This window comes from Lissotriton helveticus, chromosome 4_1 (genome assembly GCF_964261635.1).
Source record: "Lissotriton helveticus chromosome 4_1, aLisHel1.1, whole genome shotgun sequence".
NCBI classification, from domain to species: domain Eukaryota; kingdom Metazoa; phylum Chordata; class Amphibia; order Caudata; family Salamandridae; genus Lissotriton; species Lissotriton helveticus.
Genome location: NC_136063.1, coordinates 977,742,576 through 977,886,754, shown reverse-complemented (window position 1 = coordinate 977,886,754; position 144,179 = coordinate 977,742,576). Strand labels below are relative to the sequence as shown.

At 42.8% G+C, this 144,179-nt stretch overlaps 1 long non-coding RNA gene across 1 annotated transcript; it reads right to left on the bottom strand.

Moving 5' to 3' along the window:
- Positions 1–70,515: 70,515 nt before the first annotated feature.
- Positions 70,516–71,294, bottom strand: LOC144827394 (uncharacterized). The gene is made up of 3 exons (XR_013610168.1): positions 70,965–71,294; positions 70,769–70,872; positions 70,516–70,618 (listed from the first exon to the last, which is right to left on the bottom strand). It is a non-coding gene; the product is annotated as an uncharacterized LOC144827394 (long non-coding RNA).
- Between the last annotated feature and the right edge of the window lie 72,885 nt (positions 71,295–144,179).

The following is a 144,179-nucleotide window of genomic DNA, read 5'->3' as shown; positions in this document are numbered from 1 at the left end:
TGCAAGAAACTTTGCAAAAAAGGACGGACTGGCAGTTTCTCGCTGTTTTACCAATGTATAGTCACATATATATATATATATATATATATATATATATATATATATATATATATTCACTGAAAAAACCATAGGTTATAGACCATATATAGTTAGGGATTAGCATTTAAAAAACCTTATTTTACTCACACAAAACCATTGAAATTCCATATATAGTTAGTTGTACTAACTATATATCACGCACCCGCAATCCACTGCTGATGATGTCACATATTACATCATTCATGACATGGTCAGTGACATCACTGATGACATCACTGATGACATCTCAAATGACATCACTGATGACATCACTGATGACATCTCAAATGACATCACTGATGACATCACTGATGACATCTCAAATGACATTACTGATGACATCACTGTTGTGATAATACGATGAACCTCTTCAGACTCTAATATAACCTTAGATACACTCAGTGTAAACACAGACTCACAGATTGTCACTCATCCATGAAGTTACACACACACCTAGACAGTCATGCAAACAATCAATCACACCTCCATTTCCTTAACTATACAGTTAAACACACCTTACTTACTTATTCAAACAAATACTAAAACATATTTACTCACTTATACGATCCTGGATACAAGTTCACAATGATCCATACAGCCACTCACACATTCACTGGCTCTTATGCACAGTTATTTATATATGTCAACTCTCACATGTACTGTATTTTACATATGTACTTAATTTGACATGTAGCACTGAGATATCTATTCACTCACCAATACAGTCATGCACACAGTCAACCGCCCATACAGCTGTTTCCAACATGCACTTTTGAACCCATACATCTATGCACAGAGTCATACACTTCCCAGCCACTCACACACACACTCAGTCTCCCATACAAATGCTTGGGCAACCAATCAATAACCTATATAGTTACTCATATAGCTACTGATCAACACATGCAGCAGTTTACAGAACAAAAGACATAATGATGCACAAATTAAGACAGTTTAGTCACTAACCCATGCACTCAGTGAGACACATTTAATCACTCACTCATACAGTCAGTCACGCACCTACTAAATCCTTCATCCAGACACTTCTACATCTACTCATTCTTCAATATGTAAAACATATTTAAACTTTACAGAAACACACAGTCACTGGATGATGTCATCAGTGATGTCATCAGTGATGTCATTTGAGATGTCATCAGTGATGTCATCAGTGATGTCACTGACCATGTCATGAATGATGTAATATGTGACATCATCAGCAGTGGATTGCGGGTGCGTGATATATAGTTAGTACAACTAACTATATATGGAATTTCAATGGTTTTGTGTGAGTAAAATAAGGTTTTTTAAATGCTAATCCCTAACTATATATGGTCTATAACCTATGGTTTTTTCAGTGAATTTTTAAGGTTTTGTAAATGCTAATTCCTAACTATATATGGTCTATAACCTATGGTTTTTTCAGTGAATTTTCAAGGTTTTGTAAATGCTAATTCCTAACTATATATGGTCTATAACCTATGGTTTTTTCAGTGAATTTTCAAGGTTTTGTAAATGCTAATTCCTAACTATATATGGTCTATAACCTATGGTTTTTTCAGTGAATTTCATTGGTTTTTTAATAGCTAATATCAAAACCTTTACAATGTATTATTCTTTAAAAAGAAAAATATTTTTTACATGTTTTTTATACAATTTTTTTTGTATTTTTTTTGTTTCGCTCCCAGTACGCGTACCGGTTAGCTTCCCGTTAGCTCAATCCGGAGGCGCGACCCGGTACGCGAACTGGTAAACGTTCCTTTAGCGCACCTCTCGCGTTACAAAACAACATCGCGACGCTTCGCGTCAGCATGACGTTTTGCGTTCTCGCGTAATACGTCATATTACGTGCTACGTTCGCGTACCCGGAAGCGCAGCGGTACGCGAACCGGAAGCGATCCGCGGCGCGGCGCCGACCGCGTAACGTAAACACAGCAGGTCATGTGACTCGGTAATAACACTTTTCATTGGTTCATTTCACTTTTGGTTTCCTAATGATGTAATACTAGGTCATGTGATCTAAAATGAACACTTTTCATTGGTTTAGAACTTTTGTTTTTCCCAAATGATGAAAACCCCTCCTTCTTTCATCACTCTGACTTTCATCTTGGTGAGAGAAAGACCCTTTATTGAGACTTTGTGATGGCTTCATTAGTAGCTTCAGCTGGTGCTAGCCCACCACCTCCACCAAATCCAAGAAAGAGAGGACCACCTGCAGAAGTAATTCTGCAAGAAGAGGAAGAACAGGAAGAGGAGGATGAGGAGGAAGAGCATGAGTTTTTGCCAGAGGAGCCCAGGAGGTACAATCGACAGGAGAATTATATCTGGCAATTCTACAGAATTCCTGAGGGGCAAAAGAAAGTGAATGCTCGTTACGTGTTTTGCCGCATATGCGGTGACAGATTGTCAAGGGGCACTGATAAAAAATATAGTTATGGCAATCATACTATGCATCGGCATATGAGTAGGTGGCACCCAAATAATTATAGTGCTGCCCAGCTACGTGACCAACAACAAAATCCCCTCCAAATGGCAAGAAGATCGGTGGTTCCAGAGGTGTCGGGACCAGAGGCGAGGGAGGTGATTGCAAACATCCAAATGTTGTTTGGGCACGTAAAACAAGTGTGCGTGGAATGTGGCGCTTTCATCTGCTACAGAGAAAGTAGCATCACTTTGATTTTGCGAGCAATTCAAAATCATATTAATGTTTGCACAAGACGCTCCTGTTGAGCCCTTTATAATGGATCGTTTTTGTTTCCCCCCCCCCAAAAAAACCAAAAATTTTTTAAAAACGTTCAGAAAATACAAAAAAAGTAAAAAAATGTTCAAAAAATACTAAAAAAAATATAAAACAACAAAAACATAAAAAAAAAAGTTCTTTTCAGAACTAACTCCCCATTATAAAAAAATTTGTAGAATATTTGGAACTCTGCCAACCTGTATTTCTCTTAGTTCGCTCCCGGAGCGCTACCCGGTACGCGTACCGGAAGCTAACCAAAAAAATATTTTTTAAAAAAGAACAGTAACTATAAGGGAAGGAAATACACAGTTATGTTAAAAGAAAGACAGCTCTAGGGAGTAAACTAAGGATACTGTTACCTACAATCCACTGTTGATGATGTCACATATTACATCATTCATGACATGGTCAGTAACATCAACAGCAGTGGATTGTAGGTAACAGTATCGTTAGTTTACTCCCTATAGCTGTCTTTCTTTTAACATAACTGTCTATTTCCTTCCCTTATAGTTACTGTTCTTTTTTAAAAAACATTTTTTTGATCAGTCATAAACAGTGACATTAATAGAAACAGAGAGAGTGAACAAGAGTGAAGAACTATGGTCCTCCTCAGCCACCCTCAGAAAACCAAGGGGGTCAAGATACATCTACCGTGCCCCCTTCTACCCATTCTGAACATTATTTGCCCTCCATCTTGTATCATAATTCGACCGAAACACAAAATGGTGGACTCCCGTTACGCTTAAGGTTCGCGTACCAGGGCGCTCACCGGTTCGCGTACCGGGTCGCTTCCTGGGAAGCGCACCATCAAAAAAGGTGGGAAAGTAGTTCACAGAAAAGCCACTGGAGACAATTTCACCAAATATAGAATAGCTCATACTACATACCAATCCCTACCATTTTCACAAATTTGATTGGAATTCCATTTAGCCATTTAGCCTGTAGTCCTCTCTAAATACCGTGAGGTAAATTACTTCACAAAACACATCTGAAGTGTTGGAATTGACAACCAATTAAAATGTTACTTTCATTTTCTACTTTTTTTACCTGACATTTGATTGGTTATGTACCCGAATATATATAAAGGAAGAGAAGGAAACACAGCCATTTTGACTACTACTTCCTGGTGTACATTTCATTTGGATTTTCATTAATAACTTCAACTTCTTTTTAAAGGTAAGTTGTTATTTTTAAAACTGAAGTATATTGTGCACTTTAAGTTAATATGGCAAACTTTTTCTGTTAGTTATATACTATCCCTCTGTAGTACTTATAAATTTAGATACACTTTTTTATATTCCTACTTCCACTCTGATACTATACACTGCCCAAAGATAAATTCTCTGATAAAAACTGCCTATCTAAAATTAATCCCAACAGTGCCCTACCTCTACTAATATATATTTTTTTAATGCAAATTTCAGGAAAAATGGAAAGTGAACAAAACATTTCATTTGAAATTGTCCTTCCAGAGTCCAACACAGAAATCATTGATCCAAATGAGATTGAATTTATGGATGAAACATGGGACCAAGAACTACTGCAATGTGTGCAAGCAGTAGATAACCTCCTTGCAAATGAGGACATTTTACAACCTCAGAGACTACAATCTATATTCCATGATTATGAAATTTCTGACAATGAAATGTTAGAAAGTTTAATAAATTATGAAACACAATAAAAAAAGTTAAAAAAAAAAAAATAATAATCAACAAAACCAACAATCAATTAACATACAGCATTTGAAAAGTCTATCATTCATTTTTTATTGTGATACGCTCCCCAGTACGCTTCCCGGTTCGCGTACCGGGCGCTAACCACGAAAAAAAACAAAAAAAAAATTTTTTTTTTTTGCTTAGCGGGGCCCCTTTAAAACCTCCACATCAAACCTAGGGGGTCAGGGAGTATCTACTATGCCCCCTTAAGGTCATTTGCCCCTTCGCTTTTGACCTCCTCTTGTCTCTCGATCCTACCGAGAGACAAGATGGCGGCCGCTCCGGACTGTTTAGAATGTTGACAGACACCGGAGAGCCAATCAACTTCGCTACGCGAAGTTCCGTTACGCGTCAAGTACGCGTACCGGGGCGCTGCCTGGTCCGCGCTTACAGATATATATCTTTTTTTGAACGTTATTTTCTCAAAATCCACTGCAGCACATATATTGAGACCTACAAAAGGCACATCGGGCTACCAGTCCCTACAATTTTGCCAAGTTTCGTGCAAATCCATTCAGCCGTTCGGGCTAAAAGTGAGGCTAACCGCCCTATGGAAAACTCAATGTTAAAAACATGTTTTGGGACCCCCCTTTTTTCTCGGCCCCCCCTGGACCAACTCCCCCCAAATTTCCAGTGGCTGCTCAGAAACAAAATGTTCCATTTTCCAGAAAATTTCAGCCAATTCCGTCCACAAACGGCAAAGTTATTAGACATAGAATTTTCAAAAATCCCATAGGGAAAAAATCCTAACTATATATACCTACTGGCGACTGCCAGTAGGTAATATATATATATATATATATATATCTTTGAACAATCCTGACCGCTATCGAAGCGGTGTCACAACAGGCGCAGACCTCTTCTCATTCACATAAATTATGTTCGTAAGTAAAACGCCATCACTCCATCAGTTAAATTCGCAGTGGAAATTTATTACAGCAAAAGTGCAGAGCAAATGCTCTCCTTGACGCGTTTCGCTCCGCAGACGGAGCTTGGTCACATGACGCGCCCAAAGTAGGTATAACAATATATATATATATATATATATATATATATATATATATATATATATATATATATATATATATATTAAAGCTCCAGTTTCAACAAAGAAGAAACGCCGCACTCACAGGACCCCTTCAGAAGTGCTTTAATTAACAAGGAACGCGTTTTCGGCGTGCTGCCTTCATCAGCTTGTTAAAAGTATCACTGCGCATTCTGACATGATGTCAATTTAAACAGTTAGATTTGTTATGATTGGATGTAGCAGTTTCAACAATGAAAGAGGACTGCATCCACGGGAATGATATATAATCCCTATGATGCATTCTGGGATATATAGTCCAGTGAGGCGCTTAAGGGAACCATATCCTGCCCGTATGGCTATTTATTTTCCGATTAGGCATGTCACTCCCCTGCGCATTTAAATAAATATTCACTGTCCTCTTACAGTACTTCCTTATGAGGTCCCTCGTCCAGCCACAGGACTTTCCTGCACGTGCCGCTAGGGAGTGACATGCCTAATCGGAAAATAAATAGCCATACAGGCAGGATATGGTTCCCTCAAGCGCCTCACTGGACTATATCTCCCAGAATGCATCATGGGGATTATATATCATTCCCGTGGATGCAGTCCTCTTTCATTGTTGAAACTGCTACATCCAATCATAACAGATCTAACTGTTTAAATTGACATCATGTCAGAATGCGCAGTGATACTTTTAACAAGCTGATGAAGGCAGCACGCCAAAAACGCGTTCCTTGTTAATTAAAGCACTTCTGAAGGGGTCCTGTGAGTGCGGCGTTTCTTCTTTGTTGAAACTGAAGCTTTAATTTACGTATGGGTCACCGCCATACTAGCTGAACCCGTCCACAAGAGTGCGAGGATTGCCTTGATGGTGAACTTTGGAGCGTTATATTATATATATATATATATATATATATATATATAATACCTACTGGTGGTCGCCAGTAGGTAGTTATAGTTAGGATTGTTTTCCATAGGAAATCCGCAACATTCTATTGGGAATAACTTTGGCGCCGGTGGACGAATCTTCGCGAATTTCTCAAAGAAGATGGCCCGCTCCACTCTGCTCCTTCCCTGAAAGTTTGGGGGGATTCGTCAAGCGCGGGCCGAGATAAAAGGGGGGTCCCAAAACGTGTTTTCCCCATGTTAATTTCCCTAGGGCGGTTGGACTCACCTTTAGCCCGAACGGCTGAATGGATTCCCACGAAACTTGGCAAAATTGTAGGGACTGGTAGCCCGATGTGCCTTTGCTATGTCTCAAGATATGTGATCCAGTGGATTTTGAGTAATTTAGGTTCAAAAAAATATATATACCTATAGGCGCGCCCCGGTACGCGCACCGGGGAACGCTCCCGGCGCGCACCGCGAGTAAGGCGAGTTCGCGCACGGAAAGCTGATTGGCTCTCGGGTGTCTGTCAACATTCGAAACAGTCCGGAGCGGCCGCCATCTTGTGTCTCGGTAGGATCGAGACACAAGAAGTGGCAGAAACAAAGGGGGAAATAACCAAAAGGGGGCAGGGTAGACCCCCCCTGACCCCCTAGGTTTGATGTGGGGGCCATAAAAGGGTCCCGCCGGACAAAAACATTTTTTAATTTTTTTTCGATTTTTGCGGGGGAAGGGCCCGGTACGCGCACCGGGGAGCGTACCATGGGGGAAAATAGTGAAAAAAATTAGTGTAAAATAATCATTTTGAGTGATCAGAGGTAGGGTAGCTCTGAAAAGAGCTTTTGGGTTCTGTGGCTGATTTAGGTACCTACAAGTACATCCCACACACACCCACACGCACACACCCCACACACACACCCACCCACACACACACTCCTCACACACACACACCCACAAATCTCACACACACACCCCACACACATAACCCTACACCCCCACACCCACACACTCCCCATACACACCTCACACACCCACACCTCCACCCACACCCAAACACCCCACACACCCACACCGACACCATACACATCCACACCCACACCCACACACCCCACACACCCACACTCACAAACACACCTCCCCCCCCCACACACACACACACACCTCACAGACACACCATACACATCCCACACACACACCTCCCCCCCACACACACACACACACCTCACAGACACACCCCACACATCCCCCCACACACCTCCCCCCCCCACACACACACACCTCACAGACACACCCACACATCCCACACACACATACACATCCCACACACATACCCCCCACACCCACACACCCCCTACACACACCTCACACACCCACACCTCCACCTACACCCAAACACCCCACACACCCACACACACACCCACACACACACCTTACACACCCACACCCCCACCCACACCCACACACCCCACACACCTACACCCACACACACACACCTCACCCCCCATACACAGACACACACACACCTCACAGACACACCCCACACACCCCCCTCCCCCCCTCCCTCACACATGGGGAAAACCCAGTGAAACAGTAAAATAATATTTTAAAGTGCTTAGAGGTAGGGTAGCTCTGCATAGAGTTGTTGTGTTGTGTGGGTGATATAAGTACCAGCATGTAGGTACCAATGCAGAGTTTTAAATTCAATGTAGACTGTCTCCTCTGTAGATAATTTGCATGTTGTTACAGAAGTTATTGTGGTATATGGAATCTATACTATAGTCTGTCAGGAAAGCAGAAACAACATGGAGGCAGGAGATGAAAAAGAGATGTCAAATACACATTGGAGATAATAAAGTGGGAGAAAGGAAGTAACTATGAGCAAAATTACTATGTAACACAAAAAAGTTGCACAGTATACTATAAGTCTCACTTTATATTATAATCATTTTGGTACTACTTCATGAATTACATATAAAAATGAATAATGTCTCGAACAATTTTGTGATTATTAAATATAAATTTATTTTTCTGATTCTTTTTCAAAATTTAATAAAACTTCTAACAATATATTGTCTGGAATGTCCTCATTTTCATTCTGTGATTCTATTGCTTCCACACACTCAAGTAATTCATGACTCATCCATAAAGTCAAAGTCATCATTCTCAGCAATATTTTCTTCAGGGTTGTTTTCCATAACAATTTCGAAAGAAATATTCTGTTCTCCTTCCATTTTCTTGCTGTAAATTGCATAAAAAATAAATATATCAGTAGAGATAGGGCACTGTTGGGTTTAAGTTCAGACAGGTAGTTTTGATTTTTTAACAGTGAAGTTATCTTTGGGCAGTGTATGGTATCAGGCTGGAAGTAGAAATATAAAAAAGTGAATGTGATAAATCCTAAGTAAATTCATAATTATACAAGAGAAGTCTAACTCAATCCATAACTATAACAGAGAAGCCTATCTCAATCTATAACTATTACAGAGGGATAGTATATAACTATCAGAAAATGTTTTCCCAAATTAACTTAAAGTGCACAACATACTTCACTTTCCAAAATAACAACTTACCATTGTGAAAGCAGTTGAATTTCTCAGTGAAAATCCTTTGAAATGTACTTCAGGAAGTAGTAGTCAAAATGGCTGTCTTTTCCTCTCTTTTTTTATATATATTCATGTACATAACCAATCAAATATCAGGAAATAATAGTGGAAAATGAAAGTAACATTTTAATTGGTTGTAAATTCTAACACTTCAGATGTGTTTTTGTCATGTAATTTACCTCAGGATATTTAGACAGGGCTACAGGCCAAATGGCTCAATGGAATTCCACCAAATTTGGGAAAATGGTAGGGACTGGTATGTAGTATTGCCTATTCTATATTTGGTGAACTTCTCTACAGAGGTTTTTATGTAAATTAAGTTTTAAAAAATTTTGGGAGCGCTCACCGGTGCGCGCCCCGGTACGCGTACCGGTAGCGCTACGGGAGTCCTCCATCTTGTGTTTCGGTAGATTTGAGACACAAGATGGAGGACAAACAACGTTGGGAATGGGTAAAAAGGGGAACGGTAGACACCTCCTGACCTCTTGGTGGTGGTGGTGGTGGTGGTGGTGCAGATGTTCCAGCTGCTGCTGCTACTGTAGCCATTTTAAAGTAGAAAAGATTAGAGACAGATCTCCAAACAGGTCTTCCTCAGTCAAAGGACAAAGTCAGAATAAGGAAAAAAGGTGGGGGATTTTATCATTTGGAAACCAAAACTGATCTGCACCAATGAAAAGTGTTATTTTCAGATCACATGACCCGACACGCTTAACCCCTTAAGTGCTGCCGTCGGCCAACGGTCGTCACGGGCACTACCTCCCCAGTGCTGCGCACGACCGTTGGACGTCCAGTTCAGCACCGGATAATGGACAGCGCAGCACTGGGGAGGTTTGTTTACTAGCTTTAAAGGGGTTAAGTAACGCGAGTAACGCGAGTTCGCTTGCGGAAAGCTGATTGGCTCTCGGGTGTCTGTCAACATTCCAAACAGACCGGAGCGGCCGCCATCTTGTGTCTCGGTAGGATCGAGACACATGAGGTGCCAAAACAAAGGGGGAAATAACCAAAAGGGGGCAGGGTAGACCCCCCCTGACCCCCTAGGTTTGATGTGGGGGGTCATAAAAGGGCCCCGTCGCATAAAAAATAAATTTAAAAAAATTCGATTTTCGCGAGGGGTGCGCCCGGTACGCGCCCCGGTGCGCGTACCGGGGAGCGTACCCTGGAGAAAAAACAATGAAAGACTTCTTTACAAATGTAGCATTTTTTAATACATTGGAGGTAGTTCTTTTTCATTTTTTTAAGAACACAGCTCTTTGATGAGAATTGGAGGTAGCTCTGAAAAGAACTTTTGTTTTTCTTCTTTTTTTTAACAAAAACAAAAACAGGGAACTGGAAACAGCTCAACAGGAGCCCAAAAAAAAAAATTAGGCCTGGGGATGGCAGCGGTGGTTCACGAGAGCTCGAACCATGAGTGTGACACTTTGCTCCCCATAGCAAAGAAGATGGTCACATTTTCGGCATTTTATTATAGCCTGATTAAAAGCAGGCTGAATATTTGGTATCATCTCCTGCTCACGTCGACGCACAGAAGGTGTTGCTCCACTGGTAGAAGTAGAGCCACCATCCCTGGGAGCCTCTCGTGCCAGAGCCCTGACACTCTCCCGTGCATAGTTCTGGGGATGTTTCCTTTCCACGTGGCGTGTCATCATCCAGTTCCCGAAGCTGTATTTTTTTCTGGGATTTCCTCTCAATAAGATGGTGTGGCATATTTTACACTCCACTTTTGGAGCATTTACCTTCTTCAACCCCTCTGGATTTTTGAAAAATTTCCAAATGAAATGTTCCTTCACAGTTCGTTCAGGAACCTCCTCATCAATGAAATCCTCAGTCTCATCACTGCTGCTGGATGCTCTTGCAGCCATGATAATAGAAGTAAATATGACACAGGTGCCAAAAGCAGGTCTTGCACTCACAAAAGTGAAACAAGAAGTGAAGGAAATGGGTGGGGATTTCAGTCTTTGTAAAAAAAAAAGTTAGGAACCAATGAAAAGAGTTGTTTCAAGGTCATATGACTTGTTACGCTTACGCTACACGCCCCGGGGCGCGTAGCGTAAGCGCGTCGGGACGTTGCGCGATCCTATGCGCTCGCGTGCTTCCGGTTGCGCTTACGCAGTGCGTCATATGACGCATCACGCGGTTACGCGAAACGTCACGATGTTGTTTTTGTTCGCGGCAATAGCGCTAACGGGACGCTCACCGGTACGCGCCCCGGGGCGCGCCGCATTATTGCGCTTACTCGTGCGTTCACCGGTACGCGCCCCGGGAGCATTCCGGGGCAAAAAAACCAAAAAACTATTAAATAATTATACAATATAAAATTCATTATAACATTTTTTACTTTTTATACCTATAGAGATTTGCTATTAAAAAACCATTGAAATTCACTGAAAAAACCATAGGTTTAACACCAGTTATAGTTAGGAATTAGCATTTAAAAAACCTATTAAATTCACTGAAAAAACCACAGGTTTCACATCTGTTATAGTTAGCTGGAAGTTTTACTCGCATAAAACCATTGAAATTCCCACGTTATAGTTAGTTGGACTCACTATGACTTGTGCGTGCAATGCACTGCTGATGACATCACATATTACATCACTCATGACATGGTCAGTGACATCACTCATGACATCACTGATGACACCATCCTTGTGACACAGTGACAGACCTCCTTTCACTGTAATGTAACCCTTGAAACACATATTCAAAAATAGAAACTATCATTTTCAAAAAAATGGAGATACCCATACCAGTAACAACAACCAATTCAATAATTCCACCATCTATATACACATCCACTCATTCACCAACAGTTCTATATAATCACTCATACGTATACTCACTCATCATATGTAGTGATACACCTATACATCCTGTTAGACACCGACAGTCATCCAAAAGATACTCTCACACATGCTCACACATGCAAATAAACTATTGAACATCCATTTATTTGCATATACAGCTATACACACACTACCACCTTACTTCTAAGGAACCTTACACATACTTACTCTCGTAAACAATCACTTATAGAAACACATACTTATTTAAACAGGAACTCTTACAATCCCTTACTCTCACAAATAGTCACTTATATACATCAATATTCATATATACTACATTAAAACATATGTAGTTACTGATAAAGACAATAGTGAGATAGTCATTCAGTCAGTAACACACACATATACACAGTCATCCACCCATACAGTCCTGCACATATGCTGTCTTCAAAACATATACAAACAGAGAGTCAGTCACTCATGCATCTATGTTCTAAGTAATACCCCCACCAAACATATAGACACTCATATTGATATTAAAAAAAACATCTAATAAGCCATTTACATACACATGTAGCTACTAACCAACCTATGCAGCTACTTATACACAAAGTGAAACACTAATCCATATATTTAAACATTACTCACTAATATATGTATACACTAAGATACACTTAATAAGCCAGTGAATCAATCATTTTTTTTTTTTAAAAACATCCATGTAAACCCTTATTTAAACATTTATTCTTCCATCAACTTTTACATATACATATATAACACATATTTATTTTTAAAAAAAACACACATTCACTGGATGGTGTCATCAGTGATGTCATGAGTGATGTCACTGACCATGTCATGAGTGATGTAATATGTGATGTCATCAGCAGTGCATTGCACGCGCAAGTTATAGTGAGTCCAACTAACTATAAGGTGGGAATTTCAATGGTTTTATGCGAGTAAAACTTCCAGCTAACTATAACAGGTGTGAAACCTATGGTTTTTTCAGTGATATATATATATATATATATATATAGATTACAGCTCCAGAAACACCATCCTGCCGCATCAACGAGCGGGTGCCTGCATAACGGGGGTGTACCCGTCAATCGTATTCAACTCCCAAACATCCAACAGAAATCAGCCTGTTAAAGATTGCAGCACTCGCAGGGGTGATTTCACCAAGATGTTTATTGGGAAACCTTCAGCACATCAGCACATCAACAAGACGCGTTTCGGCGTGTAGCTTTCGTCAATTGTATAACAGTTGGCGTGGTGGCCATTGCTCGTATATCATCATACACGGGTTTACAGTCATGAACAACAAAAGAGGACTGACAGTTTCAACGTCAAGGCGCCGCCATATTGTAACGTGCATTTTTTTAAAAAACTGGTATACAATTGACGAAGGCTACACGCCGAAACGCGTCTTGTTGATGTGCTGATGTGATGAAGGTTTCCCAATAAACATCTTGGTGAAACCCCCCCTGCGAGTGCTGCAATCTTTAACAGGCTGATTTCTGTTGGATGTTTGGGAGTTGAATGTATATATATATTCACTGAAAAAACCATAGGTTATAGACCATATATAGTTAGGAATTAGCATTTAGAAAACCTTATTTTACTCACACAAAACCATTGAAATTCCATATATAGTTAGTTGCACTAACTATATATCGCGCACCCGCAATCCACTGCTGATGATGTCACATATTACATCATTCATGACATGGTCAGTGACATCACTGATGACATCACTGATGACATCTCAAATGACATCACTGATGACATCACTGATGACATCTCAAATGACATCACTGATGACATCATGACACACCAATACCAGTTACTACATACGCACTCACTGATTCCTACGTCTACACACACATTCACTCATTCACCCATACAATCACTCATACATACAGTCACTCATTATTACAACACTATCATATGCACTCATACACCTATGCAGACAGTCACACACTGCCACTCATCCATGGAGTTACTCACACACCAAGTCAGTCCTGTAAAGAATCAATCACACTTCCATTTCTTCATCTATACAGTTAAACACAGAACACCATACTTCAGTGACATCACTGATGACATCACTAATGACATCTGAAATGACATCACTGATGACATCTCAAATGACATCACTGATGACATCATGACACACCAATACCAGTTACTACATACGCACTCACTGATTTGTACGTCTACACACACATTCACTCATTCACCCATACAATTACTCATACATACAGTCAGTTATTATTAGAACACTATCATATGCACTCATACACCTAGTCAGTCCTGTGAAGAATCAATCACACTTCGATTTCCTCATCTATAGTTAAACACAGAACACCATACTTTTCACACATATACTAACACATACTTACTCTCTTATACAATCACTGATACAAGTACACATTGATATGCACAGAGTCACACACCTCCCAGCCAGCCACACACACACTCAGTCTTCCATACATCCACTCATTCTTCAATATGTAAAACGTATTTAAACTTTACAAAAACACACAGACACTAGATGATGTCATCAGTGATGTCATTTGAGATGTCATCAGTGATGTCATCAGTGATGTCACTGACCATGTCATGAATGATGTAATATGTGACATCATCAGCAGTGGATTGCGGGTGCGCGATATATAGTTAGTGCAACTAACTATATATGGAATTTCAATGGTTTTGTGTGAGTAAAATAAGGTTTTCTAAATGCTAATTCCTAACTATATATGGTCTATAACCTATGGTTTTTTCAGTGAATTTTCAAGGTTTTGTAAATGCTAATTCCTAACTATATATGGTCTATAACCTATGGTTTTTTCTGTGAATTTCATTGGTTTTTTAACAGCTAATATCTGTAGCTGTAAAATGTATTCTTCTTTAAATCCAAAAATATATTTTATATGTTTATGAATAATTTTTTTTTTAAATATATTTTTTTCTTCGTTCCCGCTTCGCGAATCGGGAAGCTTCCCGTTAGCTGACCTTGATGCCGCGAAATAGACCGCGAGCCGGTAAACGTTTCTTTACCGCAAGTGCCGCGTTAGAAAACAACATCGTGACGCCTCCCGTCCGCATGACGTTTCACGTTCTCGCGTGATACGTCATATGACGTGCTACGTTAGCGAACTGGTACGCGAAGCGAGTCGCAAAGCGCAGGTTTCTGGAAGCAAACCGGGAGGCCCTGCAAAGCGCTTAACGTAAACACAGCAAGTCATGTGACTTGGTAATAACACTTTTCATTGGTTCATTTCACTTTTGGTTTCCTAATGATGTAAGACTAGGTCATATAATCTAAAATGAACACTTTTGATTGGTTGAGAACTCTTGTTTTTCCCAAATGATGAAAATCCCTCCTTCTTTCCTCACTCTGACTTTCATCATTGTGAGAGAAAGACCCTTTGTGATCACTGAGCAATGGCTTCTTTAGTAGCTTCAGCTGGTGCTTCCCCACCACCTCCACCACATCCAAGGAAGAGTGGACCACCTGCTCAAGTTATAATTCAACAAGAAGAGGAAGAAGAGGAACAGGACGATGAGCACGAAGAGAGGCAGTTTTTGCCTGAGCAGCCCAGGACGTCTCACCGGAAAGAAAACTTCATTTGGCAATTTTTTAAAATTCCCAAAGGTCAGAAAAAAGTAAATGCAAGATACGTAACTTGCCTTATATGTCAAGATAGACTGTCCAGAGGGACCGACAAAAAATACAGCTTCGGAAACTACACAATGCATCGCCATATGACTAGGTGGCATCCTAACAACTACAGTGCTGCACAGTTTCGGAACGACCTAGATAATCTCCCTATTATGGCCAGAAGATCTGTTGTACCGGAAGTAACGGGACCAGAGGGCAGGGAGATGGTGCCAAATATACAAATGAGATTTGGTGAAGTAAAACACATCTGCGTATTTTGCGATGGATTCATTTGCTACGGAGAAAGAAGCATCACTCTGATCAACAGAGCTATTGACTATCATATGCAAGTTTGTACGAAACGCCCAAAATAATAAATACTTCTTTTTTTGTTTTGTTGCTCCTGTTGAGCCCTTTACAATGAATCGTTTTCATTGCCCCCTCCAAGAAAAACCCCAAAAAATATAAAACTGTTCAGAAAAATTCAAAAAAAGTAAAAAAATGTTCCGAAAAATAATAAAAAAAATATAAAACAACAAAAACAATAAAAAAAAAAGTTCTTTTCAGAACTACCTCCCCGTTATTAAAAAATTGGTACAATATTTGGAACTGTGCCAACCTCTATTTCTCTTAGTTCGCTTCCCAGTTCGCTCGCCGGTACGCGAACCAGAAGCGAACCAAAAACAGTAAGTATAAGGGAAGGAAACAGACACTTATGTTAAAAGAAAGACAGCTATAGGGGAGTAAACTAGAGATACTATTACCCGTAATCCACTGCTGATGATGTCACATATTACATCATTCATGACATGCTCAGTGACATCATCAGCAGAGGATTGCGGGTTTTTTGGCAACGTGCCTTATCCACGGTTTAATAACGCTGCCTTTTGCTTTATATAAGTTTTCAAATTGTATGAAATATATACCAATAGGTCGTTATGAACCTTTAGGTAGTGCTTTTCTTCATGAGGTCTGGTCGCTTCCATACACATACAGATGTTTCAAAGATGATCAAGAAGTTTATCTGAATGGAGAGGAATGCACTGAGACGCCAGATCATTCACTAATGTGTAGGCACATACAGTTACACGGTTCATGCAACAAACACCGACCAAATATGGCTTGCGTGTTGCAAGGCACGCCAGTTCCTGCTATCATCCCCACGTTCAAGTTGTTGGAAAATGGTAGTTATTTGATGCTCAATAATGAAGATTGTTCTGAGTTAATTAAAAGTATTCCTTTTATCGTAACAGTAAGTGAACGGGTTATTTGCTGCAGAAATGTTCTATTTCCTCCCACACATGAACATAGGGAGTTTTCAATCTGGCCACAAATACCAACCTTGGGACAGATTTCAACGGCATGGCAAGAATAAGAGCTCTTTTGTCTCAGAGAGAGGTGGCCTTGAGTTCGGCCCGTGAAACTTTCGTGCTTCACATAGCGAACACCCGTACAGAGGTGCAGACCCTTTTCAATTCAGATTTGCCTTTCAATTTCAGCAAGATGGTTCCGACTATCTTTAACGCATCCTCCACAAAGACCCTGGCGCACTTTTTTAAAGTTGTTACCAGTGGTCTCGTGACTTCATTTGAGAAAATCTTTGGAGTCATCCCTGCTTCCTTTCATTCTATTTTCTCCACTCTGGTTCGTGGATTGGCATTTTTACTTGCATTACCAGCGGACGCTCTTGTGCTTTTTTACATTTTTAAATATGGATGTCCCTCCTATGCAACCTCCCACCCTGCAGCTGCTGACACTGTTCCGCAATCGCATGCTAGAATATTATGGCACAATGCCGTTGGCGATATTAAGCACGGCATATGGATTATCTTTTCGATTCTCCTACTTCACCTGTGTCCAGCCTGTATTTCACTGCCTGACCTGTGATTTCGATTGGGCCATTGATTTGTGTCTCTGCGGACCGGTTTCTCCTGACGTCGACTTTAATCAGCTGATGACTCCTATCATTACTCACGAGTTGGTTTGTCCTGGCGAAAGGATTATGGCTGTGGCATTGATGCATGGACTACTTGGTCCCTGGAATTTACTGGCGGCAGCACAGTCTTTCTTGGAACAGAGCTTTCTTGAAAACCCACCGAGCTGTCCTCTGATGGTGATAGAGGATCCGGTGCTGGGAGAGCACGTATGTTCTTTTCCGCTTTTAAATTGGATGGCTGAACTGTTTTCGGATGAAGACGGTGACTTCCTATTGGAGGCTGTTGCAGCTTATTTTGCATACACAGTTATGTCATAGACCTTTTTCATGTTTGATATGCTGAGTACTAGCATTTCATTGACAATTCATTGACTTATTTGTCAAGTTTTTATTATTTACCTTGCCTATTGGCTTAAGACTCGATAAAGTACTTGGCTGTTTTATTTTTCTTTAGCATTAAATTTTCCTAGTTTTTAATGCTTTACCTTGCGGACCGTCCACATATAAACTTGCAATCTGCTCTCATGAGATGGCACTTCTATTATCTTATTCAGTTCGTTTCCGGATCATGGGGAGGTGTCATCTAGGTCCTGGATATCTTTACACCGTGTTAAGTTAGCATGGGCTCATTACCGGTTTAAACGCCATTTTTCCTTTTTTGCAACTTCTGCACACGACACTTAGTTGTTGCTTTAGCTTTCCACCTAGTAGTTCATCGTGGTTTACATGAGAATAATATGTTATTGCTCTACTATCTGCTTTGCTTGTTAAACTATATCTGTACAGCGAGTGCTAAAGTTTCAAGAACAACACGATACAGAGTTGTTATGAGGTCTGATCTCCACGACTTCATACTCATAACATAAGTGCAACTTCTGCCAATTCTGGGCATGAGGCGGGTTTTATATTGCTTTGCCGAACACACATACACAACAGTTGATGCGGTTCACATGAAGAGAGAGCTGGTGTATGCTGATGTGATTCCTTCAAATCTAAGACACTAAAGTATGGGCACGCCCTAAACCAACACAAAGAGACCTTCTTAGCAAATAATATAATATGTGTATTAGGGAGGGTGAGATATAAGCAGCCGCGGGCCGTGGAGGGAGTTACGGTGAGGCAGGGAGGCGGGGAGGGGGAGAAGCAGGGTGGAGCCCTCTCTACCTTGCCCCTCCCCCTCCCCGCCTCCCTGCCCCACCGTAACTCCCTCCACGGCCCGCGGCTGCTTATAAGTGTTGCTAACTCTTATTCATTTACAGCATGTTAACATACTGTCACCATTCGCTTTTTATGTACTAGTAACTATGCTGGTAATTTTGCTACTGATAATATGTGTACTTGTATTCTCCACCCTGCTTCTCCCCCTCCCCGCCTCCCTGCCTCACCGTAACTCCCTCCACGGCCCGCGGCTGCTTATAAGTGTTGCTAACTCTTATTCATTTACAGCATGTTAACATACTATCACCATTCGCTTTTTATGTACTAGTAACTATGCTGGTAATTTTGCTACTGATAATATGTGTACTTGTATTATCTAAGATACTACGCCTGAGAAGACGGCATTAGTAAATAAACATTTCAAATACACATGTGTTCTTCTTAACTCCATGTTCTGGTTTCTAAGAAATATATAACGACCGACTGTTCATGAGTTCCACGTATCCTGAGGTACTATAAGTTCATATTCTGGATTGTCTAAACATTGAGAGTTTGTTATATCCAATGTGACACTGTACCTAGCTTGCTAAGGAGTTTTTGATTACTAACGTGAGTTTTGGGACACCCTAATTCGCCGAGGTTCCAATCCTCTGTCCACAGTTCTGTGTGAGAACAGAAACCCTGCGACAGGGGCACCCCCGACCCTTGCTGGAGCTTCATCACACTTGCGATACAACTCCAGCAATGCGCCACCTTTACGGCACAGATACATCACGCATCTGTGCTGTTTTTGCCCCATGATGCGCCGCATTGTAAATGCAGCACACCATAGGTGACGGAACAGCGGCACAGAATGACTAACACATCCCTGGTGATGCGCCAGTCATCATAAATGTATCCCTATGCTTCTTATCTTGTTAGAGATGAATCGCCATATGTATCATCAAAGTTTTTTGCATTTCCTAAATAGCGAACTTTAAGGAATAAATAGCGATTCTTTACCATTCCTAGTTTGCGATTAGCTATTTGCTAATTACAAATTACCCATTCATTTCCTTCATTTCCATAGGGCGGTTGGACTCACTTTTAGCTCGAACGGCTGAATGGATTTCCACGAAACTTGGCAAAATTGTAGGGACTGGTAGCCCGATGTGCCTTTGCTATGTCTCAAGATATATGCTCCAGTGGTTTTTACGAAAATTAACTTTGAAAAATATATATTGGGCTACATTGGCCTATATATATGTTGGAGCCCAAATGTAGCCCAATGTAGCCCAATGAAGCCCAATGTAGCCCAATGTAGCCCAAAGATGGCCGCCAGACACACAAAAAAACAAATGTAGCCCAAATATCAGCCAGATGTAGCCCAACTATAGCCCAGTGACAGAATGACCAATCAGCTTCGCAAACCTCCGTTACGCGAAGCGGAGCGCTGTTACAGATATATATCTTTTTTTGAACGTTAATTTCTCAAAATCCACTGGAGCACATATATTGAGACCTAGCAAAGGCACATCGGGCTACCAGTCCCTAATATTTTGCCAAGTTTCGTGCAAATCCATTCAGCCGTTCGATTATTATTATTATTATTTTTTTTTGCCCCGCGGGGCCCTTTTAAAACCTCCACATCAAACCTAGGGGGTCAGCGAGGATCTACTATGCCCCCTTATAGTTATTTCCCCCTTTGTTTTGACCTCCTCTTGTCTCTCGATCCTACCGAGAGACAAGATGGCGGCCGCTACGGACTTTTTGGAATGTTGACAGACGCCGGAGAACCAATCAGCTTCGCTTCACAAAGCTCCGTTGCGCGAAAAGTACGCGTCCTGGGACGCTGCCAGGTCCGCTGTTACAGATATATATCTTTTTTTAAACGTTAATTTCTCAAAATCCACTGGAGCACATATATTGAGACCTACAAAAGGCACATCGGGCTACCAGTCCCTACAATTTTGCCAAGTTTCGTGCAAATCCATTCAGCCGTTCGGGCTAAAAGTGAGGCCAACCGCCCTATGGAAAACTCAATGTTAAAAACACGTTTTGGGACCCCCCTTTTTTCTCGGCCCCCCCTTGACGAACCCCCCCCAAATTTTCAAGGGCTGCTCAGAAACAAAATGTGCCATTTTCCTGAAAATTTCAGCCAATTCCGTCCACAAACGCCAAAGTTATTAGACATAGAATTTTCAAAAATCCCATAGAGAAAAAATCCTAACTATATATACCTACTGGCGACCGCCAGTAGGTAATGTATATATATATTTATATATATATATATATATATATACATATATATTCTTTTTTTAATATAATGCTTTGAGAGTGTTGCATACAAATGTTTTTCTTTTATAATTGTTGTCTCAATTCATTTTTAAACAGTAAGTAAGACGTATTGCAAATGGTTCTAAGTAACTGTGCAATATAAATAAATAATTCATTCATTCATTGTCATTCAAGTGTCCAGCTGAACACTGACAACTAGGCCTGACTGTACTTTGCTGTGGGCCTCTTCCAGATACCATGAAAATCTCTAAGGGTCTGATTATGACTTTGGTGGTGCCACACCGGTTTTGTGCCAGCTTAGCACTGCCAAAGCAGTGCAAAGACCGACCAACTGATTGCAAGTTTAACTTGTGTGGGCAGATGGTCCATTTGCTGTTCGTACGGCGGTGCCTGAAAAAGGGCACTAAAATGGGAATGTCAAAAATGTACCAGCACAGCATGGACTGGAAAGTCCATGCCATGCTGGAACTGGGGGTGCTAGCAGACAGGGGTGCACAGGTTGTGCACCCCTGAATGCATCCCCATGGCAGAGGGAGCCTGGGAGCCCTGTAGGTACCCCTTTGTTTCCCCACCGCCAGCCTTTTGGTGGTGGGCCTGATCCAGCAAATGGCCAGGGATAAACTCTTCACAGTCAACAAAAATACAAACGGGCCCATATAAACATTCAAGTTTCCTCGCTGTTTTCGCTAGGGGTCAAGTTTTGTAATTCACTTTAATCTTGATAAGTTAACTCACTGTAGACTCAAGTTTATTCCTGATGGATTTTATTCAATGTCTAACTAATCTTCACAGATCAACACTGAGTAGTTGACGGCAATATTAACAATTAAAAGACTAACTTACCGATCTTAGTTAAATAACCACAGACTCTGGGTAAGATTCAATGAGTACTGATTTAGTACAAATTCACAGTGCAAACTCCATCAACTTTCATGGGAGATAAAATTCATTTAGCAATACATTCAATTCACAGAATCATTCAATAAATCAATGCATTAAGAGTCGATAGATGAAGAGACAAAAGGTATAATAAATCATTAATTTGCAAAAAATGAAGTAAATTTAAAGACAGAATAATAGTTACCTAAGGGTGATAAAGGGAAAAACCAGCCCCCTGGCCGAAGGACTGGTGGAGGTCCCCGGTTTAAGAATCAGGAGACAAATACTATTGGACAGGATCAGGACAGAGCAATACTTACTACACTTCTCTACAGACCCAACGCACCAGGGTGCATCCCTCTCTTACACTCTCTCCCTCCTCGATATTCTTCCGGAATCGTCAATCTAATCAGGTTGTCTTTAACAGGTGAATCTTCCCAGTCTGTTCTCTTCTTTCCTTATCAGCACCAGCTCCCGCCTCTCTCTCTGTTTCTCTCTCTTGCAGTAATGTTGACAACTAATAACTTGAGTCACTCTAGTTATAGTCTTTATTTCTGCATGTCTCACCCTCAAAAGTTGCTAATTTTGATGAAGTAGGAACTTGATTGGGCAGGGGAGTTGTCATCACCTCATGCTGACATGTTTAATTTCTTAATAAACTATTTTGTCTAACTAACCCTTCCCCTTCAGCTCATTCATTATTCTGTCTAATTTCTTTTCCCATATATTAAATGTTGCAAATCAGATACATCTTGTATGTAGTTTCACAGTCGAGAAGAGGTTTCACACAGCTGTCGTCCTTGACTCTTGGCAGTCTGTCAGCGACACGGTCAGCGGGTCTTATGATGATTTCACTGCACAGGCTTAGCTTGCCTCCATTTTCTTTGCCATCGTTTTCTCTTACATGCCACATTAGGCCCAAACTTACACTATTAATAAAGGAATCATAAACAGATGTTAATTTCTCAAAAGTGTGATTTTCACTATTCACCACGCACTTATTTATTTATTTATTTATGTATGCAGTTTTATATAGCGTGGACTTTACCCGAAGGTGTCAGAGCGCTTCACAAAAGGAACAGAAATGGAACATAATGAGAAACATTACAAAAGCATACGTTACGTTACTTAAATAATAGTGACATTTGTGATCAAACAATATACATGAGGTATTAAAAATTGTGAGCAACCAAAAATACATGAGGTAGTAAAGATAATAATGACAATTGTGAGCAAACAGAATACATGAGGTAGTAAAAATTGTGAGCAACCAAAAATACATGAGGTAGTAAAGGTAAAAGTGACAGTTGTGAGCAAACAGAATACATGAGGTAGTGAAAGTTGTGAGCAGCCAAAAATACATGAGGTAGTAAAAAGTGCACAGGAAGAAAGAAGTGACAAGTGTGCAGTTACAAGAGAGAACAAAGTATCATTTGAGGTGTAAAACTGCAAAAGGTGCTAGACACTCAGGCACACGAACAAGCGTTATGTAGGCAAGGTGGCACTTGTGCAAGTATCAAAGATAAAAACATGTGAGAGGTAGCAAACCGTGTGATACAAGGGCAAAGTGGTGTGTGCATGTTACACAAGGGCACCAAACACAGGTACATGGAAAAAACTCCAAAGAGGCAGACACTTCAACCCCAGGAATACCCTGGGAAGGCACTTCCATGGGCATGGAAAATAACAGTAGTGGGACGTCTTCCTCCAAATACCAAGAGGACGTGAATCACTTTTGGAGGTGTCTCTGGAGGAGGAGAACTTTGAGGTCCCTTTTGAAAACCTGGGAGGAGGCAGTGGTCCGGAGCTGAGGCGGGAGTGAGTTCCAGATTCTCACTGCGTTGCCTGAAAAGGATTGGGCCATTGTTCTTTCCTTCTTGAAAGTGGGAGGTTCAAGTAGAAGATTCTCCGCATTGCGTGAGGGTCTAGAGCCTCCAGAGAGTTTCAGTTTATTCGCCAGGTAGCGAGGAGAGGAGGAGTGCAAGGCTTTGTGGGTGATACAAGCGGTCTTGTAGATAGCTCTAGCCTCGAAGGGGAGCCAGCGAAGGGTGGATAACATCGGTGTGATATGATCGCTTCTTTTGGCCCCATAAATGAAGCGAGCTGCTGAATGGAAAACAGACTTAAGTGGGGACAGGTGGGATTTGGGGAGGCCAGTAAGAAGAGAATTGCAGTAGTCTAATCTGGAGAGGACCAGCGATTGCACCAGGGTTATAAGGTCCTGTTCCGGGAAGAAGCGTCTGATTCCCCAAAGAAGGCGCAGTTGGTAACGAGCAGATTTTGCAATCGAATTGATGTGGGGGGTTAGATTGAGTTTTTTGTCTAGAATAACTCCAAGGGATTTTGCGCTGTCGACAATGATGGGTTTAGTGTTGAGTAGATTCAGCTGATCCATCCATGATTGAACCGGGGGCGGAGAGAGTGAGGAGGAGAAGAGGAGGAATTCAGTTTTGGAAGGATTCAGAATCAGTTGATGAGTTGACATCCAGTTTTGGATGGAGTCCAGAGTAGAGCTTAGGAAGGAGAGATCATGGGTGGAGGCAACCTTGAGGTAGAGTTGAGTGTCGTCTGCATAGAGATGGTAGTGAATCCCGGATTTGCTTAGGAGGTTTCCCAGTGGTTCTAAGTAGAGATTGAACAAAGTGGGTGCAAGTATAGAGCCTTGAGGAACACCCTGACCTACCGCCACAGGAGAAGAAAGACTGTTCGCAATTTTGATCATTTGGGATCTGTCAGAGAGGAAGGATGCAAACCATTTAAGCACAGTGCCCTCCATGCCCATTCTCTGTTGAAGGATGTTGAGGAGGGTGTTGTGATTGACAGTGTCAAAGGCTGCAGAAAGGTCCAGGAGAATTAGAAGACAGGACCACCCCGAATCGAGTATCCTCAGCGCGTCATCAACCACTTGCAGTAGGGCTGTTTCAGTGCTGCAGTTTTGCATGAAGCCAGACTGACAATTGTCAAGAAGATCATTGTCCTTGATATGACGAGAGAGTTGTTTTGCTACACATCTTTCTGTGATCTTCGCAAGGAAGGGAATGTTAGAGATGGGGCGGAAGTTGTTGAGGTCCTTCGCATCAGCAGTGGGCTTTTTAAGCAGAGGGGTGACCTGCCCAGTTTTGAAGGGGACAGGAAGGGAGCCTTGCCAGAGAGAGAGGTTGATCAGAGTGGCCCAATAGGAAAGAGAATGGGTATAGAAGTCCAAGGCAATGGCACTGGGTATGGGGTCAAGAGAGTGGTTGGAGGGCTTTGTTTCGCGTATGCACTTGAGAAGGGCATCTTCAGATATGGGGTCAAAGCTCTGCCAGATGGCTAAGGATTTGCGCTCCTCTGGAGGTGTAGGATGCGCGACCTGATCCACAAGTGATTTCACTTTTTCATCGAAGAAAATAGCGAAATCGACTGCTCTCTTAGTAGGATCCTCCACCTCGGAAGAAGGGGGCGAGCAGCTCGGAGACTTGACGAGCTCGAATAGTTTTTTAGGTCTATTTTTGGCGGAGTCAAGGAGGGTTTTGAAGTGCGCCGCTTTCTCATGGAAGATATGCTTGTGGCACCTGGATCTTGCTGTGCGAAGCATGGCTAAATTGTCTGTGGAGGGCACTTGCCTCCATTGCTTCTCCAGGAATCTTAGCTGCTTCCTTTCCTCATAAAGGGATTTGTTGAACCAAGGTGCTGAGGGAGTGGGCCTTATCCTTTTGCTTTTGAGTGGAGCGACGTTATTAATTTCAGCTGCAAGAACTGTGAGGCATTGGGAGGTGAGATCGTCAACAGCTATGTTTGGGTCTAGCCTTGGAAGTGATAGCAAGGCTGATTCACAGAGGGGACCGACATCAATATTTTTGGCATCACGGAACCAGGAGATGGCCCTCTTGGGTTGGCCAAGAGTTATAGAGTGTGAGAGTTGAAGAGAGAATGGGATGAGGTGGTGGTCAGACCAATCAACATGGAATGGGGAAGAGGTAGAAAGCATGCCTGCTTTAGAAATAACAAGGTCCAGGATTGCACCCTTAGAGTGGGTTGGTTCAATGCAGTGTTGGATAAGATCGTTTGTAGAAAGGAAGGTGGCCAGAGAGTTCGCAGAGGAGTCTTGCGAAACGCCCCAGTGGAGATTAAAGTCACCCACGAAGGTCTGATTGTCACTTTGTGTATATTGGTCGCTGATGAAGTCCGTGAGATCCTCTATAAATGAAGGGCCACTACGAGGCGGGCGGTAAATGATATGGAATCTGAGTGATGGACGGTGTTTCAAATGAAGCTCAAGAGAAAGGCATTCAAAGGTGAGGGAGGAACTGCTCGGAGAAGCCTTAAGTTGGAGGGCGTTTCTAAAGATGACTGCCACACCTCCCCACGTGTTGTCAGTTCTGTCATTACTAAGTATGGAGTAACCTGTGGGTACTAGGAGATCAAAAATAGAGTGAGAGGTATCTTTGAACCAGGTCTCAGTGAGGAAGAGCATGTCAAGATTGTGAAGGGTGATGGTATCGGAGATTTCAAGTTTGTGTTTTACTGCAGATCTGCAGTTGTGAAGCATACAGCGCAGCTCTGTCAAGACTGTTTTGGTGACGGGGGCACTTGGGCTCTGAAGGGTGATTGGGATATTGTACTTATGTGGGGGTGCTCGGGAGGGTTTAGGTGGATGCTTTGTTCTGACAGAGGTGATGGTCGGAATAGTGTAGATAGTGGGGTTGCTAGGGTATGTTTGTTGCAGGAGGGTGGCGTTCAAGGGCTTGTGTGAATTCAAGACGTTTGCGGACGAGAGGTTGGACTTGGCTGAATTGGGGTGAAGGGGCAAGGTGCATCTCATGGGAGGTTGAGAGGGAGTAGAGGTGCATGGATGGGTGGAGATCTTAGAGCATAAAAGTGAAATGGCAGCTGTAAGCTGGGAAATGGAGGTGATCAGAGAGCCTAGCGTATTTTCCAGTGAGAATGAGGCAGAGCACGGAAGGTTGGGTGGCTCGATTGAGACATGAGGTGGTGGTATTGGTGGTGGAAGGCAGGAAGAGGTGGGGGGACAGGAGGTAAGTTGGGGAGAGGTGGGGGGACAGGAGGTGAGTTGGGGAGAGGTGGGGGGACAGGAGGTAAGTTGGGGTGTGGGGTTCACAGGTGGAGTAAGTGCATTGGGCGTTAAAGGAGAGTTGTCATTGTTGGTGTCGCAAGAGGGAGAGGAGTTAAGGACAAGTTTAGAGGGAGAAAGGTGCGGAACACGGCGGTAGGGGAGTAGGAGGGGGAGGCCTGAGTAGCGTTATGGGTATGTAGGAAGTTAGGGAGGAAGCGAGGTGCAGTAGTTGTGGAGGTCCTGACAGTTAGGAGAGGTGGCGATGAGGGAACGGTCATCTGGCAGAGTGAGGGAGATTGAAAGAGAGGGAAGTTGTGGAAGGGAAATAGTCCTGCTGGGCCCGAGGGAGGGAGATGGGAGGGGTTACTGGGAGAGGAAAGGGGGTAGTGCAGCAGTACTGGAGGAGTAGGAGGGAGGGGAGAGAAGCAGTGGGAATGTGGCGCAAACGGGATGAAAGGCGAGGGGATGAAGGGGTGGAGAGGAGGGATGGAAGGAGGGATAAGGGAAGCATAGGGAAAATTCATCGGGGGAGAGGGTTGGAGGAGAGGTGAACTAAGAAGGGGGGTGATAGGGAGAAGTATGGGGGAGGAAAAGAGATTTGAGTATTGCGATAGTGCGGATGGTACGAGGAGCGTATTAGCTAATGGTAAGGCTGAAGTAATGTGAGAGGGGACATGCTGTGAGGGGGGAGGAATAGGAGATGAGGTAAGTTGGGGCGGAGAGGGAAGAGGACCGACCTGTGCTACTCGAGAGTGCAGCCAGTTCGAGTGGGGTGGGGTCGGCGGGGGAGAAAGGGAGAAATGGGTGGAGCTGGACGGAGAGACAGGGGGAAACCCGATTGCAGAGGAGGGGAGTAAGGAGGGGAAGAGGTGGTCAAAGAGCGAGAGGCAGGTGTCTTTGCCTTGGATCATGACAGTACCGTTGTTATAGAGTGAGATGGTGAGGTAGCTATTGAAGCACTCAGAGGGGGAGATTTTTAGTTGTTTCCCATAGGGGATAGAGGAGGAGGCGGTGACGTTGAGGGAATTGTAAAAACTGTTGGACCAAGAGAGGGTGTCGCGAGTGAAGAAAATGAGATCGTTTTTGAGCCTCCCAAGACAACCATTGTAAAATTGATCAACGAAAAGGGAGTCCGGGAAACGTTCAATAGTGTTATGCTTCAGTAGTTTTATTGAAGCTTTAGATTGATTGGGAGGAAAAATGATTTTGTAGCAATTGGCTCCAGTCTTAACTCGGGAGGTGGCCATGTTGTGTGGATGAGGCGAGGAAGGGTGGGGGAGGGATGAGAGGGGTGTTATTGGGAAAGCGGTGGTGAGGAGAAATAAAAGGGCAACACGGGGGCGCATAATCCAGGCGTTTATGGTGAGAAAACCGAATTAATGTACAGTCAGGGAAGTGAGGTGGGAGATTGTTGGGCCCTTCATCTAGGAGTATGAGGTGCCACCTGGCACTAGATAAAAGTTACAGGGGACATAATTGCAGATAGTAGGGACCCATCACAGAGCAGATACAGACAAAGTAGAACAGACTAAAAATGACCACCCAGAGATCGATTAGAGTACACTGAACTTAGTCCCAGCCTGCTGTTAGAACCAAATTCGGTACCAGCCGCCATGTAAGCCCAAGTTCTCACCAGACTACTATATGACCTGAAGCTCCTATGAGACACTAACGTTAGGGCAAAGAGCATAAGGTGGATCACAAGTTGATTAACAATGTCTAAAAAATGCACAGCAACCTCGTCATCTTCAGACCACCTCTGATGCCGCAGGAGTCATGCCTCAGTTTGAACTGATCAAACGGAGAAAGTTACTTAATAGGTGCAGCAGGCACTACTAGATGTGCACCTGTGAAAAGGTCTAAACAATGCAGCTGGTATTATTTGCTGTGCATCTAATGTGTGCACTACTTGCTGCGTAGCTGTAAAGAAGGGGCCTACGCGAAGCAGCTGGCGCTACTTGCTGCGCAACTGTAACATGCCTAAACGTTGCAGCTGGCACTACTTGCTGCGCAACTGTAAAAAGAGCCTAAGCGATGCCGCTGGCACTGCTTGCTGCGTAACTGTAAAATGCCGAAACGGTACAGCTGGCACTACTTGCAGCGCAGCTGCAGAAAAAGGCCTAAACGATGCAGCTGGCACTACTTGCTGCACAGCTGTAAGAGGCCTAAACGGTGCAGCTGGCACTACTTGCTGTGCAGCTGTAAAAGGCCTAAACGGTGCAGCTGGCACTAATTGCTGCACAGCTGTACAAGTGTTAAAACTAAGAACCACACAGTTGAAGAGTTAAGCGGATGGCGATTAGGATGTTCTATGTACGATGTACGATGTACGATGTACGATGTACGATGTTCTATGATCTTCTACTCTATCCCATGTTATTATCTGTTTCTTTAAGCAAATGCATTAGCAACAACAGCTCTCTTTAAATTCAGGCAATCACATGTCAGGCATGAGGTGCATCAAGACCTAATGTTAGTAACTCCTGTGCATACTTGAGAGTTTTCCCTCTCAAACGGGTTAGTCACGTTGTCTCTGTAATTCTGATTTGCACAGGCGCAAAAGTATTTTCCAGTTTAAAGTGGGTTTTAGTCACGTTGCATTCTATTCTTAATTAATTAAGCATGCTTAAAGCTCTTCCCCTTATGTAAATGTTGTACTTATAATAATTTTGTTTTCTTTACTATTTTTACTGATTAGTACTGTTAATGAGGGATTGCTCTGAGCAAATTTCATTTTCTTGAATCCTTGCTCCATCAGGCCCACCGCCATGAAAAGACTGGTGATGGAGGAACTCGCAATGTGCTCAGCGGGACTGCCGCAATCCCGCTCAGCACATTGTATTGCCCCTCTACCACGCCACCTCCAGGCAATGGCAGATCCCTGGCGCAGACGGCGGTCCAGCTTCAAGTCTGGCGGGCCATGGATGCCAGACTCGTAATCATCCACTTAGTGCTTTCCCCTGAGGTCTGGCACACCATAGGAGTATACTGCTGTAATTGTTTGGACACCAGAAGAAAGTTTGGAAACGTTTGAAAACATACCCTCCAGAGCTTCAGCGGGATCCACCAGAAACAAGTATCCAGCTGGCTGCTCCACAACATTGATTTGGATTTCAGCTTCATTTCAGTCAACAATCCCTGCACCCGCTCTGCCTTTGAACTTAAAACGTTTTCAGCAAGAAATCTCCGAAGCTCCAGATTGCCAGCAAGACCAACCTGCTTCAGGTATCCAGCTTTTGGTGCAATGGATGTGGCTATAGTTTCAGCGGTGTCCTGCTGGAAGAAGATTTTGTTCTGAAAAACTGCCAAAGTTCCATTCTGCATTGAGATTTTCAATAAATGTCAATGTTTTCTTTAAAAAACTGACAAAGTGCCTTTCTGAAGAGGGATTTAGAAACATTTTTGAACTTTTAGACCACTAAACTTCTAATGGGACCAATTTACTTTGAGTATACGAATCAGAGTCTACTACGATCAGCCTGAAATCATGCCTACGGGAAACTACCATTACAACGCAACTATTACAACGCAGTACTATTACAACGTAACAATTACAACGCAAATTTTATTACAACGCATGTTTTTACAACGCATGCTATTACAACGCAAATACTGTTACAACGCATGTTTTTACATCGTAAATATATTTAAAATATTTTAATTTATAAATGATTTAATTTTAGTTATATTTGATTTTAAATGTTTATTTTTAATTATCATATATTATTATTGTTTTAATATAATGATTTAAATAAAAAAAATGATTTTAATTTAAAAAATAAATACTTAGGTAACTTTTAATTTTATGTTATTTTTATTTATGATTTAATTTAAAAAAATTAATTTCTTTATTTTAATTGTATAAAAATATTTTAAAAAAATTAATTAATAGAATTAATAAAAAAGTATAATATTAATCATACATTTATATTTTATTTAGAATAATAAATTTAATTAGAAGAATTAATACTCAGGTAATTTTTAAAAAATTAGAAAATATTTAAATAATAAATGAAATGAATTTTATTAGATAAAATATTATTATGTATTATATTAAAAATATTAAATTATATAAATTAAAATATTAAAAATTTTATTATATTTAATATTAATATTATAAAATGTTAACACTTTTTATTTAATTATAAAAAATTAATAATCAGGTTATTTTTAGAGAATATTTACATTTTAAAATAATAAATATTAATAAATGTTTGAAAAATGATTTAAATATTAAATAAAAATGCTCAGGTTTATTTTAAAAAGATATAATTGTTTTATCTATATTTAATTATTATATATGTTTTATTTTTTATTTTTTAAATTTTCAAATTATTAAAATATAATGTATAATTTTTGAAATTTTATTTATTAGATGAAAATAGATATTTAAGTAGTTTGTAAATAAAAAGAAAATGAAATAATAATTATATGAAGGTTAAAATTATTTTTAAATATTAAATTAAATTAATTATTATTTATTTAATATATTTTAACATTTTTAAAATTTATTTAGATATATTTAGAAACATTTTTAGAAAATTTCCCACGGTTTTCCATTCATTCCAATGGAAAGTTTAGTCCTTCGTTTATTATAATGACTAACCTATAGTAACCCGCGGAACTGAATAGAAAGGTTGTAAAAGAACAGAAGAAGAAGAGAAAAGAGGGAAACAAGATTAGCATACTGGTAAGTGAATAAAAACATAATTTATAGTAGTCAAAATATTATTTAAAAAGTAAATATAATGAAGTATACACGTAAAAAAAACATGACGTCATTTTTGTTCTTTGTTTAATTTTATTGAAAAAATATTTTAAAAAAATATAGATTTTTATTAAATTTGTCAATATTTTTTCATAACATTTTACAATAAGAAATAACATTTTAAATAAATTATTAAAAAATATAAATAAATGTTGATTAAATAGTCCCTTGTTTATCTTGGTAGATTTTGATCACGTCGTTACGTTGACGTCGACGTTAGCGGCCATTTTGGATAGCATCGATTGCTGGAAGCAGCTGGAAGCTGATCTGCGCTCAGGTAGGAAACTTAAATAACTTTATTTACATTAAAAAAAACACAAAAATGTATATATATTGTAATGAAAGGATAAGGAGAGGTTGCGGATGTTAAAAAAAAGATGTTTAGTGTATGTTTACAGCATGTCGCCGAACTTATTACTTGCATATGTCTACGTCGGGTTATGTTACGAATAAAGTAATGGGTAAAGATGGAAAAAGTATTAAGTGTTTCATTATTAATAAACATTTTGAACGTTTATTGTTTTGTGTTGAGTTTGAAATGTTTTGCGAATGAAGTTTTGAAGAACAGAAATAGGATAGTTTTGTTTTTTTCCTAAATGATTGCTTTTGACTTGGTAGTTAAAACATTAAACTGTTTTTTCGATTTGCAAGAGGTGAAAAAAAGGGATATGAATTTTGTTTAAATTGTTCTACTTTGCGTTTTAGAGCTTTGATTCGTTGCATTGGTTTAATATTTATTAGGCCTGGAATTAAAAGATATTATTTTGCGTGTTGTTTTATTTGAAAAATTGGATTGAGATACGATATTTTTTTTTAGTTAGTGAGACAAAATCCAGTTAGGATGTGATGTTTGATATTTATTAGGCCTGGAATTAAAAGATATTATTTTGCGTGTTGTTTTATTTGAAAAATTGGATTGAGATACGATATTTTTTTTAGTTAGTGAGAAAAAATCCAGTTAGGATGTGATGTTTGATAACTGAAAAAATTAATTTACAGGTTGGTCAAGTCAAATTTTGCTATAAAGGATTTTTAATAAAAAGAAGAATGAAAAAAGATTTGTGCAAAGAAGACGGATTTGTTTTTATGAACCAATATTTTCTGTTTGAAAAAGTACAGAATTTTTTTTAAAAATTGAAGCAATAAAAAAAGGAATTTGGATGTTTTTTATGAAATTTAAAAAAGTTTTTTTGTGAAATAGAATGCATTATTCAGGAAATGCATTATTTTATCCAATTACCAATAAGATTTTAAAAAAGAAAATATCTGATGTTTAGTAATTGAAAATTATTCATAGTAATTTTCAAAACATTTTGAGGTATATTTTTAATAGATCACCATATTTTCTTTAGTTCAAAATTTAATAAAAATGTTGTTAAATACAGTAAAAAAAAGTTTGAATCGAAAAAACAGTTTTTAAAAAAAAAAATTACTATAGCAAGCATCACTTTGGAAAAAAATAAGTGGTGAGGGCAGAGAGATTATTTTAATAAGAACGTTCAAAATGTTTTTTTTTTAAAAATACTCCATTTTAAATGTAATGGATAACATATTGTTATTTGGAAATAAAAAAGGGTGCAGAGTGACTTATTTTTTGATTGTAAGGGTTTGTTAAAAGGAAAGATTTACTAATGGATTTGTCTTCACTTGAAAATGGTGGAATAGAAAAAATGAAGACATCTTAAGGTAAGGGAAACCGACGTCAAATATTTTAAAAAATGTTTAGAAAAATGCCAATTAAATTAAATGTGTAAATATAATTGAAGGTCAAAGCAGGAAAGTAATTTTGTGAGAATTTATAAAAAATGTAATATGTTAGCAACATTTTCAAGGTAGTCTAATGCCACACTCAACGAAAATTGTTGAAGTACTCCCAATAGTCTCTCAGACATTTCCTTAGCTTGCTTAGATGGTCGTGGATTTAGGCTACCTGTTAATGCTTGTGCAAGTCTCATTTCTTGAAAACTTTGCTCCTTCTTCAAAGTTTTCAAAAAAGAGTAGAAATTTGGATGATGTTTGCCAATTGTATGACTGAAGGAGTTATGCCATCCCTCTAAGGCATTGTTTGTTTTTGCACCTCCTTCTAAGCAGGTTGAGTAGCAGTTCCACCACTCCACATGGAAACGTGGCTTCCTCCTGCGACCCGATCTACTTAGATGCCCAATCCATGTGTCCTCAAAGTAATTTAACAAGGGTGCCAATTTTTCTTCATTTTTGACATAATATTCTGATTCAGAGATTGCAGTGTAGTAATCGTCTACACTTTCAGGAGGTATAAAACAAAGAGCAGTTAATTTCTTTAATTCAAATTGTAGTTTGCTATCTGAGCAGTAATCTGTAACCAGGGATGTTTTTTGTAACTTACGCCAATATGCCTGGGAAAAATGAAAAAAACACCCCTGAATTTGGGTATCCACGTACAATTTGTTGATCACATTGATCATAGTCAATTCGAAATCTATAATGATTTTCCTAGGACTTTTTCCAGATGTTTTCTCTTTAATCACTGATAAAAATTCAGTGTAGGTTGCAGATTGCTTATCTGGTAGCAAACTATAAACTAATGGAACTACATTTTGTTAATCTGTGCATGAATGCTGTAAATTTGGGTGAAAGGATGGGGCGTACATTTAAACGTCCCATCCATCATCCAAATTTCAGTACTCTCTAACTTAAAAAGGTTGCGGGGAGTGCTAAATATTAAAATACGTTTAAGAGGGTTTTGGTTGTCATAGAGTAAGAAAGGTTCATTAGAGAAAGATAGAGTAAGGTCATGAGGAATATTTATGTCTGCAAAAGTTTGAGGGGTAACTGTGTGAGTGTTACTTGCCTGCTTTTTACGTTGGATAATTCTACGCAAATTGGGTATATTAGGCATATTACAAGCAATATGACCAGGGACATGCTGTGCAACCTCTCTTAAAATTGTACCAGGAGTATCATTGGAGGTGGATGCAATATTTTTCATTTCGTTTATTGTTTCACGTATTTCTATCTCCATTGCAGAGGCAGAGTGGTTATGTTCAGTTGTTTTTATTATGTTGTCACCAACAGTAACCGCTCTGCCGCTGCAACGGGAAGAATAATATTGTACACACCTCCAATGTCTCCTTGGTTCACTTATCCTTTCATTACAATATATATATCCAGAATGTTGGAGAAGTCTGTTTCCTTTCCTGGATTTAATGTAAGATGCTGTGGCCAGGCTTGACATTATCTGTTGAAAAAAAAAAAAAGAAAAGATATTACTATGTTTTTCTATGTCATTGTTTTATCTTTTAAATTTGTATCAAAAAAATTCATATTAATACCCTACTGATGCACTTTCCTAGAGTTAAAATAGTAAGTGACACCCCTACATTATCCAGCACTTACCCTTATGATGCACTTTTCTGGAGTTAGAATAGTAAGTGGCACCCCTACACTATCAAGCACTTACCCTACTGATACACTTTCTAGGAGTTAGAATAGTAAGTGGCACCCTACATTATCCAGCACTTACCCTACTGAAGCACTTTCCAGGAGTTAGAATAGTAAGTGGCACCTCTACACTATCCAGCACTTACCCTACTGATGCAGTTTCCTGGAGTTAGAATAGTAAGTGGCACACCTACACTATCAAGCACTTACACTACTGATGCACTTTCCTAGAGTTAGAATAGTAAGTGGCACCCCTACAATATCCAGCACATTAACATACTGATGCACTTTCCAAGAGTTAGAATAGTAAATGGCACTCCTACACTATCCAGCACTTACCCTACTGATGCACTTTCCTGGAGTTAGAATAGTAAGTGGCACCCATACACTATCAAACAATTACACTACTGATGCACTTTCATAGAGTTAGAATAGTAAGTGGCACACCTACAATATCAAGCACTTACCCTACTGATGCACTTTCCTGGAGTTAGAATAGTAAGTGACACCCCTAAAATAACCAACAATTACTCTACTGATGCACTTTACCGGAGTTAGAATAGTAAGTGGCACCCCTACACTATCCAGCACTTATACTACTGAAGCACTTTCCAGGAGTTAGAATAGTAAGTGGCACCTCTACACTATCCAGCACTTACCCTACTGATGCACTTTCCTGGAGTAAGAATAGTAAGTGGCACCACTACACTATCCAGCACTTAACCTACTGATGCACTTTCCCGGAGTTAGAATAGTAAGTGGCACCCCTACACTATCCAGCACTTACCCTACTGATGCACTTTCCTGGAGTAAGAATAGTAATTAGCACTCTTACACTATCCAGCACTTACCCTACTGATGCACTTTCCTGGAGTAAGAATAGTAAGTGGCACCCCTACAATATCCAGCACTTACGCTACTGATGCAGTTTCCTGGAGTAAGAATAGTAAGTGGCACCTCTACACTATCAAGCACTTACCCTACTGATGCACTTTCCTGGAGTTAGAATAGTAAGTGGCACCCATACACTATCCAGCACTTACGCTACTGATGCACTTTCCTGGAGTTAGAATAGTAAGTGGCACCTCTACACTATCCAGCACTTACCCTTCTGATGCACTTTCCTGGAGTTAGAATAATAAGTGGCACCCTTACACTATCAAGCACTTACCCTACTGATGCACTTTCCTAGAGTTAGAATAGTAAGTGGCACCCCTACCCTATCCAGCACTTACCCTACTGATGCACTTTCCTGGAGTTAGAATAGTAAGTAGCACCCCTACACTATCCAGCACTTACCCTACTGATGCACTTTCCTGGAGTTAGAATAGTAAGTGGCAACCCTACACTATCCAGCATTTACCCTACTGATGCACTTTCCTGGAGTTAGAATAGTAAGTGGCACTCCTACATTATCCAGCACTTACCCTACTGATGCACTTTCCTGGAATTAGAATAGTAAGTGGTACACCTACACTATCCAGCATTTACCCTACTGATATATATATTTATTTGATGTTTACAAACTTGAAAAATCTAATTTTGTTATTTATATTGCGGTTTAGATGTGTTTATTTTTATAAATTACCTTTGGTTTTTAGAGTTTCTTCTTGGTCTTCTTGGAGAAGCGTGGCTCAGTGGTTAGAGGCGGCAGACCCGGAAGCTGAGATCGAACGTGGACCAGGGTTCGATTCCCCGCCTCGGCAGGTCTCGGGCTCAAAATTCCACGGACTCGACAATTCTCGCTCTGGTGCCTACTCAACTCACGGGGTCACACTCTGCGACTCTGGGCAATAGCTTGCTCAATCTCCACTATGGCCTCTCGCGGCGGGATGCCTGGCTTTCACCTTGTGGACACCCTGCCGGGGTTTCTCACAGGGGAATACCAGGACGGGTTCCCTAAGCAAGTGGTACACCTACACTATCCAGCATTTACCCTACTGATATATATATTTATTTGATGTTAACAAACTTGAAAAATCTATTTTTGTTATTTATATTGCGGTTTAGATGTGTTTATTTTTATAAATTACCTTTGGTTTTTAGAGTTTGTTTCTTGGTCTTCTTCCTGGTCTTCTAAATTCTTTTTGAATGAGATTATTGTTGATTGCTGTTTTGAGTTTAGCTTTTCAGGCTGTGTTTAAAAAGAAAATTGAAGAATGTTTTAAATGTATTATAAATGTTTCATGTCATTTGCAAATGCAATTTCCTGATGTTAGAATAGATAATTATTCATTTACATTGTTCAACACTTACTCTACTAAGTATATTTATTTGTTGTTTACAAACTTGAAAAATCTATTTCTGGTATTTATATTGCCTTTTTGATGTGTTTATTTTTATAAGTTACCTTTGGTTTTTGGAGTTTGTTTCTTGATCTTCTTCCTGGTCTTTTAAATTCTTTTTGAATGGGATTATTACTGATTGCTGTTTTGAGTTTCGCTTTTCAGGCTGTGTTTAAAAAAACAATTGGAGAATGTTTTAAATGTATTATAAATGTTTCATGTTATTTGCATAGAATTCTTACAATATCCAGCACTTACCCTACTGAAGCACTTTCCAGGAGTTAGAATAGTAAGTGGCACCTCTACACTATCCAGCACTTACCCTACTGATGCACTTTCCTGGAGTTAGAATAGTAAGTGGAACCCCTACACTATCCAGCACTTACCCTACTGATGCACTTTCCCGGAGTTAGAATAGTAAGTGGCATCCCTACACTATCCAGCACTTACCCTACTGATGCACTTTCCAGGAGTTAGAATAGTAAGTGGCACCCCTACACTATCCAGAACTTACCCTACTGATGCACTTTTCTGGAGTTAGAATAGTAAGTGGCACCCCTACACTATCCAGCACTTACCCTACTGATGCACTTTTCTGGAGTAAGAATAGTAAGTGGCACCCCTACACTATAAAGCACTTACCCTACTGAAGCACTTTCCTGGAGTTAGAATAGTAAGTGGCACCCCTACACTATCCAGCACTTACCCTACTGATGCACTTTTCTGGAGTAAGAATAGTAAGTGGCACCCCTACACTATCAAGCACTTACCCTACTGATGCACTTTCCTGGAGTTAGAATAGTAAGTGGCACCCATACACTATCCAGCACTTACGCTACTGATGCACTTTCCTGGAGTTAGAATAGTAAGTGGCACCTCTACACTATCCAGCACTTACCCTACTGATGCACTTTCCTGGAGTTAGAATAATAAGTGGCACCCTTACACTATCAAGCACTTACCCTACTGATGCACTTTCCTAGAGTTAGAATAGTAAGTGGCACCCCTACACTATCCAGCACTTACCATAATGATGCACTTTCCAGGAGTTAGAATAGTAACTGGCACCCCTACACTATCCAGCACTTACCCTACTGATGTACTTTCCTGGAGTAAGAATAGTAACTGGCACTCTTACACTATCCAGCACTTACCCTACTGTTGCACTTTTCTGGAGTTAGAATAGTAAGTGGCACCCCTACACTATCCAGCACTTACGCTACTGATGCACTTTCCTGGAGTAAGAATAGTAAGTGGCACCCCTACACTATTAAGCACTTACCCTACTGATGCACTTTCCTGGAGTTAGAATAGTAAGTGGCACCCATACACTATCCAGCACTTACGCTACTGATGCACTTTCCTGGAGTAAAAATAGTAAGTGGCACCCCTACACTATCCAGCACTTACGCTACTGATGCACTTTTCTGGAGTTAGAATAGTAAGTGGCACCCCTAAACTATCCAGCACTTACCCTACTGATGCACTTTTCTGGAGTAAGAATAGTAAGTGGCACCCCTACACTATCAAGCACTTACCCTACTGATGCACTTTCCTGGAGTTAGAATAGTAACTGGCACCCCTACACTATCCAGCACTTACCCTACTGATGCAATTTCCTGGAGTAAGAATAGTAACTGGCACTCTTACACTATCCAGCACTTACCCTACTGATGCACTTTCCTGGAGTTAGAATAGTAAGTGGCACCCCTACACTATCCAGCACTTACGCTATTGATGCACTTTCCTGGAGTAAGAATAGTAAGTGGCACCCCTACACTATCCAGCACTTACCCTACGGATGCACTTTATTAGAGTTACAATAGTAAGTGGCACCCCTACACTATCCAGCACTTACCCTACTGATGCACTTTTCTGGAGTAAGAATAGTAAGTGGCACCCCTACACTATCAAGCACTTACCCTACCGATGCACTTTACTAGAGTTAGAATAGTAAGTGGCACCCCTACACTATCCAGCACTTAACCTACTGATGCACTTTCTTGGAGTTAAAATAATAAACGGCACTCCAAAGCTATCCAGCACTTACCATACAGATGCACTTTACTGGAAATAGAATATTAAGTGGCACCCCTACAATATCAAACACTTACTCTACTAATACACTTTCTAGGAGTTAGAATAATGAATAGCAAATCTACACTATTCAACACTTAATCTATTAAAGCACTTTACATAAATAATAATAATAAATGGCACCCTTACAATATATAGCACTTACTCTACTGATACTCTTTCAAGGAGTTAGAATATTAAGTAGCATATCTACAATATCCAACACTTACCTTACTAATAATCCTAGTTTATTGATATATTTGTTTGTCTTTCTTTGTCGAGTGATATTATCACTTTTTGTTTTTATTTGGAGGGCTTCAAAAGATAAATTTGAGTATCTAAAATGTATCAAAAAAATAAAATTCTATTTTTTCTGATCTAATGGTAAATAAAAAATAAATTCGATTCTTAATTTCTGTAGAATTGCCTTCCTTAAAAATTGTTTTAAAATATTATTTATTATAAAAGTACCACATTTTTAACACAGCTACACTTTATAGAATTCGTATTTGAATGTGCAAATTTTATAATATATCAAATATATAAAATATTTAATTATTCATTTTGATAATAAGGAAAAAAAGTACCTTATTTAAACTCGTGCTGAGTTATGTTGATTTGTAGAAAAATAGCTTTTTTTTTAAAAGCTGGTTTTTTGCTCTCACTTGTTTGGAGAAGTGTTTCTAAAAAAAATATATATTTTTCGTTGCTTAAAATAATATATAGTATTATTCTGAATAGAATACTTTCTATTACAATTTTTGATCGTTTTTAAAAAATAACATTTATAATTTATTTGGAATAATTTGAATTATTTATAAATATATTCAGATATTTAATTAAATAAAGGATAACGTTGTATTATTAAATGTATTTCAAAAATAAATATTTCAAAATTATTGCTGTTGAAATGTTTTACATAAACATTTATTTATTTAATTTTCTTTACTTACTTGAATGTGTTTGAATAAACGCTTCAAAGTCGGCTACAGCTGATATCTCGTTACAGAGGTCAGAGAGTCACCTTTCGATGTCTGCTTACTCTGGTAGTTGATAATCAACTGAATTTAAAATGGTGTCTTCCTCCTATTTATATCTTTTACTCAGTAGCATCATTATTTTTTTAATTTATACCGTTAGTTTTCAAATTTTATTATAAGACATATAGGGGCCGATTAGGATGGCGGACGGACTTGCGTCCGTCCGCTACCCCTGAGTAGGAGGGACCGTCCGCATGGGCAGCGGCGGTCCCTCCATGGCAATTAGGATGTGACCGCCACCCTGGCGGTCACATCCTGTATGTTTTACATTGCGGCGGGTGCTGCTTGAAGCAGCACCCGCCGCAATGTAAAAAACGAAAGCTGTGCATTTGCATGCACAAAGCGGCAGGCACCGCGCGGTGCCTGCCGCTTCGTGCACGCAAAGCCAGGGGGGTACCATAGGTACCCCCCATGTGCACCCCCCACGCAACCTTCACCCAGGGGGCCCGCAACGGGCCCCCAAAGTGATTGTCCGTATGCTTTTCCACGGCGGAAAAGACGCCGCGGAAAAGCATTACTTTCCCTACATCCTAATATGGCTGGCGGTGTCTGATAGACACCGCCTGCCATGTTAGTGCTTTTCCGCCGTGGTCGCCTTCCGACCGCGGCGGAAAAGCGGCGGACAGATTGTGAGACCCACCAGCCATCCTGATTTGGCGGTGGGTCTTTCAGGCCTCCTCGGCGGATTTCCCGCATACTCCGGGCTGGCGGTTGCTTCCGCCGGGCCGGAGTATGCGGGAAATCCGCCATCATAATGACCCCCATAATGTGGAAACGTATAATTTAAAATGTTGTGTTTTGAAGTGATGTTTTGATACCTTCGTTCCGTTTTGGCATCTATTTTGAAAGTATTGTTTATCGGTAATGTCATGGAAATGGTAGATGGACTTCATTTTAAACAACAGTGTTTAAAATGGCGGTTCTCTGTAAGCAAAATGTTTGTGTTTACTTAAAATGTTTGTGTTTCCTTTTTTAATAATCGTTTCAATATTTTTTTGTAAAGAAAAATATACTCTCTGTAAACATTATTAATTTTTATAAATGCGAATACTAAATTTGTTAATCGGGTATTAATTTGGTTACTCGACTATTATTTTTAAAATTCCTATAATTTCTGAGTATTTACGTGCAGTTTATCATTACAATTTAATACACTACCCCACCCAAAAAAACTTAAATTCTCTTTATTCCCTGGCATGATTTATTTTACAAAAAAAATAAAAAATTTAAATATTTATTTAATTAAATTAATAATGTATTAAAAAATGCATAGTAAAGGTATATATTTTAAAAAAATTCAAGGTTTTTCTGTGCAGTTTTTCACCACATTTTAATACAGTTTCCCACCCAAACCTCCTAATTTTCATATATTTTGTGACAGATTTTTCATTTTTTAATAATCGTTTCTATATTTTTTTCTAAATGATAAATTTTCTCTCTGTGAAATTTATCAATTTTTATAAATGCGAGTACTAATTTTGTTACTCGAGTATTAATTTTGTTACTCGAGTATTATTATTTTTAATTTACATTATTTCAGCATATTTCTGTGCAGTTTATCATTACATATTAATACACTACCCCACCCAAAAAACCCTAATTTCTCTGCATCCCGTGACAGGATTTATTTTAATTAAAAAAAAAATATTTATTTATTTAATTTATTAAATAATGCTTTGTTATGGTATATATTTAATAGAAAATCGAGGTTTTTCCGTGCAGTTTTTCTTCACATTTTAAAACACTTCCCCACCCAAAACCCCTAATTTCCCTGGATCCCGTCCCAGATTTTAAATTTCTAAAAAAAAAAATTTTTTAAATGCGTTGTAAAGGTATGCGAACTAATGGATTTCGTTGTAATGGTACTTTTATATTAGTTACTCTATATTGGGTTGTAATAGTATTCGTTGTAAAATTCTGCGTTGTAATATACTATGCGTTGTAAAAAATGCGTTGTAAAAACATGCGTTGTAATAGTATGCGTTGTAACGTCGTACATCCTGCCTAGGTCCCTGTATACTGCTTCCACAGACTAACATTGGCTTGTAGTGTTTTTTGGTGCTATGTTTACTGAAAGCTTTAAAAATTCATATTCCCAGTTCCCCTGATTAGATTTCTGTCATTTTGGTTCAATTTGTTTGTTAATTTTTACTATATTTTTCTAACTTGTTTTAGAATTTTTATGAATTGGTCTTTTGACTCAATTACTGTTTTGCTACTACATAAATACTTTATGCATTCCCCTAAGTTAAGCATATCTACTTTGTACCATAGCTAAAAGGGGGTTGAGTTTAGGTTAATTTAATGACTTTGAAAGTTCAACTTCTCAAGGAGTCTTATTATTCCTCAAAGTGGGCAGTTGTCCAGCCCAAATAGTAATCCATTTTCTTACACTACCTTTAGGGGCTAGGATAAACAGGGATTGGATACAAATATAATGTTTGAGGTTTTTTTATGTATACCTTCTTTATTTTTGCTACTACCAATGAAACTGTGATCTTTGCTACTATTTTGCTACATATATTTTGTGACTGTTAACGTATACTAAGGACTAACAGCATACAAACAATATGTGCTGTGTGCTAAATGGGCCAATGTATATAAACCAACAAAGGCACAAAAAGAGTTTACAAGTCTGGACTTGTGTCAATCAACATCGGGCATGCTCAGAATCTGTTAGTGAATTAGATACAACACACCAAAGACTGTGATAACTTGGTGTATTCTCACTCATACAATCAATTTGTACACGCATCCTCATACATGGCTGTTACACACATAATATACAAAACTACATAAAAGGATGACCTAATGACAAGGTGGCACAGTGACAAAACATGAGTGTAACAACACAAAATCATATATAACATAACTGAAATGTAAAACTAAAAAACTAATTCTGTGGAAGAATGTCAGTTTCTTCAATTGTTAACAGCTCAACTCAATGTAGCATAGATTATTCAGACCATCCCTGCCAGTCTATTGCATAACAAATTAGTAAATTTAGCGGCACGAAAACGGGAATTTAGCCGTGCAAAATTTGACCTTTTGTAGCATTTTAGCATCAAATATTTTAGCTTCTATTGTTGAAGAAAAGCAAAATTGCCCGGCGGGTCCAGCTGCATGCATACAAGCGGCGTGCCCGAATTCTTTCTTTTTGAAAAAATAGAACCCCAGGGGGGCCCGCCGCACGCCCAAAGGTGGCTGACAAGAATTAATTCTTCCCTTTTTTTAAAAATTTTGCCCTAGTGGGACCCACAGCATTCCTACAGGCAGCGGGCCGAAATTATAATTTTTTTAAATATTGCCCCTTGCAAAGGTTTTTTACAAAACTGCTGATTTCACAATGTTTTGCAAATCGCAAAATCCTGGGGTGTCTGATTATTAGTGGCACATTCTCTAGACATGTGAATATAAACCATCAATGTTATCATCGACGTTTCAACCCTGTGGTTATGTGTTAATTTTTAAGCATGACAGTGGGTCTTCCTCATACTAAATAAATGTAAACAGCCAGGACAGAAAACAGCCTGTAATTGGTCATAGGGGAAAGCAAATCTCCTCCAGGCCTGGATGGAGTCCAAACATGGATCAAAATGTATCCATAGGGTGCGGGTTGTGTGTCCCAATGGGTTCCACAAGGAGATTCCCAGATTGCAGCTGCCGAATGTTCAAGTTAAAAATGATGTCTGCAGTAAGTGCAGAGAGACATACTGAGCCTCAGGGGATTCTTGAAAACAGCTAGCTGAGATATTGTCTTCCCTTCTTAGGCGACACACAGAATGTGGACACGTTTTCATCAATGTTTGGACTCCATTCAGGCCTGGAGGAGTTCTGCTTTCCAATATGACCAATTACAGGCCTTCTTCTGTCTGGGCTGTTCATGTTTGTTTAGTCCTGAGGAAGACCCACTGTGATGCATAACAATAAACACATACCCACAGGGTCGAAATGTTGATGAAATTGATTATCCATATTCATGGACAACAGCCTAGAAAATGTGCCAGTAACAATATAGGCTACATGGAGTTGAGGTGTTTACAATTGAAAAAGCTCACATTCTTCAACTGAATTCGTTTTTTTTGTTTTACATTTTTTCCAATTTACCAGGCGCTCACTATGTACTATTGGGTCTTCACCTGGTGACCGCTTGAAAAGAGCTGATAATGTGTGACACAGTAGCACCATGTCTCTTGACAGGTCTGCAGCTAAGTGTTTGGCAGGACTTAGTTTTCATCCATCTATTGCCACAATGTCTGGTATAACCTAAGGGAGGAGTCCTTCAACACCAATCTCTTTTCTCTACTCCTTAGGACTGGTACCTTCTCATCCAGGGGCCCAAGAGGAATCTCTTGGATGTGATTACAATCTTATTCTGCATCAGCCACGGGATGACAGTGGGCATCTGAATATGCAGATGTGGAAAAGGACAAAGGTACAATGTCCAAGTTTACTAGTTAACAAAGTACAATAGAAGGCATGAAAGATGGTGCAAGAGCAGGGAGCTTGGGTCAAGCAACAGCTGAGTACCGTAATTGGACGCTGAAGTTGTGGACAATGTAGAAACTGCACATCAGTGGTATCATAGGTGATAGGCAGCACCTAGTATAGTAAGAAAAACACAGCAGTCACCATAGATGCGAATGGTGGAGACAGAGGTCACGGGACAACATTCAGAGTGCCTTTGTTTGTGTGAATCCAGGACAGTTGAGAAACAATGAGTGTTAGTCTAATGATGAATAAGCCACCAATGAGCAATGGAGAAGCAGGTGGGCTAGACAAGAACTCATGTAAGTTCAGAAAAATGGTGTGGGCCACACTGACAAGTACAGAGATCAGATGAAGCTGGGCCTGCGGGCACTCTCAACAGGAAAGTGTATTACTATTTTAAGTAAATTCTTTGCTGGCATTTTCAGCAGGTTTTACTAGGAACCAACGTAGTGACTCTCGCCGATATAACCTGCTAGCCGTCAGATCTCAACAGTAGGCATAACTGTGTGCATCATGAACCCCCAGTTGTAAAACAAAAAATCTTTATTTTTCACCCTTTCTGGACCCCCTTTTTCAAATTGTATTGTATTTAATTTTAAGTTTATGTGGGAAATGTAATTGACACAGGTACATGACACTGGATTTGTGATTTCAGATACCCTGTAGCCACACTACAAAAAGACAAACCTTTTTACCTGTTGGTCCTGAGGAAGGTGGTACAAGCCCACCGAAACGAGCGTCGACCTGGCGTTAAGAGTCATCTATACTATCTGTGTCATCTCAGCTTCAGAAAAAGAGCTTGTCCTGTTTATCAAAAGAAGTGTGTGTGTATGTATGAATGATTAGCGTATGTTTGGTGACTAGTGTGTGGTTCTCTGGGTCTTTTAAGAGAAGACTAATTTCACATTTGATTTCTAAATCATGTGTATAATGAGTATGAAACATGTCTTTTAAAAAAAATCAATGCAAATGATATATTGAAGAGTGAAAGTAATTTTGATACATATACAAAAAATAAAATAAAGATACTATGATCTAAGTGTACCTATGTTGATCAAAAGGGAGATTTTCGTGAATACATTAGAGTAATACCGTTGTAGAAACTTTGGTGAGGCCACGTGGGAATGTCCTATATTGTTGTTGATGTTGTCCCCTCTATTCCCTGGCCATAAATTAATCAAGAGAGGGGGTCCCAAATGTATGCTGCTGCCCCCTTTTTCACTCCATTTGCCATCTCCATTTTCCTCTCTCGCCTATTTATGGTACTCCGACCTTGAATTGTTCTCGCCTTGATATTTAAGACCAGTAATTTCGGGGCATATTAACAAGGGCCTTATCTAAGTGTTTTTGGCTTTAAAAGCCAAAAAAGCGGAGATAATCTTATCGCCCTATTTGCAAGCCGGTGCTAACATGCATTAGCACTCTAATTAAATGCAAAGTGGGCGTCACTGGGCGTACCCTTGACAGACTACCTTGTAAATTATCGCTAAATGCACATCACGATATTTACAAGGTAGCCCTCAGGATTTTAGCAGACTTCAGTTTTTGGCGAAAAACGCGTTTTTTGCCAAAAACTAACATCTGCTGAAATCCTGGGTCGTATCAGCAAGGTTATTGCCGTTTTCCGTGGAACCTCGCTGGAAAACCAGCGATGTTTCATGGAAAACATCGCTATCGCTGGAATAATTATTGCCATTGCTCTATGCATTGTTAACACAGCGCTAGCATGGCGATAATTACCAGTGAAAGCCGGCGATAACTATTCTCACGCTTAGAGCGGCCAGCGATAATTATCGATGGCCGTTGATAATATGCCCCTTACTCTTTCAACCTTCTGCTAGCTAAATATCCCTCTGACCCAAACATCCATCAGTCTGGGGAAGTGTTTTTCTCTAGTATCACAGTTCATTTATTTAATCCATTAGTCAATGGGATATTCATTCCTGCCTCATCAACCCCGTGGCAAGATATATCATGTTTTTTTCTCTGATCATATCCGAGTAACGCAGATCTCAAATTGCCTGTAAAGGCTTTGGTGTCTGCTAAGACTGTGCTGCTGGTGTTGTGCAAAAATGTAAGTAAATAAATAATTTATTTACATAAAACAGACAACTAAATATCGATTTCCACACTAGGAGCACTATTTCATCATCAATCTTTACTCCATGGAATCCATGGAAATTCTCCAAAAGGGAAATCAGCAAATCGCGTGCAAAGGGTCACGAAAAACCGGCACAATAAATTAATGTTCCTTCAGAAATTTCCTGAAAAGTCACATTTTAACCTTAAATGCTTCCCTTAAAAAAAAACTTAACGCCTGATCGGCTGTGTTTGAGCTCTGTTGTTATAGCCTGTTCATTCATAGCTCTGTGATATTTGAAGCCCCTTACTGTTACACAGAACTAATGTCACAAGGCCGTGTCGAATGCTTTTTAATTCTTTTCTGCAGCTGTTCTTTAAAATAAACCTTATTAAAAACTAACAAGTGCTTATAGTAACCCTTCCTCTAGCTTCAGTTTTATTAAAAAAGAAATCTTAAATCGCCTCTGGAAAGACACCTGCACCAGGCGTATTCCCCTCAATAATGCAGAGCGCACACAGGATGAAATGTAAACAAGAACTGGTAAAGCCAGTAGGTCAGGTTAATAACAGCGTGTTTCTTCAAATGGTTAGCGATTATCTCTGGTACTGCATGTTCCCCCACATGCAGCCATATTCCCGGAGAGTCTACCTCAGAATCATACGCCTCACATAAATGCGCTTCTTCAGGAGTAGGATCTACATAAATACACTCAAGGCCTCATTTTATGGCATTTGGGCGTAGGGCAGGACAGAAAGGCATCTTGCTGTGCTGCCATATGCCATGTTGGTCATAATCATAGGGACATTATTACTTCCTACCCAAATAAAATCTGGGAATGCATCAGAATCTATGAGTGTTGCATGGGAACACCCGCAGCAGCACCGATGGTACGCTTCTTTCACGCAGAGTAATGTATCAAAAGGGGCTATATTTGCAAGGCCATGAAAAACCATGCAGGGTTGTTTTGCGTGTCCTTGTAAATATTGTTCATCATTGTGCGCCACCGGATCTTAAAAAAAAAGTGAGGTTCCACTGGCGCAGGGGCCTTGTAAATGAAATGAAATGAAATGAAAAATTATATTTGTATAGCGCCAGCCACCCGGATACCCCTCCTTGTCTCGCTCCACAACACTGACAGTGTGTGCGATCTTTAAATTACGATTTTTTAATCATGTTTTTGTTAAGGTCCAAAGAGGCACCACTTCCACTGACTGCTGCTTACATTCCAAATATGTTTTTGTAAATTAAGAAGGGAATATTTTCCCTGAAATTTTATTTTAGACAGCATCATTTATAAACTGAGGGTGAATGTAAAATTATTGCCAGATGCGAATAGACGATTCAAACTACAGAGTGTGCTGTGCAAATACCCAGTAAATTTACAAGCAATTAAGGGCGATATGTATCAAGAAAGTATTTTGCGATTCCCAAATAGCGATTTTTAAGGAATTGCTATTTAGGAATTGCAAAATGGTTTGTATGAAAAAAAATCGCTTTTTTTTAGCGATTCCTTACTCTTCCTTATTTGCGAATTCGCATTTTGCGAATTCGCAATTAAGGAATATTTTCCAATGCATTCCTATGGGCCAGGAGGCCCATAGGAATGATTGCAAAATAATTCTCAAATTGCGATTTCGCAATTTGCTAATCGCAATTTGAGAATTATTTCAAGGGTGCAGGGGTGTCTCAAAGACACCCTGCTGCACCCCTGAAATCTACATGTGTGTGCATATGGCGTACATACATGCCCTATGGGCATGTGTGTGCATCACATGCCACCTTTAAAAAAAATGCCAAATTGTGCATTTTTGGAAGAATTCGCAAGTTACCATCAACTACAAGTTGGTGGTAATTTGCGAATTCTTAACCTAAATTCGCTAGCCAAAAATGCTACATACATAGCATTTAAGGAATCGCAAAATTGCGATTCCCTAAATGCTAAGGCAAAATAAGGAATCGCACACGTTTGCAATTCCTTATTTTGGGAATGTTTCATACATCCCAAAACATGCAAAAAGGCCGTTTGCGATTCGCAAAGGCCGAAATTCTGTGAATTTCGGCCTTTGCGAATCACAAAAGGCTTGATACATATCGCCCATAGTCTGCCTCGGATTCTGTATTCTTGGATCACAGGCATGTTATGTCACAATAAGCTCATATGCATGAAGGAGCTATGAGAACTCCAAAGCTAGTTGAGCTTCTCCAGTTGTATGTAGTACTGCTTGCATTTAAAATTCTGTTTACATTAAAGTCAAGTTAAGATTGTTGGGGTTATAATGTTGTGTTCTTTCTTATTACCTATGACATTTCCATAATGATTGCCGAGAAATGTTTTTTGCGCTTCTTTTCTGTACCACTCCCATGGGAAGAAAACTGCCACCCCCTACTGTGTGGAATGGTGGACAAATCCCTCTTGACTCTACAGCACACTTTTACCATGTGGAGGCCCCCTTGCCCACCATTCTCCTCTCCAGCAGGAACAACCATTCCTAACCCCCTTCTCAACTCCCATATAGGATATTGTCTCACCCCAATCTTCCCCTACTCTTCACTCAAAGACACCTTCTGGCCCCCTGGTTCTCTCCATGTATGTATGTATATGGTATTTCTCTTGTCCCTGACCTCTACCTAATACATGACCCAACCCTGCTGCCCTTCCCTTAAGGCTGCGGCTGTAGTATTATGTCCTATGCTACTTTGTTGATATTAACTTTTTTCAAGTGTTTGTTACAACAGACTTTTCATACACTATTTTTTCAATGTACATTTTTGGGAATTCAGTTTTATGTAGTATGAGTTGTTGAACTTTTTAACTGCAAACAGCATCTCAGAATGTTTTTTAATTTGGACTAGAAGTGTCTGCTGCATGTAGATAGCAAAGTGTAAGATTGGCAGAGTCTCTGGAAAATATTTAATATATAGGGTACATATTTGAATGAATTTAACTTAATGTTGAAAAATCATGATTTTTTAAAAGGATTTTTGGGCGCTTTATAACTAATTTTGATCACTTTCCAAATCAGTCTTAGCCCCCTTTTAAAGAAGATTTCCGTACCTTTTTCAGGATCTGTGTAAGCAAACGTAGGAAAATACTTATGATCATGTGAATTAATTATTCTTTGCAAATTCTTAAAAAGTTTAAAAGAATATTTTGCATTGTAATTAATATTTATTGCTCAAGTATTTAAAATCATTGCAATGTAAACAAATGTATATCATTAGACAATATAAGTAGAACAATAAAAGACCAAATTGGTGCTACGAGCCAACAATAGTCGTTTTTAGAAAATCCACTTGCTTGCATCATAATTAAAACATTTTCACAGAATTTTAAACAGCTGCGAGACAACTGAGGGTATGCAATACTCAAGCAGGCTCTCACTGCTTCCTTACAGTTCTTAAGGTTAAATTTAGAGAAGAAAGCAGCAGAAATGACAGCCTCAGAGCCAACAATTTTTTACAAGTAAAGATGATATCTAGCTGTGATTCACTGTTTGTTTCACATAGGATGCATGCAGTTCCGGATTGCCAAACAGCAGGAGTGGCTAGTGCAGGTACGATCGGTAGGGTGGGTGGGGGATTTGACAGACTATGACTAGGGAAAATAATTATTTATTCAATTTCTCCTCTGTGTCTTATGTCGAATCCCCCCACCCTGCCCCACTGCCCTACTGCCCCACTGCTCTTACCTGCATGAGCTGCTCCTGCCCAGAAGGCAAAGTAGGCACCGGCCCATGGGTCCCGCTCCTTCTAGGGTCCCCGCGACAATGGATCAAAATAATATTGATTTGATCTTGAAAGAAAATTACACAATCAAGCTTTTTAAATTGTTTCCAATAAATTTTGTTTAATGACATTAATAATTAGTAATGTTTAGTTTTAGTCACCGCAAGCAGGGGAGCTGAGCTGTAAAAAGGTTCGGAGATGACATGGGGCCTTTGACGAAAATGTGACTACAAGGCCTCCCTCTCATGCCCCTGTGGGAGCATCTACCCCATTCAAATTGGACAATTTGCAAATAAGCTGCGGCAAGTATATGCCTTTATATAATTTCTCACATGCAAATTGCATGCTGTTAGACCTGGCACCTTTTGGTGTGTTTCCTCTGAGTTTTTGCTTTCTGACCTCCCGGTTTTGAATCTGTTTTTGCTGGCTTAGTGTCGCTGCACACTTTCTCACTGCTGATTAGTGTTGAAGTGCAAGTGCTCCTGTTGTAAACTGTGTTTTGGATTGGTGTTTCCATGATTGGCATATTTGATTTACTTGTCAGTCCCTAGTAAAGTGCACTGAGTGTGCTAGAGCATTTAAATCAAATGCTGTTAGTGGGCTGCAGCACTAGATTGTGCCACCCACACAAACAGCTGGTAAATGTAACTCAGACCTGCCAACGCAGAGTCTGTCTGCAGTTTGTAACTGCCATGTCGACCTGGCAAGTGCACCCACTTGCCAGGCCCCAACCTTCCCTTTTTCTACATGTCAGCCATCCCTAAGGTAGGCCCAAGGTACCCCTGTGGGCAGTGTGCTGTGTATGTGAGAAGTAGGACATGTAGTGCTGTGTGTGACATGTCCTGGTGGTGAATTACAGTGCATTTCATTTTTCACCAAGGCAAGGCTACCTGTTCCCATAGGACTGAATGGGGAGTTTGTGTATAACATCTTATAAACATAACTGGCTCTGGGAACTAGGTAGGAAAATAAAGTTTAGTATGTCTGAACTCAGAATGTTAAAATGCATCTTTTAGGGATGGTGATTTTTAAATTCTGTGTTTGAAAATACCACTTTTAGAAAGTAGGTATTTTTCTTGCCTAGCCATCCAGTGTGCCTCTGATAGGTTTGTGTATTGCATGTCTGCCTTTTAGATGACAGAGCCTGGAGAGGGGCAGTGGCTCCAGAAGTCTGAGGTGTCACGGCTGGGCTGAATATACCTGGGTTGCATTAAGAGTAGTGGGAGGAGATTTTCTTGCACCTGAATGGGCCTGGTCTGCCTTGCACAATGCCATCCCCACCCCCTGCCAGAAAGCTGCACCAGTGAGGACAGAACTGGTTTTGGCTGGGTACAGACACTCTCTGTCTTTAGAGAATAAAGGATTTGGTGGTATAATATAGGGGCCCAGACCCCAGAACTTTAGAACTCTTTTGGACCAAGAAGGCTGCCAAGAAGAAGAGCTAAAGAAGCTGTGAGGAGGAACAACCACATTGCTGTGTGCTTTGCTGTGTTAGCCTGCAGTGGCTGTTTCTGTCTTAGGCAGTGAAAGGACTGGACTGAACTTTCTACAACTTCTTTCTTTGATTATCTCCAAGGGCTTGAGGTAGAGCGTTCCCCCTGTTCAAGAAGTCTCAGTAACAGCAAACACGTCAAGTTCTTCTGCCCTCAGCACTGGGGACTGTGTGTTTTGTGCTGCAACAGAAGAAAAAGCAACCAGACGCCGCTGCTGACACTGCAGCTGACTCTGTGTCCTGAAGGCACCACAGAGGGCACCGCCGCTATTCCACAACGCGACCCTGGTCTCACCGACGACGCCATCTGACACCACCACCAAGCTGCTACTCGCACCGTGACCTGTGGGCACCGCACTCCGCACCCCCTCGATTCATGATGCCGCCTTGGTATCCCTGATGACGGCGCTTTATGCCGACATCGATGCCGCTGCTTGCACCGTGGTTCGAGCGCACTGCTCGTAAAGTTACATGACGCGCTACCCTTATCCCGCACCACAGCCTTGGCCTACCGACGCAGGCGCTATTTACTCTAGTTCATCAGCTGACGACAGTGCTTCAGCAATGACCCCAAGCTGCTTGCACCGTGACCTGCCAGCACCGCGACGAGCAGCGCATCACTTCGCACCGCAACCCTGGTCTCACCAATGATGCCATCTGACGTTGCCTTCGAGCCGCTGCTCGCACCGCGACCTCTGGGCATTGCACACCGCACTGCTGCACTTCACACATAGCACCCAATGCCCGCCGATGCCAGTGCTCCTGACTTCAACCGCAAGGAGTTCGATCTGCAACGTGTGTGACTTCAAGGGCCCGACGACTCCTGCACCTACCTCCGGAACCGACGCCTGTGGACTCCTTGCTTTTGGAGCTTAACGAGAGGTCGCCTGCGCCATGCATTTCTAAAGGTACTGTTTTACAGATCTTCCCGACACCGTAGCTGGCCCACGACACCGCAGTCAGCCAGAACTGTTTGGATTTGTTTGTTCACTACGCTGTGATAGCCCCAGAGGAAGCTATTGACTTCAAGGAACAGTTTTTCAAGGTTTTTTGATAAGTGAAGATTTCTAAGTACTGTATTGTGGATTTTTTATCGTTTTTGGTCTTGTGTTAAGTATATAGAAATATTGAATATTTTTCTAAACTGGTGTGGTGTCCTTTTGTAGTGCTTACTCTGTATTACTGTTGGTTATGTGCAAATGCTTTACACACTGCCTCTAAGATAAGCCTGACTGCTCGTGCCAAGCTACCAAGGGGGTGAGCAGGGGTTATTTTAGGAATGTAACTCCCTTATCCTGACTTGGAAGAAGGATCCCTACTTTGACAAAGGTGATAACCCTTGCCAACTAGAGACCCCCATATCTAACACATGCACACGCCAATCACGTCTTCGAAGTAGTTACTTCATCGCTACCCACCTCGACAAAAGCCCAGGGCCTTGCACAGGCAGATAGGACAGGGATGAAACATGTTGGTGCCTTAGGGTCATGGGACCATTACAGCCTTAAAGCCCTATATGTATATTTTTTAACCTTCCCTCCCACCAATAAATGATATATTTGGGGTGGGTGAAGAATTTTATCCTTAAAGTCACACCTCCATACACCCAATCTTCATAAATGCTCCCTGGAATAAGGTTGCACCCACTTTGACTTTTAGGAGTTAGGGTGAACCCGATGATAAAGCATGTCACTATTATAGTGGATGAGGGTTGTATAGTGAAAAGGGTCTCTGTACCTACCCACCCACAATAGTGGGTGTGCTGCCACCTGGTGTACTTTTGATTCCCCTTCTCTACTGTTTCTGAAAGAGCCATTCCGGCTCCGGAGGGGATACTCTCATGTTATTGAGCATATTACTGGGAGGACGTGTCCCTTCATCCTCGTGGGTGAGGACCTCTCAACGATCCTAGGGTCCCCCTCCCCCGGGTCCCCTAACCTTGTGTTGTACTTATAGATTCTCCTCCATCCTCTTAAGTGCCTACCATGCTCAGGTGATGGCAAAGATATCACATGTAGCCAGTGTTGGATTAAACCATGTGGAGACCCCTAGGCAGTCAAAATTTGGGGGCCCACCTTGCAAATTATCTCCTCATATTTTTTTTATTTTTCCAACCAACAATTTTAATAAACCAACTTTATTACACAGACCTTCAGGACTTGGGTGAACCCAATGAAGAAGCATGCCACTATTAGAGTGGGTGAGGGTTATATAAAGAAAAGGGTCTCTTTTCCTTCCTGCCCACATTAGTGGGTGTGCTGCCACCTGGCGCACTTTCAATTCCCCATCTCTGCTGTTTCTGAAGGAGCCATTCTGGCTTCGGATTGAATACTCCTGTGTTATGGAGAATCTATACTGACTAGCAATCTTTTTTTTCTCTAGACTATGAGGAGTGTTGCAGTCAAGATCAGTGTTGCTTGTTTAATCACCAGTTTCTTTGTTTGAATAGGTGGTAGCATGGTGTCCCAGACATCAATAAAGTGGAGTAATGGAAGTGAGTCCGTGTGTTCTTGCAATCGAAGGCTACTGATTGCCACAATGGATATTTTAGAGACCCATCTGGAGTCATCCTAGGTTGCGCAATGCATGATATATCGTCTGTTCTCATGATGTACCCTTGCTTGAAAAGTCTGGGTTCTAAGCGTAGACAAGCTTGAGATGAACTGCCAGGTAGTCTGAGAAGCCGCCTGTATATCTGGCCCCGAGCTGGGTCTAGACATTGTGCACACTTTCCATGAAAAATTGTTTGATCGAAGCTTAGGTTGGGCATTAATTTGCTCCTGATCATTTATAGAAAGGGACTTAGCTATGGTAAGTAAGTAAGTAAAACAAATATTGTGTGATTACTTAAAACCATTACAGATGTCCAATCAGCAAAGATAGGAACATGGTCGATATAAAAAAATATTTGAGATGGGTTAATTCATTGCAAAGATTCTTAAGAAGATAAAACATCTCAGTGCAACAGGCAAGGTTATTTATTTATTTACTTTTAAATGGTTTATTCATGATGTGGTGTCTAAAGGATAAAATCTTTTCAGTGCAGCAACACAGACTATTTCAAAGCACAATAGTTCCCAAGTGCGGGGATCGAAGTATTCCAGTGCGCAACCTCGGTACCCTGAGGCAGATATAGCTGGGGCAGAGTCAGTTGTGCAGTCGGCTGCTCCTTGCTGCAAGGCAAGGCAAGAGCTGGCCATTGGGCAGGAGCCTCTGACAGCTTGCCGTTCAACAACTGTCATGCATGGTATATACATTCCAGGGAGGATAAGAGCTGTTGATCCTCTGTAAGCCTTCTGAAGCTCCACTTTTGTATGATATAAAAGGACGAGGTTGTCTGCATATTGCATGAGGGTATTTTCCTGTCTTCAATCCTTGGGGTGGCTAGGTTGGTGTAGGATAATGCCATGCCAAGCAGTGTACAGGTTAAATAAGATTTGGGCAAGCATGCACCCCTGTTTGAACCCTTGATTGGTGTTAATTTTTGCTGTTGATGTATTTCCTGAGAGCTTGACCCTCAACTATGTATTGGTATAGAGTGACATGATTGACTGAAATAACTTGGGGCAGATGTTCGAACTCTCCAAATTCTGCCAAAGGATGTGTTGGACTACTCTGTCAAAGGCCACAGAGTAGTTAATGAAACAAAGCAAAGATGCACAGAGTATTGTGCGTAACAGCCTGATGGGCAAGATAAAAGGGGGCAACAATGTTGTCCACTATTGATCCTCCCACTCGGAATACTGTTTGGTAGAAGGGCAGCAAGCCCTCAGCGGAGACACAATTAGCTAGCTCCTGAAGTAGTATAGAAGCCTAGGCTTTCCTTTCAATGTCCAGCAGCCCTATAAGCCTGTCATTTTTAGGGTTGATTCTGTCACCCTTCTCAAAAATTAGATGCAAGAGGTAGCCTTTCTATGACTCTGGGACATCTTCGTATAGTCTGCATTTGGCACTGTAGCCCAAAACTGAGCATCTTTTCTGATCTTTTTTAAGACCATATTGACTGCCTTGTTGCTCTATGCTGGAGGAACCATAGGTGCCACTGGTCTAGGCACATTGGCTTTCTCAGCCTTATATGTGATCGATAGATTGTCTAAGGAAGATTTGGTTTGCGGTTCTGTATAAATTAACGTAACGTGTTCGATCCATGTTTCTGCTGGAACCGAGTTTCTCCTTTTGCTCTTCCCATGGCATAAGGTATTGACCGTCTGCCAACATTGCTGGTGTTTGTTGGCTGCCATTAGGTTGAAGATTTTGATAAACTCAGCCTTGTGTCTTTTCCCCTTATACTCCCATACGAGCTGCTTCTGCTTCTTTGCTGCTACAGTTGGCTGCTCCTTCGAGATGATGCTGTTTAGCTTCAGTTGTTGATTTCTGGTTCATGCTACAAGTCTTTTTAAATTTGGTATACCTGGGAGTTGCTCAGTAGTATAATCAGGAGCTTTTGATAAATTGTGATATTTTTTAAATCAGTTTCTGTAGGTTTTTGGGAACTAGTACTTGCTTTTCTAAGGTCTTGTAAAACATTTCTAACTGTTTTATTTTGTGATGTTTGGGTGATTATGTTCTCTAATGTGCAGAAGTGGGTCCTTTCTAGTAGTAGCACTCCCAGACAATGTTTTTAAATAACACTTTTTGGCACACAGTAAATCGTAGCCTAGGATGGGCCAAAAAACTCATGCTCGCCACTCAACTGTGGGACTCCGAGTGCCTGGGTACACCGGGGCGATCCAAGGGCTTTGACAAGTGGGACCTAATTGGGCTCTTACGCATCCGGGATCTATGGGGAACAAGTGGGGTGGTCTAATTCGCTTCACTCCAACAGACATATGAGCTAGCAGACTCGGAATATTTGAGATATGTACAAGTCAGACACTCCCTCTAATCTAACATCCCGGCGGGGTCTTCCCTTCCAGAGTCTTATCCTCTAGAAGATGGGCTGCTGGATGGATACTTGCCAGACAAAGCTATGTCCCTCACATACAAAAAGTTAATACACAACACCCCGGACCCAATAATATCATTGAGGGAGAAATGAGGGCCAGGTGGCCTGGAGTTGGACGACGAGGAATGGCAGGAGGCACTGTACTCTCCAAGGGAGGTCGCTATCTCAGCCAAACTGATGCTGGTCCAGTTAAAGATTTTACATCTAGTATATCTCTCTGGCCCAAGGCTGGTGTTGATGGGCAGGAGTGATGAAGGGCTGTGTAAAAGACAATGTGGCTTGGAAGGTTCCTTTTTGCACATTATTTGGGAGTGTGCGTTAATTCAAAACTACTGGACAAAAGTACACATATGTATGAGCACAGTCTGGGGAGTGGAAATTCGACTCAAAGCCAAGAGATGTCTCCTAAATGTCTGGGAGCCCACGGACCTCAACACCAAGGGCAAAGTCGGGGCAATGCTTGGTCAGATGGTAGCCAAGCGGAACATCACCCGTCTGTGGGGAGTGGCGGTACCAGCAGCGCTGCGCGCATGGAAGGCAGATAGGGACTGGTGTATGGTAAGGGAGAAGGTGGTATATGTAGCATGTGGCTGCCCCCCGAAAATGGATAGCACTCTGGACTAAATGGAATGTTTATCGTGGTAATATTTGTGAGCCCCAAATGTCCCCAACCTTGAAGAACCATTGACACTGTGATACTTATAAATAGTGAACATCTTGTCCTACTACACCTGATATCATGTACTATTTAACTGCTTGATTTACGAAAATGTGACACTGCTGCAAATAATGATTAACTGTATGTGCTGACCTTCCCATCTCCCTTGTTCAATAAAAAAAGTTACAAAAAAATAATAATACTTTTTGCATTTCCAGTACATAGTTTCTATGATTGTGCTCTTTTGACTGTAAATGAGACAATAACAGTTTTCCTTCATGAGATTTGATGTAAGTGGCTCATACCCCATTATAACTGTGAATTTTTGAGTTATATATTGATTAAATATTTGACATAACTACATTTTTAATTAGCATTATTAATTAAAGGTGCATTAAATTCTAAAAACATTTTATAGTGACAGATTTGGGGCCTGATTACGAGTTTGGCGGTCCGACTGCCCAAAGACAGCAACAACATCCTCTAGTAGACCGCAGTCTTCCAAACAACACATTATGAGTTGACCACAATGTCCGCTGTGTGATTGTGGTGGTGTTGCGGAAGTGGTGACTAGTTTTCCATACATATCGATGCCTTTGTGAGCAAATTGACTGTATATGTGTGATATGCACACATATGCATGATAAATGTGGAAAAATAACACCTATCCATTGCTGGAATCAGACCCATGTGTAGGCAGACCAGGCAATGGGTATATGGTATAAAGAGCACTTACCTATGTATCGCTGCAGATAGGGTTGTTTTCCGCAGGGTGAAGATGCTGCTGTGAATAGGGGACCTGAAGGAAAGGGATTCATGTTGAACTCTGATGGGAAGAACAGGAAAGGGGTGAGTATGCACACAAAATCCTTCGTTTCCACCAACCTTTAGATTGCAGTCCCACCACCATGGTCCGCTCATCGGAAAGCCAACTCGTAATATGGACGGCAATGAAACTCCTCCATACCGCCCTTTGGCAGTTGAATTTCCCCAACTGCAGCGGTCTGCAGATGGCTGGCGGTGTCAGCTGTTGAACCATGGTTTTCGCAAAAGCAATCTGACAATCTCGTAATAGAGCTGTCGGACCTCCGTGCTTATGACAGAGGCCACTGTGGTTCACGGACCACCAAACACGTAATATGGCCCTTGATGTTATTATATTTCAAAGAGATGTGTGTTGAGGTCTTCATTTATTTTTACAAGTTATGAGACAGGTGCTTGATTTTTGCCTGTTGAAAAAAGGATATGTGATAACATTTTAAGTGTTGAAGATAGTTTTGATTATTTCTAAGTTTATTTTATGCTAATTTTATTTAATTGCTTAAGATTTTTATTGCAAAGTTATGTTCACTTACTTGTGATAGTGCGCTTGTGGAGTTTGTAATTCTTTTGGTGTGCACTTGGTCCACAAGCTAAAAAGTAACCTCCATATTCTCCAGCACTTCCCCTGTTGTTTCACCCGGCCATATCGGTCGCACAGGAGACAAGCGCACTAGACATGCTTGGCAAGCAGCATTAAAAACGATGGGAGATTCTTACCCCAGAGGTACATCTGTTGCTTTCGCAGACAATCTCACATATACAAAGACACACCCCGGAATTAACTTTCACTTACCATTGTCTCCAGGCTGCCATGCGAGAGTTATAACCTCCATTCCTTAGGGAATCCCCTACACTCTGTGCTCTGCAAACCTTGCTAGCTACCACAATGTGTAGGAGCCTTATTACCAAATCATATTTTTCAGCACAAAATAACAGACCTGCACCCTCAGACCTGGCATTGAAGAAAGGGGACGCAGTACTTGATTTGACCTTAGAACTGGCAGAGACAGGCATACTCACATTCAATTGTAATCTCCATGTGCTTCACTTCAAGTACCTTCATCAAATGTACTATAACCCTGTTAAAGTATATAAATCTGGTCTGGGTGGGGTGCGAACTGTCTGAGGGTGGAACATCTGATGTGGTTTTTATGCATCTAGTTTGATTCTACCCGCCCGTTAAAGTATATAAATATGATCCGAGGGGGGTGCGAACTGTCTGAGGATGGAAATCTGAGGGCGGAACACCTGATGTGGATTTTTTGCATCTAGTTTGATTCTACCCGCCCGTCCGGCACTTTGGGCCACAAGTCACGAAAGCCCTGACTGACATTGCACTGGAATCGGTGATGTGCCACCCCCGAGCGTGTCTGCTTGGGCTAGTCAAAGATCAACAGCCAGCCAACAGTAGACTCATGGTTGTGGCCCTTCTGTTGGTGAAAAGGAGAGTGGCTATGTATTGGGGTAAACGTGCAGCACCAGCTAAACGACAGTGGCTATTGTAGCGCTCTAGTGCTCCGAGGGTCTCTCCTGAGCCCCGGAAGCACCTGCACACATTGTTGCACTCTCTGGCCAGGCGTGGCCAGAGAGATATAAAATAAACGGGCGGAAGTGGCTCGGCACTTTCCGTCCAGACCAGCATAGTGTCTGCGTGTCCCCTCTGTGTGTGAGTGCCACGCATGTGTGTTGTGACCCCCCTAAGCACACGGGGTGTCAGCCCCCACACTGGCGACGAGGGTGGGATCCACTCAAATCCCACGAAAGAAACAGCAGACGGAGGCGCCGAAGACGCCGAACCCTGAAGCGGCCTAGACTGCCGGCCCAGCACCAACACGAGGGACCCAGCGACGAAGAAAGAAAGAAATCGCCTACCGGTAAGCAGCATATGCCAGGAGCTGCGTGGGGACCGGCACCGGCGACGCTCTGAAGCAGAGCGAGAGAGCGCTGGAGGAAGGCCCGACCGGCCGACTGGAAAGTGCGCGCATGCGCAGACGAGTGAGGGCGACACAGGCTTCAAGCCGGCATCGCGTGAACACGCGAGCGGAAGCAAAGCAGCACGCAGGCCCAGCAACGCTAAGCGCTGGAGGAGAGGCACCGACGGAGCGTGCACGCTGCAGTCCAAAGGGACGCCGAGCCACACGAGGAGAGAGATAATATCAACACAAAGCAAAACAAGCACAAGGCAATTCAACTGCACACACGACCACAGTACCAACAAGCACAAGGCAAGCCAAATCAACACAAGGACTGTAATTAAGGCTTTGCCCACTCAGGCATGTCTCAAGACCAAGGAGGAGCCACCGGAGGAGCCAACGGAGGTGCCCCACAGGTGGCAGCGCCCCCTATAGCTCAAGTTCCGACGCCTTCTGCGCACGCACAGCTACAAGCACTACCGCCGTTTAGCGAGCTGATTGACCCAGGGACAGCGGCGCCCCGATGGGCAGTGTGGCTAGGGCAGCTCAACAATTATTTCACAGCTACCCGAGAGAAAGACAATGAGGTGAAGCGTTCCCTACTTCTCCATTTCGGAGGCACAGAACTATACAAACTGTTTAGACACCTCCCCGACACGGGTGCCGCCAATGACTTTGATGCCGCCGTCAATGCGCTAAACGCCCATTTCGACCCCCAGCTGAACCCCCACTACGAGAGGTTCAAATTCAGACAAGCCAAACAACGCGAAGGGGAAACAATGGACGCGTTTCACGCACGTCTAAGAGATCTGATAAGCACGTGCACCGAAGACGACGAAAAGAAAGAAGTCACGGCACAACTCATCCAGGGCTGTCGAAACAAACATCTACGAACATTAATCCTGAGGCAGCCGCGAATATCCCTCGACGAAATCCTGATCCTTGCGCGGTCCCATGAGCTGTCTGACGCCCGCGCCACCGCGATGGAGGCGGCCCTTAACCCTCACCGTGAAACAGGAACAGTGATCAAAACGGAACGGGTGGATGCCGTGCGCATGTCGACCCGAGGAAGCAGAGGTCGAGGGCCAGCGCGAGCACGACGCCAAACGCCATGCGGCTACTGCGGCAGGGATGAACACACACAAGATGGCTGCCCAGCACGTGGCAAGACGTGTTCCAAATGCGGTATTCCCAACCACTTTGCCAGCGTGTGTAGAGGAGGAGCCCGAGGACGGAACCCTTCAGGGAGGCGATCAGCAGCAGGAGCAGTCAAACAACTGTCACTGGATGAGCACTCAACATCACGCTCCACTAAGTCACACAGATCACAGCAATCGCAGTACGATGAGTCATCCACAGATGATGAAGACGAGTGCTACTTCGTGTCCTTCGTCAAGGAGCTGAAGAGAAACCGACGACCGCAACCAAGGTGCCAGATACAGATCCACGGATCACCAGCGATCGGAGTCATCGACACCGGAGCCACGGTGAATGTAATGGGAATTCAGCATTACAAAGCACTAAATCCGAAACCCACACTCGTTCCATCAAAAGCCAGGATCTTCACTTATGGCAGTCAGGATCCCCTCCCACTGCGAGGCAAGATGGTAGTACAGGTCCGAGCAGAAGACCAAGAAGTCACAACCACGTTCCACGTGATCGACAAAGAGGCCGACCTGTTAGTTGGAAGCAACACGGCGGAGGACCTAGGCCTCATTGCCTTCGCAAACGCAGTGCGGGCGCTGCAGGTTGAAGACATCCTCCTAATGTTCCCCAAGCTCTTCACAGGCCTTGGCACCATCAAGCACCCACCCATCAAGCTCCACATAGACCCCACGGTGCAGCCGATTGCACTACGACATCGGAGAGTGCCATTTCACCTGCGCGACGCAGTCGAACAAGAGCTGAACCTGCTAGAAACACAAGGTGTGATCGAGAAGGTGTCCGGACCGACGCCATGGGTGTCCCCCATGGTCATAGCTGAGAAACCGAAGCAACCGGGAAAAATCCGGATTTGCATTGACATGAGGATCCCTAACAAAGCCATTCGCCGTGAGCGACACCTCACACCTACAGTCGACGACATCTTGACTGACCTCAACGGCGCCCAGTGGTTTTCCAAACTGGACCTCAATGCAGGATATCACCAGCTGAGGCTAGACGAGGAAAGCCGATACATTACAACCTTCTCGACGCACCTTGTGTTGAGACGTTACAAGAGGTTGAATTTCGGGATCTCATCTGCAGCTGAGATCTTCCAGAACACTATCAAAGAAATCCTTTCTGGGCTGCAAGGGGTGCTGAACGTCAGCGACGATATCCTAATCCATGCCAAGACGAGCGAAGAACACCACCACCGGCTAAAGGCGACGCTACACAGACTGGCACAGTATGGCGTAACCCTCCACAAAGACAAGTGCCAATTTTTCAAAAAATCCATCGAATTCTTCGGTTATGTGTTCGGATCTGAAGGAGTCGCTGTTGACCCTCGCAAATCAGTGGCTATCAAGAACGCCCCTGCACCCACCACGGCGTCGGAAGTGCGCAGCTTCCTGGGGATGGCGCAATACTGTGCGAGGTTCATCCCCAACTTAGCCACAATTGCGGAACCATTAAGGAACCTGACGAAGAAGGAGATCGCATGGCGATGGACAGAGATCGAAGCCAAAGCATTTGACCAGATAAAAACAGCACTGCTAGACAGCACCACGATGGCCTACTTTGACACTTCCAAACCCACCGAAATAGTAGTGGACGCCAGCCCGGTTGGTCTAGGGGCTCTGATATCTCAAGAAACCGAACCCGGCACATGGTCGCCGCTAGCATTTGCGAGCAAAGCACTGACCTCGACTGAATCGAGGTACTCACAGGTCGAGAGAGAGGCCCTGGCAGTGAAGTGGGCATGTGCCCATTTCCACTTATACATCTCAGGACACCCCTTTCGCATGATTACAGACCACCAACCTCTGATACCCTTGTTCAAGGGCACCGCTCCTCATCCACCCCCGAGAATAGAACGCTGGGCAATCCAAGTGCAGCAGTACCAAATGGACCTCGCCTACCGCCCCGGGGCTAAAAACCCCGCAGACTTTCTATCTAGACATCCCGGACCGGAGGAGTGCCGACACACGGAACTTGAAGGCCCCACTGAAGACTTTGTAGACATGCTGTCGGCTGCCTCGTGCCCACAAGCCCTCACAGCAGACGCCATTGTCCCTGAATATGTGAAAGACGTGGTCGTCCAGCGTGTGGCAGATGCCATACAGTCGGGGTCCTGGGAGAACTTCCTGCGAAATGTCAGCACATGGAGCGAGGAAGACCGTGCCCGCCTGACACAGTTCTGGAGAGTGCGACATGACCTGAGCCAGGCAAGCAATGGCCTCATCCTCAGAGGCCACCGGGTGATCATCCCCAAAACTCTACAAGAAAGGGCGACCATCTTAGCGCACGAGGGACACCAGGGCACCCGCCGGATGAAGGCCAGGATGAGGGAGAAGGTTTGGTTCCCAAACCTCGAAGAAGCTGTCGACACCGTGGTGCGCCAGTGCCGAGCATGCCAGATTACCAGCTCTGCGGACGCTCCCGCGCCCGTCATCACAGAAGAACATGCCCCTTCGCCGTGGTCGTGGCTCAGTCTAGACTTTGGAAGTTTCCCAGATGGGAGAGTCACTGTCGTGCTAATTGACAATTACACAAAGTACCCAATTGTAGACATTGCCACCTCAACTAGCTTTGCCAACATCCGACCTCTCCTGAGCAAGTCCTTTGCCATGTTTGGAATTCCTCTTGTCATCAAGACAGACAATGGGCCCCCATTCCAGGGAAGCGAGTTCCGAGAGTTCCTCCACAACCTGGGTATCCGGCACCACCGAATCATGCCACAATGGCCCCAAGCAAACGGGGAGGTGGAGCGATTCATGAGGACAACCAACAAAATCCTGCGAATCGCCACCGCTGAAGATAAAGACCCAGAGGAAGCTCTTCAACTGTTTCTACGGGAGTACAGAAGCACACCCCACAGCACCACGCAACAGTCACCGTGGGCGCTGATGTTTGCCGGACCAAGAAGGGACCTCCTTCCCATGGCTGACAACTGGGAGCCGGCACCCTACTCCCCTGGGCGCACTCAGGAATGGCGAAGACGAACGAATGAGAAAGCAAGCCGCAAGAGACGTGCTCAGTCCCGAAATGTGACACCGGGTGAGACTGTGCTAATCCGGACCAGAAGGCCCGGAGGTAAATTCAACACCATGTTTGAACCTGAGCCGTGGGTTGTCAAAGAAACGCGGGGCACTGCAGTCACAGCTCGCCGGGACAGAGAGGAAGTAACTAGGAATGTCTCCTGGTTTAAACAGATACCGGCTGCTCGGCAGTGCACCCCTGACCAAGCAGAACCAGCAGGAGACGAGTCTGAGACCAGGGCCGGAAGGTCCAATGATGAAACCACACCTCTGAACACTACAGACCAGGGCGAGGCAAGCATTTCAACATCCAGCCCGAGAGCTGATCAGGTACCAGCCCGAGGACGATGGAGGTATGATCTTAGACCTAATCCCAAGCCAAGCCAAAAGCTGGCTGACTTCAGATGCTGAACTATACATATTTTGTTTTCAATCCAAGTTTTCAAAAATCCAAGTTGGGAAGGGATGTAGCGCTCTAGTGCTCCGAGGGTCTCTCCTGAGCCCCGGAAGCACCTGCACACATTGTTGCACTCTCTGGCCAGGCGTGGCCAGAGAGATATAAAATAAACGGGCGGAAGTGGCTCGGCACTTTCCGTCCAGACCAGCATAGTGTCTGCGTGTCCCCTCTGTGTGTGAGTGCCACGCATGTGTGTTGTGACCCCCCTAAGCACACGGGGTGTCAGCCCCCACAGCTATCAGATATGGTCTACTGCTGAGAACAATTGGAACTGTATGTAGAGGTACTACCGCTGTCCTCAAGACCCAATGACATCTGGGGTCCCCTTACTGCCTACCTGCTGACAATTCCGCCTAGGAGAGTCACGACGTACAGATAGTTGTTTTCACAAGATTGAGAGCTGTGATATGTGCACTTGTGCTTTCGATCCTGAACAGATTACATGCTCTGTCTAATGTATACAGCACTGTTTAGCATTATGTTGTAGTATTTCTTGTACATGATGCAATAAAACTAACTTTTTAAAAAAAGATGGGGGTACTGTTGTTTAATTGTCTTTGTATTTTTGGATCTGCTCTGTTGCTGGTTTTTTTATATTAGGGATATATAAATAGAGAGCAATATTTTAGTTTTTTTGTTTATGCTTTATTTATTATCTTATTAATTTAGGTTATATTACTTACTTTTTTTAGAGTTTACTTTTTTTGCAGAGGGTATTCTTCTCGGAGTTTTTGTTGCAAACAAATAGACGTTTTCATGTGATTTTTGTAATACAAATTTAGTTGGGAATGTGTTTGTGATGGTAATTAGTTGTAAGTTTCATTTTATTGATTCTTTTGTTCGATGTTTGATTTCTTCCTACTTTAATCCTTATTTGGTGGATACAAATTAGTGTTTATGTATTAATATTTTATATTATTCAATTCTTGAAGCTATATTTATTTAGGTTTAAGTTAATGGTATTTTTTAAATGTTTATGACATTTTTACATGTGTTCCACTAATTGTATTTTCAAATGTGGTTCAATGCTCTATCATTTTTTTTGTTTAATGCAAGCTTATTATATATTTTACCATATTAATGATGTGTTTTTATTTATATATTTATTATATTAATTCTAATATATATTGTTTGATTTGTTGTTATAATATATTTGTTTAGTTACATTTGCAAATAGTTACCTTTTTAAATATATTACTAACAATATGTTGGTACTCAAGATTGTTGTTTTTGATAATTGGGTTGTGTTCTATATGGTTAAAGTGACTGAGATATTCTGCATTTCTTTTTTTTTGTTATTGCTATTCGGGTATTTTAGATATTAATAGCAATTTTGCGTGAATATTTGTGTTATTTCTGTTTAAATATATAGCAGTGATGGCATTTGCACTCAATAAATAGTTTTTGCCATCTGCTGCTGTTTCAGAATAAAAGTTATTGCAGTCACTTTCTAAAATGTATAATGATACACCAGACAACCAGTTGTATGCAATCAAAGAAAAATACTTCTATCGGCTGAGCTAATATGTGATTGACAAAGTCTCAAGACAATGGTTAATAGGAAAATTATCTAAACAAGCTTATGGCAGATGTGGGCTGACCCTAAGCCCACTGTCTGAGCATTGGAACTCATAGGTCTTGTAGTCAGCTGAATTGTCAAGCCAGACTTCAACATGTTCCTGTTTGTATAAGGCATAGTTGAAATTATTCTTTTGTGTCATAAATTAAACTTTACTTGGAATCACAGTTTTAAGGTAAGATGCACTTACCACTAAGGGCTTGATTATGAGTTTGGCGGTGCGACGCAGCATCTGCCCTACCGCCCCACCGCCCAACCGCCGCACACCAAACCTGTGGTCGGGCCTTCTGCCAGATTACGAGTATTTCTCATGTCTGGCTGGCTTTTTTTTTTACCTTCCCACAGTGGTGCACTGAAAATGGGCACCACAATAGGAATGCCAAAAACTATTCCTGCACAGCATGGAGTGTAAAGTTCATGCATGGCAGGAACTGTGGTGCATGCACACACAGGGGCACATGTTGTGCCCCCCTGCATGCCCCCCAGTGTGCAGAGGACAAGGGCCTTCTGTGTTTCCTCTCTACCACTGTTTTCATGGAGAAGGAACCACCATGAAAACCGTGGCAGAGAGGAAAGTGGTAACATGCTTGGCGGTACCGTGGTGGTCCTGCCAAGCATATTGCAGCCTCCTGACCGCTGCAACACCCCCAGGGAATGGCGGTTCCCTGGCAGCTGCAGTGGGGCAATGACGATCCGACTGCCCTAATTGTAATAGGGCGGTCGGAAGATCGCCACCATTGCACCCCGTGAATCTGGCCGTCCGTGCACTACCAGACTTGTGAGAGAACCCTAAGAGTTCAGTTTATACAGCTTTTACATTATATTATTTATTTATGTGAGTTTTTATGATATGCAGAATAGGTCATGCTGGGTGTCAGTGTTAGGCCTAGGGGAGATTTTGTGTACACTGATAAAATCAGCGAAAGCCCTGAATTTCATCTTATGTGAAAGTCTGCAAATTTTGTGATATATTTTGTTACGTGATTTTGCACAATTTTCACAGGTGGAACTCATTAATGTAGAAAAAACCTCTCTGAAAAACATTTTCTGTTCAAATCAGTCTACTGTTAGTAACTCACTTTAAAAAAATCTGAAAAAACCTACACAATTCAGAAGGCCACTGGTCAGAAGAAACATTGAGTTCAGAAAGATACAAGGCTGAAAACAAACAGAGGCAGTATGACTAAAAGGCTTGAGTCACAAAGGCACCATTTTATATGTTGAAAATTTCCTCTGACTTGGTTTCTGCTACGTTTGGAGTACCTTTCCAACTTCGCTGGAATTAACAAAAATCTAAGGAGAATGCCTGGAATTCTGTCACAAGAGTAGAGTTCAAGAAGTATACCAATTCACAAAATTTGATTAAACATTTTTTCCAGTTAGTGGAGAATCTGCATGAGCAAACGGGGCAATATTATGCATTTCCACAATGGGCAATTTTATTTTTTCCCATGGAGAAATTGCTTTGCCTTTAACACATTAAAACGAGGTTACAGCAATAAATTTGCAGATATTTTCAGATTTGAAAACTACGTGCAAGAGGTATGTAAATACAGGAGTAAATCTGCAAGTGTTCTCAGGTTTGAAAAGTACTTGTAAGAGGTCTGTGAACAACCACAAACTTACAAGCTTGCTGATTGTTCTCCTATGTCTGCAGGACGGCCCACCATGAAATGAATTTTCAGCATTTTAAATGCATCTTATAATTGTAAAATTACAAAAATCCTGAGTCTGGTAGTTAGATATGGAAATTACAATCACATATTAAACATTTTTTGTTAAATTAATTACGGCTTAAATGGATAAAAAAGTGTGTCAATCCGGTACATACTGTCTAGAAAATAAATCACAAATATATTACCGGGCTGGGACCTGTTGAGTGTTAAGGAACCGAATATTGAATGTCGGATAACAATTAAAATAATGAGTTGAAGTTAAAAAAGGTGACATTTGATAGATATAAAGAGGTGGCCATGTGTCAACGTGTACCGATTTGCTGAGAATTTCAATAATGTAGTGAAGGATACTAACATCAGCAAAAGAGCCTGGAAGCCTACAGGCACTGTTTGGGTGCAAATCCATTAGCCATGACCATCAGATTAAATACGCTAAGCCAAAAATAGGCACCGTATGATTTATGTGATATGCTCCAGTAGTAGATGATGAGCTCTTTTTACTAGATGTTTGATGTGCATGTCAAAACCGATGTGTAGATAAGAAATTCTGTTTTCCAAGAGTCTATTAAGATAGTAGTGGTAGATCGAGGCTTCAATATTTCAGGAACATTTGAGAATATTGGTGGGTCAAAGCACCAGTGTTTTCACTACAAATACACAAAGATTTGATGTAATCATTAAATAGCAAAGGTAAAAAGATTGAACATGGGGCCATCACAAGGGAGGTAAAAGAGGGTAGGTGAAACCCTCAATTTTGACAAGTTTACTTTGCGGATAAAGGAGATGGGTAAGTTAATGACAATGCAATTGATGTTTAATTGAATTTTACGTCTTCTACATACAGCTTTAGGTGTGTGGAAAGGCTATAGTTACATTGAAATAGCCATTGTAATGGGCCAAAAATCGTTGTTTAAAGAAGAATCCATTTTCATTTTACACACCATGCCACCTCAGTTTGGTCCCATCTAAATGCAAATCAGTCTTAACGTTGCTCCAATAGCGATGGAGTGGGATACGGCCAGCACAATTACCAGTGGCTGAGATTAATTCAAGCATTGCATCCATCACTATTTAGTATACTTTTGTCTCACTCTAAGTTGGATGGGTATGCCAGGACGTGGGTCCCGTGCACACTGTGTCACTGCACCAAGCTGTACCTAGCTGATGAGCCCATAAGTAATGTGAAACCGGTCCTGGGTTGCTTGTGTTCCAGTTCAGGGAGGACCTGGCCTGGCAGTACAGGCTTATCTGTTACTATTGCAGCAGGATCTCTAATAAAAGAGAGAGGGACCCCTGGACCACAGGGATAGGGTTCCACAATAGACACAAGTCAAAGTATATAATTCCCTTTGGGCGAATTATCATGAACAAGCAAATTATTGCCACTATGCATACATTCAACAATGAACAACATGAACTTTTAGCATGGAAGCAATGTACAAAATATTCAAAATTTTAAGAAAAGCACAATAAAAAGTAGATCTGCACAGTTTATTACCATACAATATAATTTGTTAAAAATGGGAAACATACACAGAACAGACATTATATACAAAATAAATCAAACATTTCAGTAAAAAAGGAGGTACAGGCAAAGGATTAAATTTCGACAAATACAGAATTTTCCTTAATTCGTTTTCCTAGTATTACTCCTTGAGCATCGACGCGTTTCGGTGGTGTAGTTAATATTTAACCACCTTCATCAGGCAAAAAAAAATGTATGTTTCCCAATGTGCCTGAAATTGAAACAAACCAAATCTTAATACTTTTTAGTGATATACTCACATTCTTTTGTACAAAAAGATTTGACATTTTTAAAAAAACATAATGTATGCAAATATCTACATCCCTCAACCATTGCTTCCATGTTAAATAAGCAGACAAAATACATATACATCATAACATTAGTTGCGATTATAAAGATATCTCAAAACAGTCTCTAAAGATCTCTCCAAATATGAGATTCTATGCTAAATATCATACATAGTGAACATCCTTAAACTTCAGAAACTAAGAGCTACCCTTCAGGTTTCATCTTTAGACAAGAGAGGTGGCCATATTAGAGAGAGCATAATACACCACCTACCTCAAGAGCTATATATCGTACAGTTTCGGTCAGGGGTACTCTGCCTCCTTCCCAGTCTCACAGGATGTTCGTCCAGCGAACTATCCCTTCCAAGTTAAAATGATATTGTCCTCTATATATAAAAATGGATAAACATAGTATTTTAGTGTCAGCACCCACCATACTTTTTAAGGGGTGGTGTTTACTGTCACACTATAGAAAAAGATAGTCCACAACTCTTTAGGTTTCTCCAATTATTGTTATTCACTACAGGGGTGCTCACCTCCAAATGTGTCTAGATGATCCTAAGCGGTCAATCACACAGATATTCTACGTAGTTTCTCTGCTGCTTATTACTCCACATATGCCACTTGTCAGTGCGTATATCTATGTGAGTAATTAACAGAAAGGTCATTATGGACTCTACCTACTTAAACAAACAAACGCATATTGTAAGCACACTTCCCCATTATACTTACATAAAAATGCAGTGAAAGTGCCTCACACGCGGTATAGGTACGGTCATTAAGACTCATACGATTGAGGTATGGACATTCCCTAAACAATGGAAGGAGAGTCCACACATCAGTTTTACACTCTAATGAATGTCACTTCGATACTAAAAATCTAAACCAAAATCAGCCAGCGCAAAGAAAGATGGCTTACTTCTTAAAAGCTTTCACCGAATGAGTTGATCATTTGTTGCGCTGGAAATTCTTGCAGCTTGTGATCCCTGTTAGATACAGACGGATACCACAAGTTATGGGATTTAAATACATTTCATGGCGGTCACATTTAAACGCTGCACAATAGTTGGTAGCGCTGCAAAACTTACAGCGTACACTCCCTGTTGATAATACAGACGATAGGGGCTTGATTATACTTCAGCCGCTCGCTTAAAAGCAGGCATGATAATCGGTCATTCTGCAAAGTTTGCAGCATGTATCTCCTGTTAAATATACAGGCGGATACCAAACGGCAGAGGGACTTAATTCTACCTATGCCGCTCGCATTCAGACGAGCACACCCAATCCCTTACCTATGGCGCTTGAGGCAAAGGCGTCCCGCGTGTGGACAAACGTGGCTGGAGTCGGCAAACAATCCGCTATTCCAGTTACTGATTTAAATACACGATAAATACAGGAAGTGCCACAGATCTTCCTGTCACATGGCCACCAGTGTTATCGAAACAAACAACGGACTCTCTCATGGAAGCAGAGCCGGAAAATACTCACTTCCACCCGAGTATCGACACCGCCCGCAGTGTGAGCAGTGCCCTTGACCATCACGTGGAATCAATGCCAAATATATCCAACACACCAAATATACGCTATATACAGAAGCCATATGTTCTCCGCTAAAAATAAGCAGGTGAACGATATTTTGTTTAAGTCGCATTTATTTCTATTACTTCCTAAGGTATGAGTGTATAATAATAGTGGTTTATTATCATAGAGTGGTAAGATTCTGTTACAGAATTCTTAGATATATACATCTTTGGAGTGAATAATTCCTCTGGATTACAACTATAGTGGTTGGTCCTATGACTCTAAGTACGTTCTCCCTTTATCATTCTATCATTCTATGAATAACCAGTCCCTATAGTACCCAGCATGTCATCCCAGATCCTTACGATCAGAAATTGGCAAGGTGGTACAGCTCATGTGTTTTCTAAATAGATGACAGCAAAGGGGAATAATTACACAGCCCCAATAATGCGGTCCCACTCCTCTCTCGAATTCAGACCTCTTCTTACAGTATCGAGATATGAAATGTACCACTGCTCTCTCTCCTTTCTTCTAGAGACAATATTGCCACCTCTCTTGCCAATTTTAATTTTCTCCAAAATAAACCAGTGGAAATCTGATTCCCCATGTCCTTTCTCTAGAAAATGGGCAACAATAGGGGCAGTGATCTTTTTTGTTTTTATGGCTGATCTATGTTCCTGAAACCTCGTGCGTGCCTCCCTCCCTGTCTCTCCGACATAGCTGAGGCCGCATGGACACTTTAAGAGATAAATAATATTTTTGCTTCTACAGTTGTTATGGGTCTTGCATTTGACTGTCTTGGTATTACACACAATTTCTGATCCTACCATACACTGAGCACAGATGTTGCACATCCCACATTTGGTTGTTCCAATTACCCTTGTGCCATCTAGTGTTCTTTGGTTATCAACCAACTCATCTCTGTACGTATGTACCAATAGATCTCGCAAGTTTTTGTTCTTTTTAAAAGCGAAAAGAGGTTTCTCTAGGGCCAATTCTTCCTCATGATTTAAGATATGCCAGTGCTTATTTACCACATTTTTGATTTGGTTGCTCATATTGGAAAATTTGCTGACAAACACAACTTTGTTAAGGGGATCTTTTTCTTTTTTCACATTCTGAACCAGTGCATCACGGTCATAGAATCTCGCTCTCTTCATAGAATGTGACAGAAGTTTCTTCAGATATCCTCTCTCTCTAAATTTTGTTTTAAGAACATCTGCATGTTTGTAATAATCATTAATGTCAGAACAATTCCTCCGGAGGCGGAGAAATTGACTGAATAAACTGTGCAGATCTACTTTTTATTGTGCTTTTCTTAAAATTTTGAATATTTTGTACATTGCTTCCATGCTAAAAGTTCATGTTGTTCATTGTTGAATGTATGCATACTGGCAATAATTTGCTTGTTCATGATAATTCGCCCAAAGGGAATTATATACTTTGACTTGTGACTATTGCAGCAGGGTCAGGACTGATTTACTTATTGCTGGGTCCAAACTGAGGTGGCATTCTGCGCAAAATAACAATGTATTGGGAAGCAGTCCCAACTAATTAGCAGTGGCTGAGATTCATTCAAGCATTTCATCCATCACTGTTTTGTATACTTGTGTGTCCCCCTAAGTGGGATGGGTATGCCCAGATGTGGGTCCCAAGCACACTCTCACTGGAACTAAGCTGTTCCTGGCTGACGAGCCCATAACTAGGGTTAATCCGGTCCTGGATTGCTTGTGTTCTGGTTCAGGGAGTGCCTGGCTTGGTGGTTCAGGCTGGACTGTTCCAGTTGGAGCAGGGTCAAAGCTGATTTGCATACTATTGGGTCAAAACTGAGGTGGCATTCTGTGCAAAAACACAATGTATTTGGATGAGGCCTAAGTAATTGCCAGTGGCTGAGAATAATTGAGGCATTCGATTCATGACTGTTTTGCATACTTCTACATAGTGAAAGCAGAAAACTGTACCCACTCAAGCCCATAAAAAACTCAGGTGTTGTGAGGACAGATAAGATGATGTCGTTCTTGCTCTTTATCCCCTACAATTATTTCAAACCGAGTCATTGCCATATTGAGGGATATATGGAGACAAGGACCTTCTTTCTAGAAATTCACATAATCAAATTGAGATCTAAACTTACAATCAGAAAGGTACAAGAAAACTTACATGGAAATCTACAAATCTGAAATGATAACAAAACAAAGAAACAGCTTGGGACTTCAAACCATGGGAGTGAGGGAAAGCTAACATCTCTAACAAAGACTCATTCTATACTATATTCAGGACACCACCTTATTTAGCCATGTACCGGGGAACTATCTGTTATGAATTTAATGTGTTTTAACAGTTTTTAATGTTGTTACGCACAATGCGTGGTGGAAGTCAAATACCCTAATAAAAGAATCAGATCAAACGAGAACTGTCCTGCTCATCCCAGTTAGTACCTTCTGTGTTCCAGTGAATCACAATCTGACAGTGAGAAGGTATGCCTTCTCATCCACTCAACCAACAATGTAGTGTGCATCCCACCCAGGGAATCTGGAATTACTACACTGTCTAAAGATTGGAACACTTCCTGGATTTTACAGAAGATATCAACAACGCTGATTCCTGAGGAAAATAAAGACTGCTAACTACGAGCCTGATTTACACTTTGGCGGATAGGATACTGTGTCACAAACATGACAGATATCCGGTCCGCCATATTACAAGTGCAGTATTTCCTGTGGCATTTGTAATACGGTGGTTGGGAGATCCATCACATTTGTGATGGAGTATCCCATCTTCCAAACTCTTAACCATACCGTAAGTTTGAAGCAGACTTTAAAAAACAAGCTCACTTTCCCTCCCAGTTGAAAACAGCTACCACTAACAGAGTGACATGAACATCCAGACTCCTAGAGGGATCTTAGCTGGAAAGGCCAAAAAGGAACAAGATTTAGTAATGTGTGCCAATGGGAGTTTCTAATTGCATCAATCTCATCAGCAATAAACTACTGGTGTTCATGTCTTGCCCGGTGTGCTGAGCTCTGTTCAGTACTTGCACATGTAAATGGACACAACCAGAGATTCTAATGTAGCCAACTGATGAGCTATTATTGTAAGGAGCCCACAAACCTGTTTCTTGGAGGAAACCCATGAGCGAAATGTACACTTGAAATGGCTTTCAATGTAGCAGAAAAACAACATTCTCCCCTGAGTTCCCCAAGTCCCAGAAGGAGTCACACAGAACTTAAAGTTTAGACTAGAGCCATTACTTTAGAAGGGGGATTAATTTAGGAAGAACTGAAACTCATGTCCTATGGTGAACCCTGAATGATATTTGTAATGGAGAAAAATCTTCTTCATATTAGGCACAGTGTAGGGATGGCAATGAACCTGTTGTGATGTACAGTCATATTCCCCTGCCCTGAGTGCACGACTGTATGTATCTGGTAGCCTGGTTCAGATTTTTGGTCCTGGTGCCATGCTAATCTACCATGTGTGCAGAGGCCAATTTCCAGTGGCGAACATACAATTGATCATGTGATCTCAGATCGCAACTGCGAGTCCCATAATGCACGAAATGAACAGTCCCTGCATTACAGCATGGCATACCACCATCTCCTTGCTGTATAAACACGATGCATATTGGTGATGAAATTATGGATGGTGGATGTTCAAACACTCACCTGTGGTCAAGGGGCATTTTCATGCCGAAACGCGTAAGGATTTAATAAGTTGTTTAAGCTGCCGCACTATGACGAATAAAATGTCAGCTCAACATGATGCCGAAGCTGTGAGCTCTTCTTGTGCTTTGCAATACTTACCACAGGATTCTCCGTTCCTGTTTTCAGAGCCCGCCCTGCAGATTCGGAGGCCCCCGAAAAATGGAGGTTTTTGGGACTGTGTTTATTGAGGTGGCATGACACAATCTTCTACCACACCAGTCAACGGATTTCCACAAATATTTAGTGTCGGCAAAGAGAAAGGAAAATAAGAGAGGAGTCGTCCTCTCTCGGGCAGTCGTGTTTCTCATGCCGAGCAAATATTCTGTGTGGCAGCTAAGGGCAGTATGCTTTTAATTTCATCACCAATATACATCTTGTTTATACAGCAAGGAGATGGTGGTATGCCATGCCATAATGTAGGGGCTGTTCATTTGGTGCATTATGGGACTCGCAGTTGCGATCTGAGATCACATGATCAATTGGATGCGCGAACACTCACCTGTGACCAAGGCGCATTTTCGCGCCCAAATGCGTAAGGATTTAGTGAGTTGTTTAAGCTGCCACACTATGGCGAATAAAATGTCAGCTCAACATGATGCCGAAGCTGTGGGCTCTTCTTGTGCTTTGCAATACTTACCACAGGATTCTCCATTCCTGTTTTTCAGAGCCCGCCCTGCAGAGTCGAAGGCCCCTGGAAAAATTGAGGTTTTTGGGACTATATATATACATGTGGCCTACTCTAATGCTGCTATGAGTGAATTCTATATCATGTGCAAAACTAGGGGTACAATTTGCCTCTATTTTGGTGTTGTAAAAATCCCACACTGCGCCAAGTTCACATATTTTGACATAGTGAAAGTGTTCTTTTATGTCTATGAATTGATGGCACCTTGCACTTTAAAAATAGGAGGTCGGCCCCTTTGACGCTGTCATGTGATCAAGGCCTCGTTGGGCCGAAGCGCGTCATGGCGGATTGGTGTTGAGCTTAATAAAATAACTACGCACGATTACTGGGTTCGCTTCGTCTTTTTTACAGCTGGAATTGCTGTCAGACGACAATCTATCTCAGATACCTCCGGGAGTGCGTCCTCGGATTTGGCGAAACCCCTCCACAATTCAGGGCAAGTGCGGCAAGAAGCAACAATTCCGTTCCACTGAATCTTTCTACAGCTCCGAGTAGGAGAAGCCGCCGGTACCCTGGGAGAGTGGAAGTTCTGACCGCAACGCGGGGAAGTTGTCGGAGGAGTTCCAGGTCAGAGATCGGCGTTTGCTGGTCACGGATGGGAGCTGTACCGCTAGTACCTGACAAGCCGTCTAAGCTCTGCAGTAGGTCCCGTGAGGAGTGTGCGAGTTGCCGTCGCTTGACATTGTTTAAAGGACGGAACAACTTAAACAGTGATTTTGCTCAAACATACACCATGTCCGCAGACACGTTAAGGGGGCGTGTAGAGGCAGCGAGGGCATGTTTGCCGATTCCCCGGCTGGGGAACAAGTACTCAACATAACATCAAGTGCAGCACAGGAACCTCATAGCAATCTAAAGGATCTGTTCAAATCGTTGGGAAAATGCTGTAAATCCGAACAGGCAAAGTGGTGGGAGCATAGCTCCCTGACGGGTTACTTGGAGGTCGGAAGGGTGCCACGGGGTCTGAGGATAATGTTAGCCCCTTCTTACGAGAACCCGGACCCTCGGATGTTGTCGGACTGGGCTGAATGTAATTTAGACTCATCCCGCAGGTTAATTGAAATCCTCATCAAATATGCGGAGAGTGACTGAGTGAAACTCCTAGCGGAGATAGACAGGTTAAATGAGGAAATTGAAAAGCTACCGAGTACTGCACTGTCAGTCAAATATCGAGAGGAAATGGTTGTGAGACTAAAGAGAGAAGAGGATGTTATTATGAGGCGCAAAGCATTCAAATTCCAAAGGGATCGCCTAGATTACGAACATGGCCAAATTTTTACCTTTTCCAAGAAGTACGATAACCTTAAATCCCGACAAAAAGTTACCGCCAGCACAGCATTATCTGGGCTACCCAATAGTACGGCAACGGCGGAGGCTTCATCAATCTCGGAGGGGAGTTCGATTGTGGACAGTGAATCTGATAATGAGTTAAAACGTAGCCAGAGGTCGGGGTTTCGCAAATTCACTCTGGCACAAGAGTTAGAAGTGGTCCAACAGGATCGAAAACAGACCCTTCGCTCTGGTGTCCGGGGTGCTGCCGCAAACAAACCAACAATTCCAAACGCACAGAAAGGAGACGGTGCAACAAACGTCGGAAATGCAGGCGGAAGGCAGAAGAAACAACGGCGACAATGGCAACGGAAACAAGTTTCCAAGTAGCCGACGCACAGATAGTGGTGAACCTGTCAGATATTGTGCTCACCCCGAAAGAATCATCGCTATTATCGTTGGGCCTTTCATTCAGTGCCAGGAGCGACTTTGATTACGCAGGTACGAAAATCGATTTATTTAAGTATGTGCGCAAATTGAAACTTAAAAAGTATCACTGTCTGCACAAAACATCCGACAGAACTCTGACAGCAGGACCCAACATTGTGTCATCTAGTCCACCCACTTCTGGATCTGTTCTGCTACAGGAGTTACTAGAACTACAAGAGGATGTACCACAGTCGCAGTCTACCCCCGGCTGGGGATCTGAATTAGTGTCAGTCACTACACCATTCAGACCCAAATCGAAATTTTGCCCACTAATGCTGAAGGATAATCTGGACATGTTCCATGATAAAGTATCTTTAGAGCGGAAAGATCTGTTCCTAAAAAACACTAATGCTACTAGGAGACGGAATTACAGAGACATGGAATATCACAAATTGATCAAGAAATTGAAAACCAATGTAAATGTCATCATCCGGCAATCGGATAAAGGAGGAAATGTAGTGCTATTGTCGTAATTTGGCAGCAACTGAATTAGCATTTAGCTCAGCTACACGAGTTTTCATCGTTAACTTGACCTAACGTGCGGGGGCCATTTTGTATTTGTCGGCTTCCATTTTGAATGAACATGCGGCCTCATGGTCAGCATGCCCTTTTGTCCTTCCTCCATGCCAATGACCATTTATCTTGCCCGGCAACAGGCTATTGTTAGCACTGGTCAAGCTCACGCATGCGTACTCGAACATTTGGATTAATGAGTGGTCACCTCTTAGGAATGTTCTCTAAAACTGACCAGTGGTACTAAACTCCTCCCACGAGTTGGCTGTGTTCCAAAAATGCCCTTTTATGTACCTAAACTGAGAAAAGAGTATACCGCCTACCTTTTTATTACTGTTACAATTGTATAAAAGAGGTCGCGCACCGATGTTCGGTGTGATACTTCTTGCATTGCCGAAGGGTGCTGTAGGAATGTACCACCACCCCATGGGGTCTTAATAAACTTGTCTTTTGCATTTTCCAGTTTCCGTGCCAACTTCTATTCTATGGTGTTCGAGAGTTTTTGCAGAGTTTGTAGACCTGACGAAACCCAATACCACAAATTGGCGACCACGAAGGGACTCATCGGCGACTCGGATGCCCGAAGGAGAGGTCGCGACGAAGGCTTGGAAACTCGCCATGGACGCATACGCTGCCACTGAGTGACCCGAGTCTTGGCATCCACGGTGTTTTTTCCTTTCCTTCTGTCTCTACCTTCCAGGTGGCGCCGGTCCTCAACTGAGATCCTGATCGGTTGGGTTGTCGTGTAGTGCCCGTTTGGCTGATTCGATTACGGAACTTGGCAGTTGGAACCTGGACGTGTGAAAATATTTGGTAAGCTTGTGATTGGTAAGGTAGTCTACTGACACTTACTGTGGCTTTTTGAATTTGTTTGAGTTAGCTAACGTTTGGACCTATGATTTGAATTATATGTGGAGTGCACCTCACATAGACAGGCATGTAGAGATATTTCTCTGATTTTGTATTTGTTTGAACGGCACACCGTGTGTAAAACATATTTAAGTGCCATTTTTTGTAATATCGCGTTTTCGGGATATTTTGACATGCCTGTTCTAAGAACACTTCGAGGAATGTGCTGTTTTGGAAATGGTACCAATTATCGATTAAATGAATCTCAGCCGGCTCCCCCAGAGGGGACACCTAATCGTGAAATGTACATAAAATTTGGCCTTCCTCCCATTATGTATAGTACATTATGGCACAAATATACAAAAACTGATCTTGAATTGCAATGGCCACTACATGGGTCGTTTGATCTGCGAAAGGTTCAGTATGTGGAGCAGTGTTTGTTTCAGCGCAGGTCTAGACAGGATATGTTTGATTGTGTGCGTATGTGGGAGAAAGCAGTGCGTGAACGAATGAAGCGTGAACAAGCCTTGGCGGACAAGGAGCAGCGAAAGGCTACTCGTGATAAAGCTTTACAGTTGCAGGAAAAAGAATTGCAGGAACAGAAAGAGAAGGAGATTCGAGAACGTAATTTGCAAGTTAATGGTAAGTTTCCTATTCGACGTCCTCTTTATCTTGTCCTTACTAATGAGTCAGATGATTTTTCGTTGCTAGATCGTTGCCCACCTCCGTATGTTCCGCCTACGGCCCCGAATGAGGACTCGAGCGAGGAAGATCAGGATAATCAGCGTACCAGGTTAACGGCTGAGCGAACCACGGAACTGCGCTCGGTTGCTCACAAACTTAATACAAATGCTATAACTGTTTCAGAGGTTGATGGTCTTATGAGTACGTGGTCTGAAAAGGAACAATTGTATTTTCTAGATCATTTTGCAGACGAAGTTGTTGAGCGGTTTAGGCGGTATTCTCCTGAGTTGGAACCTAAAGTTATATCAGTTGGTCGTGAGAATTTTCGTAAAGGTCTTTTTGTTCTTGCAGATGCGGATGAGTTTTTCCAGCATTTGGTTCAGCTACGGGATGAGGGGACACGGCTGCGAGCGGCGAAAAAGGCATCGGGTCCGCCAGAATCTGGATCGACGGAAGTATCCAACGAGTGCCCTATCTTTGACACAGATAAGAGCGTTGCAGTTAATGTCATGCCTATGCGCGAAGCTGCGCCTTTGTATGTCCCTCCTAAAGGGCAAGGCACAGATTACGATAAGAGGTCTAAAGATGCGAAGGCTTATTTCGTGTATAATTGGGTTTATACGCCATGGAATAGAACGGACGTTATGGCGCTTAAGAATGCTTTACCTGACCCCCGTAAAAACCCAGCAGCTTTCTATGAAGGTGTGGAAGGTGCTATTTCTCCGTGTGTTATGACATTAGTCGATATTGATCTTTTCTTTGGGTTGATATTGCCTCCTGATATGTGGAGGGCGATTCGTAAGTTTGATGATCAAGCGATTCTAGGTGCTGATTGGAAGGAATTAGTCCGAGCTGATTTAGATAGAGAACCTGCATGTAAGCCATGTGAATTGATTTTAGATCTCCCGGTGGCTATTTTGAATAAATTAAAAACGCTTGTTCCTCCTAAGAAAATTGATTGGACGATGTTGGCTTCATGCAAACAGAAGCCGCCGGATGAATCGGTTTCTGATTTCTTTTCACGTTTTGAGGAAGCATTCCATGATTACAGTGGGCAATCATTAACAGAGGATACAGGCAGGCATTTGTTCGTTGATAAGTACGTGGCTAATCTCCTACCGGAGATTGCAAAACGTTTAAAAACTAGTGAAAGTTCATGGACCACAGCAACCCCCGCTTCTTTATTAACTATGGCTCAGTATTATGAACGACAGGAATTGGAGGCTAAAAAAAGTAGTGATAAGAAAGCAAAGGATTTAAAAACGAAGGTGATGTTGGCTCAGGTTTATGCGACACAGTCGAGAGGGAACGATAGGGGTAGACGAGGATCGTATGGTACGCCTTCTACTCGTACTGATATTTCTGAGGATCAGTGTGCATACTGTAAACAGTTTGGACATTGGGCTTCGGATTGTCCGGTGCTTCGAGAACAGCGTAATCAGCGTGGACGAGGGAGTGGAAGGTCACGGAATAGTTATGCAGGACCGAGAGGTGGAGCGAATGATCGTGGTAGGTTTGAGGCAAGGGGTCGTGGTCAGACTGATTATAATACTTTTGATCGACGGAATCAGTATCAAATAGCTGAAGGAGAGTTTACTGAGCCTCAGGATAACAATTATGCATAGGATTGCGTAGGATGGGGTGTGGAATCGGTTGAAGTACCAGTCGATCAAAGGGGTCCATATATATCAGCACATGTTTTGGGTTTTACTGATCAGTTTCTGGTCGATACAGGAGCTACTCGTAGCGCTCTGTCCAAACACTTCCAAGGGCTCCCCTGTCTGGCGAAATAATTACTTCAATAGGGTTCGACGGAACACCTTCTCTTAGCCCATTGTCTCAACCCCTTACATTTCACATTGACAAATTCACTGCCCCATGTCCGTTTCTGTTATCTCCAAACACAGCAGATAATATTGTGGGACTTGACATGTTGAAACACTTTCGAGCAACCATACGTTGCGCCCCTGAAGGGGTGCGGGTTATTTTGAATGAGAACTACCCAGAGGTTGAGAGATCGTGCCTCATGCAGGAGGCCGATGCTTTAGCTTCTCTTCCAAGCACTTTATGGGCCTCTTCTGACACTGATGTGGGTCAAATGATTATTCCTCCCGTACGTATTACTGTTAAGGAGGGAGCGTTTTTGCCTCGGGTACCGCAGTATAAAATCTCCAGAGAAGGCGAGATAGCTTTGACACATATTGTGAATGACTTGATAATGGCAAGGTGGAGGAAGTTCCCTATAATGTTTGTAACAGCCCAATTCTTCCGATCCTAAAGAAAGACACAGACACTAAGATCTATCGTTTCATTATTGATTTGAGGGAAATTAATAAGATAGTTGTACCCCAGTATCCGGTGGTGTCTGACATTACCACCTTACTCACTTTGATTCCACCCACAGCTACTACCTTCACGGTAATCGACTTGAAAAATGCTTTCTTTTCAATTCCCATTCATCCTGACAGTCGGTATTTGTTCGGCTTCACATTAAATAACAAATCATATAGATTTTGTCGAGTTCCTCAAGGTTACACACTATGGCCTCGCAAAATGTATATGGAGGTAGCGCTGGGCCAGCTCAACGATCATGATTGTTATAGAAGAAGCAATCCCAATGAAGTCCAGTTGGCAAAGAATGACATTTACTCCAAATTAATGGCCTGGAGAAGTATGGGTCTACTAACTATGGACGAATATAAGTATATGAAAAATTAATGTCCAGTAACACCTGTAATATACTTTATTCCAAGAATTCATAAAAACAGCTTACAGCCACCAGGTCGACCCATCAACTCCGCTCGTAATAGCATCCTTGAAAATGTTAGCAAGTATGTAGATTATTTCTTGCAGGAGCATGTTAAAAAGTTACCTTCCTTTGTCTTGGACACAGGGGACTTGCTCAGGAAATTATCTACCTTTAAGTGGGAACCTAGTTACTTGCTTAACTCATTGGATGTCACATCCCTGTATACGAGTATTTATCACAGGGATGGTACAAAGGCAGTACAGCACTTTTTAAACAGAAGACCAGCATGCCTGTACGAGCATACTAAAATGATTGTCTCTATGATCAATTTGTGCCTAGAGAACAATTACTTTTTGTTTTCTAACCAGCTTTTTCAGCAGATCAGGGGAGTGGCTATGGGGGCCGGCTTTTCTCCCAGTTATGCCTGCCTGCATATGGGATACTGGGAGGAGCAGGTCCTCATACCCAACTTCAGTACCATCCTGAACTACAAGGTTAAAAAATGGATGAGGTACATAGATGACCTCTTCCTAATCTGGGACGGGCTAGAAAGTGAAGCTGCTGAGTTCATTGAAGGGCTCAATGTTAACAATCCAAACTTAGAGTTCACTAGCAGCATCAGTGCAACTTTCATTTATTTTCTATATGTGGAGATTTTTGTCTACAATGGAGATTATGCCGCAAGCCAACAGCAGGGAACACTGTCTTGCACGCCACCAGTCACCACCCGGCGCACCTGATACAGAGCATCCCGTATGGGGAAATGCTTCGTATCAGGAGGATTTGCAGCAGTGATATCGAATTCAGATTGGCATAAATGGAGTGCAAAGCCAGGTTTATAAATAGAGGATATCAAACTCAGATTATAGACAGGGCAATGAGCAGAGCCAACTCCCATGACAGATTGCAACTCCTGACTCCCACTGTCTTTAGTAAAAGTAATCCCAACACTTCAGAAGCAAGTGAGACACGACTTATCTTTGGTTTCAGTAACCAACATCAGGTTATTCACAGGATTGTGAAACGCAACTGGTCACTCATTACAAGTGATCCGGTTGTTGGTAATTTGGTTACTAAGACACCGAGCATAACTTACAAAAAAGCGAGATCGATGAATGACAGCCTGGTTTCCAGCAGCCCTGAAGTTCGAACCACGGGATCGTGGTTGGATAGCAGTAGAGGCTTTTTGAAATGCTCAACCTGCAAGGCTTGCAGGAATGGAATGAGCAAGACCGAATATATGACACCGTTCAATATTCATCCAATTAAGATCAAACACAAGTTGACGTGCAGAACGGAGTACGCCGTATACGTGTTGGAATGTCCCTGTGGTCTGCGGTACGTGGGTAGTACGAGACCACAGGTGTACAAAAGGATCCTACAACATCTAAGGGCCATCACCAATGCGGATGCGGTGTACCCTATTGCACGCCATTAAGAAGAGTGTCATGGTAAAAACGCAACTGGGTTGAGCTATTATGTTATCGACACAGTACCCCCCAGAGGAGGGGAGGGGACCGAGAATCCCAGTTGCGCAAACTAGAAACCAGGCATATCATATTGCTCGATACCAAAACGCCCAATGGTCTCAACACTAGTGAGGATTGTTTTACATATTTATGATTGAATCAATAGCGAGCATAAAGTAGGAACTTGCAGCCTGATTCATGTACGGGCCGTTTTGCGTGTCCCTAATAGCGATCAATAGCGACTCGCTATTGAGGAAACGCAAAACGGCATTCATGTACTTATCTCAGAAAAAATAGCGACTCGCATGCGGGCGCTAAAGCCGTTAGCGACCCACCAAAAACGCAGAATAATCGCTATTTCCGGCTACCTGCGAACGGGAATTGCGACTCGCAATCCCGATCGCACGAGATTGCGCTCGCAATCCCGATTGCACGGGATTGCGAGTCGCATTCTCGCGGGATCAGGAAAACGGGAAGACGCATTCCGAGCACCGTGATGACATCACAACCAGGAAGCAGCCAAATCCCACCCCCAAACACCACAGTGACGCCAACAGTCGACTGTCCACGACGGAAAGCTGCCACCAACCCGCCGTTTGCGCATCCCGACCCCGCCGAAATAGCGACCGCTATGGCAGAGGACCAGCAGGCAGGACCCAGCAACAGCGCTGGCCGAAAGCGCAAATTGAAATTTTCGGAACAGGAGCTGGAGAACCTCATAGAGGGTGTGGTGGCCAACCACGACCAGCTGTTTGGTGCAAACTCCCGGAGGGTCCCGGAGCAGGAGAAGAGGAGGATCTGGGTGGGGATTGCGGCAAGTGTGAACTCTGTGGGAGTTGCGGACAGGTCCCTTGAGGAATTAAAGAAGCGGTGGTACGACCTCCGAGGGCGTGCCAAGGAGAGGGTTGCGGAGCGCCTTGGTGAGGCATCAGGCACCGGAGGAGGTGGCCCGACTGTCCCACCCAACACCCCCCTGGAGGACCGGGTAGAGGACACGTTGGAGAGGGAGGCGTGTGTTGGCGTCACCCCTCTGGACTCCTCCCGCCCCACCCAAGACACCCAAGGTAAGTGGCATGCGACTGCGACCCTGTCCCTATGACCGCCCATGACCAAATAGGCTCACTCATTGGCCCTTAGTCATGCCGTGCATCAGGAAATGCCCTGAAGCATTGTGGGAGACGTAGTATGTCCACAATGTAGTACTACCACAATGCGGCCCGAAAGGTTCCAAAGTGCGCAAATACACAGCCACCCAGGGAATGACACCCAGCATGCATGTAACATCTGCACGTCTGTCAGTCACATGCACCTAATGAGTATCCACTTACCCTCACAGGTGCAGGAGATAGCAGCGACAGTGAGAGGCTGCTGATCGACGAGGAGGCCCAGGAGGAGGAATCCCTACCTGCCACCCAGCCACCAGCCCCTGCGCCAGCGCCATCACCAGCAGCCAGGCCACCCACCTTGCCTGCAGCATCCGCCTCAGGCCCACCGGCTGCCAAGGCCAGGCCACCCACCTTGCCTGCAGCATCCGCCTCAGGCCCACCGGCTGCCAAGGCCAGGCCACCCACCACACCTGCCGCATCCGCCTCAGGCCCACCGGCTGCCAAGGCCAGGCCACCCACCTTGCCTGCAGCATCCGCCTCAGGCCCACCGGCTGCCAAGGCCAGGCCACCCACCACACCTGCCGCACCTGCAACACCAGCTGCTGCAAGACCTGCAGCTCGTCCACCACCATCTGGGCCAGCCACATCGGCTACACAGCGGCCGACCACCAGGAGGGGCAATGGCCACTTCCACGCATGCATGAGTGTGGAGCGGCGCATGCTGCGTTTACACCAGCGCCAGTCGCAGCAGCAGGGAGCCATCCAGCTCCAGCTGCAGAAGATCGGCCGCAATGTTGCGGGAGTGGGCGACAGGGTGGACCGCATGACGGCGGCCATTGACCGCATGACGACGGCAATGGAAGACAACACCGCTGCGCTGGTGAAGCACCGAAGTGTTGCTGGCAGGCGCCACCACCAGTTGCTGAGCCGGCTGACCACCAACAGCCGCTCCAATTATTCCTCGGCAAATGCCACCGCCCTGCTTGCGCGCCGCTCCTTAACCCAGCAGCACCAACTCGTCCAGTGCTGCGAAGATATCACCCGGGTGCTGGAGCACTTGACAACCGCGGTCACCGCACTGCACGCACCTGTGATTCCGGCAATTGTGGGGGGTGATGATGCTAGTGAGGGTACCTCTAGTGTCAGCAGCCACTCTGCCACGCAGGCCCCCCCACCTAGGCGCAGCGCAAGGGCTGCCCCACCTCCAGCTGCCCAGGAAGAGGAAGAGGCTCCCAGGCGCCAGCAACTTGTGCGCCGGAGACGGCAATGACATTGTGACAGGGACACAGACGCAGGCTGAACTTAAGCCTGCAATGGAGCGTCCCATGCAGTATGCATGAATACTGCTTTTTGTATATAGTTATTACGAACACCCATTTATATTTTTTGTGATTCAAACAAATACATTTATTTTGGTGCACACATACGCCTTGTGTAATCATTACAGTTTGCATGCAATTGTGATATGTGGGGTGGGGGAAGGGGGTGGGCTAGAAATTGTTAGCTGTGATGTGGTTGCGACGTCTGTGGCCTTCAGCTGGGTTCTCCCCGCGTGCATGGTGCGCATGTGCTGGTGGCCGGTCGTCCCCCTCAGATTCACTGCCTGAGATGTCAACAGGTATCCGGCGCTTGGTTGCAATGTTATGAAGCATTGCACAGACAGCCACAATGCGGCAGCACGCTGCAGGACTGTAATACATGGCCCCACCTGTCTTGTGCAGTATACGGAACCTGCTCTTGAGCAGGCCAAATGTCCTTTCAATACAGTTCCTTGTCCGGATGTGCGCAACATTGTAGCGGCGTTGCTGAGGTGTGGCAGGGTTGAGGTAAGGGGTCAGGAGGTATTCCCGTAGGGCGTAGCCACTGTCACCTGAATGAGAGGAGCAGATGTTGATTGCCTGTGCAGCGCAGTTACTTCATAGCAATGTGACATTGTCGACAAAGTGTACTTACCAAGTAGGTGTCCTTCCCCAAACTCTCCCCTGAGCAGTCGTGTGTGGAGTCCGCTGTGCCTGAAGATAAAGGAGTCATGGGTACTCCCTGGGTACTGGGCCACAATGTCAGTGATGATGGTCTTGGCATTGCAGACCATCTGTATGTTGAGGGAGTGGTAGGACTTCCTGTTGCGGTACATATACTCCGTGCCAGCTGGTGGGCAGATGGCGACGTGGGTACAGTCTATGCAGCCAAGGACATGGGGAAAATGGGCAACATTATAAAATTGTATTTTTGTGAGGTCCAAATCCTGTTGGCTGGTGGGAAATGTGATGTGGCGGTGGAGCTGGGTGAGCATGGCGTCAACAAAAGTGTGGAGGCAGCGTGACATGGTGGGCTGGGAAATCCCCCCAGCAGCGGCTACTATGCCCTGGAAACTGCCGGATGCCAGGAGGTGCAGGCTGCACAATACCTGCACATGTGTGGGCACAGAATTGTTTCGCCTTGTTGGGTGCTGCATGATGGGGTCGAGTTCTTGTATCAGCCAGGTGATCATTTCCCCATTCAGCCTGTATTTGGCATAAATCTGTTCTCTGGTTTGCCCCAGCAAGGTGACCCGCTGCCGGTAAATCCGTGCCTGCCTCATGCGTCTCCTCCGTGCTGCTCGCTGTAGCCTTCGCCGCCTCACCACCATGTACATCCCAGGCATTGTGGAACGCCTATTGCTGCTGCTGAATGTCCTTATGTGTGATTGGTCAGGCCTGGACCTGTTGGTGATTGGCTAACAGTTTTTCAAAATTTGGTTAATCATGGCTTTTATGGTTACCACCTGCTTTGAGTTGTCCTTAAATTGCGCCGCGCTAATGTGCGATTTAGCGATTTTTCGCTAATGTATTTCTTTCATGAATGCCGATTGAGACAGTATTGCGTTTCGCTATTCAAATCGCAGATTCCGTGGTTGGTCGCTATTTCATTTTCGCTAATGCTCGACTTCCCGGAGTCTGCGACTTTTACAGCGTAATCGCTATTCCGCTCGCTATTATTTTTTAGCGATTTCGCTATTTCGTACATGAATGCCGATTCCATGTTTTGCACCCGCAATTGCGTTTTCGCTGCCATTGCGGGCGCTATTTCGCTTCATGAATCAGGCTGTAAGCCCTTTAAGTATGAGTACTGTTGTAAAAATATATTGAACCGCTGTTCTCTACACCCATTTGTATTAACCAAACATTTTTATATCACTTTTATATTTTATCACTGGTAGCACTGATCTTTTTGCCATTATTTATAAGATGTGACTTGCACAGCATAATTTTGCACACTCAGGTTTATTTGCCCACTGGGGCAGTATCAAGCGAATTTTCTTATTTAGATTCAAGGAAATGCGTTTATCATCCATGTGGCCTACTCTAATGAATCTGGCTTTCTTGTGTAAATATTCCTAGTTTTACATTGTTTTATACAGGAGATATTTTACATACAAAGTTAAGCCTTATCTGTAGGAACAATAATAATTTTTGGATGGTTTTTTAGAATTTTATTAGCAATGAAATGGAGTATTTATATTTCATAGCATATTTATGTATTTATATGTTTTATAATTATTCTAAATTGCTGCTATGAATGAATTCTATATCATGTGCAAAACTAGGGGTACAATTTGTCTCTATTTTGGTGTTGTAAAAATCCCACACTGCGCCAAGTTCACATATTTTGACATAGTGAAAGTGTTCTTTTATGTCTATGAATTAATGGCACCTTGCACTTTGAAATAGGAGGTCTTCCCCTTTGACGCTGTCATGTGATCAAGGCCTCGTTGGGCCGAAACGCGTCATGGCGGATTGGTGTTGAGCTTAATAAAATAACCACGCACCATTACTCCATTACTGGGTTCGCTTCGTCTTTTTTACGGCTGGAATTGCTGTCAGACGACAATCTACCTCATATATATATATATATATATATATATATATATATATATATATATACATATATATCCAAAAGAAAAAGCCCACGACAGGTAAGTCTTTAGCCGCACATCTTTAATTGGAGGGTACAGCAGGGATGAAGGCTCGCCAGCACAACAATAATGTCCTATCGGCCTAACCCGGCTATATATATATCTATATGAACCTTCCTGATTCACTTACACCCATGGCGCTGAGGAAGGCAGATAATACGCCGAAATGCATTCGCCTGTAGTGGGTGAAGGAGAGCTGCCATTTACCTGTGTGATGGAATAAAGCCGGTTTCTCAACACTCCCCTGCTGTGGTCTCTTCACTTTTTCCCTGGCGAAAGTGTGGAGTGTGATATATCTATATATATATATATATAGAGATATATATATCACCTCGGATCCCCTGGGCTCACGTAGTCACCACAGAAGTCACAGCACCACAGCAGCTAAGTTCAAGTTCAAGTTTCTTTATTATTACACAAACACCATGTGCATTAGCAACAGGACGGCCTACGCGTTTCGACTACACTTAGTCTTCAACTGGACCATAGAGTCCCTTGTGTCTAGACAATTTATGTTGTGCTCTGTGTTTAGTACCCTTGTTAGTTTCCATACCCTTTAAAAACAACTAGACTACCAATCCTGAGTATGATATCACGGCATATTGTGGTCGCCATTTTTTCACCTTGAGTCTATTCACCCCTTTTGTTTCAGTAAAGTACTGAAATAAAAGTAAATTTCTAAGGTGTAATATACATGATGTGAAGTACTCAAATAAAATTGTGCTTTTCATTCACATTGAGATTTTTCATAGACCAAGGTGCAATTCTAATACACATTCCAAAGTTCATTTTGAGAGTTCTTTTTCAAGAGTCCATTTCTAGAGTTCATTTTAAGGAGTTCATTTTAAGGAGATAGTTGGTTCTCTCAGTCATAGATATTCGTAAAGTACAATTTCTACAAAAGTTGCTAAGGGACAGAAAAGATTTCATTCTAGGTTAAAACTTTTAGGATTACAATAATTGATCAGTCCAATGTGTGCAAATGTCCGAAAAAAGCTTTCTATTAATATTTCTTTATCTTTTCTCTTTCTTGTTTTCTCCTGTTTGTTACGTTGTCTTTTTTCATCCATGATTTATATTCTACGGTAGATTTGTCCTCCCTTAACGATGTTGTCCTTTTCAGTATGGGGGAGTCTATCTCTGCACAAGAGGTGATCAAGTCCATGAAGGTGCATTTCATCTATTGTTTCCTGTGTCTTACCAGTCCTATATTCTAACTGAGTGAATTAGTTCGCTCCCTTGGGTTCAATTAATTCTTCCTTCGGATATCTGTATCTTCATGGGCTTGCTGTTTCATAACAAATTATGAGTTCATGTCCATACAATGCAGATTGAGAGGTTGGGTTATTAAGATTTATCATTGATCACATTTACTTGATTACTTTTCCAGATGGACATGAAGCTCTGTGTCCAAATTGTGTCCGTATGGGAATTCCGTACCCATGCCGAGAATCATCCTGCTCTCCATCTTTCTTAACTTTAGAGTGCGATCTCCTCCTCTCTCAGATATTTTGGCGATTTTTAGACTTGAGTATGTTAGTTTACTACAGTCTGCTTGGTGTTGTTCATTGAAATGTTTCGCCATGGGATAAATCGGGTCATTGTCTTTAATCGCACGCAGGTGTTGTAGGATTCGCAGTTTCAGTTTGTTAATTGTGCTCCCGATATAGTCTCTTCCACACGGGCATTTGAGTCTATAAATTACAAATTTTGAATCGCATGTGATGTGATCTGTGATCTTTTCAATTTTGCCACTTTGGAGTGTGTATTCTTTGATGTTCTGTCCATGCTCACAGGCTTTGCATTTTACACACTTCCAGAACCCTGGTGTGTTCAGCCAAGACGTTTTCTCCTTCGGCTTAATCTCAAAGTGACTTTTTGTCAGAATATCTCCTAAGGACGCGGTTTTCCTGTAGGTGATGCTCGGATAGGGTGTTAGGTGTTCCTTAAGAGTTTCATCCAGCAGGAGAATTTCCCAATTTTTCTTTATCACCCTCTTAAGATTCTGACTCTGATTGTTAAAGTCCATAATGAGACGTGTTTTGTTCCCTGACTCCTCCAATTTTCTTTTCTCCGATTTTTCCTGACCTTCCGTTGTTTGTGCTTGTTCTTTCCGAGAGATCAAGAGATCCGCTCTATCCTTTAGATGCATGCGAGATTTTGCTATCATCAGGACTTCCAATGGGTATCCTCTAGAAAGGAAACGACCAAACATTCTTTCTATTTCCACATTCAAATCTTTTTCTTCAGAGCAGTTCCTTTTGGCCCTTAGCATTTCTCCATAGGGTATACTCCATTTTAAATTAGAAGGATGACCGCTGTTGGCATGGAGAATGCTATTGCAGGATGTGGGTTTGCGGTACATTTTGGTGCATAGTTTGTTATTGCGTATTTCCACTTCAACATCCAAGTAAATCACACTGATGTTGCTGATGGTTGAAGTGAAGTGTAGATTGTACTGATTATTTTCTAAAGAGTCTATAAAGGTCTGTAACTCTGTCTGATTTCCGTCCCATACTAGAAAGAGGTTGTAGATATATCGATATCAACTTTTTATTTTCTGATGTTTCTTGTTTTTCTTCCAGTAGAACCTCTTTTTCCCAGACGGCCATCAGTAAATTTGCATATGTGTGGGCAAAAGATGTTGCCATTGCCGTTCCCTGTTGTTGTAGATAGAGATTGCCTTGGAAGAGGAAAATGTTGTGTGTCAAGCAGAAGGTCAACATCTCGATCAACATGGCAGAATGTTCCAGGAAGTTTATTGATCTTTCCTTCAAAAAAGAATTTACAGCATCTACACCATCCTGATGTTGTATGGATGTGTAGAGCGAGGAAACGTCGATGGTTGCCATGAGAAAACCCGTCTCCCATTCCATGTTTTTCAGTTTATTTACAAAGTCCATGGTATTACGTAGATAGGAGGGTAATTTCATTACGTAGTTCATCAGAAAGATGTCTATGAATCTTGAAGTTGATTCTAATAGAGATCCAATTGAGCTAACAATAGGTCTTCCGGGTGGTCTATTCATCGACTTGTGCACTTTTGGCAAAAAGTAAATTGTTGCCGTGATGGGGTTCTCCGTTTTTAGGTACATACGTTCTTCAAAGTCGGTCAGTTCTCTGTCTTTCCATGCTAGCAGGAGGTTATGATATTCTTCCATCCATTTATCAATGGGATTCTCTTTCATCAGTTGATAATGTTCTCTGACTCTTAACTGACGGTTAGCTTCCTCCACATAATCCAAGGTGTTTTGGATTACAACGTTACCCCCTTTGTCTGAGGCTTTGATGATTATGGTGGGATCATTTTTGAGTTCTGACATGGCTTTATATTCATTCGGTGTCAGGTTCCAGTTCTTTTTTTTGTGGATTATGTTCTTATTTTGAGTCAAAATATTGGCTGGTCTTGATGCCATCCTTGTGATTTCCTCCACCATGATCTCTTGAAACAGGTCAATTTTGTTACCAGCTGGTAATTGTGGGCAGTATCTGGACTGTTTTTTAAGGCTACTCTCTCCTCCTCTATTAGTTGCCACCCCAATTGTGTTACAAAACTCTATATCCGAGACTATGGAGTCTTGTGTGTCTTCTATATTGGGGGACACATCTGTGTCTAGGGAGGTTAAAGTTTTTAATACTGGAAGATCTTTCTGCAAGATTGGTGATAGATCAGTTTTTTCCTTTTGCCGGGTCCCAGGTGAGGGTTTCTTCTCCAGGAAGTATTTCTTACGGTTAACGTTTTTCTCCTCTCGCAGCCTTATTTTCTACTGCCCAAGTATATGTATATATGGCGCGCTGTTAGTATTGTTGGTAGGGTGAAGGTAAAGAAAGATGACCACTTAAACACTACAATGACCACAATCCTAAGAGGGCTGCAGACACCGCCCACTGGGGCAAGGACTTCCGTAAGTGAAACTGCAGCCAATCAACTCGTAGTTGCGGGTTGAAATCCATCCTCTTACAAGTGAGATTTGATGTGTGCAGGTTATTTTGACAAGCATCAGGCATCCGAAGAAGGCACGTCGTGCCGAAATGCATCATGCCGTTTGTTTCCTGGAATAAAGGAGGTCCGTTTTAACTTACCTGTGTGGGCTGACGTCTTCTTTCTGGAGAGGTTCGTTTGGTCGGAAATATATATATATATATATATATATATATATATATATATATATATATATATATATATATATATATATATATATATATATATATACATATTGCCACACTTATTCCTTGTTACACTTCCGTATTCATACAATCGTGATATAAACATAAAAAGACGATCTGCATGTTGTTTAACAAGAAAATACTTGGGCGCCATCTTTGACCGCTCTAAATCCCGTATTTCAGCGACATGGTGCATCAATAAAGTTTTCGCTTGTGAAACTACAATTACAATCCAGCACAGTTTAAAATGCAAACAATTAAATATGCAATGTTATACAAACAAATATTGGCAAAGTGTAAGTGCAAATTTATTAGCGCTCTGTATGAGACATACAAGTGCAAGCGATTCATCCACTAAAAAATTCAAAACCACAAAATATAGTGCAGTTTTGAAAACAGTAAAGTGCTATCGCTAATAGGTAAACAACTATTACTGCTGTACAGATGACATAATGCAAAATTTCCTGTACATTAAAATTGAGTCAGTACTCGTCCGTCAATGAATGTTTTAACATTTCTTCTGTTACATAGCAATAAAGAATATGTTGCAAGTCCCGCCCCAGTGGGCATGTCGCTTCCAGTATTAATTTTACTACTGCTGTACAGTTTCTCAGTCACGCCCCAGTGGGCTGATGATATTCTATTGTAATAGTCCTACAACGCCTTCCTTAAATATGGTGCTCCTCTCCTCGCATAATTATGTTAGTTGTTGTTATATCATGCCATAACTTCTGCAAGATTCTATTTGCAAAAAGAAATATATATAACAGTGTAAACAAAATTAGTAATACTAAAAACCCTTAGGTATGAATAAAAAAACATATATATTTACATGATTACATGAAGGAAGGAAGCTTCTCAATCTGTTTTAACTCACTCAGTATATTAACTGTTCATTTCACATTACATATATGGTTCAACACGTTAATTTACAGATTAACCTAAATGAATTGGCAATTCTTCACTCATATTTAGGCCTACAGGGAACGATGTCTCGAAATCAATGATGTATTTAGATTCTAGGACTCTCAACTGACGTTCTCTGTCACCTCCCCTGGCTTGTCTTGGTACCGCATCTAGTATGACAAAGGATAAATGTTTATCATTTTGTCCATGAAGACTCTTAAAATGTCGTGCTACTGGGTATTTTTCGTTCTTATTACGTATAGCCCGCTTATGCTCTGAATTTCTTTTCCTGGTTCTGTGTATAGTGCTGCCTATGTAATATTTCTTGCATGGGATGATCAAACAATACAGACAAAATTCAGTATTACAATCATAGTTGCCTTTAATTAAAAATCCCTACTGCTATTTGGTACCCTGATTTTTGTGCAGCTACTGCTGTCGTGGGCTTTTTCTACACCAGGCACCCTTGTTGTTGGATGTTGAGCGGCCCCACCTGAGCCAAGGACTAGCCACGGTGTTTCACAACACCCCCTCAGTGACGCCAACCGACGCTGCTGATGAAGGGACATCAGAGATGTCATGAGTGATGTCACAAACCATGTCATGCGTGATGGAATATGTGACGTCATCATCAGTGCATTGTAGGTGCGTGAGTTATAGTTAGCTCAACTAACTATAATGGGCGAATTTCTCTGGTTTTTTATGCGTCAAATGTCCAAGTAACTATAACGTCTCTGAAACCTATGGTTTTTTCAGTGAATTTCAAAGGTTTTTTAACCGCATCGGTGCGGCGCATATTTTCGCTGTGCGCTAAGCGCAAACGGAAACCTATGGGTTCATGATGAGCTCAGCTCGTCATGAGTGTACGAGAGGTGTACCTCATGACGAGCTGAGCACGTCATGAGCGTCGAAGGGGTTAAATGCAAATTTCTAACTATAACATCTGTAAAACCTATGGTTTTTTCAGTGAATTTCAAAGGTTTTTTAAATATTAAGCTACTATTGTGCTAATTGTCATTAGAACTGCAAAACTGCTATGTAATGTAATATATTTCACAAATTACAGTGATTTTCTAAAAAATACAAAATAATTTAACATTCAGAAAACAATTTTTTTCCTTTTTTTGCTGTCATCAGCTTCTACTTAACTTCACTATTCACAGTGATGTCAGTGTAGTTTCATCAAAAACAGCAGAGGAAAAAAAAACAATCAACTAGATTGTTAAAAAAAACAAAATCCCTAATTCTCGCAAATATAATACAAAATCAACACAAATAACACATCCAATACTATTTCCAATCTTCAAATCTTACCTTTACTTTGTAGTTTCTGTTCACATTTTCCCAATACACCAAATAATGTATCAAAAATTTAGCTTTGAAATCATCCAGTATGAATTCCTTACAGTATCTTTACACCTTCCCACTAGGCCGAATGATGTATCTAAAATCTTTGTTTCAGAAATATCAAGTATGAGTTTGGTAATTCATAAGGCGATCTCAGTTTCATTTCCATATGTGTATCATTGCAGTGACTCCAACCATTATTACAATTTAAATACACTGTATAATGTCCACTTGTGGTAGTACTTCCAGCATGGAAAACAATAGCAACTGTTTCAAAAGTTCTTCCAGAAATAGATACTTGACTAGCAACAACATTTGTTATTTTGGTTTCCACTTTTCTTCCATTTGGTCCACAGCGTTGCAGCATTATAATCAAATATTTCCATATCTTTGGAGGCATAATGTAGATAGCATTGTTGATTTACAATGAGAACAGATCATCTCGTGATCAGCTCTTTTACTAATTTGGAAAGTGATACAGATTTGCAGTCATGTATTGTTAAATATAGAAATCGTTCTCAGTCAACTATTCTGCTTGAAGTTAATGAACACTGTTCACATTTATGTTCCCATTTGTAACTGAGTCTAAATAAACTCTCAATCTTAATTCCTTCATCTTCTAGTACTCCAAGCATAACCATCAGAAATTCTTGTGCATATTGTTGAATATTAGCATTGAACGTTAAAGATCCAGTACATGTATCCAACAATTGGTGAATACCAGAAGCAGAATGGATCTTACTTCTATCAGTTCTCAATTCTTGAAATAAAGTATAAAGTGCCGAACATAATCTTTTTTCCTGACTTTCCATAATTTCACCATAAACATCTTCAAGATAAAATATAACATTTAGAATAACATTGTCATAGCAGTTGACACCAGGAGCATTTTCTAATTGGTATCCGACAACATCATCACTTGTTTGTATTTACTACTTCTTTACATCTTTTTTTTCTCTAGATTTTGTGTCTGCTTTTCAACCATAGTTGATTCTTCAACATGTTTCCATTTTGAACAAACAACACGTTTCTCATAAATAGGATATTCACCTAAACTTGGAGCATAAAGCCTTCTCAAACGATGATATTCTCCTACACAATTAACATCAGCACTAACCTTGTTCTCATCAAAATAAATTAAATACTAACCAGACAATGTTCTAATTCGAGATAATGCAACATATATCATTCCCTCTTTAAACACAGTTCTTCCTACATTTACCAAAGCATTATCTACACTTAAACCTTGAGATTTATGAATAGGTATTGCATATGCTAAACAGAAGGGAAACTGTTTTCAACGAACATACAAGTCTTTTACAAGCAAAAAACGTGCAGCAGAACGCGCAATCTGTCTTACTCCTGTAATCTGATCAATTTTAACTTTCAAGAATTCAATTCCATTTCTATTTTGATATTTCATAAAATCAACAACTTTCCCCATTGCTCCATTCACTAAACCTTCTTCTACATTCAGATTACGCCTCAAAATTACACAACAGTTTAAACATACATCTAAATGTATTTCTAAGCCAGCAGTTTTTGATACAGACTTTTACAAAGAATCCAATTTAGTCTAGTTTTTCTGAAAGAAGAATTCTTATTCCTTGATGCTCGATTGTATCAACAGCTTCAATGTGAACTATTTCTTGATTTTCCAATTCCATAAACTCTCTATTAAATGTATAACGCTCTTCCACTGTAGGCATTAAGCAAACTATAGACTTTTACCTTTCATTTTCTTGTACATTACTTCTGCTGGTGTGTTTTTATTTGTAAACAAGTTCTTTAGTAGACGATTTTGAAAAGCTTGTTTACCATGTTTGCTTAGAACACCAATTTTTACATCTTTAGGAATATTTGCATAATCTTCATCTCTTGCTTGTCGCATATTCTTAGTGAGTTCTTTATATTCAAAATATAACCACAGATTCACGTTTCCAATACTTCCCAAAGATTTCTTAGTGTCTTCATGTAGAAGAGTTTTAAACACTGGTTCTCCTTTTACAGGGGTTAGTTGTAACAGATCTCCAAATTCAATTAAATGTGTTCCTCCAAATAGAACGTTGTAATCTGTTTTTAATACCTTTTGCATTCTAAAGTGTACAAAAGCAGGCATTAAGTTTGAGACCATGCTCACCTCATCAATAATTAAAAGTTTCATTTTCTTCCGCACTCTTGACACTTCATAGGAAGCTTCTCTAGACAACTTCTGATATTCTAATTTATTATCATGCTCAACTGGTAACATCAGTAATCTATGCAAAGTAATTCCTTTAACATTGTGTGCAGATAATCCAGTTGGAGCTGTTACCACATAACATAAATGTGAACCAGTAGTTTTTTTAAGATAACTGGTCAAAAATGTAATTACAAAACTTTTACCTGTCCCAGCTTGACCACTCAAGAGGTTTAAAAGATGAACACACACATTATTTTCTTTCATGCAGCAAACCATGTTCTATCTGTTCTCTCACTTGTACATATATTTCTTTCTGTTCAACATTTAGTAGTTCTTCTAAGTTTTCCAATGTAATATTCTCCTCGTGTGCTTGTTGCATTGCAATTTCGACTTAACTCATAGCAATTGCTGCTTCATTTCCCAGTATTGGTTGTCCAAGAGGATCTTGACTACATGGACCACTACTTTGACTACCTTGAGAACTTTCATTAGCTATTTCAGCTGTAATAGTCTTTTCCTGTTCAACTTCATCATTCAACATTTTTAAATATGTAGGGAAAATTGTACATGCAATGCTGCCTTCACATGCAGTGAAAGAATCTTCGTAGCAGTCAAAGTCTCCAAGTAATTCACTTTCGCTACGCCATGGTTTAAAGAGTTGGAGAAGTGCTAAATAGTCAAATTCTCGCTTATCTGGAGTTTCACAACTGAGTTTCTTGTGGTTTATAAGATTACCCTTTGCATGTTTTACTAAACAACCATGACATCCAACTACTGCATATTTTCCTTCTTTTAAATTCTGTTTAACATTTCTTTTGAAGCTGTAATGTTGAAGTACTTCATATAGACATAGCTGTTCCAGATGTTGACTCCTTTTCGGATAGTATGTGTCCAACATATTGGTTTTAGGAATGTCTATACTGTCTGGTTCATTTGCTGCTAATTCTCCAATTTCTTCAAATGATTTCAACACTCTATTTCATTTGCAGGCAAGACCTAAACTTACCCAAATGATTCCTTGTGACTTTGAATATAAACTTGAAGAGCACAAGCGGTCTGAACATTCATAGGATCCAATTTATTGGTGGGAAAGCATTTGCAAAGTAAAGCTGTATAATTTTTTGCTAAGGCTTTTCTCTTGTGCAATTTCTTCCCACATTTATTTCATCTCTGTTTTTTCAGATTTTTTTATGTACGATGTAACATAATGTGTCCATGTTCGCATTCCACATTTTTAAAATGACTGCATTGTAGTCATTGATATACTTTGACACTTCTGTTCTTTTTAAGTTGTAGGTATACTTTGGAGATTTCCGCGTTATTGTGTGCCTTACAGAAGATAAAGAAGAATTTACTCTTCCTTTACACATGACTGGACGTGGAAAACCAAACCGACATTTGGTGTAAAATTTTCCTTTAGACTTGTATTTTCTTCTGCAGTACTTTCCACAGCGGTGAGTTTGGAAACGTAAAACTTGCTGTCTCAAGCTTCTATCTCCTTCTTCTCTTGGAATATCACATGTCACATACTGTTCGATGAAAGACAATACTGTTTCATCAGAATCAGTTCTAAATTTAGGTGCATCCTTGATCCATAGTAGCCTATGTATATGAGGTGCACCTCTTGCTTGGTACTCCTTTCTCCAAAAGAAATTGGTAACTTCTCCAAGAGGTGGATTCTTTTTATTGTAGATAACAGACATCATGGTTTGAAACCTATGATTAAAATATCTGCACACATTTACAGGATCCAATGTACACAGTTCACCAGAAGTCTTTATTTCAACATTTTTTATATTGGAATTTGCTTCTCTTAGAAACCCAAGCAAATCTTCCCATACATACTCTTTACAGCTAAGTGTGACAAACCATGTTGGTGTACCTAAGTTCCGTAACATACACTTGAGTTCTCCATGACATTTGTTCCACGTTGACATGCCATCAAATTGACTAACTGTGCTTCTAAATTTTCATCTGTTTCTTGAACTTTCTCCACAAATTATTTCGCAGAAAAAAGTGATTGATGAACTTCAGTTTTAAGTATGTGGTTCACTGCATACAACAGAGAAGACCGATCACTTTCAAACAAAAGGTGGAATATGTATGGAATGCTCTGACGAAATCTAGGTTTTTCAGAATATAATCTTGTTGACCGATATTCGGAAGCTGGAATCCATATAGGTCGGTCATCATATCGTCCACCTTCTCCAGTAGGAAACAGCTGTGGAAAACAACGAGCTTCCAAGCTTTTCTCCCATACACTCATTAGAGCTCCCTGTGCTTTTTTCATTTGAAATAACTCAATGTTGCTTCCTATTACTTCTTTTGAATGCAAAGGACATATTGTGTAATCTTCATAAATCGCTTCAGTCCTTGACTTGTCCACTTTCTCTATTTGACCTCTTGAAGTTTCAGATTCATCTTCTAAACTTATTACATGTTCATTCACATTTACAGTTTTGTAATAAATATTGTTCTCTATAAGATATAAGGTAGCCTTTTCAACTTTATTAACATCCACAAATTCTTGCCATATTTTCCGACTATTTGTTGGTACACCATTTACTAGAATGACTACTGCCTCATTTTCCTCTTTCTCTCCAGCAATAGTTTTATTATTTTTCTTAAAATCCAAAGGAAAGTACACCACTCTTCCTTTCAGCCCTCTTTGCAAGTCTGTTGGTGGCAGTTTACCTGTTGTAGGTTCCATCTGAATTATAGTTTGAAAAGGATGAACAGATTGAATTAGAACCAGCTCATATGTATTCAATTCTGCCAGTTCCTCCGGAATAGCTACTAATTCTAAGTGATTATGTACTACACTAGCAGGCATTTTGTTCTCTTCTAATTTGTTGTAACAATATTTACATATACATTGATCACTACCTAACTCAAAATGACCTTCCACCAACAAGTAAGTTGCAAATTCCTCCCATTGTTCTCCTTTTCACTTTTCAAATACAAATCAACATTCCTAGTTTGACTTTTATAATGAGTACATCAACAACAAACACAAACATAGGGGTCGATTATGATGCCGGACGGATTGCGTCCGCAGGGCTGGTGGGGGCAATCCGTCCGCCATTCTCCCTGAAATGACTCCCCCCCCCTTTGGGATGGCTGGGGGGTCCATGGCGGACGGCTAGACCGTCCGCTGGCTATTCCGACGGTCGCCTTCGCGACCGGCGGAAAAAGCGCTCACGTATGGTGGCAGTGTCTGCGAGACACCGCCAACCATATTAAGATGCCGGCGGTCCAATGCCTTTCCACGGCGGCATTGCCGCCGTGGAAAGGCATACGGTCTTTGCTTTGGGGGCCAGTTGTGGGCCCTCAGGGTGAAGGCTGGGTGGGGTATTTCAGAGCATACTACATTACATTTTCCAATTCCTTCTTCAAACTGATCAGTGGTAATCACTTTCCCATCTCCTTCAACATCTGTAATTGTCAAACTTTCACTTTCTATGACCTGTTCTTCTGAACCAAAATATCGCATTTATATATCATCACACTTTTTTTGAACATCTGATAAAGAACCATGTAAAAGAACTGTATTCAGTTCACTTAAACATAATGCAGGACTTTTTACATAGTACAGCTTCCTTACAAACTTCCGCATTTCTGAACGGTGTACTGCTAACATCCTCAAGTGATGAAAAACACTTTTACACACTTTTCTTGAAAGACAAGCCAGGGAATGCCCAAGTCTCTCAGTATATTTTCTTACATTACATGGATCTAGTCCTTGTAACAACGTAATCTTCTGTTTAATGCTTTTCTGTGTATATTCTCGTAGCAATTTTTGCATTATATCAATAGATTCCTGTTGAATACTACAAATACTGCTACAATTCCACTTATACACAGGAGCTTGTATACGTTTCCCTTGCACTTCTTCAGCTATTAACTCTTCTGCACTTTTACCAACCATTTCCTCTTTTGGAAGGGGACAACCATCCTGAACTTCATAGTAACGACCTCCAGTATCAACTGCAAATGGTAAACTATTTTCCTGGAATTAACTTTCCTCATTAAAAAAAGGCTCACTAGTAGAAGTATGTTTCCAATGTCCACTTAAGATTTTGCAAAAGTTGGTTCTGTTCACAAGTCTTTTTCTTCTACTTTTCTCTTTCACCACTTTCATTATTTTATCCAACACTTTGATCCTTTTCAAAATCACAATGATTAACTTCTGTTTTAAATTGAAAGCAGTATCCACTATACATTCAATACACTGCTTCTGTTTGAAATGCAGCACTTTCTTTTTATATGTTCAGCATGTTTTCATTAAATTCTGAATCACTCTAGTTCGAAAAAGTCTCTGACGAATTTCTTGAAATTGTTTTTGTCTCCGGGTAACAGATACTGTTTCTTTATTGTTTTCTTTTCCTGGTATTTGAAATTAAAGTCTGCTTCTCCTTACTTGAAAAATTCTTCTTTTTGCTCTGTGTGATGTTATTTTTGTTAAATGTTCGTAATATTTTTTTCAGAAATTGTTTTTTTTTAAATTTAATCCAAACGAAATAATTTTCTGAAAAAGAAAAAATAGATTCAATCATTTTTTACATCTGTTCAATAGGTTAAAATATTAACATACAATTACATACATTCTACTGACGGCTTCGAGAGGCAGTGCTGCAACATGATGGAGCAGGGCAGGGGAGCAGTAGGATGACAGGTAGTGCCATAAAACAAAAAGCAAGTATTTATTTAATTATATACATACACCTTTATAATGTATATGTAACTGCACTACCTCGTACTTTTCACCTCTCCGCCATACCCCACCACCCCACAGCACTCCCTCTGCAACCCACGGCAGACAACTTTATAGATTGTATTTTTTTAAATTGTAATCTATGTACTTAGGATGATATTATCAACCAAATGGCACACACAAAAATTACCATTATTAGCCTAACAATTTTATCTACAACTTCGCAAACATAACTCTGCACCCAAAGCTTTAAGTAGTATTTTTGGGGGCCTCGAAACGGGTCTCTATGGGGCTCTATTTTCGGGCAAAGGTAGTCCGTTGTTTGTTTGTTTTTTATTGAACTGCAGTGACACTGTGAGAGGATGCACATTGCTCACTACTGAGAAGTGGAGACATCATGCTAGGTAAGTTGCGTTGTAGGAGAAGAGAAGTCCTTTAAATAGAGCCATTTTCTCTCAGGATTTCCCTTCTCTTTTTGCAGCGCAGGAGCAACATCATCGTGGGGTGATTAGCAGAGAGACCAACAGGAATGCAACACCCATTGCCAACGGACTCCCTGAGACAGCTTCCTGGGCGCATACACAGAGCCGCACTTGAGCACTTCACAGGTCTTCAAAAGACCATTTTCTTGTAAATGAGGCTCTGTTCTTTTTCACCCCTTTTTTTAGCCCGTACATCCCCACTCTGTCTATTGCTGAAAGAATTAGCCTCCCCCGAAATTTTACTCTGATTGCGCCTCTGGAGATGACCACAGGCAGCCAACTCCAGCACGACCCTGCTCTGACCCTTTACAGTGTCTTATTTTAGTGCTACGAAAACACGTTCTTTGCCTAGCTCACTTAGTTCTCACCCCCCTCTTTAATATGAAGATAGTAGCTTTGGAATTACCTTTATATTCCTATACTGTGCTTCACATGAAAATATAGAAGTGCAGGTTCTCACCACCCCAAATTGGCTGTCTGGTATACTCTCTCAAATGTAAGAACTACAGGTATTCAGTATCTGTCAGTCACAGCCAGTTTAAAGCAGTGTTCCTACATAGAAATGGACAAAACATTATCAGCCTGATTCATGAAAACCGAAATCTGCGATTTCTAAATAGCGATTAATACCGAATCGCTATTCAGAAATCGCATAATGGGATTCATCAAAAACTGCAAGTAAATAGAGCGAATCGCAACTGTCCGCAAAAGGCGATAGCGATTTTACAAATTCGCAGACAAATCGCTAAATCCGTCCATTTCCGTGTAGGAATAGCGATCTCGCAATTAGCGAGGAATTGCGATCTCGCCAATAGCGAGATTGCAAAAACGGGAAGTCGCATTTCGAGCACAGTGATGACATCACAACCAGGAAGCAGGCAGTTCCCACCCCCATTGAGAACACTGAGGCAGAGATTGAAGCAGCACCACACAGAGCTCCTCTCAAAACACCTCCAGACTTGGATATTTTGGATATTGCAGACTGCAGCTATGCCACAGGATGCAGCAGCAGGGCCCAGTGACACCGGGCGCAAGCGCAAGATAACATTTTCTGAGCAGGAGCTGGAGCATCTAATCGATGGAGTCTGCCATGACCACAACAAACTTTTTGGCAAGGACTCCAGGAGGGTGCCTGAGGCCGCGAAACGGCGACTGTGGCTGCGCATCCGCGCCAGAGTCAACGCAGTCCATAGACGACCTCAAAAAGAGGTGGTACGACCTCCGAGGTCGTGCCAAGGAGAGGGTGGCTGAGAGGCTGGGTGAGAGCCTTGTCACTGGAGGGGGAGATCCAACAGTCCCTCCCAACACCCCCTTGGAGGATCGTGTGGAGGACACACTGCAGCGTGAGGCATGTGTTGGGGTTATCCCTCTGGACTCATCCCGACACACCCAAGACAGCCAAGGTAAGTGGCATGCGACTGCGACCCTGTCCCCTAACAATGGCCATGACCCTATAGCCTCCCATGATCAACCCCAGTCATGCAGCCCATGCACATCAGAACATGCCCTATTGCATTGTGGGACATGAAGTCTGCCCACAACTTACAAACACTCCAATGCAGCCAGACATGTCCCAATGTCCGCAATGCAACAGCCAGTCAGGGAATGGTAGCCAGCATGCATGTACCAACTGCACATGTCAAAGATACATGCAATTAATCTACGTCCACTTCCCATCACAGGTGGCGCAGAAAACACCAGCAGTGACAGCGAGAGGCTGCAGATAGATGAGGCACCAGAGGAGCCTGAGGGTGAGAAGGAGCAAACATCCACACAACCAGCTCCATCTGGCCAAGCACAAGTGTCACCATGCAGACCACCACCAGCAACGCCAGCTACATCAGGCACAGCACCAGTGCCACCATGCCGACCACCACCAGCAACGCCAGCTCCATCAGGCACAGCACCAGTGCCAGCTGCAAGACCACCACCAGCAACGCCGGCTCCATCAGGCACAGCACCAGTGCCAGCTGCAAGACCCATCCCAGTGGCACCATCAACATCAGGTGCTGCTAGACCTGCGACACAGCACACACCCACTGTGGGCAGCCAGCACAGCAGGCATGTCAGGGAGCCACAGCAGAGTACAGCACCCACCGGCAGGAGGGCGATGGCTGTGCGTGTGCCAGGGCTCAGTATTGAGCGCCGCATGCTGCGCGTGCACCAATTGCAGGCACGACGCCAAAGTGCCATACAACTGCAGCTCCACAACATAGGCAGAAATGTTGCCAATGTGTCTGATCGAATTGATCGGATGACAACTGCCATGGAGGCAAACACTGCGGCCATCATCAGCCAGCGCAACATTGCCCGCCGCCGCCACCGCCAGCTACTGACGCGCCTCATGGCCTACACACGTTCCAACTACGTGATAGGAAATGCCACCTCCCAGCTGTCCCGTCGGTGTCTGGCAATGCAGCTGCAGATGGTACAATGCAGCGAGGACGTGGCACGTGTACTTGAGCATGTGACCACTGCTGTTCTGGCCCTACAACCAAATGGCCCAGCCAATGCTGGTGGGGATGACACAAGCGAGGGGACATCGAGTGTCAGCAGCCTGTCTGCAACACAGGTCGGTGTCCTACGCCGCAGCAGCAGGCCCAGTGTGGGATCACGTGCCCTGCGGGAGGAGGAGCCTGAGAGGCGACTGGGTGCTGCACGCCGGAGTCGCACATGACATTTCAATCCATGGGCAGGGACATGCTGCTGACATAAGCATGTCGTGTCTAAAACATTGAGCAGTATGGCGCAATACTCCTCACATGTAAATCATAACAATTATTCCATATTATTGTGCTATCAACAATAATATTTATTCAAGCATTGAACATCGGACTCCTGTCATTATTTCCATTGTCATGCATTTGTGAAGTGTTGGGTGAGGGGAGTGGGTGCACTAGAAACAGTTCATTGTGATGTGGTTGCGCCGTCTGTGTCCTTCAGCTGGATGTTCCCCGCGTGCATGACGCGCATGTGCAGGTGGCCGGTCGTCACCTTCCGACTCACTGCCAGATATCTCTACAGGAATCCGGCGCTTGGTAGAAATGTTGTGTAGTATTGCACACACTGCCACAATGCGGCAGCAGACATCAGGACTGTAGTACATGGCCCCACCAGTCTTGTGAAGTATGCGGAATCTGCTCTTCAGTAGCCCAAATGTCCTCTCAATGCAATTCCTTGTGCATATGTGTGCTACATTGTAATACCGTTGCTGTGGTGTAGCAGGGTTGAGGTATGGGGTGAGGAGGTATTCACGGAGAGCGTAGCCACTGTCACCTGAATGAGAGGAGCAGAGGGTGAGTGCCTGTGCAGCGCAGCTAGTTCATCACAGTGTAACATTGTGGGGCAAGTGTACTTACCAAGTAGGTGTCCTTCACCAAAGTCTCCCCTGGCCAGTCGTGTGTGGAGGCCGCAGTGCCGGAATATGAAGGAGTCATGTGTGCTCCCTGGGTACTGTGCCACTATGTCCGTGATGTAATTCTTTGCGTTGCACACCATCTGGATATTGAGGGAGTGGTAGGACTTGCGGTTGCGGTACATGTATTCCGTTTGTGCAGGTGGGCAGATGTGGATGTGGGTACAGTCAATGCATCCTATCACATGTGGAAATTGCGCTACATTGTAGAATTGATGCTTGGTCTCATCCAAGTCCTGTTGGCTGGTGGGGAATTTTATGTGCTGGTGTAGCTGGGTCAGCATTGCATCTAGGAAACTCCTTAGGCAGAGGGACATGGTGGGCTGGGATATACCCCCAGCAGCGGCAACTATCCCCTGGAAGCTTCCGGAGGCCAGAAGGTGCAGGCTGCACAATACCTGGACATGTGTGGGCACGGCATTGGTCCGCCTTGTTGGGTGCTGCATCAGGGGGTCCAGGCCCGGGATTAGCTTGATGATCATTGGCCCATTCAGGCGGGACTTAGCGTATATTTGCTCTCTGGTTTGGCCCAGCAGGGTGACCCGCTGGCGGAATATCCTCTCCTGGATCCTGCGTCCGTTCCGTGCAGCTCGCTGTAGCCTTCGCCGCCTGACCACCATGTACAGTCCTGGCATTGTGAGAGTCCTAATGCTGCAGCTGCATCTCCTTAAGTGTGTTTGGTCAGGCCAGCACCTGTTGCTGATTGGGTAACGGTTTTTCAAACTTTTCTTGTTTTTTTACTTTGATGGTTACCACCTGCTTTGGGTTGTCCTTAAATTGCGCCTCGCAAATAGCGTTTTTTAGGTTTTTCGCAAATTGCGATTTTTCATGAATAGCGATTGCGATTGTATAGCTATTTCGCATACTTATTCGCAGAATCCGTGGTTTCTCGCATTTCCTGGCTCGCTATTGGGCTACTACCAGGATTCTGCTAATTAAATTGCGAATTCGCTATTATGTCTTAGCGAATTCGCACATTTTTTTCTTGAATACCTTTTTTTAGAATTGCGATCGCAATTGCTTTTTCGCAGCTATTGCGATCACAATTTAGCTTCATGAATCTGGCTGAATGTTTCTAAATTAACATCTTACACTGAAAAGCTGCTTTACATTTCTTTCGCTGGATCAACTTTTGTTTAAAACACCACCAGAGAAGGGTGATGAACTATGGTCCACAAAGAGCAACTTAAAGCTTTCTTGTTCTTTATCAGAAACATCTGCCTGTCAATGCTTATCGCCAGCCTTTTCGACCCCTTAAAAGGTATTAAAACATGTAAATGTCCGGATAAAACATATACCATGCCATAGAGCGCTTTATAAATGGACTCAGTGGCACTACTTCACCTTTACTAGCTACACATGTGCACGTTACAAATATCCGTCTTATAATCAGCAACATACCCACCTCCCCCAACCCAACCCCTGTCCTTGCTTAACCTTACGAAATCAGACAACGAGCCCCAGCACTCCTGTTAGTGCCGCTATAGCATCCATAAACATAATTTCAACAGGTGTATGCCGAAACGCTCATCAGCAACCTGTATTAAAACCTGCAATTTTGCAAGTAAAACATACACCATACCATAAGGCGGTTTATAAATAGTCCCAGTACCACTACACCACCTCCACACCCACCCTTGCTTAACTTTACCCAATAAAACAAACATGGAAGCGCCACTACACCCATACAAAGGCTTAATTTCAACAGATGTCTCCCGAAACGCTCATCAGCAAAACGTATTAAAACATGCAGATTTGTGGGTAAAACATATAGCATGCCATTGGGCGCTTTATAAATGGTCCCAGTAGTACTACAGTAGTACAACATCACCTTTAGTAGCTAGACATTAGCACGTTACTTAAGTCTGTGTTTTAATCACCAACATACCCACATCCCCCACCCCCACCCCCTCCCTTGCTTAACTGTACAAAATCAAAAACAAACCCCCACCATTCCTAGTAGTGCCATTAACAGGTGTCTGCCGGAACACTTATCAGCAAAACTTTGCTCAGTAACACTGAAACACAAATGAATACAAAACGGAGGGGCCAGGCAGTCGTATCATTCTCAACTATACTGGCAATAGCAACCAGATACGCAGATGTATCAATAGAAACTGGCATGTATTGAAAGGAGACCCCATAATTGGTCCTGAATTACCAGATCGACCTAGTATAACATATAGACGGGGCCGCAAACTTCGAGATCTCCTTGTACATAACAACATAGGCAAAGAAAGTGACAACAGAGGGGTTGATCTTCAGGGTTTCTATCCATGTGGTCATGGTAAAACCTGTAACCATTGATGTACTGGGTTTTTCGGAACCCAGAGGTGCCAGGGAGAACACCCAAAGACTTCGAGTTCTTCCTGTTTCAGACTACAGAAACACAGAGTCTTCTAGGTGAAGTCAAAGATCGATTTTATTGGCTGCAGCCAGTAACATGTATCCTAGAAGTACAACACGGTGTATATTCTCAGGAGACTGCTCACTCTTACAAAGCCAGTCTTCTCTTTTATACAAAATGTTATGCTTTAGGCAAACATTCCTTATTTTACAGTTGACCATTCACATATTTTCACTACAAAGAAAAAGCAGAGTCATGATGACAGGCCCATATTTCAGTTTGTCCAGCCCACAATTAATCACCCGGCAAGGCCCAGTATTTTCATCAGATATCGACGGACCCTCAATAAAAATGGGCACCTCCTCCTCGTAAAGCAAGTCATAAAGAAAGAAACAGGGGCAGGTGTGTGTAAGATTAGGCATGGTTCTTGTGCGATGAAAGGTTTATGATATGTTATGCCTTGATACTAATCTCATTCGGCCACTGGGAGAGGAACTGCTCGAACGGGTTTGGCTTCAGGCAGTGGAGTCAGCTTGCCCAGGTCACAGAGAAGTCAGCAAAGGTGTACGTGTCCTTTGGGCTCGTTTTCGGCTTCAGTCACCGGCCTATGTGAGGGCAATCACAAAATGGCTGCCGTATACAAAATGGAACCCTAGAGTTCAGGACGGAATCTCTGTTTTTAGGGTGATTTCGTGACTCGAATACGACGATCTTGCATAGTATACTCGCCATTCTCGGTCTATTGATACTAAACTCGTCATGATACGACGATGTTCATGACACGGGTCAGAATTTTCAGTACCACACACCCTCCTTTTGCCCTTACATAGGCAATTAACCTATACTCATGCTAATCTGAGTCCAGGTCTATATTCGTAAAGTCATTGAGATGTTGCTGTAGCATCATCCTATTACTTAGCTCGTCCCTCGATACAGGCTTCCTTACGCACGATGTGGCACAGAGGCCACATATAGCAGGAGCACACTGTACGCACAGACAAAACAGGAAAAGAATGGCTAAGATCATCCCAATGACCATCAGAATCTTCCATCCCCAGGCGGATACCAGTTCCCAGAACCACCCCAGAAACGACCAATCTCCTTGAACCACATGAATGGATTCAGAGATCTTATGCAGTTTGGAAATGGCCTGGTACACTGTTGGAGCGTTATCTGGAATGAAAATACAGCAACTCGATTGGATCACTTTACATACCCCACCTCGGTCTGCAAGTATGACGTCTAACGCGACCCTGTTCTGAAGGGTCATAAGACGATCCGACTGGAGCTCAGCAGTCAAGTTACTAAGGGCACCGGCAGTTTCAACTACGGTGGATTCAACCACCCTCGTCAATTGTCTAATGTTCCTGCTGTTAACCATGGGTCCCCAGAACGGCAGAAAACCCTTCACAAAATCTCCGAATTCTTGTCCTGCAGTGTCTTCTTTACTGAGGGCACCTCTAACTGTCCTAGTGTTATGGTAATCTGCCGTAGCTGTGTAGGTGGGAGGCAACAGGAACGACACAAAACATGTACCCGAAAAGTCAGGGGGCAACCATGTATAGGCTCTATCATGGCAGATGAAATAGGTACCCTTAGCTGCTAGGAACGGAGGGGAAGTCTGAGACGCAAAAACATACGTTTCAGTGCAGGTACTCTTCCCTAACTGAGCTCTGGGATTCTTGCCATTACCTTGCAGACATAGGTGACCCTGATGGGGTACAATCCAAATCGGGGAGGATCTCTTAGCTTGCTGTTTTTCATTCAGAGTAACTCCATATCCGGTCACGTTCCATCCAATGTATGCTAGTGTCTCATCTCTCGGGATAGTCTCATAGGAAGTATCTTCCCTAATCATATCTACTATACCCTTAACTAGAGCACTATTCTTAGTATTATCTTTCACAGAACGTAGGGGGTAGACTTCATGTGCGTAAATGAACATTGTCCTGTATGCCCACACAGAACCATTATGGCTAAAAGGCAGGACCAGATAGGGGATACCTTTGTCCGTTGTATGGGGCATAAGACCACACACCCAGCAGTTAGTCGTGCACATTACTAATTGGTGTTGGTGCAAAAGCTGAACAAAGGAGTTATTAATAAACTCTAATCTAACAGACTCATGTTCAGAAAAAGGGTGGAAAGAATGCGAGGAAACAGTAGGAGGAGGTATGGGCTGTGTAGTGGGTGCAAAAGTCACTCGAAAAGAATATAAAACATATCCTATCAAAAACATCATTACACTGAACAACATAAAAATGCACAATATCAAAAAACGTTTCTTGGTCATCATTCTGCAAATTTTAGCCTTAAAGTTCATCTGTTTGGCAGGTCTCTCCATCTCGAAAAACTCCATCCTCTCTAATTGCTGCTCACGGTGGTAGGGTGTTCTATGCTAAGGAATGCTTCTGTCAGTCCAGGGCAACTCGCTTAGACCAACCAGAACCGTCGACCTAATGTCTTCGGCTGCACCCCAAAGACTTGGGCAACCGCGACCCTACAGCTGAACCCGGATGGTGGTTCGAAAAACAAAAATAAAAAAGTTTCTCAGATGAGAGAGCTGCACTTTTGAAAATGGCGAAGAAAAGGAAAAAAATGTTTTTATTAGTCTATAGTTCTCGGCCTCAGGTTATAGCGTCTTTTCCCAGGTAATGTCTGGTCTTGGAACAGGAGTTCAGGCTCTGTAGTGTCCAATCGGATTGACGGTGGCACAGCTTCCTGCAAAAGATTGTCACTTTCTCGTTCAGAAATTGTTCCTTTCACACGTGCATCGCTGAAAGGCAGAAAACGAGGCACAGTTCCAGTCTCTGAGTCAGCGACACCCTCCTGGACCCACCGGTCGTACGGCAGAGGCAAAGGGACCCTCTTGCAGTGTACGCCGTGGATCCAGTTATTTTTCCCTTCCACTCGAACGGCTGATCTTGTTGAGAGAAGGACTAGATGGGGGCCGGTCCAGCGGGGCTGGTCATTCTTTGTTCGCTGGAAATTCTTGACCAGCACATAGGATCCAGGATCGATCGGATGTCCTGGAGTTTCAGAGACCTGAGGCAGAGTATCGTGAACCTGTTGGTGTAAAACACGCAATTTAGCCGTTAATTCGTACAAATAATCAAGCAGTACAGGGTGTTCGATCTCACTGAATTTTGTCGGCCTTGGCACTCCCCATATGTTGGCCGGGCGGCCGAACACGATTTCATACGGACTAAGTCCCACTCGCGAATGCACAGTCAGTCTTGTTGATAGGAGTGCTAAAGGCAGGGCGTCAGGCCATTTAAGACCAGAGCTTGCTTGAATTTTGGCCAATTTTAGTTTCAATGTGCCATTGTAGCATTCTACTAGTCCAGCTGATTGGGGGTGATTTGCAGCATGGAATTTTTGTTGGATGCCTAGCCCTTCACATACTTTCTTCATCACTTGACCCACAAATTCACTCCCAGTATCACTCCAGACCATTCTCGGCATTCCAAACCTAGGGAAGAATTCTTTGACAAGGGCTTTAGCTGCGGATAAGGCAGTGTTGTCTTTCAGGGGATATGCTTCTACCCATCTCGAAAAGGCACAAACAACAACGAGTACATATTTCAAATTGTTGCACCTTTCCATGTGGATGAAATTTAGCTGCAAAACCTCGAACGGATACGTAGGAGGCGCAAAATGACCAGCTGGAGTTGGGGTTCCCCTACCGGGATTGTATTTCAGACACACTATGCAATTCTTAACCACATTCTCTGCACACTTAGGAATTCCACCATTTTGCCATACTGGAGCCAACAACTTACAAATCCCTTTCACACTGATATGAGCCATTCCATGAGCCATTGTAACCACTGCAAGCACATAGGCATCGGGTAGCAACCATCGCTGATGCTCTGACAATTCAACCCAACAACCATTTGCATCCAATTTACCCTTACTCTCTCTCCACACACTCAACTCTTTCTCTGTAGCTTCAGCTGGAATAGACTTTACACTCTCTATCGTATCTTCACACATTCCAACATCACCAACCCATCTTGCAGGGCCTGCAACATACATTCGACTCATCACATCTTTTGCTGTTTCTTTTGCGACTTCATCAGCAAATGCATTTCCACGACCAACATCGTCAGTAACCTTTTTGTGCGCACTGCATTTCACTATCGCAACTTGCAACGGCAAAGTAAGTGAGTCAAGGAGCTCATTTACCAACTGACCATGCTGTATCTTAGCTCCATGCGAAGTCAGAAAACCACGCTCTTTCCACAATCGTCCACAACTGTGAGCCACACCAAACGCATACTGGCTGTCGGTATATATGGTCACTTTCATTCCTTTTGACAGCACACACGCTCTCGTAAGTGCAATCAACTCTGCTGCTTGAGCTGAATTATGTGGGATACGTGCAGCCTCAACAATCATATGCAAAGTTGTAACAGCATATGCTGCAGTCGTATCTCCATTCGGAAGCTTGAAGCATGAACCATCCACCCATAAGGTACCATCACACTTCACAAGAGGAGTGTCCTTCAAATCTATCCTCCCTTTCGTTTCTTCTTCTGTCCTGAGAAAACAATCATGCTGTTCAGAAGCATCTGTCTCTGTTACAATCGGCAACAACGTAGCTGGATTCAACGTGTTGCATCTCTTTATGTGCACATGACTCGCTAACAGTGTCAACTCGTACCCTGACAATCGAGCACTAGTTAAGTGCTGTGTCTTGGTCCTGTTTTACAACGTGTCCACTGCATGTGGAACCATCACAATCAATGTATTATTCATCACTAAAGCAGCAGACTGCCGAATGGAAACAGCTGCTGCCGCTGTGGCTCTTAAGCAACTCGGCAACGCTTTAGCTACCGAGTCCAAAGTCGACGAAAAGTACGCGCATGGACGCTGCTTGTCTCCGAACAACCGTGTTAACACTGACAATGCACAACCTTCTTTCTCATGGACATACAATGTGAAAGGCTTACTGTAGTCGGGGGTACCCAACACAGGAGCCGAACACAATGCATCACGCAATTCGGAAAAACTTTTCTGACACTCTTCAGACCATGGAATGGGATTTGGTATATCTTTACAAGTTAATGCTACCAAAGGTTTGGCCAGCAAAGAAAAATTCGGTATCCATTGTCTGCAATATGATGTAATACCCAAGAAAGCACACACTTCTCTCTGTGTCCTTGGAACACTCAATTTCGCAATTGCCTGAATTCTTTCTGGGGTCAGTTTCCTTCCCTCCTTCGATAAGAGATGACCTAAGTAGGTCACTTCTTGTCGACAATATTGCAATTTGGAAAGAGACACTTTGTGATGTAAATCAGACAAATGACGCAACAATGACAACGTGGCTTCTTTACAGATCTTCTCAGTATCTGCAGCAATTAGCAAATCGTCAACGTACTGAATAAGTGTAGCGCCATCAGGTAAAACAATCGTATCAAGCTGTGTCTTTAAAGCTTGACTATATATCGATGGTCTTTCACAGTAGCCCTGGGGAGCGCGTTTGAAGCGGAAGCTTCGGCCTCCTAAACTGAAGCCGAAAATATCCCTACTCTCCTCGGCAATCGGGATGCTGAAGAAAGCATTCTTCAAGTCAATCACCGAAAACCAGGTGGCAGAAGCTGGAATCATAGTCAATAGGGCAGTGATATCAGGAACGACTGGAAATTGTGGCACAACAATCTTATTCACCTCTCTAAGATCGATCACAAACCTGTAAACAGGTGGCTGAGAAGGATCAGTACGCTTCCAAACAGGCAGAGCAGGACTATTGCAAACATTGCCTCTTGTTTCTTCAATTATATCTTTTTCAATCAAATCATAAATGATCGCTAGCAACGCTTTTCACCTTCGCTAGAAATCTTGTATTGGGGAATGCGCGGCATTTTAACATTGGCTTTCAATGTCACAACATATGGCGGTATCTCTAAGAGACCGACATCATTAGGACCAGAAGCCCAAAGAATATCAGGAAGAAACGACAATTCTGTCGGCAGTTTATCCTTCGACAAATACATTGGAGAGACCACTTTCTTACCCAGTGTAAGTTGTACTCCCGACGGAGAACAGTACAATGTCGCATACAATCTTTTCAACAGATCCAGTCCCAACAAGTTTTCACCACAACCTGTTGTCAGAATAAGGGGTGCTTCGAATTCACAAGGTCCAACAGAAAGGGACATAGGACTAGAAATCGGGTTCCTAACCGGGGCGCCAGAAAAACCTACTGAAACATTCATTTCGCCAGACAAAGGTGCGCCAGGGAGTTTTGAGTGCATAATAGAACTCTTTGTAGCACCAGTATCCAACAGAAAAGGCTCTGACACACCTGATGTAATCACCTCAACATAAGGTCCACTCTGATCTACTGGAACTGAAACAACTCTCTCTCTTTGTCTATGGCTGTCCTAGCAATCATTACCTTCCATATTCTCATCTTCTGCATAGTAGTCATCAGCATAGTACTGAGCTGTCCTACCAGACGCGTTGTTTTGCTGATCAAAACTATTCATTGAATTTTGAGGCGGAAAGGAACGCGCGTTCTGGGGGAAATTTCCACGTCCTCTAGGAGCTTGTTGAACACCTCGACCTCTTGCACCGGAGGCACCATTCATACGCTGCAACAAAACAGTGCAACTATACTTGAAATGACCCTCTTCCTTACAATACGAACACTGATTGGGACCTACAGGGACACGTGGTTGAGAAAACTCGACCCTTTGCGAGTTTCTCTGATACTGTTGAGGTTGCTGATAGTTATTTTGACCACCACGAGGCGGATACGCCTGTTGTAAAAGGACCTTTTTCTTTAACTCTTTCGTTTTCTTGTCTGCCCTATCCTTCTCATCTTCATCTCGATTTTCATAATATTGTGCAGTAGCCAATATCTGTGCTGAAGAGGAAACGGCCCAAGAACTTTCTGAATCCTTTAACTTCTTGCATAACTCGGGTAACAAATTATGCACAAATTTGTCAACGAACAACCGTTGACCACCTTCTGTACTCATATCTTGACCACTGTGGTCGACAAACGTCTCTTCAAACCTGGTGAAGAAATCAGACACTGTTTCATCTTTCTTCTGCTTACACGCAGACAACTTGTCCCAATTCACACGCATCGCAGGCATTAAAGTCTTCATGTAATTAATAATCCTACCAGGAAGTTCTGCTACCAAGGGCTCGGGTTTAGCACCACCAACTTGTCTTTCGTCTGCAGCACTAATATTAGCCCATGAGTCACCTAACTCCTGATCATGATCCGCATGACGAATCTTTCCCCATAAAGGCTGTGGAACAACATTTCCAAACAACATGTCTATATCGGCTAAATTCATAATGCAAGAGCCTGCGGTCTGTGACAGTTCCTTGTAATACCCTGCAGGATTTTTACGGGGGTCAGGTAAAGTCTGTTTAAGAGCCAAGACTTCAGCTCGCTTCCATGGAACATGTACCCAAACATGCTGAAAATGTGGCGGAATGGCTGGATTAGCAGTTGGGTCCCCTTCTCTCCATTGTGGGGGAACTTCTCTCATAGGATATTGTCTCACCTTCTTTCTAACAGACAAATCCGGCTCGAACAACTGTTGGGAAATAGCTTCGCTCCTAAACGACAACAACGTCGCAACCGCTTTCTCAACATCAGAACCCACAATCGTGCCCTTTGCAAACTCAAACCGTACACGGCACAACTCAGGCGGATTGGATTCCAAATCATTGTCCTCCAATTCTTCACAAAGAAAAACACACATTTTCTCAAAAACATATCTCTGTTTCGGTGCTTCCCATTGTCGGAAGACATCCATAACAGATTCTAACTCATATCTTGTGTTGTCGGTAACCCATTTACGCGCCATACGGTCAAACATTTCTCTCTCTCTCTCGCTCTCGAATCAGGCAGTTGACTACGCGACTGTTTACGCTCCGAACCAGGGGGTCACACCAGATGACCCAAAGAGAGGAAATATAAGACTAGCAACAGTGTCAGTCATTCTCTGTCGAACAGAAGGAGAAGTCGACAGGACGGGAGATAAAGCAGACTGAGAAAAGGTCAACGTAGGAACAGTAGCAGAGGTAGTAAGAACAGGTGGAGAAGTTACAGAAGTTGAAGGCGGAACAGGTAGCGGAGCAGGTAGCATAGTCGGTGGCCCTTGAGGAGGCTGGGCCAGAAGAGTGGGAGCCAGCTGGAGAGGTGCTGACGGTTGTGGAGGAGCAGGAGGCACAACAACCGGGGGTTGCACAACTAGAGGTTGCGGAGGTGCTGTAGCACTCTGCCCATAAGGGGGTGGCGAACTCAGTAAATGAGACATTAAAGGATCTTTCTCAAGTTCCTTCGCTTCATCTTGCTGGAGAAGCGGCAAAACAGGATAGCATTTATCGACCACCATTTTACGTTGCCTGTGCAACTGTTCACTCATTTGTTCTTCTTCGTTATCTTTAAACTTCGTAGCAGCTTGCATTATCGAAATACCCTTTTCTCTTTGATTTTTCTTTGCTAATTTGATTTCCTTCTGTTTGGCTTCCTTACGCCATAGGCGGAAAGAGTCAAACATCGCCGGCCGGGCTTTCTTCTTAAAAAGTTTAACCTCCAGATTTTCTAAGATTTCCGTGTCAAAGCTACCATTTTGGGGCCATTTTAAAACACCATCTTTTCTGGTGTATTGGATCCATACTTCATTGTATGTGATGGGGCCTACTCCATGTTTCACATACAATTCATAGGCTGGACTTCCAATCGGAGGAACCGGACACGAGTCCTCCAATCGGGAATCCCTAGTACAACCAAGACAAAACAAATTTCCAAGTCTGCTAAGACCAGGCATCTTCACTCTCTAGTCTAGCTTCAAACTTCAAAGGATTATCGAATACGATAGTCTCGTGAATACACGAGTCTCTCGGCTTTGGTACTTGCAAGTTCCAAATCAAAGATCCCAAGGGGATACCCAAACTAAGAACCAAACTAAGGACTGGGAGACGCTCCACTTATACTTAACTGAGATATCGCTGACGTCACCAGAAGACTCGTCTATCGTTTCGCTCTACCAATCATCAAGGGTCCAAAACAGGGTGATAGTCAGGGCAGCAGTCCTTCGTAGCAGTCGGGAAGCGGGGAACCTCGCAGCAAAGACTTTCGGACCACGTCAACATGCAGGGGTCGATGAAGTGGCGGCCTTCCTCCAGAATTTTCACACGAAGCTCCTCACGATTCTCGGGCTTGGACCGGTACCGCTGATATCGCCCCACGTTGGGCGCCAACTGAAGTACTGGTTTTTCGGAACCCAGCGGTGCCAGGGAGAACACCCAAAGACTTCGAGTTCTTCCTGTTTCAGACTACAGAAACACAGAGTCTTCTAGGTGAAGTCAAAGATCGATTTTATTGGCTGCAGCCAGTAACAGGTATCCTAGAAGTACAACACGGTGTATATTCTCAGGAGACTGCTCACTCTTACAAAGCCAGTCTTCTCTTTTATACAAAATATTATGCTTTAGGCAAACATTCCTTATTTTACAGTTGACCATTCACATATTTTCACTACAAAGAAAAAGCAGAGTCATGATGACAGGCCCATATTTCAGTTTGTCCAGCCCACAATTAATTACCCGGCAAGGCCCAGTATTTTCATCAGATATCGACGGACCCTCAATAAAAACGGGCACCTCCTCCTCGTAAAGCAAGTCATAAAGAAAGAAACAGGGGCAGGTGTGTGTAAGATTAGGCATGGTTCGTGTGCGATGAAAGGTTTATGATATGTTGTGCCTTGATACTAATCTCATTCGGCCACTGGGAGAGGAACTGCCCGAACGGGTTTGGCTTCAGGCAGTGGAGTCAGCTTGCCCAGGTCACAGAGAAGTCAGCAAAGGTGTACGTGTCCTTTGGGCTCGTTTTCGGCTTCAGTCACCGGCCTATGTGAGGGCAATCACAAAATGGCTGCCGTATACAAAATGGAACCCTAGAGTTCAGGACGGAATCTCTGTTTTTAGGGTGATTTCGTGACTCGAATACGACGAAAATACTCGTGCATAGTATACTCGCCATTCTCGGTCTATTGATACTAAACTCGTCATGATACGACGATGTTCATGACACAGGTCAGAATTTTCAGTACCACACCATAGCCACATGATTAAAGAATACTGGAACGCTAGCACTAACAGCATGAAACCCATAAAACAATTTCTCAAATGCACCACCATATTTGTGATTTATGTCTTAGTCTGCCTGTGCAATCTCATGTATGTAGGCAGCACTACCCATATGGCCAAAAAACGGATTTTAGAACACACTAGAGCTATCAGCAAAAAAGACCAACAATATCCGGTGGCCAGACACTTTGAGGCATGTCATTTCTCTGATCCCAGTAAACTGAAAAACTTCATCATAGAACAGGTGCCCTTTCAACAAAGAGGGGGGAATCGCATTCTGAAACTCAGGCAAAAAGAATCTAGACACATAATTAGCATGTGCACGAGATACCCAAAAGGGCACAATATGGATGAGGAGATAGCCATACACCTACAGGATGTCACATGAGGTGTTGTCACCATTCATATCCAATAGAACTGTGAACTATATTGCATAAGAATTGAAAAAATTGTAAATATTTATAAAACAAAATAGTAAAATATAAATTACATGTAATGCTATTATTAATATAGTTCACTCGCTTCTCTTTTTCTCTTTTTTTTTCCATCACAGGATGCAAAGGGAGGGACAATGCCTCAGGACTGCGGCACTGACACCCTAATCCTTTCACCGTCGTCTCCATTTTTATCTCTCTTGTTTTTCCTTTTGATTAATTATTCACGACTTGTTGTGCACTGTGTAATTTCATAATCCTTGGGTATCAATCTAGTTCTCCGTAAGGTGCAGTTTAATATTGTTTTACCTTCGGTAGCATAACAAGATGTGGACTGCCATCACAGAGATAGGGCACTAACAAGCCAATATGTTTTGACTCGATCCGAGTATTATATTATCTCTCTTGTAATGAGCTGAGCAATATGAATTAGACACATATATATTGTATCTGGACGTATATAACACTCGCATCTCTTGGATGTAATTTGATCTGTCATGATTGAGTAGATATGGACTCTTCTTGCGATATAATGGACTTTGAACTGCCTATACCAAAATGCATTGCTGCTGATACACACTCACCTGCCGCTGTAATTTTGCTATTGATAATAGTTCTAATACAGACAATGTACAACCTTTATAGATTTGCACATGTATTGATTGTCTCAGTATTTAACCTGGTTGATATGTGATTATTGAATTATTCACCCATACCACATTGAGTCTGTACAGGCTAAGAAGGCGCCCACTGTAATAACACCAGTCCGCTTTCTATTCCAATTGTTTTGCAACAATACGAGTGTTGTTAAAAGGAGTAACTTTATTGGTCCAAACTGTGTGAACAAGCGCTCTGGGAAGCGCGAAATGCGTCACGTTTGGTTTATGACTTTAATAAACCAGGATATTTTGACTTAAAGGATGGGCTCCTGTGTGATATTTTGACCTGAGTGCTCGATGGAACTCTGTGTAACTTGTGTTATATATATATATATATATATATATATATATATATATATATATATATATATATATATATATATATATATATTCACTGAAAAAACCATAGGTTATAGACCATATATAGTTAGGAATTAGCATTTAGAAAACCTTATTTTACTCACACAAAACCATTGAAATTCCATATATAGTTAGTTGCACTAACTATATATCGCGCACCCGCAATCCACTGCTGATGATGTCACATATTACATCATTCATGACATGGTCAGTGACATCACTGATGACATCACTGATGACATCTCAAATGACATCACTGATGACATCACTGATGACATCTCAAATGACATCACTGATGACATCATGACACACCAATACCAGTTACTACTTACGCACTCACTGATTCCTACGTCTACACACACATTCACTCATTCACCCATACAATCACTCATACATACAGTCACTCATTATTACAACACTATCATATGCACTCATACACCTATGCAGACAGTCACACACTGCCACTCATCCATGGAGTTACTCACACACCAAGTCAGTCCTGTAAAGAATCAATCACACTTCCATTTCTTCATCTATACAGTTAAACACAGAACACCATACTTCAGTGACATCACTGATGACATCACTAATGACATCTGAAATGACATCACTGATGACATCTCAAATGACATCACTGATGACATCATGACACACCAATACCAGTTACTACATACGCACTCACTGATTCGTACGTCTACACACACATTCACTCATTCACCCATACAATTACTCATACATACAGTCAGTTATTATTAGAACACTATCATATGCACTCATACACCTAGTCAGTCCTGTGAAGAATCAATCACACTTCGATTTCCTCATCTATAGTTAAACACAGAACACCATACTTTTCACACATATACTAACACATACTTACTCTCTTATACAATCACTGATACAAGTACACATTGATATGCACAGAGTCACACACCTCCCAGCCAGCCACACACACACTCAGTCTTCCATACATCCAGTCATTCTTCAATATGTAAAACGTATTTAAACTTTACAAAAACACACAGACACTAGATGATGTCATCAGTGATGTCATTTGAGATGTCATCAGTGATGTCATCAGTGATGTCACTGACCATGTCATGAATGATGTAATATGTGACATCATCAGCAGTGGATTGCGGGTGCGCGATATATAGTTAGTGCAACTAACTATATATGGAATTTCAATGGTTTTGTGTGAGTAAAATAAGGTTTTCTAAATGCTAATTCCTAACTATATATGGTCTATAACCTATGGTTTTTTCAGTGAATTTTCAAGGTTTTGTAAATGCTAATTCCTAACTATATATGGTCTATAACCTATGGTTTTTTCTGTGAATTTCATTGGTTTTTTAACAGCTAATATCTGTAGCTGTAAAATGTATTCTTCTTTAAATCCAAAAATATATTTTATATGTTTATGAATAATTTTTTTTAAAAATATTTTTTTTTCTTCGTTCCCGCTTCGCGAATCGGGAAGCTTCCCGTTAGCTGACCTTGATGCCGCGAAATAGACCGCGAGCCGGTAAACGTTTCTTTACCGCAAGTGCCGCGTTAGAAAACAACATCGTGACGCCTCCCGTCCGCATGACGTTTCACGTTGTCGCGTGATACGTCATATGACGTGCTACGTTAGCGAACTGGTACGCGAAGCGAGTCGCAAAGCGCAGGTTTCTGGAAGCTAACCGGGAGGCCCTGCAAAGCGCTTAACGTAAACACAGCAAGTCATGTGACTTGGTAATAACACTTTTCATTGGTTCATTTCACTTTTGGTTTCCTAATGATGTAAGACTAGGTCATATAATCTAAAATGAACACTTTTGATTGGTTGAGAACTCTTGTTTTTCCCAAATGATGAAAATCCCTCCTTCTTTCCTCACTCTGACTTTCATCATTGTGAGAGAAAGACCCTTTGTGATCACTGAGCAATGGCTTCTTTAGTAGCTTCAGCTGGTGCTTCCCCACCACCTCCACCACATCCAAGGAAGAGTGGACCACCTGCTCAAGTTATAATTCAACAAGAAGAGGAAGAAGAGGAACAGGACGACGAGCACGAAGAGAGGCAGTTTTTGCCTGAGCAGCCCAGGACGTCTCACCGGAAAGAAAACTTCATTTGGCAATTTTTTAAAATTCCCAAAGGTCAGAAAAAAGTAAATGCAAGATACGTAACTTGCTTTATATGTCAAGATAGACTGTCCAGAGGAACCGAGAAAAAATACAGTTTCGGAAACTACACAATGCATCGCCATATGACTAGGTGGCATCCTAACAACTACAGTGCTGCACAGTTTCGGAACGACCTAGATAATCTCCCTATTATGGCCAGAAGATCTGTTGTACCGGAAGTAACGGGACCAGAGGGCGGGGAGATGGTGCCAAATATACAAATGAAATTTGGTGAAGTAAAACACATCTGCGTATTTTGCGATGGATTCATTTCCTACGGAGAAAGAAGCATCACTCTGATCAACAGAGCTATTGACTATCATATGCAAGTTTGTACGAAACGCCCAAAATAATAAATACTTCTTTTTTTGTTTTGTTGCTCCTGTTGAGCCCTTTACAATGAATCGTTTTCATTGCCCCCTCCAAGAAAAACCCAAAAAAATATAAAACTGTTCAGAAAAATTCAAAAAAAGTAAAAAAATGTTCCGAAAAATAATAAAAAAAATATATTAAAAAATTGGTACAATATTTGGAACTGTGCCAACCTCTATTTCTCTTAGTTCGCTTCCCAGTTCGCTCGCCGGTACGCGAACCGGAAGCGAACCAAAAACAGTAAGTATAAGGGAAGGAAACAGACACTTATGTTAAAAGAAAGACAGCTATAGGGGAGTAAACTAGAGATACTATTACCCGTAATCCACTGCTGATGATGTCACATATTACATCATTCATGACATGCTCAGTGACATCATCAGCAGAGGATTGCGGGTTTTTTGGCAACGTGCCTTATCCACGGTTTAATAACGCTGCCTTTTGCTTTATATAAGTTTTCAAATTGTATGAAATATATACCAATAGGTCGTTATGAACCTTTAGGTAGTGCTTTTCTTCATGAGGTCTGGTCGCTTCCATACACATACAGATGTTTCAAAGATGATCAACAAGTTTATCTGAATGGAGAGGAATGCACTGAGACGCCAGATCATTCACTAATGTGTAGGCACATACAGTTACACGGTTCATGCAACAAACACCGACCAAATATGGCTTGCGTGTTGCAAGGCACGCCAGTTCCTGCTATCATCCCCACGTTCAAGTTGTTGGAAAATGGTAGTTATTTGATGCTCAATAATGAAGATTGTTCTGAGTTAATTAAAAGTATTCCTTTTATCGTAACAGTAAGTGAACGGGTTATTTGCTGCAGAAATGTTCTATTTCCTCCCACACATGAACATAGGGAGTTTTCAATCTGGCCACAAATACCAACCTTGGGACAGATTTCAACGGCATGGCAAGAATAAGAGCTCTTTTGTCTCAGAGAGAGGTGGCCTTGAGTTCGGCCCGTGAAACTTTCGTGCTTCACATAGCGAACACCCGTACAGAGGTGCAGACCCTTTTCAATTCAGATTTGCCTTTCAATTTCAGCAAGATGGTTCCGACTATCTTTAACGCATCCTCCACAAAGGCCCTGGCGCACTTTTTTAAAGTTGTTACCAGTGGTCTCGTGACTTCATTTGAGAAAATCTTTGGAGTCATCCCTGCTTCCTTTCATTCTATTTTCTCCACTCTGCTTCGTGGATTGGCATTTTTACTTGCATTACCAGCGGACGCTCTTGTGCTTTTTTACATTTTTAAATATGGATGTCCCTCCTATGCAACCTCCCACCCTGCAGCTGCTGACACTGTTCCGCAATCGCATGCTAGAATATTATGGCACAATGCCGTTGGCGATATTAAGCACGGCATATGGATTATCTTTTCGATTCTCCTACTTCACCTGTGTCCAGCCTGTATTTCACTGCCTGACCTGTGATTTCGATTGGGCCATTGATTTGTGTCTCTGCGGACCGGTTTCTCCTGACGTCGACTTTAATCAGCTGATGACTCCTATCATTACTCACGAGTTGGTTTGTCCTGGCGAAAGGATTATGGCTGTGGCATTGATGCATGGACTACTTGGTCCCTGGACTTTCTTGGAACAGAGCTTTCTTGAAAACCCACCGAGCTGTCCTCTGATGGTGATAGAGGATCCGGTGCTGGGAGAGCACGTATGTTCTTTTCCGCTTTTAAATTGGATGGCTGAACTGTTTTCGGATGAAGAAGGTGACTTCCTATTGGAGGCTGTTGCAGCTTATTTTGCATACACAGTTATGTCATAGACCTTTTTCATGTTTGATATGCTGAGTACTAGCATTTCATTGACAATTCATTGACTTATTTGTCAAGTTTTTATTATTTACCTTGCCTATTGGCTTAAGACTCGATAAAGTACTTGGCTGTTTTATTTTTCTTTAGCATTAAATGTTCCTAGTTTTTAATGCTTTACCTTGCGGACCGTCCACATATAAACTTGCAATCTGCTCTCATGAGATGGCACTTCTATTATCTTATTCAGTTCGTTTCCGGATCATGGGGAGGTGTCATCTAGGTCCTGGATATCTTTACACCGTGTTAAGTTAGCATGGGCTCATTACCGGTTTAAACGCCATTTTTCCTTTTTTGCAACTTCTGCACACGACACTTAGTTGTTGCTTTAGCTTTCCACCTAGTAGTTCATCGTGGTTTACATGAGAATAATATGTTATTGCTCTACTATCTGCTTTGCTTGTTAAACTATATCTGTACAGCGAGTGCTAAAGTTTCAAGAACAACACGATACAGAATTGTTATGAGGTCTGATCTCCACGACTTCATACTCATAACATAAGTGCAACTTCTGCCAATTCTGGGCATGAGGCGGGTTTTATATTGCTTTGCCGAACACACATACACAACAGTTGATGCGGTTCACATGAAGAGAGAGCTGGTGTATGCTGATGTGATTCCTTCAAATCTAAGACACTAAAGTATGGGCACGCCCTAAACCAACACAAAGAGACCTTCTCAGCAAATAATATAATATGTGTATTAGGGAGGGTGAGATATAAGCAGCCGCGGGCCGTGGAGGGAGTTACGGTGAGGCAGGGAGGCGGGGAGGGGGAGAAGCAGGGTGGAGCCCTCTCTACCTTGCCCCTCCCCCTCCCCGCCTCCCTGCCCCACCGTAACTCCCTCCACGTCCCGCGGCTGCTTATAAGTGTTGCTAACTCTTATTCATTTACAGCATGTTAACATACTGTCACCATTCGCTTTTTATGTACTAGTAACTATGCTGGTAATTTTGCTACTGATAATATGTGTACTTGTATTCTCCACCCTGCTTCTCCCCCTCCCCGCCTCCCTGCCTCACCGTAACTCCCTCCACGGCCCGCGGCTGCTTATAAGTGTTGCTAACTCTTATTCATTTACAGCATGTTAACATACTATCACCATTCGCTTTTTATGTACTAGTAACTATGCTGGTAATTTTGCTACTGATAATATGTGTACTTGTATTATCTAAGATACTACGCCTGAGAAGACGGCATTAGTAAATAAACATTTCAAATACACATGTGTTCTTCTTAACTCCATGTTCTGGTTTCTAAGAAATATATAACGACCGACTGTTCATGAGTTCCACGTATCCTGAGGTACTATAAGTTCATATTCTGGATTGTCTAAACATTGAGAGTTTGTTATATCCAATGTGACACTGTACCTAGCTTGCTAAGGAGTTTTTGATTACTAACGTGAGTTTTGGGACACCCTAATTCGCCGAGGTTCCAATCCTCTGTCCACAGTTCTGTGTGAGAACAGAAACCCTGCGACAGGGGCACCCCCGACCCTTGCTGGAGCTTCATCACACTTGCGATACAACTCCAGCAATGCGCCACCTTTACGGCACAGATACATCACGCATCTGTGCTGTTTTTGCCCCATGATGCGCCGCATTGTAAATGCAGCACACCATAGGTGACGGAACAGCGGCACAGAATGACTAACACATCCCTGGTGATGCGCCAGTCATCATAAATGTATCCCTATGCTTCTTATCTTGTTAGAGATGAACCGCCATATGTATCATCAAAGTTTTTTGCATTTCCTAAATAGCGAACTTTAAGGAATAAATAGCGATTCTTTACCATTCCTAGTTTGCGATTAGCTATTTGCTAATTACAAATTACCCATTCATTTCCTTCATTTCCATAGGGCGGTTGGACTCACTTTTAGCTCGAACGGCTGAATGGATTTCCACGAAACTTGGCAAAATTGTAGGGACTGGTAGCCCGATGTGCCTTTGCTATGTCTCAAGATATATGCTCCAGTGGTTTTTACGAAAATTAACTTTGAAAAATATATATTGGGCTACATTGGCCTATATATATGTTGGAGCCCAAATGTAGCCCAATGTAGCCCAATGAAGCCCAATGTAGCCCAATGTAGCCCAAAGATGGCCGCCAGACACACAAAAAAACAAATGTAGCCCAAATATCAGCCAGATGTAGCCCAACTATAGCCCAGTGACAGAATGACCAATCAGCTTCGCAAACCTCCGTTACGCGAAGCGGAGCGCTGTTACAGATATATATCTTTTTTTGAACGTTAATTTCTCAAAATCCACTGGAGCACATATATTGAGACCTAGCAAAGGCACATCGGGCTACCAGTCCCTAATATTTTGCCAAGTTTCGTGCAAATCCATTCAGCCGTTCGATTATTATTATTTTTTTTTTTTTTTGCCCCGCGGGGCCCTTTTAAAACCTCCACATCAAACCTAGGGGGTCAGCGAGGATCTACTATGCCCCCTTATAGTTATTTCCCCCTTTGTTTTGACCTCCTCTTGTCTCTCGATCCTACCGAGAGACAAGATGGCGGCCGCTACGGACTTTTTGGAATGTTGACAGACGCCGGAGAACCAATCAGCTTCGCTTCACAAAGCTCCGTTGCGCGAAAAGTACGCGTCCTGGGACGCTGCCAGGTCCGCTGTTACAGATATATATCTTTTTTTAAACGTTAATTTCTCAAAATCCACTGGAGCACATATATTGAGACCTACAAAAGGCACATCGGGCTACCAGTCCCTACAATTTTGCCAAGTTTCGTGCAAATCCATTCAGCCGTTCGGGCTAAAAGTGAGGCCAACCGCCCTATGGAAAACTCAATGTTAAAAACACGTTTTGGGACCCCCCTTTTTTCTCGGCCCCCCCTTGACGAACCCCCCCCCCAAATTTTCAAGGGCTGCTCAGAAACAAAATGTGCCATTTTCCTGAAAATTTCAGCCAATTCCGTCCACAAACGCCAAAGTTATTAGACATAGAATTTTCAAAAATCCCATAGAGAAAAAATCCTAACTATATATACCTACTGGCGACCGCCAGTAGGTAATACATATATATTCCAACACGAACGTATATACCAATAACATAAAATCTAATTTAAAAACATTCTATAACAAATTACAACATTAAACTATTTAAAAGTCTTGAAACTTCATTTGCCCACTCCAGTGAGTGCAACAGTAGGGAGTGTGTTGGATGAAGGAGAAGTAAAAATGACTATTACCACTCCAGTCAGTGCAACAGTAGGGAAATTGTTGGATAGCGGAAGGGAAACAATTACTATTTCCACTCTAATGAGAACAACAGAGGGGTAAAAATTACTATTCCCACGCCAATAATTTTAACAGTAGGGAAAGAGTTGGATAGCGGAGGGGAAAAAATTAGTATTCCCACCCTAATGAGAACAATAGTAGGGAAAGTGTTGGATAGCGGAGCAGTAAAAATGACTATTCCCACTCCAGTGAGTGTAAGAGTAGGGAAAGTGTTGGATAGCGGAGGGGTAAAAATGACTATTCCCACTCCAGTCAGTGCAAAAGTAGGGAAAGAATTGGATAGCAGAAGGGAAACAATTACTATTTCCACTCTAATGAGAACAACAGTAGGGAAAGTGTTGGATAGCAGAGGGGTAAAAATTACTATTCCCACTCCAGTAAGTGCAACAGTAATGGAAGTGTTGGACAGCGGGGAGTAAAAATTACTATTCCCACTCCAATAAGTGCAACAGTAATGGAAGTGTTGGATAGCGGAGGAGTAAAAATTACTATTCCCACTCCAGTGAATGCAACAGTAGGGAAAGTGTTGGATAGTGGCAGGATAAAAGTTACTATTTCCACTCCAATGAGTGCAACAGTAGGGAAACTGTTGGTTTGTGTAGGGGTAACAAATAATATTCTCACTCCAGTCAGTTCAAAATTAAAAACAAACAAATTATTAACCACTAAAAGATATTTAAAAAACTAAATAAATAAAAAACATATAAATATAATAATTTAAATACAAATATATTTAATATTAAAATTATTTTAAAATATTATAATGTTAAACAAATATGACAAATACCTAAAAATATTATATAACAAAATAAAAAATAATTTTCAAACAAATAAATATTTTTCATTAGAAATTATTTAGAAACAAAACCATTAATTATTACCTAAATTTACTTTTTTATTTCCTACCCAATAGCAACCCACAATTCACAACCCACGTCTACATTTAAAAAAAATTTAGTTCCATAATTAACATATTTAATTACCAATTAAAGAAATTATATTATTTTAAAAAAATGGAAACTCATAAAATTAATTAGCTTCCCACACTTTGCCCCTAGATTCCCCACAACTAAAATTAAACTGTAAAACTTCATTATGCGATTAAAACGTATTTACAATTAAAAAACTGATAGTATTTAACAACTAATTGTAAAGTATGTAAAATTAATATACTCCCCACCCTTTACCCTACCCCTATAAAAGGAAACGCCCCACAAAAAACATAAACAATTACCCTAATTAAATAGCAATTAATTAATAATTAATTAATATTAATGATCAACTAATTATTAATGAATTAAACATAAATTACTTCCCACCCTTTACCCCTATAAACCCCATAACCTGCACCTAAAATTAATTCCACAATTTCCATAATTAATACAATCAATTAAATATCATAAATTAACAACTAATTAATAATTAATTATACATAAATAACTTCCCATCCTTTACACCTATAAACTCTAAAACGTGCACGTCAAATTAATTACACAATTTCCATAATTAATTTTCAATCAATTCATTAATATACTAATTACTAATTCATCAAAAATATTCCAGAACTCATTTTCAATCTAATTAATATAAATCAAGAACTAATTACTAATTAATCGATAATAAATTGCTTCCCACCCTTACCCTATATACCCAACAACCCGCACCTAAAAACAATTTACACAATTACCATAATTAATCGCCAATTAATTCATTAATTTTAATTGACAACTAATTAATAATTAATTACAAATAAATTACCACCCTTTACCCCTATAAACTGCACAATTTGCACCTAAAACAAATACACAATTACCATAATTAATTACCAAATAATTAATTAATATTAATCAACAACCAATTATAAGTAATTACAAATAAATTAATTCCCACAACTAACACTAATAAAATCTCAATTAAATAAATATTAATGATTAAAAAATAATCAATAATGTATTAGAATTAAATTACTTCCAACCCTATTCCCCCATAAACCCACAACCTGCTATGGAACCAAAAAACGCAAATTAAATGAAAATAAAATTGATAACTACTATTAATTTAACATAAATATAAAAAAATATAAACAATACGTATACAAAAAAATACATCACATACATTTGAAATATAAACTACAAAACATAACACTAATATAAAAAATCGATATTTTAAACAACTATATTTTTGCAAACGATATTAATGACTTCCATATTTTTTTAAACTATATTTCTTACAGAAAATGTTATATTCTTGACCACAATATTGTTCCTGTCTATATTTCTGTGTCACGATATTTCCAACTCGATATTTGTGTAAGTAGACATTTCCAACTCGATATTCTGTCTGAATACCGGCCACATCTATCCAGGGTGATCCGCCTGTGCCCTACCACAACTGCCCAAAGTGATCAGTCTGTGGGCAGCTGCAACTGCCTAGAGGTATCCACCTGTCATGACTGCAACTACCTGCCCATTAAGCTATATCTGCAGATGATGTGAACAGCCAGAAAAGCCTCCACCTGAGGCCATCACCAAAGTCCACAACCAGTGTGACTCTCATTGGTGGTTCCATCAGGACTGCGAAGGATCCTTCTATTCATGTTTTATCCAGGACATTCCTTTTAATAAAAAGTTTATTATAGCTGTGAGTCTATATGCAAAGATATTTGTCATCCTACAATTCAAAGGATTGTGATAATCTTGGCTAAGAAACCCAATGTATTTCGGGATGCAGACCCTTCATCAGGTGTACACTGTGGAAAACAAAATATTGAAACTAGCTGTCAGTAAATATTTGCCACAGTAAAACAAAACAACGTCTAACAGCATTATCATGTTTGCAACCATGGCATACATCAAGCATACCCTTTTTACTAATATGTTGATGTAAGTTTAAGCACCATTCACACAGAGCCACTCGTTTGTGTGCCAAAAGTAATCAGTTATATAGAGCCAAAATATGTGCATGAGTCCCAAACAAACCAAGATTTCCACCAAAAGTCATACGCTGAACGCCATGTGATCCTGTGGATGTTAGATACTACACCAAAACCAAAGATACAAGCATAAATATCAAACAATCTGTATGTTACACCACATATAGATCTGTGCGCCCCTATGACATGCTGAACACACTACCCACTTGTACTTCAACCAACTAAGCAACTCATTCAGACTTATGCATGGCCAACAAAGAGCCGAGAATGACAATACCTAATCTGCTCACAAAATAGCTAACTTTCACGTGCCTATGTACAAACATAACCAACGAAATGCTCACCAAAACTCAGTGTGTGCTAAACCAAGATTTCTTACAACATCATGCGACAATCTGAATGCTTTAACTGCTGTAACTCTGAACCACAAGGTCATTGTAAAAATCTTTACCTAAGTCTCACCTACCCTAATGACACAACTTCTGCCTCACGACCGCTGCTAATAAAGAACAAATCGCCCAAAAGTAATGATACATGAATACTCAACCGAAACTTGTCACAACAAACCATCGTGAAAACCAAAATATTTAACTGCACCAACACATGGGGGCCGATTCCGATCCGGAAAAAAAATCTGCCGTACGATTCGTATTCGTAGCCGATTCCGTACGAATGGAAATTTACCGTCCGACCTGCGAATTCCGATTCATTTCCGACGATTTCCGTACGAATATCAGCAAACCATACGAACCACAGTCGGTGACCCGTACGAATAAGCATCGTGAATCCTACCGTACGAATCGTAACCAGGCCGTACAAACTCACTAGTACGATCCCGTACTGCGATTCGTACGGGCCAAAGTGTTCGCGCATGAAGATTGATTCGTACGGGATGATTCGCCTCACAGCACGCTGCATCAACACATACCACACGTGTACCCCTCGCTCTAGCCTACGCGAAGCCCCCCACCCGCCAACGGCCCGTACAAGTCAATCGCACGCACAAGTACGACACGCACACCCCCATCAAGCCTACGCGAAGCCCCCCACCCGCCAAACGGCCCGTACAAGTCAATCGCACGCACAAGTACGACACACACGCCCACCCATCAAGCCTACGCGAAGCCCCCCAGCCGCCAACGGCCCGTACAAGTCAATCGCACGCACAAGTACAACCCGCACACCCCCCATCAAGCCTACGCGAAGCCCCCACCCACCAACGGCCCATACAAGTCAATCGCACGCACAAGTACGACACGCACACCACCCCATCAAGCCTACGCGAAGCCCCCCACCCGCCAACGGCCCGTACAGTCAATCGCACGCACAAGTACAACACACACACCACCCCATCAAGCCTACGCAAAGCCCCCCCCGCCAACGGCCCGTACAAGTCAATCGCACGCACAAGTACGACACGCACACCCCCTATCAAGCCTATGCGAAGCCCCCCACCCGCCAACGGCCCGTACTAGTCAACAGCATGCACAAGTGCGACACGCACACCCCCCATCAAGCCTACGCAAAGCCCCCCACCCGCCAACGTCCCGTACAAGTCAATCGCACACACAAGTACGACACGCACACACCCCCATCAAGCCTACGCGAAGCCCCCCACCCGCCAACGGCCCGTACAAGTCAATCGCACGCACAAGTACGACACGCACACCCCCCCATCAAGCCTACGCGAAGCCCCCCAGCCGCCAATGGCCCGTACAAGTCAACAGCACGCACAAGTACGACACGCACACCCCCCATCAAGCCTACGCGAAGCCCCCCACCCGCCAACGGCCCGTACAAGTCAATCGCACGCACAAGTACGACACGCACACCCCCCCATCAAGCCTACGCGAAGCCCCCCACCCGCCAACGGCCTGTACAAGTCAATCGCACGCACAAGTACGACACGCACACCCCCCCATCAAGCCTACGCGAAGCCCCCCACCCGCCAACGGCCCGTACAAGTCAATCGCACGCACAAGTACGACACGCACACCCCCCATCAAGCCTACGCGAAGCCCCCCAGCCGCCAATGGCCCGTACAAGTCAACAGCACGCACAAGTACGACACGCACACCACCCCATCAAGCCTACGCGAAGCCCCCCACCCGCCAACGGCCCGTACAAGTCAACAACACGCACAAGTACGACACACACACACCCCCATCAAGCCTACGCGAAGCCCCCCACCCGCCAACGGCCCATACAAGTCAATCGCACGCACAAGTACGACACGCACACATAACGCCAACACCTTAACCAGCACAAGGACTTTGCTAACGAGTCGCACAACAACACTGAACATGTCTCCTGTGTACATACCATTGAGAATCAATGTCCTGGTCACAGTCAAACAGCCAAACAGAGGTCAACACTAACACCCACCCCATATAACACACACACCACCAATTCAAATTAAGCCACACCCACTATTTGACCAATAAAAGGGTCCACACATACAACCCATCATCCTTTGCAACATACCCATTCTTGCGAAGACACAGACATCTCACCAACAATTGCAGCCACACACCTTCACACATACACCCTATTTCATCTATACCCACACCACCCCCTTGACAATCAGACCCACACACCCTCATCCATACACACCATCACCCCCTCAAGCACATACACCCCAAACCATGACCATACCCAAGAATCCAAAGTTCACTAACCCGGAGAATGAGATACTTACAGATGAAGTCATCAGAGTCGAGCCACAGCTGTTTGGCGCATTGGTCAGACAGACCAGCATGGCAGAAAAAACACCAGGCGCACCAGGGGGGAATGCCAGTCCAGGTGGTATGATCTGCGGAGGATGGTCAAGAAGAAAATGGACCAGGACTACGCCTCTGCACACCACACTGGAGGCGGTGGTCCCCGCAGACCTCCTGTATACCATCCCTGGGAGGAGAAGGTCATAGCCCTGCTGCCACCGGTGGGAGTACACGGAATTGAAGGAGCCATTGCGTCTGGTGAGTGTACAAAAAACAAATGTTACATGGGTGGACTTTCAACAGTGCCCAGCAGCATGGGGTGGGTGGCCATGAGTCCCAGCAGTACACAACCAAATGGGGGTAGTTGCAAGGGGGAGGCACAAAGGGTGGAATGTGTAGGGTAAGAGGCTGCTCCCATCCCATATGTCCCAGGGACATACCCAAGCACCATGCCCAATGCACAGGGATAGGGAAATATCACACAAGATAGTAGACCACAGCTCATAAACTATTTCATGTTGCTGACACACCTTTCGGAGATGCATCATTTTGTGGCACAGTAAGGCAGTGTAGCAAGCGAGCGAGCACAAACAACCTGTCTCCCTCCCTCCCTCTGTCTCCCTCCATCCCTCTGACGCCCTCCATCCCTCTGACTCCCTCCATCCCCGTCTCCATCCCTCTGTTGCCCTCCTCCTTCCCTCTGTCTCCCTTCCTCTGACTCGCTCCATCCCTCTGACTCCCTCCATCCCTCTGACTCCCTCCATCCCCGTCTCCATCCCTCTGTTGCCCTCCTCCCTCTGTCTTCCTCCCTCTGACTCCCTCCATCCCTCTGACTCCCTCCATCCCTCTGACTTCCTCCATCCCTCTGACTCCCTCCATCCCTCTGCCTCCCTCCCTCTGACTCCCTCCATCCCTCTGACTCCCTCCATCCCTCTGTCTCCCTCCCTCTGACTCCCTCCATCCCTCTGACTCCCTCCATCCCTCTGACTCCCTCCATCCCTCTGACTCCCTCCATCCCTCTGTCTCTCTCCCTCTGACTCCCTCCATCCTTCTGTCTCCCTCCCTTAGACTCCCTCCATCCCTCTGACTCCCTCCATCCCTCTGTCTCCCTCCCTCTGACTCCCTCCATCCCTCTGACTCCCTCCATCCCTCTGACTCCCTCCATCCCTGTCTCCATCCCTCTGTTGCCCTCCTCCCTCCCTCTGTCTCCCTCCCTCTGACTCCCTCCATCCCTCTGACTCCCTCCATCCCTCTGTCTCCCTCCCTCTGACTCCCTCCCTCCCTCTGTCTCCCTCCCTCCCTCTGTATCCATCCCTCAGTGTTCCTCCCTCTGTCACCTCACCCCAGCTCCCTGGGCACACACACAGTTGCACCCAAGCACTGCACAGGCCTTATAAGGACCATAGCGCAGAGTGTTTAGGGATGTCTCCTAATTACCAGCAGTCATCTACTAAGTGCCTGCAACACACCCACCATTTTCATGCGACACTGTACTGTGTCAGGACACACAGTTTGAAAGCTCTGTAGTACACAATGGGCACAGGTGTAGGCAGCACAAGTCCCTCCTGTGATCATTGCAAACACAAACACCAGGACAAGGTCACACATCCTGTGCAGGAACACACAACCACGATTGTGCCAGCATGCTACATGAGGGGACAGCCAAATCATGAAGGATGGACTCTTGCAAATCACACGCAAGCTACTAGCATGGCCTGTCATACACCCCCCTCACAGAAACTCATCCCCTGGGGACAGGCAATGGAGTGCAACACTGTCCCAATTGTCATGTAGCACAACTAAACAGTCACTCATATGAATACGCATACAACTTTTACATGCACATTGCAAATGCTCCTGTCCATTGTGCCTCTCACACAATGCACGTGCCCCATCTCATGAACGTTGTGGATGCACTTAAGTACCAACATGGACATGGGTATTGACAAGGTGATGCGTCTTGGAGAAGTGCCACGTTCCAAAGCCATGATCTAGAAGTGTGTGTACAGGTCCAGGGGTGTTGGCATTGTTTGGCCATCACGGAACAGCAACCCCTATCCAAAGTAGAAGAATGTATAAAAAAAAATATGCCCTGTCTCTTACATAGACATGCTGCATCTAAACTCTGTGCATGCTTGACGCAGACATAAGGATTTACACCGTATCCTGGATGTTGCGTGAACCCGAGCACTGCTGTATATGTGTTGTGCCGGCAAGACAAGACACAGCAATGGCTGTGTCAGTCATTGTCAAGAGAATGGAAGGAGGAAAATACCCCAGAGTACATGTCAATTTACTACCACTACATACACAACTGAACAATGACAACAATGTAAAGCTTGTGGAACTGTGATGGTCATAATGGCTAAATAATTAAGATAGTGTCTGTCTCTCCCACACACAGGGCAACATTTGGAGCCCCCCCCCAACGAGGGGGGAGAAGGATCCCAGTCCCAGGCTCAGCAGGACCCTGACCGCACCGACAGCGATGCCACTCAACGCACTGTGGATGACCCCAACCAACCTGGCTCCTCTGGATCCCAAACCCCTGCAGCAACTGTACCAGCGACATCTCTGCCAACCACTGGAACCATTCCCACCACATCCCAGCAGACAGGTCAGAGCCCTGCCCATGATCCACCAGAGAGCCTGTCTGAAAATGAGGGACACCCTTTGTCCGGCGCCCCTGAGGTGGCAGACAACCTCCACCCTGCCAGCACTCGGGGGGGCCCGTCGATCGGATGTGTCCACAAGCACAGGCCATGCTTGTGTGGGTCAGGGTGGTGGGAGTGGCGCAAGGCGGAGGTGAGATTCTGGTCAGTCAGCTGCATGGCCCGGTATGCCTGAACTGACTAACATCCTGGAAGCATACCGGCAGGACACCAGGGAGGTAAGCCAGCTTGCGGAGGCCCTCAACCAGGTGAAAGAACAGCAGGCAGAGCAAATAGCCAGGCAAGACCTACATTATGGACAGGTGGAGGCAAGTCTGGCTCAGCTCTTGATGGTGCATCGGGAAATGAGCCAATCGCTACGTCAGATTGCTGCCAACATGCAGCACCCTCCCTGTGTCACCAGGCCAGCTACATCAAGGCAAAGTGCAACACCAGCCACAGGGAGGGATGAGGAGGAGGAGGAACTGTCTGACGTAGCGTCCCATGCATCATCCATGCCTGCACCTGAGGGTCCCCCAAGGAAGGTGGGTCGTCCACGGCGAAGACGTTGAGTGGCAGTGGGCCATGCACAACTCCCAGGACACCGGACCTGGCATATTGCCCTTGGGTGCAACAGCATCACCTATGAGACTCTCCCACATGGACTTGCTGGTCACAGTCTGCCCAATGATGCCAACCACTGTGGCCTGGACTCTGTTGACTCAAACTGTAAGGCATCTCATCTCCAGCAGTGAACTTTGGATTCCCCACCTTTCTGTACAGCACCTCTTCACGTTTCCTGCACAAGATCACCCAATAAATATTCTAAACATCATACGCATTTGGTGAATTATCTTGTAGCCACAGTATAAAATGATATGTGTCTGCAAATGTATGAAATACAAGGCTATTCAACAAACTGCAGCCATCCTCACACTTGGATCTGAGTCCGGGTGAGGACACACATTGGTCACAAATTCCTAACAACTAGATACATGGGTGGAAACACACACCTGTGAGGGATAGTAAATGCTGGAGGGGGGTTTGGATCACAAAACTGCAATAACAGTCAGGCCCAGGAGAGTCACTTTGAGGTGTACAGATCAGTGTGACAAAACTAGTTGACCACGTAGGGAGTACCTACATCTGTGTCCGCAGGTATGTGAACTATCATCAGCATGATGCTGTACTGTGGATGTGATGAATGACGCACAGGACAAGGGTGGCAGGACAGACTGTGGGCAATGGGCTGTAGCACTCTAACCAAGCTCACCTGATGAGGTGACCTCCCCCTATGGAGCTACAAGTACTATACTCCTGTGATGGGTGCAACGCATCCAGAACAACTACCCACGTCTGACAATTATCTACACCAGAACGTCCAAATCACACCACACCCAAGAGACGTGGTCATGGTGTGTGTCCCCTGTGGCTACTTGACTGACTGTGACGGCTATGTTTAAGTGGTGTGACCAGGTCGTGTACTGGCACGTGACTGTAAGGAAGCTGATTTTTGCTGCTGTGGTGTTGACAAGGTAAGACTTTACAATATTGTGCCTATGGAAGGTGTGTGTGTGCTGTATAAGGCACATGACCTGGTGTTACGTAGACACAATGTCATGTGGCTCAGCATAGTCTTGCCAGTATGTGTTGCACACACAGGCAAATAAGCTGTAATGGCTGAGTTTGAGGCATTGTGATACCAGGAGGATGATTGTCTGGTGTTCTCTGTGTGTAGGGTGGCTGGAGCATGCTCTACAAATGGATGGAAGGGGAGTATCCTGTAGGCGTGTGTGGTCCTGTATAGTGTGCGCTGCATTGTGGCTGTGTATGCAGCACCAGGAATGAGTGAAGACATGACGGCAGGAGGGGTGTGACAACTAGCAAAACAAGCACAGACCACAAGGGCATTGGCAAGCCACAAAGTGACATGTGCATGTGAATGCAGGAGTGTCTGCTTCACTCAGGGTCACTGCAAATAAAATGGCACAGTAATCACCAGAGATCACGGTCACGGGATCAGGCCCCTTAGGGACAAGTGGGGCACAGGACACACAGCGTCAGCAGGTGTAGTATACAGGTAGTGTGTTCCAGGCTAACCAGCAGCTACACAGCCATCTACCTCACACACAATATAGTATTTTAGCCTTAACCAACACCATGCATATAGTCACTGTACATGTAAACACATAACAAGCATGAGCTTACTTCATGGCATATAGTATACATGCACATAAGTAGGACTTGTGCGTTAACATCAAGGAGGCACAATATGCAGTCGAAATCACACGTCATGCACAACATGATGATTTACCTTGTGAGCCCATGAAGCATTATCAAACATACATGGGCATTGGCATTGGCAAGAAGACAAAAAAAGTCTATGAATGATGTCACCTGTAATGCAGCAGACCGTTTTGCTACAAGCCTGCCAGGGACTGGCCGTACCTTTCTTCATCAGAGTGGTGTGATGCTCAAAGGGTTCCACCTCCAAATAGCCCCTTGTTCTGAGTACAAATGACAGACACAAAAGGGTGATCAGGCGAGGGAAGGAGAGGATGGGAACTGCAGGGAAGGAGACCTGAAACAGAGGCAAATAACCATTAGGAGTAGTTTTTCAATCACTGACCCTAAAAATACCTCATGAGATACACTGTAGCAGTCACACCTGTGAAGTGTAACGACTGTAGCCAATTAGAGATCAGTCATCATGCTTTCACATGAGATCCGATGCTGTAACACGGACACATAATACCTAGGACAGTCTGTCATCTATTTGAGTCTTGTGTAACGCTCACAAGTCAGCTACCATGCAATGAGATCTATGTGGACAAAAAATATTTCACTGTCTCTGATGATGTGGACCCTACAAACAAATTTAAACATATGGCAATGCTACTTACGCAAAGTGTAATCTCTGTAATTGATTATGTGTACCCGTAAGGGCCATGTAGGCAAACTTGACAACACCCACAACAGCTGTAAGAATCACATATGATGAGGAAGCTAATGACCTACATGCAATGAAGGTACTCTGTAGCCAGTCTTTTGCTCTATCAACTTTGCATCACTATGATAAACATGACATGCAGGTAGAAAATAACTCAACAGCAAGTGATGTTGATCCAAGCCACATAATGATACCCTACCATTGCACAGAAATGCTGCACGGGACAAGAGATTCATGTGAATGACCGCACTTCACTGGCGCAACACAATAATTCACATATGCATCAGCCCAACATTGTCATGTCTAATGCTAAACATACATGGCATCATGTGAATTAAAACAGAACTGCTACTCACCGTGAAGGCTGGTGTAGCAGAATTCTCAACCTACACTGAGGTAACGACATGACAGTGACATGACATACTGCTACAAGGGGCAATGCATCCAGGTTAACAGAATCACAGGACAGTTGTCTTAACATGTGGAACATACACTGGGCCACACCTACACAACATGGTTTAGTGGTAAACAAAGTGGACTGGCCCACAAGGTGGAGGTGAGGAACCAGACACATTGTAATGCACACAGTGAGGCAGCAATCCCCCACAGAGTCCGTGGTTGTGACCTCTAATACAATGTCAAAACATGGTATATGCAATGTTGCAGTGTCAATGTCCACACACATTGATGCATTCACCCGAGTCTAAACCTACAACAGATGACTGTCAGATGGGGTGACTATCCTGTCATGGGAGTGGGCATACATGTAATAAGAAAAATTATGTTGTAGCATGTATGCATGGTCTCACTACATGCGCATGAACATGTACCACACATTTGAAACCATACCAACTCTAAACTGCCTCATATGAGTCCTTACCCAAAATGACTTCTCAACATTTCCATGCATGCTCCGTTCATTCGGCTGACGTTGCAATCATAATGAGCAATAGCAGGCTGACCACGATGACCCCAACGGACAACATGCAGGGCGACCTGTGGATGAGAGGCACACAAGGGGTCAAGTTCCGTATAATGTCCTTCTGACATTGTCCTGTTGAATAGCCTGATGTTGTAGTACACCTGTACATTCCAAGTACACACATAGCACGTATGTGTTTTGCATTACATCTGCACCTGTGTGACACTGCACAACAAACATCCAAATGACATTGCATACAGTCAGTTGCATACACAGCATGCTAGCCATGCAACTCTATAGTACATGTTTTACCAAAAAGCACCTATGACTCACCATTATGAAAAGAAGTTGCGGATGAGGTGACTTCGGATATCATCTTCAGCCTCCTCGTCACTGGCATCCTGGGCAAGGCCTTCATCCTCAACGGGCGGATGTTCCAGCTCATCAGGATCAAGGTAGAGTGGCACGGCCTTCTCCACTGCCATGTTGTGTAGCATGCAGCACACGGTGAAGATGTCACACACCTTGCGTGGGGTGTATTGGAGGGCTCCGCCTGTCTTGTCCAGGCACCTGAATCGGCTCTTCAGGAGTCCAAATGTTCGCTCAATCACCCGCCTGGTCTTCCCATGAGCATTGTTGTACCGCTGGTCTGCAGCTGTCCTGGGGTTGCGTAGCGGAGTCATTAGCCATGGCATGTTTGGATATCCTGCGTCTCCTGCAAATTGACATCATGGAAATGAGTGTGTAATATGATGCAGTCCATGAACTATTGACATACTGACATACATAGCTGACAGAGTTTACCCACCAACAAGACATGCCCGGTGGTAGTGTAGCTGTAGCATCATCTGTGGTACCCTGCTACGCCTCATGATGAAAGCATCGTGGCACGATCCTGGAAAACGTGCAGAAACATGTGAGATAATCATGTTGGCAAGACACACCACCAGGGCATTTATCGAGTGGTAGTGTTTCCTGTTGCGGTACGCTTGCTCCTGAGCCTGTGGTGGCACCAGAGTAACATGTGTACCATCAATTGCACCAATTACATGTGGCATGCGTCCCAGGGCATAGAATTCCCCCTTGACATCTGTCAACTGTTCTGGAGTAGGGAATGTAATGAATTCATCGATGTGCAGCAACATTGCTGCCAATACATCAGAAAATACACGGCTGAACATTGTCTGAGACATCCCTCCCACATCAGTTATGGTAAATTGGAACGTACCTGTGGCAAAGAAATGTAGGGCTGCCATCACCTTTACCTTGGGTGTCAGCGCAGTTGGATACCTAGGTCGTGGTTGCAGGTGAACCTCCAGCCTGTCCGTCAGGTCCTTGATCAACTGTCTGCCGAAGCGCTAACACCGTATGCAATTACGTTCCCTCATGGCTTCCAAGTCTGGCAACGGCCTTTCCAGAGGAGGTGCCCTGCAAACCATATTTAGGAGAAAATGTGTACAACTGTCAGACAAAGACAATAACAATGTACATGGCACAAGCAACACTGCTTCAACAAATCTAGACAATTTTGAGTGTGGCGTGGGATACACACTGAGGAAACATGTGCCAGTTGCCAGCCACTACTCCGTGAAGAGTAAAAGACCTGTGGTCTGTGGAATGGATATGACATGCATACAAATGATCTGATGGGAAGGTCTGAGTGAGCATGACGATGTATCATGTCAGTGACACACGTCACGTAAATTGCATTAGGAGGTTGTCTGCACATCCAGACAGCTGACAGCAATACACACACCCACATCACATGTGCCATCATTTGCACAGATCAGTCATATTCCTATTGCGGTGTGATATTTCCACAACTATTACATGGACATCATCAGACAGCATAAATGTGAGATTTGTGACAAATGTTCTGTGATGCCATCACACATATGAGCGGTAATTTTGCACAAGTGGCATGGTGTGCGTACATTAGAAACACTGTCATCACGGCAAGGACCCAACATAGATGCTCCTACAGCAGATATACTGAAGAGTATGAACTAGTTACTTACCTTTTGTAACAAAATATCTGTAAGGAACAGTAGTTACTACCATATTCCTAACTTGGAATACATACCAGGCTTTGCAACAAATTGCCTCCGTGGATGCCATCGCTCTGCCCAGTGAGTCGGTGCTATCCAGCCCACACCGGATCGAATACTGTGTCCAGATCGGCATTCTACAAGGGCTTGGCCAAGTATTGCCCGTACCTACAACCCGCACTCTGGCTGCAGTTCCACAACCGTGTCCCACAGAGAGTGTGTGTAGCGGAAAAAGAGGCATGTGATGTTGGAAGACCTCAGTCCCAGACTCAGGGAGGATGATACCATCTTTCTGTACTGCTCATACCTCTTGGATACCCTGTCCAGCGTAGCAAACGGGAATGCGGTATGTGATTTGGAGGCCTGGATGCCCATGCTCTCTGGGATGGGGTGGGAGGACAGGAAACATGGGTCGTCCGGGGAAGGGTGTGGGCGTCTGGCAACGTGCCTATCTACAGCCAAACCTGCAGCGGGCCTGGGCATGGTGGCCAATATGGCATCAGTCAATTCCTCATGAAACGGCTGCAGAGGCTCTGCAGAGCTTGACTGCAGTTTAAGGTGCTCAGTGAGGAGGTTGCTCCTCACGGCCGCAACGGGGGGATGAAGGGGCTAGGCTTCGGCCGCCCACATATACACAACACTGTACGTGGCCCGCTCATCCAAAGACACGTTTGGAGTAGAGACATTACCAGTGTCTGACGAGGTGTCCAGACCACTCACATCCCCCAGTCCACCTGTCCTGTCATCTTGGGACTGACACTCACGTGTCAGTGGGTCTTCTGAACCCTCCCAATACTCCTTATCACCCATTCCCTGATAATCAGGGTTGTCTTAAGCTGTGCCCGGCTCATTGAAGTTTACCTCCCCATGCAGCATTAAAAGGGGTATTCTGCGGCACAGTTTCCACGCCAGAGCCGTATAGTGTGTTGTATCGGGGACAGCACCACCCGAGGACGGCGCCAAGGGTGATACCTGGGAGACTGTTGCTGGTGAGGTTGTGAGGTGAACCAGCGAGGACCAGGATCACCAATCGGATCCTGTCTGTCCCAGCGGGGCCGGGACGAAGGCGCCGCCAGCGTCAGAGCCAAAGCGAGTGACGGCGGCGGGGGCAAAGCACCAGACCCGCTAGTGCCCCAGACGGGTCCGCTGGGCCCTAAGCCGCGGCGTAGGCCATCGGTGGAGTGAGGGACATCATGGCCATGAGGAAGCGCACTTAGTCCTCCTGCGTCGCATGCTGGCCAAGGACCGGAGGTCGTGGTGCAGGCTACAACGGCAGAAAATCTGACTGAACCGCGTGGGCGGTGTCACTCAAATCCCATGCAGCGTTGCACGTGCATTGTGGTGAGTTTGAATTGCGATGACGTCTCTTTGACTTCTTGTGGTTACCTGACGACTTTGCCCTGGAGGACTGATGTCAAATCCCGGGGCTCTGATGTCTCAACACCCACGCCCAGGCACTTGACCTCCGTGCAGACCATGAGCTATTGCGGTGCAGGGCCAACTGCTGGAGTCCGAGCGGCTTGTGGGACCACTCACACCTAGCTTCATATGTCTGGTCCCGGCAGTCGGAGCAGCTCTTGTTGTCGTGCTTGACGTCAAAACAGTGGAGACACCGACGGTGAGGGTCAGTCACCAACATGAGTCGGTTGCAATCCTCACAGGCTTGGAAATGGCCATCCCTATTGGCACCGTCCAGAGTCGGACAATCCAAGTTAAATGGTCAGAAGTGAACGTACTATGATTTGAAAAAGAAAAATGAGTACGGTTACACTTATACAGGAACAGCGCTGGTGGTGTTGAAAAAGAGGACCTGACGTGAGCACGCTGAGGCGACGTATGAGTACTCAGACAACGTCATCACGGCGCACACAATGCCAACGACACACACTGAGCCGCAGGAGATGCCTACCGACACACAAGTGTACTGCTGAGCGGAAATTTCCATATCCAGGATGAC